Source organism: Microtus pennsylvanicus, chromosome 1, assembly GCF_037038515.1.
Source record: "Microtus pennsylvanicus isolate mMicPen1 chromosome 1, mMicPen1.hap1, whole genome shotgun sequence".
Lineage (NCBI taxonomy): Eukaryota > Metazoa > Chordata > Mammalia > Rodentia > Cricetidae > Microtus > Microtus pennsylvanicus.
The window spans coordinates 44,438,616-44,582,794 of record NC_134579.1 but is presented as its reverse complement, the minus strand read 5'-3'; the positions used below and the strand labels follow the sequence as shown (position 1 = coordinate 44,582,794).

General features: G+C 40.0%; 1 protein-coding gene across 1 annotated transcript; it reads left to right on the top strand.

The window, feature by feature from the left end:
- Nucleotides 1-27,980: 27,980 nt before the first annotated feature.
- On the top strand, nt 27,981-119,010 carry Gap43 (growth associated protein 43). Its single transcript, XM_075962696.1, has 3 exons — nt 27,981-28,268; nt 77,458-78,028; nt 118,335-119,010. The coding sequence occupies exons 1-3, from the start codon at nt 28,239-28,241 to the stop codon at nt 118,418-118,420; spliced, it is 687 nt and encodes a 228-aa protein (XP_075818811.1). The 5' UTR covers nt 27,981-28,238; the 3' UTR covers nt 118,421-119,010.
- Nucleotides 119,011-144,179: the final 25,169 nt, after the last annotated feature.

Here is a 144,179-nt window from a genome sequence, read left to right as displayed (position 1 = left end):
TAATTCCATTATTCACTGTGAATATGTGTTGCTATGCTTGGTCTAACAAACAAGCTGACTGACCAGTAGCTTAGCAGGATAAAATTAGGAGGATAGCCAGACTAGGAGAATGTTGGGAGGAAGAAGGGCAGAGCTGGAGAGGCAGTCAACTGCCAGGTGGCAGCAGGACCTGTAGAAATAAGGTAACAATCTATAGCCACATGCCAAAGCATAAATAGAAATATGGGTCAATTTAAATGTAAAAGTCAGCTAGTAACAAGCCTCAGCTACCAACTGAGCATTTATAAGTAATACTAAGCCTCTATTGTCCATTATTTGGGACCAGGCAATCAGGATGGGAAATGTCTGTTTACAGAGAGACAGACAGATAGACAGAGAGACAAAGAGACAAGTGACTGACTTTTCCCAACTCCTATTGTCTACTTTGGTTGTTCAGATTTACTCAATTCTGCTGGTTCTGACAGGATTTTGTGAAAGCTGTTAGTTTCATACAAAAGAACCAGATGTTGCTCCATCTCCTTGTATCTACCTAGAAAGCATTCACAGCACCTGACAATACCTGGAGCCATAACAGCTATTGTACCACCACAGGCAATGCACCCATAGGACTGGGTTGTAAGGAACACAAAAACTACACAAATTAAAAAAAATTAACAAGGACCAAGCAGATGAATTTAGGTCTCTAATGATGCTGTCCATTAAATGGATAAATGCAATGTTAGCCACTCTCACACTGTTATTATTATAGAATAGATTTAGTTCATCTATTAGGACATCATTAGTTGGGTTTAGTTTCTTTAACTCTAACACCTTTGTAACAGCCTGACCCTGGTTTTGTACACATGCGAGCATTCAAATAGTTTTTCCCATAATAAGGAGCTTTATGTAATTGGAAGAATATTTGTATTTATAGAAGTGGAGGGGCTAGAGTTAGGCAAATTTAATTTATATTTTTAAAAATTAAAATTAAAGGGCTTAGAAAATGGTTCACTGGGTAAAGGTGCTTGCTGTGCAGGTACAACTACCAGATTTCAATTTGTACTCAAGTAAAGAGCTAGATTCGAAAGCAGCATTCATAACCCAAGCACTCCTATTTGGAGCTGGGAGGCAAAGACAGGAGAATGGGCAAGAAGTAGCTCGTGGAGCCATCTAAAACAAGGGAGAATGGCCTGCCTCAGCAACATGGAAGGTGAGATTTGACTCCTCGGAATTATTCCCCAGTCTCCCTCTCTTTCTTTCTTCTTCTCTCTCCATGAATGCAAAACCATGCACACACACACACACACACACACACACACACACACACACACACAGAGAGAGAGAGAGAGAGAGAGAGAGAGAGAGAGAGAGAGAGAGAGAGAGAGAAATAATTGACTAAGCATTATTTAGACAAGAAATTGAGAGTCATCCATTTAGTGAAGATTTGTTAAGTCACACGAGTATATCCCAGGCCCTGCTCTGGGAAACTGGAAGCCTGAAGATAAGTAAAACTGAATTCCTTCCCTTAAAAAATCTTGATGGCTGAGGAGAGGGAGCCTGAAATGACCCTATCCTATAGCAATACTGATGAATATCTTGCCTATCACCATAGAACCTTCATCTGGTGATGGATGGAGATAGAGACAGAGACCCACATTGGAGCACTGGACTGAGCTCCCGAGGTCCAAATGAGAGCAGAAGGAGGGAGAACATGAGCAAGGAAGTCAGGACCGCGAGGGGTGCACCCACCCACGGAGACTGTGGGGCTGATCTATTGGGAGCTCACCAAGGCCAGCTGGACTGTGACTGAAAAAGCATGGGATAAAACCGGACTCTCTGAACACGGCGGACAATGAGGGCTGACAGAGAAGCCAAGGACAATGGCACTGGGTTTTGATTTTCCTGCATGTACTGGCTTTGTGGGAGCCTAGTCTGCTTGGATGCACACCTTCCTAGACCTGGATGGAGGGAGGAGGACCTTGGACTTCCCACAGGGCAGGGAACCCCGACTGCTTTTTGGACTGGAGAGTGGGGGGAGGAGAGTGGGAGGAAAGAGAGGGAAATGGGAGGCGGGGAAGAGGCAGAAATTTTTAATAAAAAAAAATAAAGAAAAAAGAAAAAAAATACACAAAAATAAAAAAAAATCTTGATGGCTTCTCAGTTTCTGTTCTGGGAAATGGTGAAAACAGTTGGGTAAATAAACATTGTCAATAGCATGGGGTAGGAGACTATGCGAGAAAGAATAGTACCACATAAGGCCAGGTGACCCGAGGAGAGTGGTCACGGGAAAGTCTATTTCAGTTGTTATTTGGAAGAATAAGAATTCGATCACTAAACAATGAGGGAATCCGCTGGCGAATTGAAGTGACTGTACACAAAGGCACAGAGATAATGTAAGTGTAGATGTCTGGGAAGAATGCAGCAAATTAGATATGTAGGACTGGCTGGTGTTTGAGAGAGGTGCAAGCTGCTCAGGGACGAGATATTTCGGTGATTTCCTACAGTAAAATGAGTTGCTGTGGGACCTGAAGTAGAGAGTGATCATGGTCAGGCAGGTCTGCTCGAGAAGATGGTTCTGTCTCTAAGAAGAAGAAGATAGAAGTGAGGCTGTAGCAGGGGAAATAATCTGAAAATATTCTTTTAAAACCTGCTTTGCAAGAACTGTAAGTCTTATTGAATGGAGGTAAAGAAAAATAAAGATACTTTCGGGATGTTCCTGGACAAAGGGGCAGGTGGTGGCCCTGTATGCAAGAATAGGAATTACAGGAAGAGGTGCATATTGTGGTGAGAGGATTCGGGGGGGGGGGGAAGATAAGATGTTCATTTTGGGAGAATGAATCATGAATATGGAGAACTGCATTTGAAGCAGGATTCCAATAATGTCTGGGCTGAAAATAGAGGTTTAGGAGTCATACACAAAGCTGTGGTGGTGGTTGGTGGTGGTAGAATCTGTGGGCATTGCTGAGAATTCCCAAGCAAGTGGTGGCAGAGAGAGAAACCTGAGGAGAAGGAGAGGACATTCAGAGATGGAAATCAAAATTCGAAGCTAGATGTCACTGAAACAAAGACAGAAGGAAGCTAAAGAGAAATGAAGTACAGCAAGGCTAGTGAGTTTAAAAGCTGCAGACAGCCCATGAAAGGTAAGAAATAAAAAGGTGTGTGTGTGTTTGTGTGTGAGAGAGAGACTGAAATTTCCAGTGACTTGATTACACTCACTAATGCAATGAATAAAAAAGGCAAATTGTTGTGGGCTGAGGTTCGAAGAAGAGGAAGTAAAGATGGCAGGCAGAGGGGCACAGTGAGATAGAAAATTGGGGTTGAAGGAGAGCGCATTTTAAATGAAGATATGGAAGAGGTTACAGTGTTCCTAGAAGATGAGGCTAAGCATTCAGTTGTTAGGAAAAGGGGCTGATATGAGAGGGAACAGAAGAACCAGGGTCTCTGTGGAATGAAAGGATGCTTTTCCAGTTACGAAGAAGAAGTTCCTACCTCCAGGTGGCTAGGTCCTGATGCTGCTAAACAGGAAGGTGGCAAATGGGCAAGTGGCTGAAGTCTCTGTCTGAATACATTTACTTTGCAAGTGGGAAGAAGGTCATGTTAGTCATCTGTGGAGAAATAAAAGAGGGCAGATTTCCCTCTAGTAAGGCCAAGGAGCAGAGAAAACTTGAAATGTGAACTCGTCCTCACAGAAGAAGAGAACAGAATTTTAAGGAAAGCAGAGGTGCCAGGCACTGCTTTGATGCTGTGTTTCTAAGGGAAAGCTGGGGTGGGGGGGCAGTAAACAAAGAGGTTAATAGACAAAGAAGAGGGACAGTTGGTGGATCCGGGGGAAGGGAACTGGTTTTGCAGAGGGGCAGTATAATCCTTTTCTCTGGCATGAGGTGGTAGTGACAGTTTCTAGACTTAGTCTCACACTTCATTAATGAAATCTCCAGAGTATCCAGGACAAGGTAAAGAAGTTTGGAATGGATACAGAGTTAATCGAGCACATAAATATTTTGTTGGTGATGAAGGTTCTGGCCCTTGTATGGAGAGAGTGTTCTATTTTCATGACTATGGATATTGTCCTTAGCTCTCTCTTAGTGGAATTTTTCTTATTAGAATAAAAAAATGCTTTCTTTATCAGATGTGAGGATAAACTGAAGTTAAAAGGGACAGGGATGACAGAGATGTGTAGTGACTAAATTTGATCTAAGGAGTTATTGACAAGGTGAAATACTCAGTTTGCAAAATGAAAATAGAACACAATGTACATATAGTATTTTACTCATGTGAAAGAAAAAAATTAAATAGTTTTGCAGTGTGTCATGCCAAAATAATACAGACTATAGCACAATGGTACTGTCCTAGACAGGGCTGTGTGAACTTCTGTGAACCAACTGTCAGGTTTTCAGTAATCTGAAGTCCAGTGTTAAATGTAGTCATTATTAAAAACTGAATTATAAAAACTGAAACTTAGCAATGTATTAAGCTCAGCACTAAATACATCTACTTCTAATTATTTCTCTATGTCCTTTCAGTGAGACACGCTCTCATAGTACTTTTGAAATGGAGAAATGCTACAAATTTACATCTCCCATGCCTGAGAGTCAGTTGTTAAACATTAACTAGATATTGCTGAATAACTTCACAATGAAGTGGATTAATGGACACACACACAAAGACCTCCCCCATACACAATCATACCCACACACCCACACACATATATGTAAAAACATAAAGTCCTTGCAGTTCTCAGATATATGCATTGAAATATAACACTTAAACTTTCAATGACAATTTTCTCACTCTTCCAATCAAATTCTCTCTCACTTCAAATATTATTTATTGATGCTACATTTAAAAAGTCAGAAATAGAGGCTAGATGAGCAACTCAGTGGTTAAGAGCAGTTAGTGGTCTTGCAGAGAACCATATTTTGGTGCCCAGCACCCACGTTAGACAGCCCACAACAACCTGGGACTCCAGTTTCAGAGTTATCTGGTACCTCTGACCTCTGTGGGCACCTGCACTCATGTGCATATCCCCACACTCAGAAACACACATACACACAATTAACAATAAAGAAGAGTAACCAACCAATAAGTAGTATAGTATATCTTGAAAGGCAACAGACAAGGATCTCAGAGTCACATCCAGTGAGCCCTAAAGGGGTGTGTCATGAAGAAGAATCAAGCGTACCTTGACTATACCAAAGTACTTGCTGAAATAACATGTAGAGTCAATTTATTCTTGGTGGTCAGAAGCCCTGCAAGCAGGTCTCAAAGGATAACTACATGGATCGACAAATATCCCAACAATAACCCAAAGTTAAAGATGAAAACTTTTGTAAGTAACATGGTTTCTTGAGTGCAAGATATTTTAACCTTTAATTGCATCCAGTAGGGAGCTGTAACTGGCATCTTATAGGTGTTGTCTGACCTGGAATCTTTGAAGTTAGGCAGCATGCAAGGTAGGCCTAAAGGCATGCACCAGAGACTAATTTCTGTGAAGCTAATTATTTCATGGCTGATTAAAAAGGGAGCCCACATCCTCATTGTCATTCAGACCATTAAACACATCCACTTTGATGGAAGTCTAGAAGATGACAATTTACTAACATTAGCCAAGGAGACTTTTAATATAGCCAATATCAGAAATGAGATAGATAAAACTTTAATGAGAGTTCCATGAATTAAAAAAAATGACAATAAAACTTTGGAGTGATTAGTTGGCAATAGGGAGATAAACAAGATGGCATTTGTGAACTTTAGTTATAATATCTTAGCCTCCCAATGCTTCAAATACGCTGAAGAAAATGGAATAAAAAGCATAAGCTAAAGTCAATATACCACTTTCTATAACTCATCATTTTATGTGCATTTGACAGATTATGTTGTGGGTGGGTACATAGAGTAGCTGCAGACAGCTTTCAAAAATTAATACTTGCTAATTTTTCCTTGGAAATACAATGGGATAGCTTTGTCAACAAATAGTTTTAAGATGCCTGACTGGCTGACATATTTTGATGAAACTTTAAGGACATTTGGATAAAGAACTTGGATGCATAGACCTAAAAACCAGCAAAAGAATTGTGCAAGATCAGACAGGCAGGTACTAGAATCAGTTTATGGAAAATCAAGTGAGCAGTAATAGGAACATTTGCTCAGTGCCTTAAATAAAAGGACAGAGAAGTTAGTTTGAGGAAATTTTATGGCCAGAGCCCATTGGCTAGGAAGGATCTTTCCATTAAGGGGAAGGGAGGTTTAGTTTTACATTGAATGACTACAGACAATTTTGGGAACCTGATAAATGAGGTGTCACAGTGTTGCACATAGATAGAGTTTAATGAGATGTATTGATGTTGCTTCTAGGGACATCTATATACCTTTAAGTTTTTGCCAGTGTTCCTGAAGTAGGAATGGTTTGAAGGAGATGATGTACCAACTCACTGGGCATTGCAGCCAGAAGCAGAGGAGTCAATGCTAAATGACATTCTAAACATGTTCTACACCACTCGGAACATGTACCATGGTTAAGATGATAAGCAAAGCTTGGAATGTCTGATTCCAGAGGCTGTTCTGTTGGACATTCATCCCGCACCCAGCTGTGTAAAGCAGTAAATAGAAGAGTCCATTCTCACTAAAATAGATCAAAATCAAAGTTCCTTCTGTCAAGACTTACTCTGATAATGCCATACATACAAGATCAATCTATCCTACACATTGTCTCATTTGATGGCAATCATTTAAATAGAATTTTTCAGGATTCATGTGCTTTTGTACAACAGCTGTAGTATGAAAGCTGCTTGTTTGTTCCTGGATGCCCAGAAACAAAATAACCACACAGAAACTATATTATTTGCAGTACGATTTGGCCTATTAGCTTATGCATATTTCTAGATCACTCTTATCTCTTAGATTAACCCATTTTTATTATTTTATATTTTATTATGAGCTTCGTGGCCTACTGGCAAGGTTTTAGCTTGTGGCTTGCGTCTTTCTCCTCTGGCAGCTACATGGTGTCTCTTTAGCTCTGTCTACTCTCTCTATATATATCTCTTCAAGCCTGGCTATATTCTGTTAAACCATTGGCTAAAAGCAGATTCTTTACTCATTAACCAATAAAAGCAACACATATACAGAAGGACTTTCCACACCAAACAGCTAGTGCCCTGCGTGGCAAAATACATCTCTGTGGGCCTGTGAAATGGCACAGTGGGTAAAAGTGCTTGCTGTCCGACCTGAAAACCTGGATTTGATTAACCAGATTCATGTGGTGGGAGGAGAAAATAAGACTTTCAGAGGTTATCCTCTGACCCAGGAGCGTGCGTGTACACACACACACACACACACACACACCAATGAACACAGAAGATGAATTAATAAATATGATAAAATATCAAAATAACAACCTCTACATGGAGTCTTGTGTATTTTTCCTCCTTCTTCTTAATAATAAAAATAAAGAAATCAACTGTATGGAAGACAAATGCAATATTATGTCAGGAGCCAATTTCCTCCTAAAATCATTACAGGAACCATCACCCTGGGGAGTCTGCAGAGAACCCCACACCCCTAATTGTGTTAAGAATGGTTCTATTGACAGAGCCTACCCCACGCCCAAATTGGTTGTTAATGAGAGCTATCTGTTAGCGGAACCCACCCCACATTCCAAACTATCTAGAGAACTAGGTGTGTCATCTCCTAGTTGTAACTTCCAGGCCTACTGTGACCCGACTGAAGATAACCTCCTGCCTACGTGACCAACGAGGACCATGTGACCAACGTGAACCACGCGGCAAGAGCCCAGAACCCTGTGCCCATCCCCCAACTCTTTACTCTATATAAAGCTATACCCCATCTGTAATAAACGGAGGCTCTGACAAACTATGCATGGCCTTCTTCCTGTCTCCTAGCCCATATCTTCCAGGTAGTGCCTCTCCGTGACCCTGGAATAACTGATTGCCAGGCGGGCTACTAACCCTAGACTAAGTGGCCCGCCAAGGCAATCGACAATATTATCTTTCCATTCTCTTAAAAAAATCTTATACAGCTGGGTGGTAGTGGCATAGGCCTTTAATCCCAGCACTTTGGAAGCAGAGAGAGGTGAATTTTTGATGTTGAGACTAGCCTGGTGTACAGAGTAAGTTCCAGAACAGCCGGGATACACAGAGAAACCCCGTCTTACAAAATAAAAATAAACCAACACACACACAAAAACGCACAAAATTTCTTTTGCATAGTCAGTGTCATACCAAGAAACCATCAAATTATAAATCTTAAAATATGGGGAGCAATAAGATATATACTAGCATGTAACGTGCAGGCCAGGGAGAATTGTCTGTATTCTGTCAACCATGTTTTAAATAAATGCTGATTGGCTAGGCAGGAAGTATAGGTGGGTCAACCAGACAGGAAGTATGGGAAGGAGGAAGCCTATTTCTCCCAGTCCTGCCCAGACCACGGAAGAAGCAGGATGTGACCTGCCCTGCTGAAAAAGGTACTGAGCCATGTGGCTAACATAGATAAGAATAATGGGTTAGCAGATCTCTGTGAGTTCTAGACCAGCCTGGTCTACAAGAGCTAGTTCCAGGACAGGCTCCAAAACCACAGAGAAACCCTGTCTCGAAAAACCAAAAAAAAAAAAAAAAGAATAATGGGTTAATATAAGCTACAAAAGCTAATAAGAAGCCTGAGCTAATGGGCCAATCAGTTTATAATTAATGTAGACTCTCTGTGTGATTTTCTTTGGAGGCTTAATGACTGTGGGAACTGGGCAGGACAGAAACCCCAAGAAACAGGTCCTCATGTTACACTAGCAGTTATAAAATCTTATATTTTCAATTTTGTCATTTTAGATTTCCCCATCACACAAAACTGATTCTCTTTCCTACATACTCATTTTATACTGATTTTTTCTGTTTGTTACTGTTGCTTTTTTTTTTTTGTGCTGTATTTTGCTTTTGAGATAAGGTCTCATGTGTCCTAGACTGCCCTAAGGTTTGCTGTGTGGTTGAGGATAACCTTGAACTTCAGATCTTCCTGCCTCTACCTTCCCAAAAGGTTGCAGGTGTGTGTCACTGTGTCAAGTTTATATTGTGGTGGGGATCAAACCGGGATTTTCATGTATGCTAAGCAGGAACTAAACTAAACTGAACTGCATTCCAACACTTATTTGATTTATATTTGTAAGTGTGTGTGCACTGTCCTTGGTACATTCTACATTTATACATGTGTGCACACATATGTGGAAGCCAGAGGACATCTTTGAATGCTGATCCTCAGGAGCAGCCCACCTTGTTTGGGGACAAGGTCACTCATCTTGCTAAGACTCACAGAGATTCAGCTAGAATGACTTGCAAATTTGAATTTTGCTGTTTCCACCTCCCTAGCACTGGAACCATACCTTTGCAAAAGCAACACCAGGCTTTTTTTTTTCTTTCTGGTTTTTCGAGACAGCATTTCTCTGTAGCTTAGGAGCCTGTCCTGGAACTAGCTCTTGTAGACCAACCAGGCTGGTCTCGAACTCACAGAGATCTGCTTGCCTCTGCCTCCCGAGTGCTGGGATTAAAGGCTTACCCCAGGATTTTTATATGAGTTCTCGGGCTCAAACTCAAATCTGCTTGCTTGAATGATAAGCATACTACGTGCTGACTGTCTGGTCTCTCTAGCCCCCTGTATTATTGCTATTCACTTTAAAAGGCTGGTCAAATTGCAAAAGCGTGAGGTCCTATGAAACCCGTGTATGTTCCTGCTGGAAACACCAAGAGCCAATCTGAAACCCAAGACACTGTGCTTGCTGTCTGGAAATGTGCAACTGGGAAAGGCCATTTACATAAAGAGGTAAACAGCCCATTGTCGATTGCCTTGGCGGGCCACTTAGTCTAGGGTTAGTAGCCCGCCTGGCAGTTCAGTTATTCCAGGGTCACGGAGAGGCACTACCTGGAAGATATGGGCTAGGAGACAGGAAGAAGGCCATGCAAGGTTTGTCAGAGCCTCCGTTTATTACAGATGGGGTATAGCTTTTTATAGGGTAAGGAGTTGGGGGATGGGCACAGGGTTCTGGGCTCTTGCCGCGTGGTTCACGTTGGTCACATGGTCCTCGTTGGTCACGTAGGCAGCAGGTTACCTTCGGTCAGGTCACCTAGGCCAGGAAGTCACAACTAGGAGATGACACACCTAGTTCTCTAGATAGTTTGGAATGGGGGGTGGGTTCCGCTAACAGATAGCTCTCATTAACAACCAATTTGGGTGTGGGGTAGGCTCTGTCAATAGAACCATTCTTAACACAATTAGGGGTGTGGGGTTCTCTGCAGACTCCCCAGGGTGATGGTTCCTGTAATGATTTTAGGAGGAAATTGGCTCCTGACAGAGATCCCCCTTTCTTTTATAAAGATAGGCAGCTATTAAGTGAAGGGCATCAGGTCAGAGTCCAACGAAGGTGTCAGATCTAAAGGAGAAGGGACTGGGACAAGAAGAGACCCTCCTCTCGAATGGTGAAGCAATTTACCTCTCCTGGGAACAGAGGGGTGCCTTATGATTCTTAGGTCGAGTGGGGACCAGGTCTTTATCCCCCTTACCCGTCCTAGGATTCCCAGTATCCTGTCTTAGGTTGGGGGATTTTTTGCCACAGGTCACCCATCCTTGGAGCTCCTCAAATGAAAGGTATCTAGCGAGATTTAAAATAAGCAGATCACAGGTCACCCTGTCTTAGGCCATGTGGAGGGCACTCCTCGTGCCTGGCACCATGCCATGTTGAGCCGGCCAGTACAGCCTCTGTATGGTGTGCTGTTCAGGCGAGGGTCCACACTAACTCCCGTCATTGGGCCCCTGTGTCTATCACTAATGAAAAGACTGTGAGTAGCTCCTCAAACAAAATATAATGATATAATTTTGGGCACCAATAACTCCATCTTCCAGACAAGAAGAAAGGGCATTTTCCAAACCCAGTATTCACCTTTTAATCTGGCCTTAGGTATCCTCCTTCCTAAATGCCTACTCCACAATAAGATTATGAGTGCTGCCTGCCAACAATTAGGGCAGTGTAAAAGGGATCTAAATCTAAATTTTTTAACATATGCATTAAACCCAAACATTTTACAGCGTGTGTCAGACTTTTCCCAACATCTATAAGCAGTTCTAAGTATCAGGTCAATTGCAGTAAGAGCACAATGATATACATTGTTGTTATCAAATACCACCAGTTCCAGTCTCTGAGCAACAGTGACAGGAACCCTAATCTTTCCCCTTCTTAAGTGAAGAGAGGTTAATATTTTAATTAAAATGAGTTTTGTGTCCCAAAGATTAATTAAAACTGTCTGATGTTTAGTACGCATCAGAGGATTCCTGAGTGAGGTGAGCTGGAGTCAGCTATCTGAAGCACATCCTGGCACTTATCTCAGGCGGGTCTCCCTAGACTCTCTAGAGGCAGAATTGACACCCTGCAGAGTGGGGTAGCAGGTTCTGTTATCAGGCACTCCTCTCCTTGGGGGCAGGAAAGGCCGGACCAAGGACCTCTCCCCAGTCTCCTCTGGAACTCCTCTGTGGGATGTCCGCAGCCTCGACAGCATCAGATCCAGCTTTTATTTTCTTTCTGTGAAAAAAGCATAAACATATCCTCGACCCCAAATATATATAGGTCGGGTTTTTTTCATAATGCATTGCAAGGACCTTTCCACCTTGCCTTAGCAAAGGTTAGCTTGGTGTTATCATGCCAGATCCATTTGCGTTAGGATCTGCTTGCAACTTTTATGAGTTGCTTTGAAGGAGCCTTGTTACGCTCCACAATTTTTTTTTATTAGCCATATATGCAGCTCTTCCATTGGAAAAGCCATTTGTAAAATTTAGCATAAAATCCTTTAAGGGATTTTTTAGCTATAACATTAGCAAAATACAGTTGTGTGAATTGTATCTGGGAAAAGATTATTGTTTTTGCCTTTGAATTGAGCAAAGACAATTGTCTAGGAATCAATTTTAAAATTATCAATGAATCTATTGTTTAGTATAAGAAGTATTGATCATAGTCAATATTTTGTAAAGCCATTTTCCAGCTTTTATCCTGCCTTTTTGTATCAGACAGGTTACTGTTCTAAATTAAGAGTTTAATATCTTAACTGGCAAAACTGAGAAGGTTTAGCCATAAACAGCATTTTTTTTATAAAATTGTTGTAGAATAAGTTTTACATTTTTAATATATACATTTGCCATAGGTGAATTATAATTAATATACTGTATTTGTTGATTATTGTATACTTTACCTGTTGATTTATATTTTTTACCTGCTTGAGTACCTGTTAGGCAGCTTTAAGCTCTCTATTGGAAACTGTTTTTTGTAAGAATTTTACCTAGCGGCTCAAGGTCTTTCATAAGAATATTATAACTAGGGCTTTAACCATTGTATATCTAATTAAAAGCTTGTAAGCTATCCTCCTCTTAAGTTTTAAGTCTGCCTTGTAGATAGGAAAATGGAAAAATGAAGCATTTTTTGACTAATAATGCTGGCCTCATTAGACACCAACATGTAGAAAAATGAAAATAAATCTATATCCATCTCCATGTACAAAACTTTTTAAGTTTAAATGAGCCAAAGGCCTCAGCATATAAAAATTATGTTGAATCTCACAGAGAAAAATTTTTGAAGCACACTTTGCCACATCTCAAACATAGCCTCAGTGGCATAAACATTGAGAAACCATAAATCTCCTGAACTGAGAAACTTTTGTATAACAAGGCTATATAGTGGGAAAAGATCTTTACTTATCATAAATCCATTCCAAAAATATATGAAGAACTCAGGAACTTAGTTATTAAAAATTTTAATCCCAAAAAAATATTTGTTATAGACCTAAACTGAAAACTCTCAGACGAACTTAAAAATGACTGAGAGATTTAAAAATGCTCAAACATAACAACCTTTAGTCCTCAGAGAAATGCAAACTAAAACTCTGAGATTTTATCTTATCCTTGTAGAAATGACCAAGATTAAAAATTATTATTAACAATTTATGCTTAAGAAAATGTGGGTAAAGAAAAAACTTTTATTGCTGAAAGTGCAAACCGACAGTCACCTTTGGATCATACCTAGTATTGAAAAACCTGGATGAATCCAGACTCTCCCAGCAGGAAGAGAAGAACCAAAAATCCAGGGCTAGCCGCTTTAGCCCTAGGAACTGCCCTAAGAACCAGCTGAAGACAAAGCCTTGACCTCGGAAAAACAGGTTTTCCAGCTGCAATCGTCACAGTAGTTTCAGGAACTAGGGGATTAGGACCTTGGGAGTGGTCCCGAGCCAGGAGAGCTGTCCTCCTGCAACCACCACAGGATTTTTGGAATTTATGACCCTCCCGGGCCCCTTTCCTCAAAAAATTCTTTCTCCTGGTCGTTGGGGGTCGAACTCCTCCCCCAACCAAGGCCATGTGTGTGACCTCAGCAAGGATGGTCTCCGGGCCCTTGCCATCCAGAGACCCAAGTGAGAGTCTCCCCAGCATTGAGGGACCCTTATTTTGTCTATTTTTTAAAATTAGGCAAATATCTACCTCAAAACTTAGCAATACCCCTTTTGGGCCTAAATACAAAGTTGTTTGACCATACCACAAGGACACGTGTTTAGCCATGCCCATAGCGGAACCATTTTATCATAGCCTAGAATCTGAAAATAACCCAGATGTACCTCTTTTACATCTAGGATAAATGAGACATCATTCTTTTAAATATCCATGAATACCACAAAATATCTTGGAGTAACTCCAAGCAAGCAGGACAGAAGTTTTTGGGTCCTGTCATCTCTGCCTGTGAAGGCGGAAATGTTTTTTATTTTTAACCATTATCACTTGTTAGAGTATAACTCTGGCCCTTGATAAATTTAATTAAGAGGCCTGAGTCTCAGCAGACCATCTTGAAGCCACACCTGGCAGCAGGAAAGGACCTCAAGTTGAAATAATACAACTCCTACCCAAGAGCAAGCCGTACAAATGGAAAAACTTGTAGGATAAGAACTTTAAATCTTGAAAGATCCCCTACTTTCTTGCGAAAGCAGAAGAAACACAGCAAAAATGACAATTTCACTGAAAGCAGTTTACAGATTCAGTGTAAATGTCCATTAAAAATTATAGCAACATTCCTCACAGAACTCACATACAGATTTAATGTAAATGTTCATTAAAGTTATAGCAAAACTTTTCACAGAACTCAAAAGAACAATATAGAACTCAAAAGAACAATCTCCAACCTTATACAAAAGAAATAAAAACTCAGGATAGCCTAAACAATTCTAAAAATCCTCTGAATATATCAATCTTTGATTTTAAAACTTTTCTACAGAAACACAGTACTGAAATTAATCTACCTTAGATATAAACTTATATACCTACAAACTAAAGATTTTTGACCAAGAAGCAAGATTTTTAAAATGGAAAAGAAGCATATTTACTGCCCTAAATGAAGCTGCAGCTTTTTGAGTCTAGATTCCTGTATAGCAAACCTGCCTGTCAGCTTTCGCTCCATATGGCAGGGGGTTAAAGACATAGGCTCTCTAGCCCTAGCAGCCAGCCTGCTTGGCAGGCATAACTGTGTGGATTGTACCCTGACTTCTCGCATCTTGAGGGACTCCCTTTTGAGTCCGCAAGCAAACACATAAATCTCTGTTTTTGACTCTTACTCCTCTCTCCCTGAGTGATTGATTAAATTCCTGTATGAATTTCTCTTCCCTTGAAAGTCCCATATCTTTTTGGACGACGGTGAGCCTGCGCCTACCTTGTCCTGCAGATCTGTCCGAGTTCTACAGCAGCAGAACCTTCTCTTTTCTTCTTGTTGTCCCGGGACTGCGCGTTGTCGTCCGATAGTTGACCGTGCTCCGAGTCCCTGTTCGGGCGCCACTGTCGATTGCCTTGGCGGGCCACTTAGTCTAGGGTTAGTAGCCCGCCTGGCAGTTCAGTTATTCCAGGGTCACGGAGAGGCACTACCTGGAAGATATGGGCTAGGAGACAGGAAGAAGGCCATGCAAGGTTTGTCAGAGCCTCCGTTTATTACAGATGGGGTATAGCTTTTTATAGGGTAAGGAGTTGGGGGATGGGCACAGGGTTCTGGGCTCTTGCCGCGTGGTTCACGTTGGTCACATGGTCCTCGTTGGTCACGTAGGCAGCAGGTTACCTTCGGTCAGGTCACCTAGGCCAGGAAGTCACAACTAGGAGATGACACACCTAGTTCTCTAGATAGTTTGGAATGGGGGGTGGGTTCCGCTAACAGATAGCTCTCATTAACAACCAATTTGGGTGTGGGGTAGGCTCTGTCAATAGAACCATTCTTAACACAATTAGGGGTGTGGGGTTCTCTGCAGACTCCCCAGGGTGATGGTTCCTGTAATGATTTTAGGAGGAAATTGGCTCCTGACAGCCCATTACTTTACTGAATAGATAATAGGAAAGCGGCCCAGGGAGGTTACTCAGCGATGAGTCAAGGTGAGCTGATTTCAGCCTCTAGGGGTGTGTTGATGATGCAGGCTGGTGTCATCTCTGGGAACCTTTCCACTTGGGCTGCTTGATACACTCATAGGCAATCACCAGAGTGGCAAGAGAAACCTGACTTTATAGGCTATGTGCCTTTTCCTCTTTTCTTCCAGTGCTAAATGGCTGCCTGTCTGATATCTCCTTTGGAGGGGAGATATTGACTGGTCAGTGATTCAGAGGGCATTCAGGGTGTGTTGGAATGGGGGGAGGGGCATCTGATGCGATGTAAGGCGCATCTAGAATGGTACACAAGCATTAGAGGGTCTTAAAAAAATCATGCAATTTCTGCCTTCAGAAATCTTGTCTGACTACAAGAAGGACAATGAATCCTGCCAGTGGTGCCACACTGAGATGCAACCAGTCTAATTAATTGGGTGACATCATATCACAGAGGCAAGTCTCACCCTGGAACAGATGTAACCATGTCTTCCTGAAAGCCTTTGGCAGGTTCTGTCCGGCAGCAGTATGCTAGGCCAGTGATTCAGGCTTAGTTACTATGTGTCAGCCACTGGGCCAGGTCCTAGAAATATAAAGAGGAATAAAGAAAGGCCTTGCAAACAAAAATAATAAAGGTTATATTTGAATGTGAAAAATAGAAGGTAAATCTTGAAATTATAATGATAAAATGTTCTGCAATGGGACCAGAGCAAGGAGAGGGAGCCTTGGCTAAGAGCTCAATGAAAGTTCTTCAGAGAAATTTACTATGTATCTGATTAATGATGATCCAATTGTTTTTTAGGGTTGTTGTTTCTTTTTTTATTTTTTTTCTCTTTTTATTTATTCATTTATTTATTTATTAAAGATTTCTGTCTCTTCCCCGCCACTGCCTCCCATTTCCCTCCCCCTCCCCAAATCAGGTCCCACTCCCTCGTCAGCCCCAAGAGCAATCAGGGTTCCCTGCCCTGTGGGAAGTCCAAGGACCACCCACCTCCATCCAGGTATAGTAAGGTGAGCATCCAAACTGCCTAGACTCCGACAAAGTCAGTACATTCAGTAGGGTCAAAAACCCATTGCCATTGTTCTTGAGTTCTCAGTAGTCCTCATTGTCCACTATGTTCAGCGAGTCCGGTTTTATCCCAGGCTTTTTCAGACTCAGGCCAGCTGGCCTCTGTGAGTTCCCAATAGAAAATCCCCATTGTCTCAGTGTGTGGGTGCACCCCTCGCGGTCCGGAGTTCCTTGCTCGTGCTCTTTCTCCTTCTGCTCCTGATTTGGACCATGAGATTTCTGTCCGGTGCTCCAATGTGGGTCTCTGTCTCTGTCTCCTTTCATCGCCTGATGAAGGTTAATATTCAGGAGGATGCCTATATGTTTTTCTTTGGGTTCTCCTTATTTAGCTTCTCTAGGATCACTAATTATAGGCTCAATGTCCTTTGTTTATGGCTAGAAAACAAATATGAATGAGTACATCCCATGTTCCTCTTTTTGGGTTGGCTTACCTCACTCAGGATAGTGTTTTCTATTTCCATCCATTTGCATGCAAAATCCACAAAGTGCTTGTTTTTTACTACTGAGTAGTACTCTAATATGTATATATTCCATACTTTCTTCATCCATTCTTCCATTGAAGGGCATCTAGGTTGTTTCCAGGTTCTGGGTATTACAAACAATGCTGCTATGAACATAGTTGAGCATATACTTTTGTTGTATGATAGGGCATCTCTTGGGTATATTCCCAAGAGTGGTATTGCTGGGTCCAGGACCAGGTTGATCCCGAATTTCCTGAGAAACCGCCACACTGCTTTCCAAAGTGGTTGCACAAGTTTGCATTCCCACCAGCAATGGATGAGGGTACCCCTTTCTCCACAACCTCTCCAGCAAAGGCTATCATTGGTGTTTTTGATTTTAGCCATTCTGACAGGTATAAGATGGTATCTTAAAGTTGTCTTGATTTGCAATTCCCTGGTTGCTAAGGAAGTTGAGCATGACCTTAAGTGTCTTTTGGCCATTTGAAGTTCTTCTGTTGAGAATTCTCTGTTCAGCTCAGTGCCCCATTTTATAATTGGGTTGATTAGTCTTTTACGGTCTAGTTTCTTGAGTTCTTTATATATTTTGGAGATCAGACCTTTGTCAGTTGCGGGGTTGGTGAAGATCTTCTCCCAGTCAGTGGGTTGCCTTTTTGTCTTAGTGACAGTGTCCTTTGCTTTACAGAAGCTTCTCAGTCTCAGGAGGTCCCATTTATTCAGTGATGCCCTTAATGTCTGTGCTGCTGGGGTTATACGTAGGAAGTGGTCTCCTGTGCCCATGTGTTGTAGAGTACTTCCCACTTTCTCTTCTATTAGGTTCAGTGTGTTCAGACTGATATTGAGGTCTTTAATCCATTTGAACTTGAGTTTTGTGCATGGTGGATAGATATGGATCTATTTTCATTCTTCTACAGATTGACATCCAGTTTTGCCAGCACAATTTGTTGAAGATGCTCTCTTTTTTCCATTGTATACTTTTGGGCTCATATAATGTGATTTTTTTTTAAGAATAACCTAACAATTTAAATAAAATCACACGGTCAATGAACATATTCTTCTTTCTACTTTAAAGTGTTGAATGGATAAAATAAAAGACAGGGCTGGAACAGTGAATTAGGAATTAGAATTTGGCTTTTATTCCTCAGACTGTTCTTCAACAGCGATCCAATGATGTCCATGTGGAAATTATCCCAGTGAACTGTAATACTACATATTTGAAAGTTTAGCATATGCATATGAAGGTCAATTGTTAAAGACATCCAAAGAATTCTCATGTGCACTGAAAGGCTGAGAGGGACTCACATGGACATCCACAAAGGGATTTTAAGAAGAATATCACAGGATTGTCACTTTTTAAATTTATTTATTCTTAATATTTAGTTTTGAATTTTATTATTATTTTTTGTGTGTGCTGTGTGTTCCCATGTATGTATGTTTAAATGTATGATGCGTGTGTGCAACCAGAAGAGACTGTTAGAGCCCCAGGAGTTGAATTACAGGCAGTTGTGAACTTCCCATGCTGGGAAGTTCCTAGGGCCAAATTTGGATTCTCTGGAAGAGCAAGAAGGACTTTTAACAGTTGTGCTATCTCTCTAGCGTCCATGATTATCATTTTAAATAGAAGGATGTAGGTATAATATGAAAGGTGGATAAATATAAAAGTAGCAAAGCCAGTTAGAATGTTACTGCATTAATTTTCACAAGAGCTGATGGTGGACTAAACCAGAGGAACTGGATAAGAAAAAGAAAAAGAATATTTGGGGAAAACTTTTAGAGGTAAAGATGAAGACGAGCAGATTGTGGACACACCATCTCACACAGCAGCCCGAACGAAGGATCTTGTTCCCAGTGGGGTTTTCTGCAGTGGGTGGGAGAGGGGATTCTGATTCCTGCAGCTGATGAATATGGATCCTCTTTCCTAATGATTATCAGAAGTAGTAAGGTGTCAAAGAGAAGAGTAACAGCGGCAGTAAGATCTTGAAACAAGGACATAGAAGAAAAGAAAAGGAGCCCGAAACTGGAGGATATCCAAAGCAACCCAGATTCTAATGAAGACTCAAGTCAAGAAAAGAAGAAAGGACATTTTGGGGAGCTCCATCCTCCAACCCACTGTTGTAGAGAACAACAGGGAACTACCCAAAGGTTTTCCTTGTGAAGAGGACTCAAGATCTTTACTGCAGTCTTTCAAAGTTGCTATTCCTGCAGTGTATAGGAGGAGCTAGATAGAGCAAGATCTCCAAGCTGGCAAAGCAACTTCTCCCTTGACAACATGGGTGATACAATATGGTATAGGAACACGCAGAAGTGTAGTTTTCAGCAAGGATGGGGACTGAGAAAGCACCAACTCAGCCTACACTGTAAGTGAAGAAGATCAGCAAGATTTTTATGGATGATGGAAGAGAGAGGAGATGTCTCAGAATGCAATTGAGAAATTGGATCCAAATCCATTAACTGCAATAAGTAGGTAGGGTCCTACTAGGGTGGCCCTGCCCAGCAACAACCGGTGCAGGAACGAAGATGAAGACTTGAAAGATAAAACCAAGCAGAATATGAAAGCTATGGCAAGGTGGGGGAAATGTGTGATATTTGAAATTCCTAGCGTTCTGGATGATGAAGTGGTATGTATCCTTTCAGAATTTAGAAGTGTTGAATCGGCACTTAAAGCTGTTGCAGACCTAAATGGAAGATATCTTGGTGACTGGGTGGTGAAAACATATTTCTAATATTTGGATAAATGCAGGGTCTTGGGTGTGGCAGATTTAAGAGCTAGAGTCATTGCCATGATCCTTACATGAACAGCAGATGTGCAATTAAATACATCAACCTCAATAAACACTAAGACCCTTAGATAAATTTTGATAATATATGTTGATGGATCCCTTCTTGATTTTGTGGATTGTTGTATTAAAAAAATCCTTTCGGTAGTAATACTTTGTTTGTAATCTAGCAAATAAAGCTTGCCTAAAGATCAGAGTACAGAGCTGAGCCACTAGTTAGTCATAGAGGCCACGTGATGGTAGTGGTATGCACCTTTAATCCCAGTGCTTGGGAGCCAGAGGCAGATGGATCTCTCTAAATTCAAGGCCACCCTGGGCTACACTAGAATGATCCAGTCTTAAAGAGAAACAGAGCCAGGTCGTGGTGGCTCACACCTTTAATTCCAGTATTTGGGATTCATATACCTTTAATCCCAACACTAGGGAGGTGGAGACAGGAACGGATATGACTGGGCAGAGAGAGGAATGTAAGGCAGTCTGACGATGCAGTCTGAGGATGCGGTCTGAGGATGCAGTCTGACGATGCAGTCTGAGGATGCGGTCTGAGGATGCAGTCTGAGGATGCAGTCTGAGGTTGCAGTCTGAGGATACAGTCTGAGGAGGCAGTCTGAGGATGCAGTCTGAGGAGGCAGTCTGAGGATGCAGTCTGAGGATGCAGTCTGAGGTTGCAGTCTGAGGATTCAGTCTGAGGAGGCAGTCTGAGGATGCAGTCTGAGGATGCAGTCTGAGGATACAGTCTGAGGTTGCAGTCTGAGGATTTAGTCTGAGGATACAGTCTGAAGTTGCAGTCTGAGGATACAGTCTGAGGATGCAGTCTGAGGATGCAGTCTGAGGGTGCAGTCTGAGGATGCAGTCTGAGGATGCAGTCTGAGGATGCAGTCTGAGGGTGCAGTCTGAGGATACAGTCTGAGGTTGCAGTCTGAGGATTTAGTCTGAGGATACAGTCTGAAGTTGCAGTCTGAGGATGCAGTCTGAGGTTGCAGTCTGAGGATTCAGTCTGAGGATTCATAGAGACAACATTCAGTCTGAGGATACAGTCTGAGGTTGCAGTCTGAGGATACAGTCTGAGGTTGCAGTCTGAGGATGCAGTCTGAGGTTGCAGTCTGAGGTTGCAGTCTGAGGTTTCATAGAGACAACATTCAGTCTGAGGATTCATAGAGACAGGATTGCTCTTTTGTCTGAGCATTGGTAGGGGTAACAACTAGTGACTGACTGCTTTGCTTCTCTGTTCATTCAGCTTTCACTCCTGATAGCTGACTCCAGGTTTTTAATATAAAGAACAATAAGAATTTGTGTTATACCTTTTTAAAAGAAGAGATTCTATCATGCCAAAGATTAGCTATAGATACTCACTTATAAAATCCCACCTGTACATATTTAGGTAGGCAAAAATTTAAGTAATTTAATTTAATGAATTTGAGAAGATAAATTCGAGAAAATGTTTTTGAGGATGCTGTTAACTCCGAGTTTGTTACTGCCCGTTCCATCCTGTTACCTCTTTTCTTGATCCTGTCTTCAAGTTCTTGAACCCTGAACAATTTTCAAAGTTTATTCTTTAGCCCTCTGGTTTCTACAAAACATTGTAGCTCAGAATTTGATCCAATAACCATTCATAGAAGATAGTTCTGAGTCGGGTTTGCTATAATCTGATTCCATGTAGCATGGATTGTTTCAATGCCTCCATACACTACACACTTTCAAAATTCCTCTATCATCTCTGTTACCAAGTTACCACCCATGCCTGTTCATATCTGATTATTTGTGTTCTTATCCTCTAGGCTGCCTAGGCTTAATCTCTGGGTAACTTTCGTTTCTTTTCTCTTCCCCTTAGATATTCTCCTGTGAGATCAACATTGCAATGTATATAAAGTATAACGTGTGTAACAGCTGGAACACACTAGACACTTAGCAAGTGACAGGTCATTTTTTTCTACCATTGTAACATTGTTCCTCCTAGATCCGCATTCCTCTCATTGGGTCTCACTGTATCTTTCTCTACATTCCATATAACACGATATCATCAAAGGAGTTCCCCAAGATGCTACCATCCCCAGCTTGAGCTCCAATGCTTAGTTCTAGTAAGAGTTGAATGTATTTTTCAAAAATCTATGTCCAACTTCTAATTTTTATGACCAGGGACCATGACTTAATTTTTTTGGAGAGGTGCCTTTGTCGATATAATTGAGGATTTCAAGACAAAATCATCTAGATTTAGGATGAACCCTAAATTCAGAAATAGGTGCACTGTGTTCAAGGCCAGCCTGGTCTACAAGAGCTAGTTCCAGGACAGGAACCAAAAAGCTATGGAGAAACCCTGTCTTATAAACTGCTTTTGGGTGGGTTACTCAGTCTACCACCCTGTAGTCAGTTATTCCAAAAAGAAAAGAAAAAAAAAGAAATAGGTGAAATGTAAAGGAAACTGAAACACACAGAAGGGTTGTCCACATGAGGATGAAGCATGAAGTGATGCTGCTTCAGACCAAACAATGCCACAGGCTGACTCTGTCCACCAGAAGCTTGGAAGAGGGTCTAGAATGGACTATTCTTCCATGTTCCCAAAACAAACAAGCCCTCGTGTACACTGATTTGAGATTTCTGGGCTGAAGAAATGTGAGAGGAAAAAATGTGGAAATTTGTTATGGCAGGCTTACAAAGCTGATATATCCTCTTTATTTGATATTTTTAAAATGAATTTTATTTCTTGACTGATATATAAAAAAAAAATTGGGCCAGGCAATGCTGGTGCATTCCTTTAATCCCAGCAGCACTCAGGAAACAGAGGTAGGCAGATCTCCGTGAGTCTGAGACCAGCCTGGTCTATCTACGGAGGGAGTTCTAGGGCAGCCAAGGCTGATATACAGAGCAATCCTACCTCATAAAACAAAACAAAAACTACATGCAGAACCATGCAGATGTATACATTGTGTAGTGTTTAGTTCTTCCTTTTGAACTATTTTTCGTTCATTGTGAAAATTGCCATAAGACTTCCTGCTGGCTTTTTGAAATGTACAGAATAGGCGTGTTTTCTTGAGCCACTTAATTGTAGGTGTAATGCTCCAGCATCAGAACTCACTGATTAACTTTCCTTAACCCCTGCCCCCAGCCTCTGATAACCACCACTGTACTCTCAGTTTCTGGGAGACCAATATTTATCAGATGTATCAGGTCCTACAGATGAGTGAGCATATGTGCTAATTGTCTCTCTGTGCCTGATCTGAATTATTATCTTTGAAAATATATTTCTCTCTCTCTGTCTGTCTGTCTCTCTTCTCTCTCTCTCTGTCTCTCTCTGTCTCTGTCTATGTCTCTGTCTCTGTCTCTCTCTCTCTCTCTCTCTCTGAATGTGATATAGGCTCATGTCATGGAGGTCTTGTGGAGGTCAGAGGACAGCTTTGAAGAATCAGTTCTCTTCTTTCACCTTGTCCTTCTTTCTGCTATGCCGTTTTCTAGAAAGCCTGCAAACTTCCAGATTATTTTTCTGTCTCTACTTCCTGTCTGTCTGCAGGAGTACTAGGATTATAGATGTGCGTGCCACCATACCCAGATTTTTACATCTCGATTCTGGTTTTCAAACTCAAGTTCAGCAAGTGATTTCTACCTGCCAAGCCACCTCATGGGCTGTTTAGTTGACTCTTTAAGACACCTGGATTCAGTCTACCCTTCCAGACTTGTCTCTTACTATTACTACTATCATCTGTCTGTAGATTGACAGCCCCTCAATCATGCAGTCACTATCTGTACTTTGTCTTTTCTATTAGCGTCTTTCCCCTTTATCCTTAGATAGGGTTTCTCTTGCTGTACTGAATGAAACACAAAAAACAACAGTTAGTTAGGCAGGAAGGGGTTTATTTGGCTTATACTTCCACATCACAGTCTGTCTTGAAGGAAGTTAGAATAGGAACTCAAAAAGGGCAGTAACCTGAAGGGCAGAGCTGATGCAGAGGCCATGGAGGAGTGCTGTTTACTGGCTTGCTCATCATGGCTTCCTCAATCAGCTTTCTTATAGAATCCACAACTATCAGCTCAGCCCAGGAATAGCACCATCCACAAAGGAGGTTACTAATTAAGAAAATGCCCTACAGCTGTATTTTAGGGAGCATTTTCTCCCAATTGGGGTTCTCTCCTTTCAGATGACACTAGGTTGCATCTAGTTGACATTAAACTAACCAGAACAATCTAGCTTAAACTCATGGTGTCTCCTCTCATTGTCCAAATTCTCATCATGCAAAAACAAGCCAACCCTAGTCCACACTGCACATTTTCTGTTCTGTTTAGAGCACACATCAGACATCTTACCAAGTTTTGTTTGAATAGCATTTGTTTTTCCTTTTACATGTGTGTGAATCTCCTTGAGGGCAGTGTGCTTTTTACAACTTCTAAAATATGGATGACAAAGATGAAGTCATTTGGCCTTGACATAGAAGGCAGGTGTTGTGGCTAACTGGTGTTGTCCACATCTCCATTCATATGCTAAAACTGAACCCATAGCTCTTCAGGATGACTGTATTCTGGTATGGGATCCTTGAAAAGATAATGAGTTTAAAGGGAGGTTTTAAGGATGCCCTAATCCAATCTGATTAGCATCCTTATAAGAGGGAAGACTTTACCCACAAAGAAGCAGCAAGAGGGCAGCCATGTGCAAATCCAGGAAATCGCTAGAAGCAGACACAGCACCTGTGGCTCTCAGAGAAAGCCAAGTGTGTCAGCACTTTGACCTTGGATTTCCAACCTCCAGAACTGGTGAAGACTGTGATTTTTAAACCACCTCAGTTCTCTGTTATAAACGTCCTAGTAAACTAATACAGAAGGTAAAGGGAGTAAGACTAACAGTTTAGAATCAATGAAGGAACAAGACCAATGTGTTTTCCATGACAGCACCCTTTTCTCTTAAATACTAACCTCAGTTGTTCGGCAGGGGATTTTCCTTAGTGCCTGACTCCCCCCATCACCCCCCCCCCCAGCTCCCAATCTCTCTTAAGCACCCTTGTACTCTCAGTTTCTATGAGACCAATACTTATCTGGTCCCACATATGAGTGAGCATATGTATTATTTGTCTTTCTGGGCCTGATTTATTTTAATGATATCTATTTTCATCAACATTGTTGCAAATTATAGTATTTCACTCTTTCAATTATTCAAATCTTTTAAAAATAATTTATTTAATAGCATTTGTGTGTGTGTGTGTGCACACACATGCGCAAGTGCATAGGCACCAAGGAACTATTTGGGTTATTATGAAAACAGAGTAATTTTAATGCAAAGATCAAAGAGATTTGAGAATGGAAACCGGAATCTAGTTTCCCAACACCACCCTCTTCTTCTAGTGCCTGAAATTGATTTGCTAGCCTAAAATTTACAATTATTAGCCGTGATGTTCAAAGCCATACATAGGCTGAAAATAATGATAAGGGGATAAAAACAGCGTAGTCACCTAGAAAAAAATGAGGGTAACCACCCTGGCTATGATATTTTCTTATTATGTGTGCTCGCATATGTTCTGCTGTTGTTTTGTCTGTTGTTTGTTTTGATTTGGGTTTTGTTTGTTACTATTTTGGTTTAAAATCAGATCAAGGTGTGTGGTTTCTTGTACTGTTTCTTTTCTTCCCCATTTGTCTGCCAGCCCAAAATATCCATGGCTTAGATGGGAAGTGAGGAGGATGCCTCGGAATTGGTTCCATAGCTTTCAAACTCAGCTTCTGAGCCTGAGTTCCCTCTTTGGGAACTAACTTTTAGAGGGTCCGTGGCAATATGTAGTATTCCTGTCCAGGGAAAGGCTTTCAAAACAACCAGGGTTCTGCACACTGAAGCAAGAGAGTGATTAAAGACCCTCCATTTGGTTAGGAATGCACCAAGGTCTATCTGGGGTGGAAGCATCAGTTTGTCCTCCATGGCTTTTGAGGTAAGGGTTGGACCTTGACTAAGGCTCCTTTCAACACAAAATCTACATAGGTTAACCACGAAGGACTAAAAATAATGATGCACCGTGCCATTGTGCAGTGATGAAGGTAAGCGAGCCAAAGATCTTAACTTCTCTTAGTCTTTCAATCCCATCAAAATGCGATGCAGGGTGTCTCCATGCCACTGACTGTCAGACAAAATAAGTTAGAGAAGCTGATGAGGAAAGCCATGCTACAACTTTGGAGTAACATACTCAGTTACAACGAAGTTCATCCATACCCTTGTCTGATTTTGACTCTTCGCTTTTATGACTGTATTATTCCACATTATTTCTCAAAGTTCCTTCCCACAAATCAAACAGGAAAGAAAGCACAGGGGAGGGCTGCGGTGGTGGAGCACATGAAAAGAGAAAGCAAATGATCTTATCACTGGAGTAATACCTGTTTTAGTGATTAAAAGGAAGCTGTTTCTTCTTCTATGCTCCCAGAACTGCTTCCTTCCTTAGGCACTTTCCACCACTAGAAGGGTGATCCTAATCCATAACTTTAATGTCTACATTAAGTCATTTCTCACACCTTCTCTGCCTCTTCTATCACCTATAGACAGGAAAGCTGGTTTTGAAGACTCAACTCTGACAGGGATTATCACAAAGTTAAAGAGATATTAAACCCAGAATGTGTCATTTTGTTTGTTTGTTTGCTTGTTTGTTGTGTTGTGTTTTTTGAGACAGGGTTTCTCTGTAGTGTTGGGGCCAGTCCTGGAACTTGCTCTGTAGACCAGGCTGGCCTCGAACTCACAGAGATCCTCCTGCCTCTGCCTCCCAAGTGCTGGGACTAAAGTCGTGCGCCTCCACAGCTCGGCTATGTGTTTTCTTTTTTAAAAGAAAATCATAAAATATGAAAACTGAGAAACAAACTGGGGGGGGGGGGACCAGGTGGTTTGGAGCTAAAGCAGGTCATTCTCAGACAGAACCCTTAGGGGTAATTTCTAACCATTATCCCTCGTCTCTTCACCCTGGTCATCTGAGATGGTCCATTTTAAGAGGCATATGCCTAGGTGGACTGAGTATCTATGGCACTCAATAGTGCTGAAGTATACAGGATAACAAGCTGTCTGGCTGCTGTCTGTTAAACAAGTTTATGTCTAGAAGGGAGAAGGAACAATATGAGCCATTTAATTAGAGGTGCTTGTCATCACTAATGAACAACAAGGAACAATTTGGGAAGTTCTTTGAAGCAGTCACTTAGACATGCCATCAACATTTTGGAAAAGTTGTTTTCTGTTCGACTGCGACGGCCGAGAGGACCTCCAGTTAGCCTGTGTACATTGCATTTCATCTTGTAACATGTTGGCCAGGACTGGCATTATGATTTCCATTTTACAGGTAAGGGGCTCTCCAATCCAACAACACTAAATGTCTAAAATTTGCGTACTACAAACTTACAAGTCACATCTTTCCCCCAAGACAAGGGAGGCACTGGAATGAACTGGTGCAGGCTTCAGGGTGTGCAGCTTTGCTCAAGACAGAGCTTACTTGTATCCGTTGTGCTCAAATTGCAAAACATCACTGTCAATGTTATACAACCCTGCCACTCACGTAGACTCAGCTTTTGTGGTAAAATTAGAGGGACGTGCAATTGTCAAATAATCTCATGTGCATAAGTAAAGAACCCACTATGTGATTTTAGATACGGATGCTCATTCCTAGACAATAGTTATTTCCACATTCTAATCCTGAGGGTGCTTAAGTGCCGTGTGTCTGTGCACGCGTGTGTGCTGATTGTGTATTGAAGCATAGATGACTTAAGTTTGTGCGTGTCTAAGTGTATACATTTAGGTTACATAAATAAAAACAGTATTTTTGAGGAAACTGAACCTCCATGATTTCTAACAGCACATAAAATCTAAATGGCAGCTATAAGTTACGTATGTCTAGCCCCTCCTTGCATGTTTGTTCTTATGGTCCTGGAAAAGAGAGGTGGGAAAGAGACACAAGCATTCCTCAGGCCCCACTTCCCTAAAACATGTTCATCCACTCTCTAACAGTCTGGAATATCCTTCTCTGCCCCCACCCTATAGCCCTCCCAATGCAGTGCAAAAGTCGGTGGGTAATTGGGTCCAGATTGGAGGTGTTTAAATATTCATGAGGCTGGCAGGGGACTGGGAGGGGGCGACTGTCTAGAATGGGGGTAGGGGCTACGGGAAGTGATTAGTCACTGAAAGCTAGTGAACATTTCTGAGAAAGGGGCCCAGAGAGAAGGAAGAAAAAGATAGATTCGGTAGGGAGTGGAGGAAAAAAAAGAGAGAGAAAAGGAGAGAGGAAAGAGACGGAGGGAGGGAGAGGAGAGGAGAGGAGAGAGAGAGAGAGAGAGAGAGAGAGAGAGAGAGAGAGAGAGAGAGAGAGAGAGGAGCATGTGCGGTGAGCAATAGCTGTGGACCTTACAGTTGCTGCTAACTGCCCTGGTGTGTGTGAGGGAGAGAGAGAGGGAGAGGGAGAGAGGGAGGGAGGAAGGGAGGGAGAGCGCGCTAGCGCGAGAGAGCGAGTGAGCAAGCGAGCAGAAAAGAGGTGGAGAGGGGGGGAATAAGGAAGAGAGGAGGAAAGGAGAGGAGGCAGGAAGAAGGCCGGGGAAGATACCACCATGCTGTGCTGTATGAGAAGAACCAAACAGGTAGAGCTAAAGATTTTTTACTTCTTGCTGTTGTGAAATTGCCAGAGTACAGTATTTCCTTGTAAAAGGCAGGAAAAAAATTTTTTTTTCTTTAAAAAAAAAAAAACTGTTTCTGCCCTGGCATGGTGCTCTGATTTCTTTAGCATATGGTAACTGATGGTTGCATCCCAGCTTTATTCTTTTCTGTCTTTCATGCTTTGGTTTTGGAATGCTGATACTAATTAGGGCGAGGGGAGAGAAATATGCCGGCTTGGCTGGAAATACGATTCCCTCTCGCCTATTAGTAAGTGCATAGCGGCTAGGTCTCTGGTTTTGAGGGTGTGGATGTGAAAAGGGGTGTGGGGACAATGTAGACTCTATGTCCGAGATAAGAAAGCTATCCTTTATATTATTTGTGAAAAAGCGTGCTTGGGGGAATTATCATCACGGTTGAGCATTGCCTGTTCTGTGATTCAATTTTTCTCACATGTGCTGCGGAAGATACCTGATTTCGAGCTCGCAAGAGCTTTAAAGGGGAGCAGGTAAATGTGGAAAAATACATGTGAAGGTTTTATTTATTTATTTAACGAATGAATGAAACTCATTGGGAGATTTTTATTTTTAAAGAGAGCCTTAAGACAACAGGGGTTGGGGAATAACTAGCTGTTCCGAGGGGGAAAATCCCCTTCCTAAGATCAGAGGCGGCTTGTGCGCCAGCTGGTCCGGGAAGAGGGTGGACCACGCCCCTAGGAGCTTTGAGCTTAGATGGGATGGGAAAGGCAAGCCGGTATTACCTGTTGGAAACCGGGGCTTTTCTCTTTCCCCCTTCCCGCGAGTCTTTCCTTACATTCGCAATGACCAGAAGGGTGCTAATATCCCGGAGGACAGGCATGGTGACTCCCATCCATCGGGATCAGGGACGCGTCCAAGACAAGCCAGAATCCCAAGCTCCCCTCCCCCACTGCCTAGATTCCCCCACCACCACCCCGTTTCATTTCAAATTGCTCACTTATTTCTTGAAAGACATTTTGAAACTTAATCGGGGTGAGGGTGGAGAGAAGTGAGAAACTGGGTATTCTGCAGTAACCCACAGCATTGCAACCCTCTCCAAACGCAGCCTCCAAACATCCCTGAGGGCACATTTGAGTGGTTTTTGGAGGTTAGGAAGAGAAATGGGTGTGGGGTCTGTGTGCCCGTGTGCCCACGGTGGGGCGGGGTGGGGTGGCAGTCGTGGTTGAAGAACCCCTCTGCACACGGATTGCCTTCGGGGTGGGGTGCAAGGCGGGGGGTTGGTATTATCCTCGTGCAGGTATTGGAAATTGGGCAATTTGTTAAACACACTCTGAATCCAAAGGGGGTGGAGGAGAGTGCAGAGGAAACAGCCATTCAGCCTGGCCACATGTAGCCAGCGCCCTGGAAGGAGGGGTGGGGAGTGAGGAGGAAAAAGGTAGAGGAAAAGGGGTATAAGCAGAAGGTTCAAGTAGTTAGAGGAGAAGCAAGCCCAAAACAAACAAACAAACAAATAAATGTACGTACTTGGTTTTGAAGGGATACATGGTGAAAAGTCTGTCAAGGCGGGGCAAAGGGTGCTTCTGGCTGTATCCCTCTTGGTTCCAGAAACTGCTGCTTCCATTGGAACATTTGTAAAACATTTATTCCCATGTCTTCCTTCATTTTTAATATATAAATGTAACAGGTACAGGTGCAAGGGTGAAACACACCCACAAAAATAAATAAATAAATAAATAAATAAATAAATAAATAAATAAATAAATAAGGCTCTAAGAGGATTGCACTGACCAGCTGGTGAAAGAAAATTTAGGAAGGTGGAGCCGTGAGGAAACCAATTCTCTTCATTTTCAAGGCTTGAATTTTGGGGGAAATAAGTGTGCTGGTTGACAGCTTGTTCCCACCCTATTTTTATGCATGGTAGTATGGGAGTATCCACACATCTCCTTCAGTAAAGGGAACCAAGCGTGGTTTTTTAGACAGAGAATTGGGGCTAAAGGAATTCCCTCCCCAAATGAGGACAGCTGCTTTTACTGGCTCCATCTCACTGACGGCCTGGAGCACTCACTCTGGTGTGCAAAGTGATGAAGATGAAATTGTGTGTTTAGGGACTTGTAGGAATTTGCATGTAAATGCAGAGAGCACATGCACACTTCCCATGCAACCATCATGCAAGCGCTCTGTATGGAGTCCATATGCCTGACTGTGTTTTAGTATCAATGATGCAAGGGGGGGGGTTAGAATGTATGGAAACGGTCCTTTTCACCCACACGTTTTATAAATAGGTTCTTGGGCGTGAAATGGTTATGTGCCCTATGTAATAATGTTATGTGTCATTTGCATAAGTCAGTATTTAAGATATCATTAAACCAGACAGAAGGAAATGGTGTCTTCAGGGCGTGGGCTCATATTACACTGACTGACATTTATATAGTGTGGATCCTTAAGCCTCATGCAGGTTTTCTTCCTGTGGGTGAAATGATCCTCTCTCATTCCAGGAAGAATTTAAGGGCTTCATTTCTTCTTCTGAAAGGTGTTTTATCATTCTAGTTCTTAGTAGGGACTAAAACAAGGGTACAAACCTGCAAAGGTCTAACTCTGCCACACCCATGCAATCCAGCAGCAGTGTGGGAGGGGGACTGGAGGGCTTGCACTTCCTTCCTCTTCCACTTGAGCAGCGCAAGCAAGCAGCCTTAGATATTTCTAAGTTGTAACAGACCGTCAGTGGGTGAGAGGAACACATATATGATCTCTATTAGCCATTATTTACCACAGTAGATTATTAAAGCAAAAAGGAGAGAGAGGAGAGAGAGAAGACAAGGGAGTAGGCAAAGGAGGATTAAAATAAAAGAATCCTGGAGATTTTATTGGCTCATGATTTTCAAATATCTTGGGGCTTACTTTAAATAGCTCAATTACCATGCATATTGCAGATGATTAAAAACTTGCAAGGTGTGATAGTCTACAGAGAAAGAAAACTATGAGATGTTTCCTTTGTTTAAAAATAATGGCTTTATTTTGTAGCTCAAGTGTAAACATTACCCTGCAAGCTAGCAGACCAGGGTCCCCCACCCTTACCCTGCTAGCATATATGCCTTTCCCCCAAATGACAAATAAGTCTCATCTTTGAAAGACAGATCCATGCTTTAAAATTCCAGCCTTGCTTTTCCTTCCCACGCAGAGCATCAGGAGGTGTGGAGGGTACAGCCGTGCTGCTGGGTGAGGGGAACATTCTTTCTAGTAAGAAATTGGATTCCTGCTCAGACTCTCTGAGCCACACCCAGTGGCATCCAGGGACTTAGTCAATTGATTCAACTGAGGCCTTCTACTTAATAGAATTAAATCTGTTTAATATTTTAAAATCATGGTGTCTTCCACATATTTCCAAAATTAAAGAAAAGAAATTATTTAAAGATTTTTTTGTCTGTTTGCTTTTTTCCCCACATCATCTAGACTTGCAGAGAACCTTCCACAGTTTGTGATGAATTCAGAAATGTGTTCATTTCTGATTATTAAAATTAAACCATGGCACATGCACAATGACCCCTGATCCTTCATGCTAAGAGACTCCTCTGAATGTCACCCTGACCCCTGCCCACTCTACTCCTGCAAACTATGCTGAGGCAACTGGAATAAGAAAACACAGGGTTAAATTGCCTTCTTGCTGAGCTGGTGAAACTGCAGAAACCTCCTTTGATGTAGCAATGTAAAGGGCAAAGCTCCTGCTCACCGAAAGAAAGAGTGGCCCAGGGTCTTCTGCTTCTGTCATCGTGAAATTGCTTGTGACACGCCTGGGGCAGAATTAATCCACAGACTTCAGAGTTTTACTTGGTCCCATAGGGAGGAGGGAGAGGGCTTTCAGGCAATAATGGAGCTATGTGTTAACTCATTGTTTTCCCACCCTATACCACACCCTCCCTGAAGCTGGTCATACTGACTTTAAGACACATACCTTCTTCTATGAATAGCTTAAGAAATGCATCCCTCTCAAAGTTTAAGAGAAGGCACACATTTAACTCCCTCATGTCTCTGCTAATTATAAGAGAGTGTCACTTGTTTAAAAGAAAAAAAAGGGGGGGGGAGGGTGATTACACCAGAACCTTGCCTCTTGGATTTTGAGTGTAGACAGGTTGATCCTGTGCCATTGCCTTGAACTCTTTATAGAGGTCCCTGGAGAGTACCATCCCGTGAGTCCTACTTTCTGCCTCTTACAGACTCAGACACCTTGAATGGATCACATCACCTGGGTTTTGTCTCTTCCTGTCATGGGGATGGAAGAACAAGCCAACCAACCAAAGAACTAAGCAAACAGCCCCACCCCCTTTACCTCAAAAGGCTTTATAAGGAAGAATTTTCTCTTACCTGGACAGGGCAGCTTTCTCCCCATCCCCTGTAATTGTCAGGACATTACTTTGTTTTTTGTCATTAGAGATGTTACTTCTGGTCACACTGAACTCTGCCTGGATTCTTGATCTCTCTTCTGTGTTTCCTCCAGATCGTCAACCACTCCTCCACCTCTCCTTTGAGATTTCCTCAGTTTGTAGTGCTTCAGCTGCTTTTCCTGTGCTCTGTGGATGTGCCCTGTCTCTTCTGTTCCCAGAGTCTCCTGACCCTGCATCCCCATTTCTAGAGTGCCCCTTCTCTCTTTCCTTTTAGAACAAAGTTTCTAGGAGCATCCCAAGCTCATGCTCCTCTCTGCCACTCATCACTCACTATTCTTCTGCCAGCTTTAAAGAGGCCTCTGCTCCCATGATTCCACTGACACAGGGTACCATTTCAGGTGAGCCATTAGTTTACATCTTATTTCCCATTGCTCTGCCTTCTCTTTGTGCTTCCCTGATAATTCTCCCAATCCCCCTTCTCCTCAAACAGGACCTGTTAAAAATCCTCTGAAGGATATTTTACTCCCCCAGCCACTCAAGGCCAATGGCTTCCCATCTGTTCTTTGGTTCTTTCCCATGTCACCCCATTCATTAATCCCAGAGAAACACATCCACATTCAGAGCTTCAGTCCTGTCCTGCAATTTTGAGATGTCTATCTTTACCTTCTGGTCTATAGATATCTTGAAGTGTTTTTAGAGAGCCCAGCCCCCCAGTTTCTCCTGTGTCTTTTGCACCAGGTGTACTCTGTTTTTGGCTGTCCTTGGATTTTCTACTCCAGTACTATCCATCCAGTTTCAGAGCTCTAGAAACCTAGGGTGTGTTCCAAATGTGGTCCTTTATTTCAGCTCCCACAGTCAGTTACAGAATCTTTTGACTGTAGCTGAAGAGACTTGGGATACATTATTTGCTTTTCAACATTTACGTGTTTGTATAAATAACTTGGCTCAGTCTTTGCGCTACCTTTCACCTGTCCTAAAGCAATAGCTGCCTATATGGGTCCCTAGTTCCACAGTCTCTCTCGTCATTCTTCCAACCAACGGAGAAGCTATCTTTACCTGGTGTAAATCTGGTCACACTAATTTCCTCATTAAAATTCTAGAATGTCTCCCCGATGGCTACAAACCATTAAACAACCCTTCAGGATGCATGGCATGATCTGGTATTGCCTCTCTTCATAAGGCCATCATTAAATACTTCCTACGTCTCATATCTCACTCTTTTGCTTACTTTACACTTTTTCCTTAGCCTGGAAAATTTCCATTTCCCTCATAAGAGTTAGCTCCATTCTTCTATTACTGAATTTTTATCTACTATTGTTATGACCATATTGTACTTTGAGCTATCTCCATTATCACTTATTGTACCATCTAGTGTTTATATGTATATATGTGTGTGTGTGTGTTCACACTGTGAGCTTCTTGTGAAAATTGATGAAATTTTATCCTTTCTCTGTCTTTACTAATTATCATACTGTCTAGTTCCCGGGTGAATACTTTGAATTATGAATGGTCTGCTTGCCAAACACATATGGAACTAGACGTTCAGTCTTGTCACAAGTTGTGGCATATTTAAATGAATAGAATCACTAGTAGATTTTAAGGAAGCTACTGACAAGTAATTTAAAAGTGGAATTCATTCTCATTGACTATTGCTACAAACTTATAGATGTGGCAACTGTCTGATTTTTGTGCAAGCAGGCACCAAATTATCCCTCTTATACACTGCATTTCTCCAAACTGCCTTAGCTGCAGCTATCAGGAGACTCCCTTACCATACTCACCATCCTAGCGCCCAAAACCTGGCCTATCGTAGGATGTGAAGAATCCCAGTCTAGACTTGGCTAATAAACTCTTACAGCTCCACAAGGCCTTTGTTTGGAGCCTGGTGTACTCATGATCCTTGCTTTGTTCTACAGATATCCTTGAAGACTTCATGTCCATCTCCCGCTGTTCACAGCTGTTTGATTTACTTAGCGGGTAGTATTAGCCTGTGTTGAAGAGTATGATCAATAATTATTTTTATCTACATTTGAACTTTGTTCTTCGTGAAGTATATAAATTATATTATCTATCAACATCCATCTTGTGTAGAGCTGAAGGGTGGAATAGTAAGAAATCTCTTAAAGTTGGGCTAAACATGGAGGAATCAGATCATTTGAATCTTTGCCAGTTTTGAACAGACTTGAGAGGTTTGGGTCTTGGTGCAAGCCTATGGCATCCAGTATGGAGAAGATTGCAAGTACACATTTCCATGATTTCAAGGGCTGTATTCCCATGAACTTAGTTGGGATGCCTTTGTAGGTGAAGTTTGTGTTTCATTGCCAAAAGATGGATGGTATTTCTCAACCCTGATGTCCTTGTCCTATATCCTACTAAATGTTGTACACATCCCTAGGTTAGGATTTTCTTACCTGCCCCCTTCCAACGCAAATGAAGTTTTTCAGATTTCTGCTAGTGCTTGGTATTAGGGACTAGTGAAAGTGAACGTTAGTTAATAAAAAGTATACCTTGCCCAACTTCCCAATATGTATTTTAGGCAAATTAGGCACCTTAAGGTATGCCTAGCACTTGGGGACTTCCCATACATATTTACTTTAGGGGACGTATATAGGGATTGAGTACTCATTATGGGACCTAAGAAGACATTTTCTGAAATCAAGATCATCCTTGTGTACCTATTCAGAGCTGACTGTGTGTTCTGCTCAGTGCTATCGAGCTTTCCAACAGGACGACTGTGGTTAAAGTTACAGTTCTCTGTCTTATTTGCTTGGAGTGGCATACTTCAGTCATTTTGGGTTCAGTGTGGGACTGTGAATTTCTGCGTTTCCAATCCGTAATTATGTAGAGATCCTGCTTTCTTAGATGCTGTTTGTTTAATGTCCTGTTCCATGTCTTTGTAGTGGAATAAACCCCTTCCCTGGGTTCTAGACCTGGCTCTGCCAATTGCTTGTCCTGTGATCTTAGGTAAGTAACTTAATTTCTCTGAGCCTCAGTTTATTCATCTCTATTATTGGCATAATAAAAGCCTCCAAACCCTGACTCACTTTCTTTACTAGGTTGGCATGAGGCTCAAATAAAGTGATGAAAAATAAAAGTATTTATGTAAACAATGACTTTTTGACCCTCCTTAAAGTGTTTATGGTGCTACACAAGCAAGAAGTACCAATGTTGTCTGCATCAAAGATATATATTCTCCACATCCCTCTCCTGTTCTCTACTAAGTAAGTGTTAGCTCTACACTGATAGATGAGAGCAGAGTAGATCTTTACCATTTCCTTTGAGAACCTGAGTGACAGAATTCAGATAAGCACACACTAAAATTGTCCTTAACTCCAAAATGTCAGGAACGTGAGAAATATCTACTATTTTCCTGTATATCATTTTTTCCCTTTATATTCCAACTTCTCTGTTTGCTATGCTGCTTGCCTCCACTCTCCCTCAACACTGCACCTCAAAACTGGCTTCTGAGCATTATCAGACAAGCTGTGCTCACATTATCACATGAGGGCCCAGTCAGGCAGAAGAAGGTAGAGGGACGGTAGGGCTGCTCTGGAGCCTGGAAATGGAGTTGCCGCCTGGTTGGAGGCCCAGCAGATTATTACCTGGCACCATTTCCATCCACAGCAGTTTCAGGGCTTGTTGGTGCACCACTAGGAAACCTTGATCAGAAAAGCACAGAATCCTGAATCTTTTAAAACTCAACTCCGGATGCCTTAAGCAATCTTACAAGTCCACAGATCTCTAAGAAGGACATTCATTTCCATTGGCTTCATAGTTAAGACTGTGATAAATTACCCATTTAACATAACACAATTTGTCAACTTTTCACACAAAGCAAAATAATTCTGTAATACCTACTCTACAAGAAAATGAGTTTTATATGTATTTGGAATTATATTAAGGCTTTTTTTTTTTGAGACAGGGTTTCTCTGTAGCTTTGGAGCTTGTCCTGGAACTAGTTCTTGTAGACCAGGCTGGTCCTGGACTCACAGAGATCCACCTGCCTCTGCCTCCCAAGTGTTGGGATTTAAGGCATGAACCACTACTGCCTGGCTTTGAGATTATTTTAAAATAATCAGATCACGTTAGTGCAAAGGTTCTGTCTTTCATAGAAGCCAAATGTCTAACATAAAAAAAAAAACCAGCATGACATATTTTATAACAACAAGTTTTGCATAAAGGATCCCAGAAGGACTTGTAATAGAAAGGATGCTAATGATACCTAGGGCTAAGCTACTGTTCAGAAGGAAAAATGTTTACAGTTGTATTTATAGTTTGCTAATGGTCAATATCATCTTTAATCTCTCTCTTGTCTCTACTGTTACTTATGAGTTTCTTGACTAGGTATAAATATCAAAGTTTGACTTTAAGTGTGCATAAACATAATCCATTAGAAGGAACTTAGAGATCTTATGAGTTTGGAAAAAAAATCCAAGCCTAAAGCAACCAGGGCTGATGTGGGAACTTCAACAGAAGAAACTCATTCATGAGCCCTCTCTATCAGGGTTTTCATTAAAACAGTTTAGTTCCTAGCACCTCAGCTTCTCTTCCTTTTTATAAAGGGATAGAGAGGAAAGAAATTAAGGAGGAATAAGAAAGGGAGATAAAGACCGGGGAGGAAGGTAGGGAGAGAGGGAGAGAATGTTTTATTGGTCTTGCTTGGATCAACTACTGCCATTTGGACAATTCTATGGGATTGTAAGAAAACCCAAGTCACATAGTTTCTGGAAGTCCACACCTGTAAATCTAAGGAGAGAGTCAATGCTGAGAAAGAGTCCCAACGTCTATCACCCCCCCCCCCCCCCGCCTGTCATAGTGCAGCTACTCGGGTCCAGACGAATTTCCCTCAGCTGTGTTGGGTCCCTACGTTTTTCTTTAGGTTGTTTCTCAGTTTTGCTGCTTCACTTATTCACAACGAGTGCCCTTTCTGTTGTTGTGATATACCTCTCCGATGAAAAGCAACTTAGGGATGATAGGGTTTCTTTTGACTTATGGTTCCAGAAAAATAGAGTCCTAATATGGGAAAGGTGTGATGACAGCCAGGAAAAGCATGGCGATGAACAGAAGGTTGGTTGATCACATTTGCAACCACACACAAGAAACAAAGAGAGAGAAGTGGAAAAGGCTATAACCTTTAACTTCCGCATGGTGTACTTCCACAACGTTCTCAGACAACACCGACTAGGGACCAAGTGTTAGATGCATGACTCAATGGGTGACGTTTCTCATTCACACAACCACAATACCCTTAGCATTAGTAGAGTTCTAAAGGGAAGTAGTTGTCCCACAGCTTACAGATTTTATTCACCCAATAAAGGTTGGAGCCAGTCTCTATTATATCTGGAGATATAAGCACCAGATTTCCACTGCCTTTTAGAAGCCTACACCTGACAGGTACCTTGGTTCTAAGACAAATCCTAGTTGTCGCATATTCCTGTTAACTTGGCATGGCATATCTAACTCTTCTTTTATAGTTTATAGAATCAATTTCTGCCCAAAGATTGAGCAATAATGGGTGTAAAACAGATCTACGCACTTTATACCAGAGAAGCGCTACTCCTTGATATTAGTCATCTCATTTTGAATGTTCTTGAATTAATTCCAGCAATCATCACCATATTTATCTATTTTTAGCAAATTGGCACTTTCTAAAATATTGAGCTGTTGTCTCCATATGCACTAGCTTGCTCTAAATGTAGAATGTTGATAATTAGCCTCACATCCATTATTTGTAATTCCTGTTCCAATAACTATTCAAAATGATGTTTTTAAATGGAAATTGGAAAAACCCTAATATCTTCCCAATAATGACTGTGTAAAAGAGCTAGAAGAGGCAAAAACAAAAATAAATAGCACCAACTTCAAAGGTTAAGCAAATGCAAGTATCAGGTGCTTTAAACAGTGACGTTAAGAACATCTTAGCATAATGAGCCTAGAATCTAAGCTTTTACTCATCTTGGATTTGTGTATACATATACATGTATATGCATGTGTGTGATATGGTGTATATACATATTAATCCATCTAAAATAATAGATGGTGAGCCAGTAAAAAACATCCTTCTTTCATGTAACCTTCAAATATTAAAAATGTTTTTCCTTTTATTTGTTTTCATCTCAGAATATACCATTCAACATTATATTTTTTCTATACTAGGTCTCTGACTCTTCTATTCTTGGGGATATTTTTTAGATCTGCCAGCCTATTTCTGGGTTTCCAGATCTTACCATAGAAATAACTGCTTTTTTTCCTTACCTTATGAAGCCATAGCATCCTTTGCTGAAGGCTATTTGTAATGTCTTCTATACTTTTTCATTCATTCTTCTGAAAATCTTTCTCAGCAAGTGTCCAGAAAAGGGTCAGGTCATAGATAGCCAAGGCTCTAACCACCACCACAATCTATAATGAATTAGCCTCCTCTTGGTGCATTAAGATGAGTATGAGTAACAGTTACATACCATCCTCAGAAGAGAAGAAAGTACTTTTTGTGTTACATGGTTCAGATAAGAAACAAGTGATAAAATTAATAGTCACCAAGATTCCCTGTTTCAGTAAAGCCAGTGCTTACTGGCTGCTACTGAATTTTACATTTAAGTTATCTTTCTCCCAGAATTCCAATGATTTTCTTTGTTTAGAGAGCTAATTATAATTTAGTTATATGTGATTTTTTTCAAGGCTCCCCCAAATTTGATAACTATCCGGTAGTCTTCCACTGAGGTTTACATTAACCTAGCTTGTGAATTTAAATAAATTTAATATCTATGGTTATTATCTTTTTTTGAAGAAAAATGATCAAAAGTTTGAGCGAAGTTTTTCCTAAGGATTCTGAAACTATAGAATATGAATTCTGAAGAAGAAAAGCTAACCTTTTCTTGGACTAGGTCTCAGTGTACTTAGTACAAACTTAAGTACTAGTTGTCCTTTGCTTCTTCTCATTGCCAATGTCACTGCATTGAAAGTCTTTTTTATAGTTTGGGCTCTCCCACCCTTCCTACCCTGAATGGAGAATTTTCTAACTTGCAATGGTTTTACCTACTCTTATGGTGGGTTCTCACATGATTCTCATAACTAGCTCACAAATTCTTTGACGTTAAGACATCCAGTTGATGATCTGGCTTAAGAAACATGGATTGAAGGATTCATTAATGTATAGTCTGTAATGAACTCTGAATTAATTAGGCTTGAAGATAATACACACAAAAAAAAAACAAAAAAAAAAAACCCAGAAGTTCCAGTAGAGTCCCAGAAAGACAAATGGGACTATCTTGTCGGACCTCTTTAGGATATTCAAAATTATGAACAATGCCTCCCTCCTGGAGTCCATTTTTTCTTGGCTTTTATAATATACATTTCTGTTGGAATTTTCCTCTGTTCCTGTTTATATAGCACCTATCCAGCTTCACATTGATGGCTTCTCCTCCTCCTCTTTTTCTTTGTCTTGGTGTTACTAGGACTTTTGTCATTATTATGACTTAAGGCAGGGCACAAATGTTGTTGTCTATGGCTGTACCATTCATGTGGGTTAGAGAGCCTCAGCTGGGAGAATTCCAGGCTCTCCAGTCAAACTTATTTTACAAAAGTTTGCATATAACTGTCCCTTGGAATAAGTCCTGATCTCTTAATTAAATCTCTTTCTCATCTAGTCACATAACTCACAAATTGGACACTTGAGTCTTCTCCAATATCTTTCACCATTAGATGCTTGTGGGTACCCCTAGTTTCTATGAAAACAATAACAAATTAATAAAAATAAATTTCTTCTCTCCTTTACTCCATTTCCTACCTCCAATCTGTCTTCTGGTCATCCTTGATGCAATCAATCACCTATAGTAGAAACAAAAAAATAGGTTACCTTTTAGTTTCCCTTTTAGTCTTAATACATCTAGCAGTGTTCTCTCAGAAGCTAAAGTTATCTCTTTAAAAGTGTCCCTCAAAATGTGTGCCTCTGAAAGGTTTCCCCTCTACTTGTGATCAAAACCAGACTCACAGTGACTAAGGCCTTTAATTCCTATATGTTCAGGCCTTGTCTTCTTCTCTGGCTTCTTAGATTTATTCTCCTCCTGGTCACTGAATCTTTGGCCTTCCTTTTAGTTTATAAAACACATCAAGTGTGGCTTCTCTCCAAGTTAGTTGCATGTGTTGTTCCCGAGCCAAGAATTCTCTTCCCACTATTTACTGAAAGGGTTATTTTCATCTAGGCAATTTCTGGGTTACTTTCAACACACCACATTTCTTGTGTTGTTAAGACTGCATACAATCTTAATCAGAAGGGATATTTGTTACCTTTCTTGACCCTAATTATCTTTTCAAGCTTCCAAGCCATCCAATTTCCATCCCAAACTTCGTTGCAATTCTCTGGTCTCATTTCACTACTTTCTTCTTGCTAAACACTTTTCCTGATTAGAGTCCTCCTCTTTACCTACATAACACAGTCTTGGCTACTCACGATTGATTATCCTCTCTCTGTTCTCGGTACTCTACCTTCACATCTGGCCCACTTTATAATATGCGTTCTCACCACTGTCTCTTTTTCAACAGGAGTTCCTTCAGGGCAGGGTTCATGCTTCATTTTCTGGCCAGGTATAGCTTTGGTTCAATGACTGACAGGAGTTGAGCAAGCAGTCCGTACAATGAACAAATACTAGTGTCTAACACGTACTTTGTGATGGCACAATTTGGTTAGGACTAGGACAAAGGTTGCTGAACTCCCACTGGTCAATTCTGGCACAGCCCATATTAGGGCACCTAATAGATATCTCACACAGAGCTAAGACCACATAATCCTGGATTTCACCCAAGTAGGGCCAGCTGGTTGCTTCACCAAATAACAGTCACCATTTTGTAGAGCGATCCCTTATTGTGATCAGAACACAGCAATACCGATACTATCAACCACTGTCTTGCTACAGATTTGTAGTTACTTTGAAATATACAGTGCTTTCTCAGCCAATAATTCTGTCTGCTAAACCAAGTCCTGAGCATTCTGCCCGTTCGTAAGGCACCCAAAACTGCTAGTTTTGGTATTGCTTCTGTGGGATTATTGGTTCAACTTCCTGTTCATTATATGACCTATAATTGTGAATAATATATACTTTCCTAACTCCAGTCTTTAATTTCTCCTTAGATAAATTATGTACAACAATGTTTAGTTACTGTTGTTTTTCCTGGCCTTCATCTACTGTGATGGCATCTCTTAGAGACTGCTCTACTCATTCCCAAACCCATTAACAGAAGGGAAGATACTAATAGATTTCACTGGGGGATGGGCAAGGATGGTCATGCCAATACCTAGGAAGATGATGATTTCAACATCCAATGTCTCTTACACACAATGATAACATTTCTGGGAACTGGGACCAGGCTTCATCATGAAATTCTAGTAAGGAGGAATATACCCTTTTATTTGTGAAAATCGGTTCTGAGAATCACAGAGGGGGATGAATAACCCACGAACTTTAGGAAACTAGACTATTTATTAACTAAAAGCTAACTGACATAGAGAACAAATCTTTTATGTTTTTGTCTGCATCAGAAGCTAATACTTGTTAAGAATTATTCCCTTAGGAAACAATAATGGAAAATTTAAACCAATAACTATAAAATTAGAAAGCTTCAAGCCAACTAGTTTTGGAATATACTGCACATGGAAGTCGAATTTGGCAAAAACCAAAAGAATATCATTTTCCTGTTCAGAGAGCAAATGATTACAAGAAAAGCAATATAAAGCTGATTTAAGCTGAAAAAACTGTGAGTCACCTTTCTCGGTTGTGCATCTTTATTTTGGTAATTGTGTGGGAGGTCGAGGAGATGCTTGAGTAGTTTAAGTTGCCGAGAGAGTGGATTAGAGAGGAATTTAATATTGGAGGAATTTTTTTGGTGAGACAAACCAGTCAGGGATAAAATCACAAAGAGCCACTTACAGGAGAAAGTTTGATTTTTTTTCCAGTGACCAACTCTACATGCCTCCACTTCCTGTCTTTACAGATCATCCCTTTAGGTGATTTTCACAACATAATTCTTTGATGGAATAGAAAACTACTAGCAAATCAGGGCTCTGGACTCCACAATTAATGTTTGTGTTGATCGGCACCACAGAGTCAGGCTGCAGGAGTTGCTCAATTAGTTATACCTGGGAAATGGTCATGTGATGCCCCTGGCATGGCCAACGAATCAGAATTTCAGTTAAATCACATTTAAGATGAATTCTGCGGGACTCCGAAGGGAATTCTCTAGGATCCCAGCAACGTTTCAGTAGGTCTGTGTTGATGCAAGAAAATCAGGCTGGACTAGGGAATAACAATTAGTTCTTGGTACCTTTCTTACAAATAAACTGTTACTACCTCCTAATCTTGTGAAACTTATACTGTTTCCTGAACTGAAATGCTTTTCTTCCACTCTGTGCAGCATGGTTCTACATGTAAACATTCTACTGAAATGTCACCCATTTAATTAAATCACTACTGATCCTTTCATACTCTGTTTGCTGCTCCATGCCCACTCTCTGTAGTGACGTCATTTGCAATTTCTTCTTACTTTGTTTTGTCAATGTCTGGTGCCTTTTCAGATTACATTACATTTCATTTTTAAGTTATCATTAGTTTTTGTATTCTTTAACAATTTTCTAAATGTAAAGAATGAATTTTGGTCATTTTCGACTCCAATTACCCTCCCTCATCCTCTCTCTCCCACTGAAATCTTTCTGTAGCCCATTACCATCCCTCTTTTCCTATCTCTCCTACTGCAACCCTTCTATCTCCCTTACAAGTCCCACAGGCTTCTCCCTAAACTCAGAACTCACCAATCGGCAAGAAGCTGGCCATCAATCCCCGTGAGCCCATCAATCTCTGTGAGTTCTTTTGTCTCTCTTCACACACTTTACAAGCACATGAACAATCACACCCAGGTAAACCTGGGTGCTAGGGATCTGAACTCAGTTCTTGTTTGTATAGCAAACACTTTACTTGCTGAGCCATTTTCTCAGCCCTTAACATTTATATTTTCATGTGTCACATAATTAATGTTTCTTAGAAATATCTTAAGCCCCATTCCTAAATTTTCATTCTTTAGACTATACAGGTTACTGAACAATGCATGCACTTACTAAGTCTACTCTTAAAGCCACCTACTAACTTTCTTAAATATTTCAAAGATTAGCATCCTCATTTTCTGTTAGCTAAAGATAATTACTGCATTGATTAATAGAATATAAAAGAGCTTGGGGATTAGTTGTTATTTTCAATTAATTTTTAGTCAAATATACTTTTTGACTTAGGAGAAATATTGCTCAGATCACAAACTCATTATATTGTTAAAATATGCTGCTTTGGATAAAGCAAAGTTTGGTGGTCAAGTAATCTATTTAAGCAACCCCATCCTGTCTCTCCTGAGGCCCTCTGATGATGCTTTGAGGATGGAGGTTTTGGAATACTGATGAATGAGCCACCTTCCATGGAGCTGATATCGGGACATTCAGTGCTCAAGGTACTTCATCTGGGAGAGGGCCAAACTGGAACGTTTTTTCTGAATCAGTCTTTAATCCTTTAAAGAAGATAGACTAGTAACTTGTGGCAGATCTTTGAATTCTCCTATCTTCACACTTGTGAACTGAAGCCAGCCTTTATGTGGACCATTAGTGAACATGGTTCTTTTTTTACAAATGGTGGCCACAAGCTATTGTGCTGCTGTTTGCCTTTTGGCTCTGTTTATATATTAATCTTTTTTATAAGATTTTATTTTCTGAAGACAACATTTTCCTCAAATATCTTACGAATATATTTTATTTATTTAATATGAATTTATTTATCATCTACTCTAAGCCCAAGATTATATCAAATGCTTAAAATACAGAAATAATATTTATTTTAAAGAGAAAACAGCTTCTATATGTGTGTCAGCTTGAAAGCCTGTGGTCTATATTATCTTCTGATTGTTTAATTAATCTAAGGAACTCTCTGCATGATTGTTCTAAGATATTTCCTAGCATAGAAATAATAGACTTTTATTTCTTCTTGTACAGTTGGGTTATCCACACAGCTCTGGAGGTTTGGGGGTGAATTTTCTCAACAAAATGATGTTCATAGGCCTAAAGATGGAAATAGTACAGTCCTCAAAGATTTCGATGATTAAATAAGTGTATACACACACACACCTTAAAACCTAACTGGCATGTAGTAAATACTTAATTTTAGCCATTGCTTATTCTGGTTGATACACTACTTACAGATCCATGTTTTAAAAAAAATCACCTCTCTAGGTATCTTTTTATAAGGATTCTCAAAAGGCTAGTTTCTGGATTTAGGGTTACATATGTGTATATATGTGCATAAATGTATTGTATGTAGTTTGTGAACACAAAATGGTTGACAAAGGAAAGAGATATTAATGCTACTGAATTCAATTTTATATATTCTGGACTTCCAACACACTTTAGGACTAAATGTATTGGTTGTTGGAGTCTGGAAATCGGATGTAGAATTAGCATAACATGTAGGTGTGGCCAACATGAAAGAAGACCAAACCTCCTCAACTCAGGCTGGAAAGGCTAGTTGCTTCTAGGAAGCTGAGCATGGGCAAGACTAGAGTTAGCCACTTTTACCCACTTTGAACCTTCAGTCAATGAAGCAGAGGTGCAATGTACATTACAAAATCTTCAGTGGTTGAAGAGTCTATGTCCTATCCAGTTGGCCTCTCCTCTCTCCTTCATTGTGTTCCCCTAGGTCACTTTTTTCCTTGGTTCCAGCATGCATTTTGAACCTGTTTCACTGGCCTTCCCATTAACAGCATGAACTCAAGTATTACCGTAATCCAAGCCAGGTTATATTGTCTGCACAAGAATCTCACAGATACAACATTAAGTGCAGAAATCAGGCTTGAATATATAGTATTTCTTACCTGGCGAATTTTGGTGGACAGCATTGTGTCCTTGGATCTGGGTGCTCCCTCTATTTGAAAAGCTTGCTTTTGACACATATTCATGATCGGCCCCCTTACTTTCTTCAACATCTCAGCTGTTCAATCTCAGCAAAGAAACTTCTTCTCACTGCCTTATATAAAACAGCACCCACGCCATGCAGCCCTCACCTGTTGCCTTTCATGCATTTCCATCTTTACCGCCAGCCATGGTTTCAACCCCAGGTGTTAATTTATTATAATCTGCACACTCAGTGGGATGTGAACTGCATACAGGTTTTGAGACTCTGCTGGGGACATGCATTTGCTGTAGCCTCACTCAGTGCCTGACCTATCGGGGTTATTTAAGAAATGTGTATTTAATTCTGAAATGCACAATTTAAACTCTGCTGAGACATAAGAATAAGCTGAGAAATGCCATTGCTGAAGAATACTTTCCCCCTCTCCCCGCATCATTCCTGAGTTTTGTCCCTTCTTGACCTACAGCATCTCAGATGTTTCAGTCTGGCTGTCAGGGTAAGATACACGACCAAGTGAATCTCCAAGGAGGACTGAAAGAAAACTTTGGTTCTGCCTCCTGCTATAAAATGTCTATTTACTTCTTCTTTTACATCTTAATTGTTTAAATATTTGGGGAAGGTTTCCCTGCTGTGATAAATTTATACTCATTAAATTGTCAAATGTGACTGTATTTATTTATTTATTTATTTATTGCAGGCACTGCTGGGGAGCTGCTTGCTTTTGCCACTGGCACCATCTGGTTTTGATATGGCATTTTACCTGATAGTCGCAGGGCAGGACTATCAGGGTGATGAATGGGTGGGAGTAGGGGGAGGTCAGACTGTGGTGGTGGTGGGGAGGGGGTGAGCAAGCCTGGAGCAGGGAGCCTGACACCTCGAGGCATCCAAAGCACCAGGATAAAGCATCCACCCATTTGCATTCTGGGTTAACCTTCAAAGAGTGAACATGGCAACACCTACTAGAGATAAAAGTAGCAAGATCTTCTAGAGGAGATTTAAGTTTCAAAGCAAAGTGAAAATTTCTTTGTGGTTACTGACCGTTGTGATTGCTCCTAAAATTTCACATAATTCTTCACATCTGTGACGTATAAGTGGAATTTTTTAAAGTGACCCTTGCAGGATATTTGAAAACACTCTGAGGGTTGTAGAACTGATGGGGGGAAAGTATAGTAGAACTGGAAGGATGGAAGTCACAATTTCTGTGGCTGTAACAATGTGACCTCACACCACTGGATACCCTGGGCTTACAGCCTGATCTCTACCAAACCTTTCATTTGAGGTGAAAGTTGGGGGTGGACTCTGTTAATGTGGGATGTGTTCAGCATGTCTGAGTTTATCTTACTGTCTTGTTGTGGCAGGAAAGCTAGAGAAACTATTTAATCTTTCATCTTTCCCCGGTGAGAGAAATATCTTTAAAGCACATGTATGGTTAGCCCTAATATATCTGAATATATTAATATTTCCATTGATCTCTAATTTAGAAAGTATTTTAGAAGCTATGTTATCCACCAATTATTCTTTTATTCATTAAGAAATGTTTATTAAGTACCCAGTATAAAGGATGCCAACTAAAGCCATTCTGTTGAAATATTTAGATACAGGGATCTGAACAGTGTCTTAATTCAAGTGCTAAAGAATTAATTTTTATTATTATTGTTATTATTACTAATATCAGTGGCTTTTTAAAATATGGTTTATTGTGTAACCAAGATGGGCCTTAAATGAAAAAATTATCCTGCCTCTACCTTTGCAGTGCTGGGATTATAGACTTTTGTCTTTATTTCTCAAATTTCACTCTCTCTGCCTGTTCTCTGAGCTCATACAGAGATGGACCAATGCCAGGCTTATAATATACATAATATAATTAATGCCACAAATATCATCTCACAAAGCCTCTCTATGCATCTCAGGTGGTTGTCCCTGGTATTAATTGAATCTTAAATAACTTCATTTAGTTTTATCAGTACAGTAAAAATCGAAGTTTTAAAGTAAAGCCAAAGTGCTAAAATGGAATTTTTCATGTTTGCAATGATTAAAAATATCTCACAGAAGGTATTGCTTGAAGCTTTTCAGCGTTGACCCTAGATTTAAGGCATTATGAAGTCTTATAAAATAGAAAATATAATGCATATAAAAATGAAAACCCTGGAATTTAGAGACTTGAGAGATTGATATCTTAGGTGTACAGTAAAGGTTAATTTTCATTAAACAGAAGTTTGACTTTTGTAATAATTGGTAAAAAGAAAACACTAGACTAATTTTCAAGCTTTTAAATACATCAGTACAAAAGCCTATTGGATTATGCCTTCTTATAGGATTATTCTTAAACCATGATCTAAGAGTCTCCTGTTATTCTCTCACTGCCAGGATCCAGAAACTTGGTGCCAAGGGTAAGTCAGCCTTGGATAAACAGATTGTCTGGCCTGGGCCACCAATCTGTCCAACGTTTGTGACCTATAAAGATTTCTCCTGCAGGCAGCACTGCTTGTGTTAACTGTGTGTGCACAGTGGAAACTTCCCAAGCTGTCACTTCCCAGGTTTGTTTTGCTTTTACATCTAGTTACCACTGCCTTCTCCCCTCTCTTCCTCCTCCTCCCTCTCTTCCTCCTTCTCCTTCCTGGTTCTCTTTGAAGTGAATAAATGAAGGTGTACCATTTGGTCAAAGGTTAGAAAATAAACACTTCAGGATTATAGCACTTTAAGCTTCAAAATGTGTTTGTTGTATAGAAAGGATTGGGGTGGTTGTTATAGGTGGCTAAAGGAAAAGGAAGCCTTCTAATATTCTATATTAAACACAATCTTCAGAAATATTTACCTACTAAGTTAATAGGCAGCCTTCTTTTACAGACATAACATAGCTAGCATTAAACACCAATGCAAGAGGCTTCTCAGCAGAGACTTATCTGTAAGTTGGCACCACATAGTAAATCATCAGAAACCTTACCCTCTTTTACATATTAACAACCAGCCTGTCTCTGTTCTCTAAACCCTCATGGTCAAACAGAGTCTATTAGTTGCCTTGGGGCATATTTTGATGGGGACAGTGGATTAAAATTTTCATTGCGAGATAGGAGGATGCTATCCTAAGAACCCTAAGCCTCACCTGTTGAAATTCTAACTCTTAATGTGATGATCAAGCACTGTTTATGAACCAGAATGCAAATCTTCTCTAAATGCTAACTCTGTCTGCTCTGTGATCCTGGACATCCCAGCCTTCAGAGCTCTGAAGCAAAATTCTATTGTTTATAAGCAATCCAGTTTCTTTTATTTTGCATAGACTCAGAGAAGAACAGGGCTGATATTTCATAACTATGTATACACTAAGAATATCACTCAAGAAAACAGAAAAAAGCTGTTGATTAAAGCAGGGTTTCTTGATTTTTTTTCCGTTCATCATCCCTTTCACCTAGGAAGTTTTTACATGATCCCAGTAAATAGGTATGTAAAATGAATATGCAAATAAAACATTTACTGATAATAACTTATAAATATATTTTAAGCAATTTATTTGACTTTTACTTTATCACTTCTTAAAGACAAGCAAATCTTTGCATTAATAAGATGACTATTTATGCTTTTTATTTTTATATAAATAATTGGATCTTAGGTGAATATTTGATATAGTAGGGTATAGATTATGTTCACTGCTTTTCAGTGATGATCAATATTTGGATGATTTTCAATAATGATTCAGAATTGCCAGTGATGAAAATATTAGGTCACAAATATGTATATAACATGATAGAAAGATGTAACAGGTCATTTCAGGATTTTTTTTGAAACTTTGTCTCAATTCCAAGCCAAGGTTCTTTGAATGACTTTTGATGAAACTCAAGTCAACAAGTCAAACAGCAATTCTTAAAGTCAGATATTCTAAAATAGTACAAACTCAAATGCACTAATTCAACACTTTCATGATGAAGATTCTAGAACAGTAAGAAAATGCTATGTCTTTATTTTCTGTAATTTGATCTATATATCTGATAAGAGCAGAGAACTTTCTATATATAGTAAAATCATTGCAATTCATAATATACAACCATCTCCAGCAATCTTAGCTGAGGTGCTTTAGCTAGTGTATATATTCAGAACCAAGGCTCCAGTGAAGTCACGGGATGCAACATTGGAGAGAAATTGCTAGAAACATGTGAATTTATTACACATTCGATTTTGACTTCATTACTAACTTGGGGTGGTTGAGTGCTCAGAAACCCTTTGCTATTACTGATTTTTTTCTCTTCCCATTTTACAATAGTTAGGGCCCAACCCACAGTTTAAGAAGCTTAACTTCTAAGATGAGAAGCATTATGAGAACCCAGTGGGGTTTCCGTGGGGGAGGCAAGGGAGCCTAAAAGCTCTGAGGGAAACTAAGAGGGTTCTCAGGAGGTAGAGAAGGGCTATGTGATGACAAGAAGTGCTCTCACAGAATCTTGAGAACCTTGCGAACTGTGGAGAGTGTCAATGAGGACTAGTCCACAGAAACGAGTGTGTAGCATGTGACCTAACCTAAACCATTTCATGTTCTGTAGTCGGAAATGTGCTCTTTCAGCTAAAGGGCTGACATAAGAAGTACTTGAGGTAGCTTGTGCATGCCAGATTGCACAGGATTACAGGAAGACATATCCGGGGTTTATTTTAAAAACACACACATAGGAGGAAATGACACCTTCAACTAGAATTTTCAAAGTTGAAATCTAAATGTAAAGCTAGTTGGAGAAACTTGGGGAAAAATGAGCCATTTTCAGTGCTTATGCAGAGTCTCTTCTAATACACACAGTCTGCGGCCTTTCTGAACTGGCTGCCCAGCTGTCACACTGTACAGGAACTCTCCTTATTTTAAGCAATCACCATGGGGCCTTCTGAAGATCTGTTTTTTTTAGTTCATTTCCTTTTTATTAGCTTGAGATTTTGGTACAACGTATTTTGATCATATCAACCTCACTCTCTAACTCTGCCCAGATCAACCCTCATTTCCCTACCCACTCTGCTTTGTATCCTCTTTTTAGAAACCTTTCAAATTCAGATTGTGCTGCCAATATCCTGTTGGTGTATGGCCAACTGCTGGAGTGTGGTAGACTTAGGAGAAAACTAACTTCTTCCTCTCAGTAGCCACCAGCTTCCCATAGCTCCCTAGGCTGAAGTAGGACTTCATGCCCACTTCCTCCCTCCATGCTTAGATTTTTGTCTGGCTTGAGTGTGCTGTCACAGTCACTGTGAGCTCATGCCTGCAACTCCCCTGCTGGGTCCAGAAGTCAATGTTTTCTTGAGATCGCCCTTTGCCTCTGGTTCTTACCTTTTCTAAAATGATCCCTAAGCCTTAAGAGAAGGGGTATGAGATATTGGTATCTCATTTAGAGTCTAATATTCCAAAGTCTCTTATTCTCTGTACCATGACCTATTGTGGGTCTCTGTGTTAAAGAATCTTTTCTTGTGAGGGTTGAGAGATTTGCGTTTAACCTTAAGTGATTGGGAGTTAGAATAATACTATGCCCATTTAGCAAAGTATTTGTAGTTCCCCGCTGTGGCCAATGACCTATCTAGCCACAGGTGACAAATACAGGTTTTATCTCATAGAATGGGTCTTAAATCTAATCAGAAAATATTTCATACTATGATGGCAACATGTACCATGTTTGTACAAATGAACATCTCTTGGCATGTTGGTCATTATTTTAGCTCACAGGGTTCATAGCTTGGAAAGATTGACAGTAGCTTTTCATCATGTAGCATGCATAGAACTTATGGAAACTAGCCAGTAAGGATGAAGATTCCAACTTGAATTCTCCATGTTCTTTGACTCATGGATATAGTATTTTCAGCAATAGGGTCTTAGTGTGAAGTTCTAGCAGGCAAACAAGAGCAATAGCAATAATTTTATAAAGAGTGGGGTCCTATAGGATCTCACTGGCCAACAACTCCAGAAGAATTGACTCATTCTTTCCTGGTATTGGGCTTGTTGTTGTTGTTGTTAGTCTACATTTTTGTTGCTGTTGTAGGGTAGCTCCAATTTAAAATTTATAATGCGTGTATACATACACATGCACAAGCTTCTGCAGTGGTAGAGTTCATGTGACTTTCACGAAAGATCTTTGGCATTAGTTACCCTCCTTGTATGTTCCTTGTCTTAGGTTTTAGGCTACTATTTCCACACACTAGTCCTGCTTGCTGCTACTGACTTCTTCAATGTTCTTCACCGGATATTTTGTATTAGCCATCTGTCTATGGGGCTGTTCTGATCTCTAGCCTTGGGCACTATCTAGTATTACCTCTTCAAACATATTGAACATTTAAGTGAGGTCAACCCCCCTGATTTTCTCTGTGATGGATAGAAAAATTAGCATGATTTCTAACTTAGATTTGTAGAGTGCCAGTATTTTGGTAGGACTGATAAACATGAAAAAAAGTTGGGTCAATAAAGAATACTTAAAAACAAAATAAAAAACTAAGCGAATAGAAAATAAGACCAACTTTTCCAAAATGCTCAGCATGAGTGAAACTTCAAGAAAAGAAAAGTTTACTTGGAGAATCTGAGCTGGAGGCAGGGGAATCCAAGAGCAATTAAGAGACTTCTTAACTTTAGTTGACAGAGACTTAAAAACAAGCTGGAGAAAGGCTTACTTACTCTCCCATCAATGGAATAAATTCTGTAGTGAGAGAAACAAAAAGGAGTCACCCAAAGAAAAACATATAGGCATCCTCTTGAATATTAGTCTTCATCAGGCAATGAAAGGAGACAGAGACCCACATTGGTGCACCGGACAGAAATCTCAAGGTCCAAATCAGGAGCAGAAGAAGAGAGAGCACGAGCAAGGAACTCAGGACCGCGAGGGGTGCACCCACACACTGAAACAATGGGGATGTTCTATTGGGAACTCACCAAGGCCAGCGGGCTTGGGTCTGAAAAAACCTGGGATAAAACCAGACTCGCTGAACATAGCGGACAATGAGGACTACTGAGAACTCAAGAACAATGGCAATGTGTTTTTGATCCTACTGAATGTACTGGCTTTGTGGGAGCCTAGGCAGTTTGGATGCTCACCTTACTATACCTGGATGGAGGTGGGTGGTCCTTGGACTTCCCACAGGGCAGGGAACCCTGATTGCTCTTTGGGCTGAAGAGGGAGGGGGCCTTGATTGGGGGAGGGGGAGGGAAATAGGAGGCGGCAGCGGGGAAGAGATAGAAATCTTTAATAAATAAATAAATTAAAAAGAAAAAAAAAGAGTCAAGAAAAGATTTGGCTTGTGGAATTGGAGATTCCAGTGAGCAGAAAACTGTATATTAAAATGATCAGAATTTTAACCCAAGTGATTAAGAAGGGGGAGAGTAAAGAACCAGCCATGGGATATATGAATAGGGAGGCATTGGTAGCCTTGAGTGGACAAGGCAGTAAGTGGTGAGGAAGAAGGGCAGATTCAGGAGTCCAGATGGTGACTGGACTGGAAGGAATGCATAAACATGGACAGGATACACATCTGGACATTTACTTGCTCTCTGTTCAGCTGCAGTCTTCATGGCATATTACAGGTTGAATGACTGATGTACAGTAGACATTTATGTCTTACTGTTTGGACATCTAGCAATTCCAAAATGAAGACACCAGTGAATCATGTGTCTAGGGAGGGCCTTCATCTTTTCTGTTGGCATCCCTTTGCTGTGTTCCCAGATGGTGGACAAAGAGGACTAAACTCATGCAAACTTTTCATCCAAGGGTACTGATTCCATTCATGAAGCCTGGATCCTCATGACTTGATTATCTCCTAGCAGTTCCATCCATTAATACTATGTTGCAAGTTCAATCTCAACACGAATTATGTGGAGACACATGCATTCCAACCACAGCAATGTTAAGGAGGAAGATGAGTAAGACTATAGTAAGAGTTGCTCCAAACCCACCTGATCCAAGCACATGATAACCAGTCCCTGTTGCCCAAAACAGCCAAAAAGCTGCAGATCTGCACAAAGTATAATTTATTGAAGATTTACAGATAGAAACATGGTCTTGGGAGACAGCAAGAAGAGGTAAATGCTCACGATTTGTATTGGAAACAGGAAACTTGTATAGTCAGGACTAAAGTGACTTCATCCACGCTAGAATCCATCTGAGTTATCTTAAGCTAATATTAAGAGCATGATACATTCCTGTCACTGATAAGTCCAGGGTGATTTTAAAAATCCATATATCACTCCAAATGCTAGGTGTATAGTAGGCTGGGAAAATTTCTCTCTGTCTCTCTGCCTATCTGTCTCTCCTATCTCTCTCTACCTCTGTGTCTGTCTCTCTCTCCATCTCTGTCTCTTTGACTCTCTTCTCTCTCTCTCTCTCTCTCTCTCTCTCTCTCTCTCTCTCTCTCTCTCTCTCTCTGTATTTATTAACTAGGATTGTCATATAGCAATCATGGTTTAGATGGGATAGCCATGTTGGGCTGAATCCATACAAGGATGCTATTTTTCCAAGTCAGGGACAGACACATGTTAGAGGAGAGGGAACCCTGGGAGACTGAAAAGGGAGTCAGTGTAACCTGAAAGTGATAGGTTAAAAGACATAAAAGTTCTAGAAGGTTCCTTATGGAGAAATGAGATACACTTGAGATAAAGGGGAAATACAGAAGAGTGAGAAAGCACAGATGTGAGGTGGTATATAATCTGGGATCCCAGCAATAGTCTGAGCCTCATTGTTTTTCCGATGATGAACTTCTGTGCGCATGTTCAGAATGAAAATGAGGAAACAAAAACCTTCAGGAGAGTTTACTGAGTGAAGAGAGTTAAACAACACTTTCCCTTGTATTTTGTGGGTGACTTAAGTGGTACCTTCTGAAGAAGCCTTCAGACATGATCTTTGGAGGATGGACTTCATTTATAAGTTCTTCAGAAGATTCTTACACAGCAAATATCCAGGAATGGACTTTGCTGGTAGGTGTAGTCATTTGACCAATTTGGGAACATAACAGGACATTATGTGGCCCTCCCACTGCGGAGATTTTCCTCTTCTTCCCTCACAATGTTTTTTCCACTGGGTATATTGTCAAGGGAGAGCCTAGAAATCCTATGAATATGTGTTAGCACAAATCTAGGTTAGGTCCATCATGTCTCAGAGATCATTAATGTTCATCTGTAATTAAAATGATATTGGTGGAGCACATACATGGTGTCCATGATTTAATACACATGCTTACCTTCTGAATTACCTCCTGTCTACTGAGAGCTTTTATCAGGTAGATATCTGAAGTCCTTTTTTTTCCTGTAGCCTTCCAGAATCCGTCCTCTTTCTCCAAATCCATCTTTTCCTCTGAATTCCCTTATTTCATTTCTTCCATCCTCCGTGATGACTCTGTTTAATTTCTTTTTTTTCTGTTCTTTCTTTTTTAAATTTTTTAATTTAATTTATTTATTTATATTATTTAATTAAAAATTTTCACATCCTCCCCTCCTTCCATTTCCCTCCCGCTCCCCCATCCCCCTTCCCCTCCCTCTCCAGTCCAAAGAGCAGTAGGGGTTCCCTGCCCTGTGAGAAGTCCAAGGTCCCCCCCCCCCTCCATCCAGGACTAGGAAGGTGAGCATCCAACCCTGCCTCATACTTAATTCTGAGTGCCTGTTGCCTTGTGTCTCTCACTTCTTTCATTTTATTTGTATCATACCTAAATGTTGTCTATTTTGAAGACATCTCCATGTCATGTTCTTTCCAACTCCTATCCACTTTTCAAGAAGTAATTTTTTTAAATTTATTTATTATGTATATAGTGTTCTGGGCACCAGATCTCATTATGGATGGGTGTGAGCCACCACATGGTTGCTGAGAATTGAACTCAGGACCTCTGGAACAGCAGTCAGTTCTCTTAACCTTTGAGCCATTTCTCCAGCCTAAGAAGTGATTTTTTTAAAGAAGATATTTCAACTAAGTTGCTAATAGTTCACAATGATCTCTCTTCTTCTGGTAAATTTAGAAAACATTGACAGATCTTGAAGAGGTTAGTAGATACAAACATTTAATATCTGTTTGGACCACCATCTTGAGACCAAATAACAGCTAGTAAATTGATAGGGGCAATTCTCTAACCTACTGTGGACCAAAGTCCCTGTATAACTTCATACACTTTCTCTCTGTTTGTCTCTCAACATCTCTCAAAGAGACAGTCACCACACAAAAAAGTTATGAGCTAAATGGAACAATTTCATCAGATTAAATTAGTTAGATTTCCAATGTAAAGCAGACAGAGAGCTAAAAACCTGAGACTAAATTTCTATACCTCACCTGGGAAAACAAGGAGCACCAGAAAGAAGCATCTATTTTCTTATATTTGATTTGTTTGCTTTTTACTCAAAAACTATTTACCCTGTCTTTCACATCATGCATCCTGATCCTACCCATCTCCCATCCCCTCACATCTGCCCTGTGCTGCTACCCCCCAATAAAACAAAATAAATTTAAGATTAAAAAGGGGGAAAGAGGAGGGAAACAAATATGAGAAAATGGATGCCCCTGGTGTCCCTTCTTCTCCCAGGTGAGATGTAGAGATCCGGTCTCAGGGTTCTAGCTCAGCCTGGGGGCTACTGCACGACTCACCATGTCATACCGCGGCTCTCACGATGAGATACTTGGTTTTTTAAACACAATGTGGAACAGCTTTTCAGTCTCAAAGGCTGGAAACATTGAGGACCGGCTTCTGTTCCCACACTGTGCTTCATATCCTCTGGCTCTCCAGTGCTTGTCTCTTCCTGGTCCGTGTTTACAGGTTCCCAGCACTAAAGGGTTGGGAAGGACTTGCCTGCCTCATTCAAACCTCTTATTCAGAGGTCCCTTGTCATGTTGCTAATCTTGGTTTTAAGTTAGGTTTTTCCAATCTTGTTTTGGGTCCTTATCTTTGAAGCTCCTGTTCTGCATTGGCCCTGGAGTCTGGGTAATGTCATCCAAATATAAATATTGCTATCTGGGCAAAAGTAACATTTTGCCTTGTTTGTGTTTAGTGGTTTTTCCCATGATAAGCAGACCCACTACTGACTTTTTAAATAGTATTTTAACTTATAAAAATGAGTGCTAAAAAATGTTTTCTAAAATATGTGACCCACCATTAGAGAGGAAATCCTGGATATCTTCTCTCCCTGTCCATTCTCTTCATACCAAATCCACCGTGTATAGGCACTTAGGCATGATGTTAGTGATACATCTTTCTGTTAAGGTTAGAAATCCTAAGGATTCTCGTAGATCAGGAGTTTTCTGTCTTGGTATATAATCTTACATATTTCACCCATTCATTGTATACATATTATTTCATCAATTGGTCACTATGTATATAAAGCAGAATTCATTGGTGCTTAGTAAAGTATTAAATAATTCAAGAACTGAACCAATGTGTTCATTTTCAGTATAGCCTTAAAAAGTCACACACATACACATACACGTGTCCACACATGCACACACACACACACACACACACACACACACACAAACACACACACACACGACTGCAGGAGATGAAACAGCGAAGTACATGAACTTAACTGAAACGTTCTTTGGAGAAAGACACTTAAACAATATAAACTATCTTTAGTAAAGGGCCTAGCTCTTCCTGGAAGGTTCTAGGAAATGATGACCAAGCCCAACACTACTGCAACATTCTTCTCTTACAGCCTGGCTTTTAAAAGCTCTATTTTATTTGAACACTATGTTCCTGAGTCAAAATAGTCCTTCAACAAAATCTGCTTTTCCTGGGGGCAAAACTAATTTTACCCAGAAAGGGTTTCTGAAAGGGAGATACTGCTGAACACTGACAAAAGATATTTTTTCCCTCCAGCAGAAATTGCTCAAATTGCTTGAGAAAGAAACACAATATGATGTTTACCCATGTTTACAGATGTTTAAGCAATGCCCCTTTCGCAGGGTCATGTGACTACAAACAGCATCATGGTAATTATATCTGCTGCTGTAAGGAACAGATGTGTAAATTGGTGGTTTCTTGAGGGAAAATAATGCCAAGTCCACTTTCCAGAAATGGACACAGTGCAGTGCGGTGCAGCTGTGCCACACTGTGTGGCGTTTTCTTCAGTGCTGGAGTGTGCCCACACTTGGGGAATATGGAAATTCAGTGGGATGCTTAGCCGGAGAATCTGGGGAGAACTAGAAAATGACTCTAGTGATTTGATGAATTTAAATTTTTCTGCTGATGTTGGACAAGTCTCAATATTCAAAGGGGATGGCAACAATTTTTGTTTCTGAAGTTTCTCAGGCAGGAAGTAAGAACAGTGTACACTGGGAGGAGAGTAGAATTAAGAGCCTCTCATGCTACTTGGACCTTTCTGTGCATGCATTTCAGATGCAAACAAGTCCTCAGTGAGATCTAATTTTATCACAATAATCAAACGTCTGGCCTGTCAATGCCAGATTATCCTGGAATTTGCTAGTGATGGGTCTGGCAGGGACTTGAGAACCAGAGTCTAATGGCTCCTTCTTTCTTTCATACACCTCTATCATTGTAGAGATAGCAAATCAGACGACAGCGTTTCTGTCATTGAATTTATCGTAATGACTTGCTCTCTCCAGGATGAATGTTGATGTGCATATACAGTCGTCAAGATTATCTTGAAAACTCAAACCAAAGGAACATCACCCAACTGGTTGCATTAGAGTAATTTACTAGAAAGGTCTGTTACTGCAGATTATATCACCATTATCCTCAATACTTTCTCTCTGTATAAATTCCATTCTGCTCTTAAAGGGTGACAAGCAGTGTGTGTAGAATGTTGCACTATGATCTAGCGTGTGTCTGAAAGATGGGAATTACCTATATTTTCCTAGGTAGAGAAACTTTGTAGACTATAATAGGTAGCCTAGAACTTAGTAGATAGGATCAAACAAAGTTAATTTGCATTTATATTGGCTATTATATTTAAGGAAATTATGCAACAGGAGCCTTGCTCCTGGGGCAGGAAAGCATAATCTGCTCTTTTCAGACCTCACACTTCAGCTTTTCTGAGCCCATACTCACTACACAGATGCACTAAACCATGTCTCTATGATTGAAATGTAGCAGAGGATGGAGCTTGTCTGCTAATCTGTATCTTTCAGGCCCAGAATGAAGGATAATAAATTGAGACTTGCCAAACGCCTGAGGCGAAAGCATGCCTTTGACACTAATGATCTAATTCAGTTATCTACTTTGTCCCATATTTAGCCTTCTCATTCAGTGTGGCCCTGGGAACTCAGAGGGGGTAGGAGGACACTGGGGGTAAAGAGGGCTACCTAGCCTCAGCTCTGTCACTGGAGGACTTGGTCTGTAAGCTTGTTTCCAAGGTTGTGCCGTAACATGACATTATGACTTTATTTTTATTGGAAGTTAAAGTAGGAATTACTGGGCATTCTGTGGAGATGGCTATTAACACTGGCTATCCACTGAAAGTAATGGAGTAAAGAAGAGGTTTCTGACTCGATCGATATAGCCATTTTCAATAAACTCAAAGAAAACATTTTCAAGCAGAAGTGTGGCTCAATTCACAGCCAGCCCTCAGTGTAATCACTGACTACAGCTCACTGGGATATCCATCAAAAATGCATCTGGTACTTCTCATCAGACTCCTCCCCTCAGTATCCTTAGAGGTAGAGCAAATGAAACTGTTTTTATGATCATAGTAGTGGACAGATATAAACACTGCAAGTTGCAAACCCCTGATCTAGATTGCCTGGTATTCTGAAGTCTGGTTGAGAAAAAATCATGTAATCGCCCTAAGTCTCAACTTTGTAATAATGTCCCCTCCCATTTTCCAGAAAGCAAAGGTATGTTAGTAGAATAGCCTCTTAAGGAACACAGCCTCTTCCTATATCTCAAAAATAACAATTGTTAAACTTGAAACTTAAAACACCTTCCCTGCTGCCATAATAACACAGATGATGTTAAAATCTCTACCTCTGTCTATAAAACTTCAAATGGATCCAAAATGTAGCTGGAAAACTGTGCGTCTGTTATGGAAACAAGAGAAAATAACATTTCTGGGTTATGAAGATAAAGTCATTTTTAAATTTGTTGTTAATGCATTTTATTAGCATAGATGAATTAGACACAATAATGGTTTTCATTATGACATTTTCATACATGTACATAATGTATTTTAATCATGCTCACCTCTTCTTCCTTTCCCATTTCCCCTTTTTATCCCTCTCTCATTCCTGAGAATCTACTTTCTCTCCCTAACTCACTCCTCTTCTAATTTCATGTCCATGAGTGTGTGAGAGTGTGTGTTTGCTTGTGTGCGTGTGTGTACCAATTATACTAATCAGTTTCATTAGGGTTGTTTACAGGATCATGAGTACCTTAGCAAGGGCCACATCACCACAGACAGTTCTCTCTCTCTCTCTCTCTCTCTCTCTCTCTCTCTCTCTCTCTCTCTCTCTCTCAACTTCATATAAATCATCAGTTAAAGGTATGGTTCCATGAGTTCTTCCCCTAACCACGGCAGGGTCTTTGTGTCTCTATTCTTGTACAGGTGATCATAGCTCCTGAACATTTGAGAGTGCCAAAGCCATGTCCTGCTGGAAGACAGCAATCATGTATTCATATCTGATTTCACTGGGGGAAGGATGTATGCTTAAAACCTCTCCGTTCTGATCTAGGTGTTATGCTAGCCTACCCAATGCTAGGAACCTTTGTGTCAAAATGAGACTCTCAAGAGCAATGCACTGGGAGAGGGGAGCTAAAAAGAAAATTCAAAGGAGCCTTCTTGCTGCCTGGTTAATGGTAGAAGAAACTATTGAATGAGGAGAGAGGGCCAAAAGAAAAGGTATATTATTAGCAGGTGCCTGAGACGGTGACGCAATGAAGTCTATGTATAGGATAGGAGAGAAGGTCAGACCTAGAGAGGAAGAGTTGCTATGTGGGCACTCTCAGGCAGAAGAAAGGAGCTTTGGGTAAGGGATTTTTCAGCTACGCATAATCGCTACTGAATGCTGAAATTGATCCAGGACAGCCAGGGTATTGGCCAGTTCATTGTAAAGAAGAGACAGGAATCCAAATTACTCAATGGCTCCTTCATTACTTCCACAAGTGTTTATAGAGTGTTCCCTAAGGCCACAAAGCCTACAAGGAACTGATATTAAAATGAAAAATGGGACAAGTCCCTGCCTTCAATCAACTTGACATTCAAGAAAGAGGGGCCCTCATGGGTACTAAGAGGCTAATTCATCTGCATGAGTGAATGGTCTTCGTGTGTGGTGAGGTTCAAGTTTAGAGCCCTTTTGTCTGACTCAAGGTAGTCCCCAGGGAAAACTGAAAGACTACTAGTCCCCTTTCTCCAGCACTCTGCCTGTACTTTGGGTGGTATACCTCCGGGGCACGCTTGGAAATCTTAGTTTCCCACCATCCAGTCTTTAGTCTCCTCAAAAAAATTTAAACTGTCTTCAGTGCTTTTCCTAAAAAGTTTATCTTGGCTGGGTGATGGTGACACATGCCTTTAATTTCAGCACTCAGGAGGCAGAGGCAGGCGGAGATCTGTGAGTTGGAGGCCAGCCTGGTCTACAGAGGAAGTTCCAGGACAGGCTCCAAAGCTACAGAGAAACCCTGTCTCAAAAAACAAAACAAGACAAACGAAAAGTTTATCTTGGGTAGGAAACTGATGTCAGTTTTATTAACCAAAAACGTTATCCCCAAATTCCTCCCTCCTATTTCTGATTGTTAGGTACTTTTTATGTTTTGATCTTTTTCTTTAACATAACTCAGCCTTTTCTGGAGCTAGAGAGGAAAAGAGCAGCGCCGACCTTAGAAAAGCTATGGGCACTCAAGACAAGTAATCAGCTAAACACACGGCATGCTGGTTTGGATTTGGGACACCCTGAAGCTCATCCTCTCACCCCTAACATGAAAAATGTATAAAGTAAGGAACTAACAAAATCGTGGGCTTGGGGGAGCGGAGGAGGGGGCTGAAGGCAGCTCGCTTTTCCCCTAAGCAACGCTGGTTTTGACTGGCCTCTCTCTGCAGTTTCCGCTCTCCCCTGGACTCACTGACTTTTGGATTCCTTTCCTTGTTTTGTTTTTTCTGCTCTGCTTCCATATTTTGACATCTGTTTCCTTTGGTCATCCCTACTTTGCGCTTCATTTTCTGACTTCTGCGATGGTCTCTGGCTCCTTCCGGTGATCTCATCGCTTTGTTTCTCCAAGTGCATCTCTCAAGGGCCCCACCCCTCAGCTTGTGGGGGAGTTGAAGGCGTGGCACGGTTCTCCCGGATCCTAAGGCATAGCACAGAGGGCTCACTGCTTGCATGCCCCACGTGCATACCGCTAGCGTCACCCAGAGGTGCAGACACCTGCATTCGGTGGAGCCATACTCCTCCGACTCTGTAAGCCTCCGCAGGGGCTTATTGCTCTCTCAGGGCGCTAGGGAATTCTTGTTTTGGAGATAATTGCTTCTTCCTAGACTTGTCTGGGAGAACAAAAGCTTGAGCCTGTGCCCCAGACCTTTTAGGAGAGCAGTGAGGGACAATGAGCTGGGCTCCTCCTTGGTCTCCTTAGTTAGTCTGATTGCACACCCTGCTTATTCAGACAGAGACCTGGGTAGTGTCAACGTTACACAGCGGGTGAAAAAGAATGGGAGAGCTAGCAGGGTCAAGTGGAAGCCTGTCTCTCCATTTTGTTTTCTGCCTTGGATGCTGCAAAGGGTACAATAGCATTCCTCAGGCTGTGTTCACCTTTTCCTTCAGAGGGTCAAGGGGTGGATGGTTTCCTTACACCAGCACTTCCAAACCTTTACAAACTAAGTAGAAATCCCTTCTCATAGATGATGTCACAGGAAAGAAAGCCAGCCAAAGCAAAACCAAAGACTCCATTTGAAAACAATGGTTCTTCATAATCATAGTTTTCTCTTAAGTTTTTTTTTAAGTTCCTCGATCAATAGCACACAAGTCTTTCCTTCCTTCCTTCCTTCCTTCCTTCCTTCCTTCCTTCCTTCCTTCCTTCCTTCCTTCCTTCCTTCCTTCCTAATTTTTAAACTTGGGAGGACAGTAAATGAAGGGGATGGAAGGAAGAAAAATTTCTGTAGATGTTAGACATTGTGAGATTTCCTCTTATCCTGGAAACTCCTGGCACCAGCATTGTTCATTCTTTCAGCAACATGAATGAATTTCGGACACTGGCAATGGGACTGGCTGTGTATGATTCCCAAATGGAGAAAGAGCGAAAAGTCAGGCAGCTAGCTTCCATGGGTCTCCACATAAGAGGTGGTGGCTGTAAGGACTTAGATTCAAAAACTACTGCACAGAAAGATGGCAATGCACTGGCCAGCAGGATGCTGATCATAGCTAGAGTGTTCTTCCCCCACTTTCTGACCTCCTTTTCTTGCGTAAATGGGCTGAAATCAATAGTGGCAGAGAAAAATAGTGGTTTGCACATCTTCTTTATTTTTAGCAATCTGCATCTCTTTCTCCAACCGGCATGCACTCCTTCTTCACACACACTCTCAGTGTGGCTTTTGAATGATAGCTAAGGCATTCATTTAGAATCTTTGCCTCCTGTATCATAGAGGCTTTGCAGAAGTTATAGCTTTCTGCTGACTAATAATGATGTAGTTTGAAGAGAGCAGGTTTTAGTGTGTTATCAGCTGGTATTTACAGGATGATAGGTGTCCATTTTGCAAAAAGATGATTCTTTTACCACCTCATAGGTGCTATAGTAAAGGAACCCTGCACTGTAGAGGGTCAAACATTGGACCACAGCTGCCACAGAAGGCTGTTCCCTTTAAGCTTGTGATCTGTTGGAAATGGCTTATCTTCTGTTTACATAACTATATAAAAATAACATCCAGATGTGTAATCATATATATGAATATCTATGTATATAATAATGATGTGATAAAGTCAGTGACCGCAGAGGACAGGGTCCAGGGACACATTCTAGGATTAAATCACCAAACTTCTCAGACGCTTTATTTCTTGGGGAAATAGAAAATCATTATATATATGAGCATTTGCTGATAGAGTTTTGATGCTTGAAATGTTTGACTCCAGATAAACTAAAGTATAGAGACTTTCACAAGTCTCAGCGTGGGAGAATCAAGTAGACAGCTGCGGACTCCTGGTGTTTTACAACCCTCCACTTCTCCCTTCTTCCCTTTCTTCCTCCTCCTCATTTCTCTAAATCCAATAAATAGACAACCTCTAAAAACATCTTTCCATTCAGAGTGCTCTTCAGGAGGAACTGTGAATTTTCCAGAACAGGTATGTTGAGAGTGGGTGATGTGGCCAGTACTGTTGGCATTAATGTGCCAAGTGCAATATTCCCTGGGCTAAGTTAGAGTCTGCACTAAGAGTGGCCAGCTCCAACTGGTACAGATGCTGCTGGTTCTTGTCGTCAACAGCACCTAGCCATAGCCCGCCTTTCTTCTTTGCTTTACCTTCCCACAGATGAAGCAGCCCTGGGGACTTAAGGAGTCTTTTATGTTCCTGTTGCCAGGTCACTGCCTGCTTCGCTAATGTGGAAGCTTTCACTGCCTGTCCTCAGCCAGGCTGGAGACTGTTAGAAATCATCTCCAGAGGCAGGTGTCTTAAGCTAAAGGGTGTGATCTTTTGTCTAGTGACTTAGCACCATTTAACTTGGTTCCACAAACCTTTCACACATAAGCAATTTGCTTAACTCTGGTGGCAAAAGGAATGCCTTGTTCTGCAGCACCAGTGGCCTCTGGCTGTCACTCATCTCCTTCCTTCTGGGAGAGCAGCTGGTGTGCTGTTAGCTCACAGGTCTGGCCCTTCCACTGGGTGCCAGCATGTGATCTGTGCATTTCCCCACCATTCATTCCTTCCTGTACTTCCTCGTGTTACATTACTTCAGTTACTACACGTCCGGGTGCGGTTGTGTATGATGTAAGGAATCACTGGGCAAAGGCTCTCCTAAGGCAGGCAGACTTCAGTGTTGCCCATTGCTCAATTCTCTGAAGCTTGCTTACCTCCAAAGTGCCTTTGCCATAGCCCTGTAGATTGTCCTGTAGGTCCATTTTCAGTCTTTCTTATTATAATGTACTCTCAGGCTAGAAATTAAGAGAGACATATCACTACGTGTATTTCTGAGGCATTATTAAGACTTTAGTACGTGAAACAGTGAGAGGTGCTGAACTCCAGAGTCAGGCAGCTAAGGCAGCCAAATCCAAGCTCCTCTCTTCATTAAATATAGAGCATTCCTAAACATTAATTTTCTGATAAAAATAATATTACTTAACTCATATTATAATTATAATAATGCCTACTTCATACATGTAAGAATTTCCATGCAAAGCCTTAGCTCAGTTTCTGACAAGGTGATCAATGATTGCTAACCCCTATTATCAACATTATTATTATGACAGTTTTCCTTCCCTCCAATAATTTAATGAGTAGTAAAGTATTGGGGAATAAAGTAAATGCGTAACTTTAACTTTAAAACAAAACAAACACAGCTGGAGATGCAATGGGGATTTAACATAAAGTTAATAGCCTATCCCAGAAGCTGGCAAGCTGGCAAGCAAAACAAGAATAGCTTTTACATTTTTAAGTGGTTGAAAGAAACCCAAGTCAATAAAAATATCTTGTGTCTCCTTGCTATTATCTAGAATGCAATCATTTTCCAATTCATAAATAATTTTATTAGAATGCTCATTTATTAGGCATTACCCATGGTCTATTTCACACTATTGTGACAGAGCTGAGTAGTAAAGAAAAAGACCATATTGCTCAGAAATGTGTTTTAATTTAATATGTAATTTGACCCATTGCAGAATAAAGATGCCTGATCCCACAACTGAGGCAAAGGAAGAAAGTTCTCCAGCCAAGGAGCTAGGGTTAGGGATGAGTCATGAATAGGGGCATGAAGATCTTCAGCAGACTTACAAGACAGAGACCCCCAGGAGAGTCACATTGTCAGTAAGCACACAGACCTTGGCTCGTGATGGACTTATGAGGAGTGTGAGCATTTCTTTGGATGAAGTTAGAAGACTGGCTGCCTCCAAATTTCAAAGCAATGCACATATTCATAGCTTGATAAACAATATACATGCTAATTATTTGAGGGTAGGAGGAGAAGCATACTACGGTAAAGACGTCATTCTATGTTTACATAATATGTTGAGTGGAACACAGACTTTGTAGAAGAGATTCTTAGACTGAGTATTACAGTGGCAGCACCCAATGTCAGTTTTAAAGCTTAAAATACAGAAATAATGTGCTCAGGCATATTTTGCTAATGGAAAAGAAATCTTCATAGATTTTCCTTGCCCTTTCACCTCCAGCCTACTCCGTTAGTTTCCTGATTCAGCACCATGCTTCAAAACATGTGCTCCATGTTTCTGGGCTGCTTCTGTATCAGATCACTGTTGCTCTGTTGACACTATCACAGGCTTCAGAGCTATCAGCTGGCTTTGGCCCACTTAGTTCTGTGTCTGTGGGTTTGCTTTGGGAACAATGTAAGGAATTACTTCAACTAAGAGGCATCATATTGCTCCAGTCTCAGGGTGAGTTACTGGAAGAGCCCTGGGAGTCTCTTCTCTGTCCTCTTGGCTCTTAATCTGAGACTCACAAGCATGAGGAATAATTAGTTCATGATGAATAAATCAGAATTTTGGGAAGAGCAGCCGGATCCTATCTCCTTAAGTAAGATGCTGGGAACGCCTCCAGGCTTTCCACGGACATCAGTTTGTACAGCTCCTCCCTCATTTCCCCCATTTCACATGGTGATACACCAGATTGAATAACAGCAGCGTTTGTTAGCATGAGTATGCCAGACTCAGACAAGACCCTCCCGTTTCACCTGCTTTAGGTGAACAAATGGTTTTGCTCACAAAATGAGTTACCATAAAACTCCCTGGAAAGCAACCAGAATTCTCTCAGATGTTGGAAATTTTTTTTTAAGAGTTTCAAAACAGAGGAAAGAGCGTTGTCTCTTCATAGGTAGATGGCTTTGAAACATGCAGGGTTTTCTTGGAAGACCACAAAGTGGGAGGGGTTATAATGGCTTCCACCACAATAGCAGCCACTAACACAGGCAAAGCATTCCTCCGAGGAGCTAGGGAGGGAAGATATTCAGAGCTGGTTCCATAGGTGCTTCCCTACCTGCCTCACTGCAGTTGGGAAAAGAGAGAAATAGGTGGTGCAAGGACAAGGCAATATTTAAACCGAAACTGGGACTGGAATTAAATCCTCAGACTCAGGAAGATGTCTCAGAGCCTTCCTTTGCTACTTTCCTTTCTGTAAGAATTCACAAGGGCAGTGCTGGTTCATCCTCTTATTTTTCTCATTTAATTAAATAGCTGTAATTCCTGGTCTGAGCCCCCACCCTCTTCTCTCCTCTTCGCCCAGAATTGCTTCCTTTGCTCTCTAATCACCTCTCTCTCCTGCTTTCAAAATTAATAGGAAAGCTGGCCGCAGAGCTGTTCTCGGCATTTCAAGTGTGAATCTTTCCCATCAAACTCTTCACAAGGAAAACCAGTCACATCACCACTGGGGTGACAAGGTCATGATGCCACGGCCCCTGATTTGAAAATGCATTTCTGTTTTCTTTCTATGAAAGGGGGAGATGAAACTGCGGTGACAGCATTGATGATTCTCTTAGAAACTGGCCAGTGCCTCCAGACGTCAGCTGTGTTAACGCCCTATTCTGAACCGTACTACCCAGACTCTTTTTCCTCACTTTGTCTGGGAAATTTGAAGGGAAAATCTGCAAAGATGAGAGATGCTCATCTTTGGCTTCTCAACTTCTTGACCTTCTGGAGGTATTCCACCTCCAGCTATACTATTCAAGTATTTCATTCCAAATCCTAGCTCTGATGCTTGCCAGTGTGTGATTCTGAGGAAGTTAATTAGTGCCCTGGCACTTTAATCCCTCCTGTCATAAAACAATATTGTCTATTATAGCACTGGTGCTAAAGTTACACAAGCATACTTGGCACATATATGTGTGAATAAGTAAAAACATAATAAAGTGTCTAGGATAATGCTTACAATATTAACTATGTATTTTTGTTATTTGTTGTTAGCGTTACACATAGAATCATTACCCGTAGTATTAGTTTTTGATAGGAGCATATATTATTTTTCAGAGTACATAGCCTTGAGAGTTCTCATTCTTTGGACTGTGAAGGAATGAAAAGCATAAAATATTTTGGTGTGGGCAGTCCTTCTGTCTATGTGTTGCTTTTATTGGTTAATGAATAAAGAAACTGCCTTGGCCTGTTGATAGGGCTGAGCTTAGGTAGGTGGGAAAAACTGGACTGAATGCTGGGAGAAAGAAGGCAGAGAGGGTGCCGCCAGGGACAGACATTGGAAATTTTACTCGGTAAGCCACAGCTACGTGGTAATACATAGATTAATAGAAATGGGTGAAACTAAGATGTAACTAAGTGTTAGCCAATACGAAGTTAGAACTAATGGGCCAAGAAGTGTTTTAATTAATATAGTTTCTGTGTGGTTATTTTAGTTCTGGGCAACCGGGACAAACAAACAGTTCCCTGCAACAAAATTTATCAGAGATCTCACCTCTTTTCTGGTGTTTTTGTGAAATAATGAATTTCACTTTATTTGCATTGTCCTGCTCCATGTCTTTTATAGGTACTATATATTTAGAGACTTGGAACTGATATGAGGATTGTTACATACTCAACGATACTTTCTGTCTATTATTAAATAACTGGCATGACTCTGATAGGTGTGAACATTAGGTGAGATTATAAGTATATAGTGTATATATAAGATCCATCCTATAGCTGTGGAGCTACTTACTTATTTTGCCTATTAATTTTCTTATTTTTTGAAGGTGATAGCAGAGTCACTCATTATGTCATTGGAATTCTTTGAGAAACAAAGTTATTATGTTTAAAATACTCCACAATGAATCATACAATTCAAAACACTCTCCCCCCCCCATTGTATTTCGAATTTCTTTTTTATCACCTACCAAATAGATCTCATAATAACATGCACTTTGGTGATAGATAACGTGTACCTTTTCTAGATTAGGTACATGACATTTGGGTATTTTAATTTGCCCATGGGGGTGTGTTGGATGAAGCTGAACAATCTGAAATTAAAATTCTTCTTTGTCATAGGAACCAACATTCACAAACTAATTCCCCACACAATGTGCGACATTCACATTTGTATCTTTTGATCAGTCACAGTTATTACCAGTCATAAATGCACAGTTTCTCTCAGAAACAGCTCAGGCAACAACACAGATATACAAGGGATATAAGTTGATCAGTTGAATGCAATAAAAAAATAGTAGCAAAATGGGAAATGTTTTGTAAGGTGTCAGATGAAGGTCATATATCTTGAAAATGGTGAGATTTCATCATTTCTTCTGGACATGGGAAGATGGAGGACAGGCAAAGTTAGAGAGAGAGAAGAAGGAAGCAGTTAGTATGTCAGGTGGGACATGAGGAAGACTCTTATTTAACTTTGGCAGTATAAACACATCTCTCTCTTCCCAGGGATAGAAAAAAAACTTCATATTGCAGCATTTTTAGATAGCTTACTGCTTACACCTTTGAAGATAGATAGCTCAGCAGTACAGGGGAGCTAAGGAATATCCCGACACCCCCCCCCCAACTCTGGATGGGTTTGCCAACAAACCAGGTGATAAAGTCTAATGGCTAAACCATCTTTAAATATTTATCTATTGACTGGTCTTAGCTTAGTCTCTTAATGAAGTAAACATTACTCTGAGGGTGATAATGATGATGTTAGTGATTTTTTTTTGTATTTGTTTTTTTTTTTTTTGAGGCAGGGTGTCATGTAACCAGGATGACCTTCAACTCAATGTAAAGCTAAGACTGGCCTAGAACTCCTGATTTTCCTGCCTTTGAAGTGCTGAGATTACAGGCATATGCTACCATGCCTGATATATGAGAGTGATTATGAGAAAAAAATTCACATTTACCCATTTTGAGCCATGCAGTGTGTCAGGAACTGTATTAAATGGTTTCCGTACATGAACTCATTCATTTATACTAACACAATGGGATAGTTCCATTGCTCTTCCACCTCACAAGTTAGGAACCTGAGACTGACCCGCCCAAGGTGGTGAGCTGGTAGGACAGGATTTCAGACCTACATTTGTAACTCATACCAATTCTCTAAATAATTGAGAGACATTGATTTTCTGCATTTTATTTAAAAAAACACTGAACAAAAGAGACCAAGAAAGGGCTGTGTCATTGACCACCAGGGCCACACAGCTTCCTTTTGTTTTCTAAATGTCTCGGTTCTAAATCAGGAAGCATGATGTGCCCCTCACACGGTCATGATGAAGACTGAACTGAAAGAGTGAATGTACACACTGTCCTCTCTTTCCACATGAAAGGGGATGGAGGCACAGGACTGCTGGAGAGTGACTTGAGCAGCTCCAGGATAGTTGGGCAGCTGGCTGAGTGTTCCTCCGGTCTGGGTTCAGAAACATAGTGGCACGTGTCACTTAAAATCCATTGATGAGTATTTTCTACACATCAGTGATGGGCTGACACAATTTTAACTGCTGTGGTACAGAGAGTGTGCAAAACTGAGAAAGTTCTGTTCTCAGAGGGCTTCTGGTTCAAAGAGTTTAATGAAGGCACGTGTCAGTTGAGAAGGGAAGTAGAAATTGGTTAGTAGCACTATTTTGTGTAGTAGAAGAAAATAGCAATCTAAATAAATGTGCATTTCTTTGTAGCTTGTGTTCTTGAGTGTTCAATTAAAGGGATATTTGCAGTATCCCTGTGAGGGAAGAAGATTGATCTTGAGTTCTACAAGCCAGGGGCTTCCTTTCTGCTGGGCAGATCTGACCATCTTCTCCAGAAGACTGGAATGTTGTTTGTTCTCAGGCCTTTTCCCTGGGAAGGATTCTCCCCTGTTGGTGGTTCATTACAAATTCTGGGCTACTCTCCCATCTCTTCTCATATGTATTGGCTGACTACTCTTCTTCCTTACACCCAATGTTCTCCAGATATGTTAGTTACATTTCTGTTGCTGAGATAAAAATACCATAGCAAAAGTGACCTACAGAAGAAGGGTTGACTTTAACTGATGGCTCCAGAGAGATGAGAATCTATCTTGGTGGGAAGGCATGACGTCAAGCAACAGGCATGGCAGCTGGAACTGGAAGCTGTGAGACCACACCTTCACCAGGAAGCATAAAACAGAGAGCAAAAAAGAAACAGTGTGATGCTATAACCTTTCAGTGGTGTGCTTCCTCCAATAAGGCTCCACGCCTAACCCTCCCCAGAGAGAGCCACCAACGAGGGGCCAAGTAGAAGTCTCATAGGCTCTCTATACTTGGTCTGTCAGTCATTTGAGTGACCTGATAGGGAGTTTCACTCTCTTACCACTAAAGGAATAGTGACCTCTTGAGAGAGCATAATTTACATGTGCCTGTCGGTGGCTTTGATCCTTGATTCAGTTAGACAACCTATCCCCATGTCTGCCACATACAAATGTTTTCTATAAGAGTTTAGTCAATTTCTATCTAGCATGTACTCTGTGAAATGGCTAGCATAAATATGTGCCTTTTCATAAGTCTATATTTTTTCCCAACTCCAGTTTAAAGAGGGGATCGTGACTTAACTTCAGGGCTTAAGCTATACAGGGAATAGGTTTCAATAGAGTAAGAGAGATTCTGTTATAATCTTCTTTAAATATCTTCAGAAATTTCACATACATAAAAAAGGTAGGTATTGGAAACATTATTTTATTGCTAAGACTTGCTAACCCATGGATGATATGAGTATGTCTTCTGTCTAGACACAGTTGCCCATGGCTTGGTTAACTCTAAGTGCTGACTTCTTGTGTTAGCATCGGTAGTGACACGCCTGTGGTCTTGTAACTTCTCCTTGTTGGATTCCTCTCTCATCTCTATGCTGAGATGCACTTTAGCTTCATCACTGGGAAGAGCAGACTTTTCATAAAGTTGGCAAAAGTAAACCCTGACATCTTTGCCCACAATTTTCCTGAAATGATATTATTTGGAATGTTAAATGTTTGTTTAATTTTTAAAATTATACTATATTTTAATATGTATGCACACAAGTGTGCACACAATGGAGGTCACGGGACAACTTTGGGAGTCACTTCTCATCTTCTACCATGTGGGTTTCTGGAAATCAAGCTCAAGACTTTAGTTTCTGTGTCGAGGTTGAGCCACCTCCCTAGTACAAGGTTTTGAAAGTTTTAGTTCATCCAACAAATATTAGTTCAATACCTGCTGCCATGTACTGATTCCTGCTTCAATTTGAAAACTTGGAATCCAACAGCAAATATAGGCAAATTCTTTCACATGCTCAGCTTTTCTGTTAGAAAGATGAACTATGTACTTAATGTTTTATTTATTTATTTTTTTATTGAAAAAAAAAATTCAGCCTCCTCCCAGCCTCCCATTTCCCTCCCCCTCCTCCCACTCCTCTCCCCCTCCCCCCACTCCTTTCCCCCTCCCTCTTCAGTCCAAAGAGCAGTCAGGGCTCCCTGCCCTGTGGAAATTCCAAGGTCCCCCCGCCCTCCATCTAGGTCTAGGAAGGTGAGCATCCAAACTGGCTAGGCTCCCACAAAGCCAGAACATGAGGTAGGATCAAAACCCAGGGCCATTTTCCTTGGCTTCTCATCAGCCCTCATTGTCCGCCATGTTCAGAGAGTCTGGTTTTATCCCATGCTTTTTCAGTCCCAGTCCAGCTGGCCTTGGTGAGCTCCCAATAGATCAGCCCCACTGTCTCAGTGGGTGGTTGCACCCCTCACTGTCCTGACTTCCTTGCTCATGTTCTCCCTCCTTCTGCTCCTCATTGGGACTTTGGGAGCTCATTTAAACCATTTAAAACACGCTACCTAATATTATAGAGGAAGTAGGTGACATGTACATGCTAAATCATATATAAACCATAGACTTATTTTTTATCACTAGCTATTATTTGAGAATTTAATAGTAGTATTAGATAGAATCTCCCATATTTGGTTTCTATTCTGACAACTGAAGATCAATTTTTTTTTGTTTTCTTATTGATTCTGCAAGTGGCAGCAATATACTACACCTTTATCAAAGGGAAAACAGGAGCTCCTTCACCAGCACTCCACCAGGATTTCCAGAATCCCTCTTTGTTCACATGTTCTTTCGGGGAATTACTTGGTCATGAAAGTATCTCACTTGACCCATATCTAAGAAAGGATTTTTTACTAGACCCCGAGTCAGAGTGGAATCAAGTTATGACAGTTGTTGGAAAAGGCTTAAAAAAATTCATTGCTTCTACCTACATTCTCTTTCATTTTACCTTAGAGGAACGTTCAAACCAAGTAAGTACAATGTGGAAGAAAACTTGTGTACCCAGCTGTGACTAATCTCTATATCTTCCCAGAAAAATGCTGAGACATTTCATCTAAGGAACTAGAGGAGGCTACCCCATCCCTCTTTCTCATTTATAAGGGGGAATTTCAATATATTTCTGGACTCTTAACTACATTTAAAGAAAGTATGGAGCCACTAGTATAATCTGGTTTGATATTTGCTTAGGCTTTCTAAAGTATGTTGACCATGCATCAATTGTGATTGCAAGTAGAATACACTAAAATAGATTATTAATAAGAATAGAATGGATCATAGCTAGGTATTTGCTAAATTTCATATTTGAATATTAATATTTACTCTGGTTATTATATAGGCCACATCAGATATTTTTTCATATGCATGAAAACTCTACTGTGTTAGAGAAAACATTCTTTAGCACATCTCTTGCCCTTTGGTTGTATTTCTTAAAAATAACTTTTGCTCAATAAAATTGATCATATTTTAGTTTACCAAAGGTACTCTCAGCTTCTGAATTCTTTTGCTGCAATCAAAAACACCCTCACAAAAGCAACTTCAGTTAAAAGGAGTTATTTCCATTCATAGTGCAAACATGCAATCTGTCATGGTAGGGAAGTTAAACTATAGGAGCTTGAAACACCTGGTTGCATCACCCCCAAAATAGGAGGAAGAGAGATAAAGGCATGTGTTCAGCTCATTTTATCCTTTCTATCTAGTCAAACAAGGACCCGAACCAAAGGAATGGCCCACCCACTTGTAGGCTAGATTTCCTACCTTGTTATCTTCATAAACATAATCCCTCACAGGCATGCTCAATGGCTAAATTAATCACGCAGGGATGTTCTTGGAGGCTGTCAAGTTGGCAGTTAACACTAACCATCACAACTCCATCCCTTGTCAGTTTGATTCCCAAACACATCACCTTTAAGCCATCATCTTCCATCCTTATTCCCTAGGCGAGTAGTCATCTTATAGTCCAAAAATACACTATAAGATACACACATACACATATATCAGTTGAACTTTAAAATCTCCATTGTCTTTAACAATTCCAATACCCTTTCAAAGTCTAAGATCTCATCTGAGACCTAATACAACTTCTTAACTGGAAGTGCCTATTAACAACAACAACAACAAAACAAACAAAAACAAAACAATAACAACAGAAACAAGTTACATACTTCCATCCTTCTAACACATGATGTCTAATAGCACAGAGTAAGCAGACTTTATTCCAGGATGGAAATATCATAGTTAGAAAGAAGAATAACCACACGATGATAGTTTTTAAAGTATTCAAAATCAGTCATATCTCAGAGGAAAAAAAATGAAAAATTGAAATGATATTTGTAGCTGACAGAAATAGATAGTATACCAAAGCTTTGCTTTGTGTGGAGGGTTGACTATTCTCACAATAATTGTAAAATCTTAACCGCACTGAACCCAGAAAAATGCATGCTAATTTTAGTGCTGAACCTTAGGCACTCAAGAAACGTAGCATCCATCTCCTTGCTGGTGTGTGTGTGCTTAGCATAGACACTCTGTACACAGTGACTGTATTAACGTGATGTTTCATGGAGTGTTGGCTACAAGAAACTCCAAGCAATCCTCAGTGTATAGTTCAATAAACTTGGACTTGGAGGATGGGTATACTTGGTGAAAGGAACTTAGTCCAAACCTATATTGGACCACTGACTCAATCATGCTATGAATGAGGCAAGTTGATTTTTCTGAGTCGTTGTTTTCCAGATTGATATCTGGTTCCTCAGGAGTCAAGTGTCCTCAGCTTTGGTTGGAAACTAAAAGCAAGGGAAATAGCCGATTATTTGGGGGAGTTTAAGAATGGGTGGGGATAGGGTTCTCTGGGGCCTCTCTGATTAATAATTCATAGTGAGGGACCTCATTCCTGGCACTGAGACTTTCATTTAATAACCCGTGTCTTATGGGGAAAGCATTGTCCCCAATAGGAGATCAAATACTATTTTTATAAATTGTATATTTTTGATTACCCTACAAATCAGGTTTCCGTGATGGCTTTTCATGCATCCTTAGGTTTGATTTACTCACCTCTTTCTGTTTTATGTTTCTTAAATATTGGTGTTATTAATGGGACATGATAGCTTTCTTGAGACACCGGAGGGCCTCTTCTGCATGTTGGCCTAACACAAAATAACTGGTTTGTTTTTGCACAGAAGGAGTAGTATTTATATTGAAGAACTGCTTGGCATCCGTGCCCACATGCAGATGTCCTATCTTATAAGATAGTGCCTCATTGAGAAAATCCACCGTGGAGTACAATAAATAACATCTTGGCTTTACTCTGTGCTCCATTCACAACTGTTAATTTTCCAGGGTTATGATTTCATCTCTGAGCAGAGGGCTCCTGGCAGGGACAGATGCTCTGCTGCCCCAGATTGTGCTGCCTGTGTCCCAGTAGGAGCCATCAAGAGCAGCAGGATGGCAGGAAGGAGGTGGTGCATCCAATAGCAAGGCATTTGCAGCTTAACTCTGGGAGGAGGAAGGAAGGAGGAGGATGGGCCTCGTGAAACTGCTGTCATTCATCTTTCCTTCAGTACAGAATCATATGCATGATGAACCGAGGGAAAAGAAAAGATTGCCTTGAGTTTTATGGAAAATACTGTCGATCTTGGTTTGAGACTCACATGTGTCTTATTTGCAAAGACACCTTTGTGTATCCACTAAGATGGATGATGGACTTAAGCCATGACAGGTCTGCACATTTGTCCAAAGAACGTCAAACAGGACCACATCATGATTAGCTGGATCTGGGTCACTGGGGTTGGGCTGGTACGACAGGTGGAAAAGCATACTGTGTGTTGACCACTGTGGCGTTCTTCCCAAACTAAAACAAAGGGCAAACTCAAAGCCAAGGGCAGATTAACACCAAGCATATGACAGTACACAATAACCGCTTTTATTATTATTTTTTTGAGAATAAGTAGCTATACTGCTTACTGCCATAACTCATAGCACCTAGAACAGCACTCACAAATGTGAGCAAAAGCTAGATGCTCAAAACTTAGCCATCGTCTTCATGAACTCGCTGTGACACAGTCTGCACATGATTGGGCCCTTCAACATTTTATCTTTAATAAGGAGAGCCTGTGAAACTCTACTCCTTCCTGTGGGTCTGTGGGCTGTTAACAGTTGCTGGGAGAGGGTGTGAGTGTCATTTTCTTCAGGGGTACAGCCTCTAATAGGTTGCCTTGCTCCAGCAAATAATTTCCGACCTGGGTTCATGCAAACAACTCTAAACTCAGTGGGCCACATTTAAAAAGAAGGATGGGAAACCAGGAGTGTGACTTCTCGGGAAGAGGTGTTTGACAAGTGAAGGAGCGGAGCAATGAGAGAGGGTGTACAAAAACAAGTAAAATTCATTATATAAGTGAATGAAACTGTCAGAAATAAAATATGTATATATGTGTATGTATGTATATATATATATGTGTGTGTGTGTGTGTGTGTGTGTGTGTGTGTGTGTGTGTACAGTCAGGGTACCACGAATAACTTCAATATGATGCAGAATTTTGTGTACTGAACTACTCTTCCATGTCTATAGTTTATATTTTAATTTCATGCCTGCAATATTAAGATGCTTTATAATAAAAACTGTGTCCATATTAGATTTGGGCTAAATATTTTTCTAAACAATCAAAACAAATTTTCTCACCTTTTAAAACTCACCGATAAAAACTATTTTCTACATTCCGATTTTGAAGGCCTAGTATGTTCATTGTCAATTTTGGGCCACACATTGAGATAGTTAAGCAGCATCATGAATCATCACATTCTGAATTCCTCAAAGCTCTGGAATTCATTTATATTTTGTACAAAACCCTGATGGGATTTACTATCGAAATATTTAGCATGCTTCTTCCCTTGAGTATATTAATTTTCTGATTATGCTTGGAAGCTTAGGGGAGGTAGTTGAATGGGTTATTGAATAATATTTCTTAAGTTGTTAAGTTTTAGAGTCTTCAGTAATCCTGAGAACCCATCTTTGAGGTCCCTTTTATGGAAATCTAGGGCAAATATGATTTGTGGAACCAAGTTACATCTAAAGCTGGGCTTGTGCTAATTGCTTTATAGAATAACATCGACTTGAGAAAGGAAATACATACAAGTGAACATCAGTGCTTTTCTTTATTTGCTTACCTTTTGCTTAAAGTAGAGATGTGTGTCTCACATTGTAGCCTAGGCTAGCCTGGAACTCACTATGTAGTCCAGGTTTCCTTGAATTTGCCGCAATCTTCTTACTTCAGCTTCTTGAGTTCTGGAATTGCAGGGCTGCTCCACCACATCCTTCTAATGCCTATGATTCTTGGAGGTCAGAAGAATGGTAATGTTTCATCCGTAATTCAAGTCTGTAATCCCTGTACAGGGATGCTGAGAAGGAAGAAGTTCATGCTCCAGGCCAGGCAGGGTTATACAGCAAAACCATCTCTCCAAGAGCAGAGGAGTGGCTGGAGAAATGTCTCTGATGATTTTTAATTTCTCTTAACCCCCCAGTAAAGTGTTTAGCCCAGAGTGAATCACTCAATAGCTATCCAATGTCGCGATTTGAAGGAAAAGAACACCCTCTGAGATTTCCTGTTTGTCCCTCTTTTGTCCACAAAGGTTGAAAAGAATGATGAGGACCAAAAGATTGAGCAAGACGGTGTCAAACCGGAAGATAAGGCTCATAAGGCTGCGACCAAAATTCAGGCTAGCTTCCGTGGACACATAACAAGGAAAAAGCTCAAAGGCGAGAAGAAGGGCGATGCACCAGCTGCCGAGGCCGAGGCAAACGAGAAGAAAGATGATGCTCCCGTTGCTGATGGTGTGGAGAAGAAGGAGGGAGACGGCCCTGCTGCTACCGATGCAGCCCCAGCCACCAGCCCCAAGGCTGACGAGCCCAGCAAGGCAGGAGATGCGCCTTCTGAGGAGAAGAAAGGTGAAGGGGATGTGGCTCCCTCAGAGGAGAAGGCCGGTTCAGCTGAGACAGAAAGTGCCGCTAAAGCTACCACTGATAACTCGCCGTCCTCCAAGGCCGAAGATGGCCCTGCCAAGGAGGAGCCTAAACAAGCCGACGTGCCTGCTGCTGTCACTGATGCTGCTGCCACCACTCCTGCTGCAGAGGACGCTGCCACCAAGGCGGCCCAGCCTCCAACGGAGACTGCAGAAAGCAGCCAAGCCGAGGAAGAGAAAGGTGAGTACTGTGGCAAGGGTGGGGCCATGGGCGTGATGCGCCAGGGACATTAAGTTAGGAGCCAGACCACTCCCACCGTCCAGGAGGAACTGTCTAGACAACTGTCTGGATATCGCGAAAGTTATGCTGAATTCCCCCAAATCTATAAGCCCGAGAGAAAACTGAGAAAGAATTACATGGCAGCCAGTACTGGAGAGTCAGACAATTATCTTAATTGGATTGATATAAACAGTCAAGCTTGATAATCCCAGTTAAAAGAAAATGTGCTGTATGCTGATAGACTTAGTTTAATAAGTAATTACTGAGACTACATTTATTTCATGGGTGGGAATTAGCTAATGTGATTATTTGGATCTAGGAAGAGCCTCCTATAAATACAGCCAACTCTTTATTGATTATCTAGTGTGTGAACTGCCAGCAACAAAAATATAATCTCATCTCTCCTTTCCTTATCCTACAAAGTATTTCTGGGCATTCCACCCATCACCAATTGGTGAATGGTATGTGTTCATCTGTGTATGCACCGGAGAATGTTAGCTATGACACTAATTAGGGTCAGACACAATTAGGAAAATAAGTCAGTTGGTCTTGCCAAAAACAAAGGAAAAAAAACAGCAAATACATAAATTATCATTTTTATTATCAAACACACGGCTCTCCTATGCATAACTAATTGAGAGTTGGCTGTGAATATGAAAAGGTACTGGATCCTCTTCAGTTTGGAGCTTGGAAGTTGGAATGTTTTTATTATGATGGCCCAAAGAGCCTGCACAGAATTGGAAAATAACATCCTAAGAGTAAGACAAATCTAATCCACTTTCCTACCTGGAAGTTGGTTCTGTCCCTCACTCCAGCATATCCACAATGTGATGTCTCCAATGTCTTTCACTAGCTTGGTGTAACCAAGAATACCTTTTATGTTGCCTTCATCACTGTGAATATTATACAAGAAAAACAACTTAAGGAAAAAAAGATTTTGTCACACAGCTTCAGGTGTTTGGGTCCATGATGGGGTTTCTCTGTTGTCATGGGCCTATGATAAAACAGAATATGGCAGAGCAGAATTTTGTACCTTGTTGTAGCTATGACGAGAAAGATGGGGGATAGAGATAGATGGATGGATGGATTGTTAATAGATAAATAGATAAGTGATAGATAGATAGATAGATAGATAGATGATAGTTGGATGATAGATAGATAAATGATGGCTGGATATATAATGGATAGACTGACGGATGGACAGACAGACAGACAGATAAATCCATAGATGAGGTATACTCTTCAAAGGCATACACATATTTTCTTCAAATAGACCTCCTTAACCTCACTATCAGTTAAAGTCTGAGTCCATCAGTGGAAGAAACTATTGATTAGACAAAGCCTTCTGAATCTGATCCTCCCTGGAATCCCTCTCATGGACACGCATACATTCTGAGGTGTGCTTTACTGATCTCCTAGATGACTCTCATCAAACTGACAATCAAGATTAACCATTGTACCTCTCAATTCCAAAGGTCTTTAGAGACAAAGTTACTTTTGGACCAGTTTAACTGGGCTGCCTTGCCCCTTTATAACTTTATAGATTTATCCCACATACTAAGGGTCTACATTTAGGCCAGACCACTGTCTTGGGGAAGTTTATGAGACAAGATTATGAGACTATTTTAAAACTTCTGACCATCAGATTGAGAAGGCAATCATTGAATATTTGCCTGGATACTAAAACATGGCAGATGATTATTCTGTAGTTTCTTAGGAATATTCTTTCCTCTTAGCCTCCATATTCTATAAACCTCTAGAGTGCAATAATTACCCTAGTTATCAGCATACTCTTGCATTCCAAATAAATCTTGATTCTCCAGTGACTTATTTTTCCAGGAACAGCAAGTTATGGGACTAGGGCCTTGGTTTCAGTTCTTTCAATAAAAGTGTCTTGATTTCTTTTCTTTCAGCTTAGAGTTAAGCCTCAGATAAGATGTCTGGGAATCACTTAGCAGATATCTAGAGTGTCATTCTGTAACTCTTCGACACCAATCATGCTTTCAAGTTCATGACATGTTTGATAGCCCTAGATCATAAACTGGGAGTTTTAAAGTTTGGGGGTATAGACACAAAGACACAGTGGCAATTATATTCATATATATATATATATATATATATATATATATATATATATATATTTGTTTGATTTTATAGAAAGAAATTGGTGAATTAATGCAAAATCAGATACATATTTTTAAATATAAGCATGGAACTATATTTTCTTATTTGAGCTTTGATTATTTGAAATGACTGATTATAATGTTTTAGTATTCAATAAATGTCAAGTATTAGAAGACTAAAAATTGACCATACTTAATTTATAGGTAGTATGCTCTTACCTATGTTATAAGGTTCCTCTTAATAACTTTGCAAATTCTAATTATTTAATTCAAAATGTGTCTAGTCGCTGGATGTAGGTAGAGATCATACTCTGTCTTAAGCTTTTCAAATTCCAGATGAAAAAATATCTGAACTAAAGAGACTGTATAATGTGCATTGAAAAGTTATTGAGAGTATAGATGAAGTTCAGCATGAAGGTAATTCAGGAGAGAGTCGATGATGTATTTGGATACCTCAGGTCATATTTTAAGTGGAGATTTCTGAAGTTTGGGGAATAGACACAAAGACATGGGATAACTTTAGGTCTATTGGATCTTAGCTTTGGATTGATACTTTTATCTCAGGTAGACTCTGAAATGTAGCTTGTGGCTTTTTTAGACTGAATTCTATCAACTTAGCTTGCTGAATGTGACAAGCACAAATTAATTCAGTCATGGTGAATCTCATGGAATCTCAGAAACTAAAGGTGACAAGGAGATCTATCATATGCTATTAGTTCCAAGAGGCCCTTCCTCTTATTTCTGCCCCCCTCACCGAGTTTCATTCTAACCCTGGTTAAAATAGCAGAGTATTTTCAGTCTGACTGTACTATTTGGAAATGGACAGCTACCAGGGGTGGTTAAAGTTTCCATGGCTATCTAACGAGGCATGAAGAGGTAAGCTAGTTATGTACAGTAGAGGCAGGGGTCAAATTAATCCTAGGAGGTAATCTTAGAAAATAAGATAAAATTTTCAAATCACCTTGATCATGGCTTTATACACATGGAAAGTACTTGTAAACTTTGAATATGTTACTTACCTATGCCTTCTGCTGTTCATTGCTTTGTTATTAGTGAGCACCACTTGCAATAATATTAATCTTTCATTGTTTTTCTTAGTTTCCTAACTATATATTTCTCTTTCTGTTTGCACATGCTTAACACTCAGTGTGCTTTGGACCACTTTGTAGAAAGATGATTCCTTTATTGGAAATAGGATATTGGAATACCTGTAGGACATTGACAAGGGGAGAACCTTCAAACATCCTTTAATCAGATTGTCCTTGGAGTTTTGTGCTGTGCAGGAAGCATGCACATTGACTTTCAATGATGGAGATCTCTGTGTCCCTTATCTTCAGTGATGCCAATGAACTTTCCTCAAAGAGGACTTTAAAATTTGTGCTGATAAAATATTAGCAATGTTACCAATGTAGGAGGCTATCAACCAATGATATTGCCTGGGTTGTTGACAGAAACCATGGAACAGATGAAATAGGAAATATAATTTTGAGTCACCTAAATATTCTGGGTGTTGATTAGGTTAAATTACATTTATTTATTTTAATTTAAAAATTATGTTCTCTTATTTGTTAAATGAGTGCTGGGCATTGCCACATGGTGGTCAAAGGATGACTTGCAGGACCCCATTCTCTCTTCCACCATGAGGGTCCTGGGAATCAGATTCAAGTCAGAAGGCTTGGTGGCAGGTGACTCTACCTACTGAGCCATCTTGCCAGTCCTATACTTTATTCTAGTTTCATTACACCTTTCAAAGTGGTGGGATTATCCAATACTGATTAGGAACACCGAAAAGTTTAACCCATGCTATTAAAAAGCGTTGTATCATACATATACCAGTAGCTAAATTATGAGCAAACAAAACAGATGAAAATAGATACTTTCTGATGTGTAAGAAAATGAAACACCAAGCCTACATTTACAGATTTAGACAAATTCCTTCTGTTTCTTGAAGCTCCATCCCACTCTTTAGCTGTCTAAGGGACAAGCTAGTCTCCCCAGGCTGTGTGTTAGGAGTGGGATTTCCCCTGGGTATCCATGCATGTTTGGCAGGGTGCCTCAGAAGAGGTTTAGCTTTAAAATGTGGCTTCAGTCACTTCCCAGATTTATATACAACTCATAAAGACTGAAATTTTGAATTGTGAAACTCCATAAATGTTGTTTATAAAACATGAGCACCCTGTCAGCGTACTCAGTGGTACACTGCTTAAATACAGTTGATTATTAAGCTTTTATGGAACACTTTTATATTGCTAGAGTAATCATTTTTATTGACTTTACTTGACAACAATCCACTCGCGTTTGTTAATATTTTCTTTTCTATTTTTATAGTCTGAAGGCAAAGGTATTCTGCCCACAGACAGAGTCACTAACATGGGAGAGTCAAACTGATATCTCTCTCAATCTATCTTTGCATAGCTGAGCAGTTTTCAAAGATAAAATGTTCAATCTCATCTCTCTCTCTCTTTTTTAATTTTAGTAGTTGGGTAATTTCAGATTGTTCCTTTGAAGTCCCAACCAGGACATTTCTGGGGCATGTTCTGTTCCACAAACCTCTAAGGTAGGCAGGGGAAAGTATGCTGAAATGAATTGATGGAAGGTCTGGTCTCAACAGTACACAACCTTCAACAAACAATTGTTTAAGAGCCAGGCCCTATGATAAATGCTGCATGGTAAGTATCCATTGAATCACCGTAACCACTCTGTGGTATACATTAACATTATTTCCTTTCCTCCTTTACATGAGAGAAATCTGAGGTTAAGAGATTAAGTGAGCTACTTAAATATTTTCTTATTATTTATTCTTCTTTAATGCAATACATCTCTAATGCAACTCCCTTTTCCTCCACTCCTTGCTGGATCCTCCACCTCCTCTCTCTAGATCCACTGCTCTTCTGGTTATCTTCAGAAAAAGAGTACACGTCTAGCAAGCATCAAACCAGAAAGCCTGACCCTTACACGCTGAACCCTTATATATGCACAGGCAGACGCTATTCTGGAAGAAAAGAAAAGAAGGATGCCTAAGGACCCAAATAACTGGTCTTCCTTCTTTGTATAGTTGGGTGCTCCATGGTGTTGGTGGGAATTATTAGTGACCACACTTACAGGGAGGCATCCAGTAGCCCTCATAATCCTGATCAATTTTCTCTCAGCTCCATCACCCCAGGATTATGAGAAATAGTAAACTAATTTTGATCCTAAAGTTTGTATGTAACAGAAGTACTCCTTTGTTAGAGCCAGGTGAGTTACAAAGATCAGTTGAAGTGGTTCAGAATAGTATTGCTGGTATCATCAGATATGCCTGGAAAAAGTGAGAATTACAAATTGAAAATTTTAGCTATTTGTTGGCTGCTTATTACTTTCTTTACAATTAAGATGTGCCCAACCTAATTTTGGCTTCTCTGAATCAGATCCTTTTTAGATACCCATTTAGACTACACTGCTTTCCCCAGTATGTATGTTTGTAAACAATCCACTGCCTTTATACTATCTAAGACCAAACTTCTAACAAACTTTCTAGAAAGCACAAATTGGAGTGCAAGGTCTATTTTAATAGTTTACAAAAAAAGTAGCCAAATAAGAAGATTAAGAGACAAGTTTCAGAATCTTGGAACATATTGTTGAGGCCTTTATGCCTTCTTCCATTGTTCATGTAAAATTATTGCTATCATTTAATAAAAGAAGCTAGCAAGAAAGGCATACATATCAGTGCTTTAATTTTAAAAGTGTCATATAACATTTGGCACTGAAAAGAGAATATATAATAAAATAAGTAACATAGAATATTTTCAGGTGTAAGTAGGCATTAATAAAAGACTTTGTTTTTTATTCTGCAAACATGTGTGTGCACATATATGCACACCATCTCAGGATTCTTACGAAAAGAAACATGAACAGCAGGAGTTACCCTGAGAGCTCATTTAGCTAATCATGGAGATGAAACAGAGTGTTTAGTCTGACGTAGTGGACAGCACTGATTGCTCATCACTCACTCCCTTCCCACAGCCATGGCTCCATTACACGCTGAACGCTTCCTAGAGCCAAACGTGAATGGAGGAAAGAAGGAAACAGTGGAGCTGCTTCAGGCTCTAAAAACAGTGGCCTTAAAGATGTCTCAAGATGAAATGGCTTACAGCATAAATACAGATATAGAAAAGGCATGAGTTTTATATGTTGAGAAACTGACTAAATCAGAAAATAACTATAAAGACCCATTCTGATTCATAGAATAGAAAAGCTTTTCACTTTAGTCTTCTTCAAAATATCAGATGATGATTTCACAGGAGCAAATCATGGCTTTTTAAGCAAATATTTATTTGGGGGTTGCTTCAAAGAACATTTACAAATTGTCTTCTTATGGGTGATGAATAGCATGTGTCCTAAAAAGATCCACCTTAAAGGTTATACTTGGTACGATCTCTCTATGGTTTTAGTGTAATAGATGGCATACAGCATCAAATTATGAGATGAACTCATAATCAGGTTTCACTGATTTTCAAGCTCGCTATTCTGTACTTTAAACTTAGTTTTGATATCCTGTAAAGTGTCTTTGATTAGGTTTTCTCTGCCTTCTAGAAAAGGCAAACATTAGACCAATGAGATACATTTAAAATGTGGGCAAATGGCTTCTTCCCCAAGCCTGGCCAGTTTTATATTGTCCTTCCTTATCTATACTAGACTGTAGATTTGGGGCAAGGAGTAGAGAAGACAGTAGGTTAGATAGAAGGGAAAGAATCTAGGAAGTCAATTTTAAGAAACTTTGTAGTCATACTTGAATTTCAACAAACAACCAAAATGGAAGGCACTTTTAACTCTTTATTATACTTGAAATTAGAAATAAAGACTTTGAAATGATGATTCCCAATATGCTCCTATCTTATACCCAGACTCTATGATAGAAAACTAGAACTATGTTGACTATATTTTGTTGTCAATAGTTTACTCCCTTTCTTCCTAGACTTAATTCATTATTTATTCAATATTATATCCACTTCATTTCATTAAGTAATTATACTGGTTTTTATTGTCAGCTTGATTGGATTTATAATCACTAGGAGATTGGCAAGGTATACATTTGGGTGTATCTCTTAGGGTGACTCAAAAATGAATGAACTGCTGGGAGGAAGAAACCATCCTGATGTTGGGGACTGGAAGGAATGAAAGGAACGGAGCTGGAAAAGCCATCCGAGTGCTGGCAACCCCTTCTTTCTGCTTCCTGTCTACCATGAAGCAATTACCCTGCTGCACACTTCTACTGTCAAGACACATAACCAAGTGTGTGGCTCCCAATGACTATGAAATGGGCCATTAGAAACTATGAACCAGAAAACCTCCCTCCTACCCCAAAGGTGTTGCTGTAGGGTGTTGGTCAAAGTGAACACAGTCAGTGAAACGTTAAGCAATTGCAGTAACTCTAGAGCATTGGAATCTGTCTTGCTCAGAAAAAGAAAACATGAAACTGATGTCTAATGAGCTTTGGAAAGTTTTGCAAGCAGATAAGACACATAATATAGAAAGACATAATATAATTTTCTTCTAATTCCTTAAAAGATATATTCTCTGTAATAGGTCATTTAAGCATTGATGAAATTGGCTAGTAGTCTTCAGCATTTGCAATTAGGCAGTATCATCCATGTAAAAGATAACATAAGTAAAACATAATATATGTGATTGCTCAACAGTTCTCAAACCTGTTTTCAGTTTTCAAGCCATAAACTAAGAAACTGTGAAAGAGAAAATACTTCGGCTTAATCTTCTCACCCCACCTTGTTTGGGAGGAAATCTCAAGTCTTTGCCATATATTCAGATACAAAACATACACAAGAAAGGATATTTGCCCTTTCTTATGAACTGTGATCACTATAGGGGCTCCTCATAAGTGGCACATGAACAGGGAAATCATTTCTGAAGGCTAGCCTTTTCTACCCCAATACAAGTTTTTTAATCAGGAAGAGAAACCAAAAAGCTTCCCCCCGCCAAATCACCCCATATCGATGCATGATACAAGTTTGTTTCGGAAAACCTAGAGATAAACATATTTATAGTCAGTATAGTCTTTTTTTATATGGGGTATGAGCAAATGAAGAACAAATTTAAATATGCTGAAGTTCTATATCCATGCCTGTGGTACACCCTTCTGTCAACAAAACACACACACTCACACACACTCATACTACCACCACCACCAATATCTCTCTCTCCCTCAAAATATATGGATATATCTGCCCAAAAATTTAGGCTGTCAGAATATCTGGAAGAACAATGAAATCACACACTTTCTTTGTTCTCTGGCCAGTAGTGGCAATAATTCCAGAACCAGCTTTCTGTTTCTTTGAGAGCAATGGTTTTTTTTTTCTTTCTTCCCCCTGAATCTACAATGAAAATGCAAACCATAACTAAGACCATTTATACAATTTATGAATTAAAAATATTTTTTTAGTTACATGACTTTGTGTAGGTATATATATGTAAGTGCTGGTACCTTTAGAAGTTCAAGGGTCTTCTAGGACTTGAGTTAGTGGCGGTTTAGTTGACCAATGTGTGTGCTGGGAACTGAACTTGGGTTCTTTGTAAGAGCAATACGCGCTTTCAACCACAAAGACATCCCTGCAGCTCTATTTACAAAATACATAGAATCTAAAAATGAAAATTTTGATTTGGGCTAATTAGAGGAAACTTCCTAGGAGGTCTTGATACATAAGTTGCCTCACCTGTCTCAAAGAACAATGGGTATCTAATATAAAAAATAGTGTTTATTTTTTTTTAAAAAAATGACACCCTACTTTTCATTCAAATTACTTAAAAAACGCAAATATTTAAATTCAAGCTTTAATTTGGCAGCAGGTAGTTAAAATATTCCCTCAGTGGGAAAACTGATTTTTGACTCTGAATCTTTCCTAGTGGTTTGGCTCGAGCAGGCAAACAATGCAAATTTGGTGAATAAGTTAGAATGAATGAATAATATGATTTCGTGTGGAAGTCCTTAACTGCCCCAGGAGGCTGGTTTATAACTCCCAAACTTGGCACAGGCCATTCTTAGGTTCTCTCGTGTGAATGATCATTTCATAAAGCACAAATGTCGGGCAGAGGGTCTCAAAATCACTAGCGAAAGATCTTGGTGATGACCATGTTATGATATGTTCTTGTTTTATATACACACTCTAAATAACAAAGGGTTATTGTCTCTCATTTATACACAATATCTGCAGTGCCGTGGATCTCTCCACTAAATTGGAATCAGAATACAGAAGCTCCCTGAAAAGTATTACGGTTATCTGGGACCATACGTCCTCTCTGTGGTGGCCAGAATTTAAACCATTTAGGACTTCCTAGACCAAGGGAGGCATTTTGCATTATGCTTAGAAACATATTGAGAACGGGAGGAAAAGCAGGGATGCTCCGTTTTGAAGCAGGTGATTAATTTCTTGCCAGCCCCAGGAGTGACCTGTGGGTGACTCTTGCCAGTGTGTGACCCAGAGAAGGAATAACCTGCCAGGTTTCTTGGCTCAGTTCCTTCTTCTGACATGTCTCAGTAATCTTTGAAAGGTGTGTAAGAGTCCACTGACCCTTCTGTTGCCCCCACCATGGGATGAATGGCTTATGCCTTCCCGAACCAAGAGTGCTAGGACAGAGAGGAGACAGCTGCTGTCTATTTTCCTTTCCCACAGTCCTACAGACAGAATTTGTGCGCAGCTGGTGAACCCTTCAGACAATGAAACAAGAGAGTAAAAGATCAAATAGGTTCCTCCATATCCATGAAGTGCAACTTGTCATTACTCTGATGTATTCAGCAAAACAGACAACAATCTCACTGCACAAAAGTCCATTTTAATTTAAAGGGCAGAGCATCCCAGAGTTTAAGCAGGTTGATTGCTTCATTCTCCTGTTGGTAAGGCCACAACTAATATGAGAAAAACAATGATGAAAGTATTTTATTTCTCATCTTCTTGTCCATTTAATACAGATATGGTTAATAATTGAAGCTTTAGGAAAGTACCCCAGAGCTCTGGACGGGCACATTCACCCCAAGGGAAAGTTGTTGGAAATTCCCTGCTGCACTACTTTCTGTGGTATATTGATGGTGGTCTGGATATAAGGTCAATGCAATTGTTCACTTAGAGATCACCTAAAAACCTGGGGAGAGACCTCCATTTTCTTAAAACCAAGTTAAATCAGGTTTTATGTGTTGTGTCAGAATACCATTTTAGCAAAGGGAAAAGAATGTTTATTATGGCCAAGATTTAGCTGGAACTTGGGTTACGTGCCTCTCTCTACGAAGAGTCTTTTCCACAGAATTCACTTCGAATATGAGTTGGAATGAACAATTATGAAATTGTGAGGTAAACAAGGATAATATTTTTCTGTATTCTCTATCTGTTTTCATTTTAGACATGCTAAGTCATTTGCTCATGAATGTATTATGACCACACATAAGTATATACTATAATCTTATGGGTATATACTATATACTTACACTATATATACTATATATACACTATATACTTAAAAGCGTGCACTATCACTGCCTAGGCAGAATATTGTAATTTTAACCAGTAGTAACTAACAATTGCTATTCTGAACTTAAGGCTATTTTCCAAAGACCCTGGAATTTTGGTATGACTAAGTTCAACCAAAAATTCAGAACCCATTCTTTTCATGTAGCCACCCACTCTGATCTTGGCTTGAAGTGTGTATTTTCTAAACAGATATTCTTGCTAAACGCACTATAGAAATTGTATATATTTCAAGAATGTTCTTATTCTGTAAATCATAAGCCATTAAATTTTAGGTGACTCACCTAACATTAATAGCCAACGCTTTATAAAGCAACAATATCTATGACTTCTGAGCTTCTATTGCAAACTGATGATGCAATAGTGTATTCTCTATTCCAACTTGCTATAGAATCATATAAACAAAAAATTCTTTCAGATGTTATCCTAATAAATCTCTAAAGTTTATCTACATAACTGAAACATCCACAAAAATTGGATTTACAGAAATTGAAAAGTGTAAATAGGTTTCAATATTTTAAAAATCCCCAACCTTTGTTCTACCATTCAGGCCCAACAATTGATAGCTTGTTTGTATGTCTGCCTAAAAAGATGCCCCAAAGGGAAACATTTGTGGACTATGGCGCCAAGTCCTATTTAACTCCAGGGACTGACATCCTAAATATCATATTAGTGAGCCACATCATAGCATGACAAACCCCAGTAGGATAAAGGAGTAGCTTCAATAATTACAGGCTTCAGATCTGAGGTGTTTCTGATAACTGCTTTCTTCACTTTAATTTTTCTTACATTTATTTATTTTTGGGTATATGTGTGTGTTGCAGGGGATGGAGAAATACACTCACAGAAATTAGATGAACTCCTTCCACCATTTGGGTCTCGGGGATGAACTTAGGTCCTTAGACTTGGTAGCAAGTGCCTTTAACACACTGAGCCACCTTGTTGACTCAAGATTTTTTTTAATTTCCAGTAGATGGCTCTGAAGATCACTCATCCAAAGCTCCATATTTATACTCATCCAAATCCGTACCCTTCAGAAACTCTTTCAATGCTTATGTCGGCAGCTGGAATGAATTTGAAATTATTACTTTTGCCTACAGCACCTCCTGCGGGCTGACTTCTGGTTGTCTCTTTGATGATGTGTTCTTTGACACCGCCCCTTCCTTACTTTTCTCTAGCCACACTCTTTTTCTTACTATCTCTAATGGTTTGGTTTGTTTTCATTGGATACCTTTGCACTTGCTTTCTCTTGGCTGGGTAGGCTCTTACTATTTAAGTCTCGGGTTGAATGTCATTTTCCGGGAGAGAACTTCCCCAGCTTTTGGTCTGAGTAGGAGCACAGCTGCCAGCCTCATAATTCTGCCACGTCAACCTGTTTAGTTTGTCTAGAACATCCTTGGGCATGACATGACGATCTCTCTCTTTGATATCTGAGTTTCCTTTCTCTATCACTAGACTTTTCAATCCTAAATACAGTGACACCATCCTTCCCCATAATTCTCAATATCCTAGTACTGAGAGCTCAACACATACGAGGCTCTCAATAGACATCTATTGATAGATTAATATCCTACATGGAGAGATTTATTTTCATAAATAGCTTGCAAAGGAAAGGATATTTTCAGTTTTCAAATTTGAAGTCCTCACCATGTTTAAAAAAGACTGCATTTTTTTCCCAGTATCTATATTGCTTGCAACCCACTTCTTTAAGTGCTTCAAATCATCTATTTCCTTCACATGACCTATTTCTGAATACCACCCCCCCCCACACACACACACTAATTGTCTGTGTTCTTTAGCGTCTGATTCCAGTCAACTCCACCTCACCCAACCAAAAGTCGCCACCTATTTGCTTCCAGGTAAGAAGAGAAGAGGTGAGCTTCGATACCCCCCAAGTTTAAATATTAGCTGCTTTCACACTTAATATATTGCAGATTTCAAGTCAAGTTCTAGAAACAAGTTTTACCCTGGACACCTCACAAAGGAATAGTCTCTGAACTTCACAGGTAGGCTTGAGTTCTATTCCAGGCATCAATCTTCATGATTTAATGATTTGCCCAACCCCTAGACTCTTTATCTATAGAATAAAAATATGAACACTACCTCTATACAGTTATTGTTTTTAATAAGGTACCACATGTAAAGAACTGCATGTCATGTGGACCCTAATTCAGCCCTTTCTTCTGATAATATATGAAATAATTATTTCTCATCATATTCTTCTCTTGCCATATGGAGAAGGTCCTCTAAGCAGATCTTTTAGAGAAAATAAAGACAATGATTGTCATCTTTTCATAGAGTAAACAAGAAAAGACTTACTTGTCTGGGGGATGAGTGTGACGTGCTTGCAGTAAATACATGTATTAAATTGTCAAAAAAATGTTTAATTTTAAGGAAAGGTTAGTAGAAGATGTTATTTTATCCAGTAAATAGTAGATGACATTTACAAAGTGATGTATTTGAATGATGTAAAGGATTCATTTTAAAAAAGAAAAATACATTATGCAACAGTTGTTGCATCAGCAGACAGAGCATTGCAACAGCTGCAGGGTTAGGTAAATCTCTTCTTTGTCTGTGACAAAGGAGGAGGAAGATCATGAGTTTTGGAACTGAAGCATAGACATGGTCCTCAAGGAGCTCTGTAAATTGTTCAGTATAGGTTTTATCATTGTGAAATGGTCTCATTGATGAACCCAGTCAGCATTAAATGTAAAATATCTACAATGTGTTTTATTATTCATACACATAGCAATAGTTTAATAGAAACTGACTTCTTTTTGTTCTGGTTTTTGTTTTATTTGAAGTTATTGGAAAATTTGCTTTTTCTTCCTTCACTCCAACACCCTGACTTTATAAAGGAAATTAATGTACGACTATGACTTAATTTACTATGGTCAGCTAGAAAGACAATGATCTGCCATGTCTTCTGGGACTCAGAGGCTATTCTATTTGGCCTACTTTGTAGCTCAGCAACATTACCAAGTACTTACATTATCAGTAATGATTGAGCCTGGAAGTTAGCCAAGGCCACCAGGTAGTGATGGTAGGATTAATTTAGGCTTCCTGTAATTGGTCCCTCAGAAACTGCAATCTAGGGATTTGATAGAAAGAGTTGGGAAATCTGGAGAGAATGGCTTATCCTCTTTCTAGGTAGATAGCAGTATAATGGATTCATCTTGGGTTTTAACCTTATAGGCTTACACATAGAGGAAAAGTTAGACATCACCTTGACCTAGGAGTGAAGGGTTTCAGGGGAGCCCCTTTATCTCCTGAAATTGTTTGCAACATGTTTTACTGTGTGTGCATACGGATGATATTCTAGTCTTTCATCAGTGACTCAGCTGGGACCAGTTTTCAAAAATGTTCAACCCACTGCACTTGAACAGGATGGGTTGTGCATGTGTGCAGTCTAAAGAAGGTGATGTGCCTTGTAGCAGGCACCTTGAACGGTCACATAATGAGTGGGGACCAGAGGAGACAAGCTATCCAAGGAGCACGTCTCAATGTCATTCAGATAGTTTTCACTTGCTAGTGGGTTTAATTTACCCGGATCTCTAGCAAGATGAAGGATACAGGCGTATAGAAGTGGAAAATAGAATGCTGTCATTCACGGTACATTTTGGTCGGGAGCAAAGTCAGGCCTTTAAAAGAAACACGAAAGCAAACAGCAACAAATGACACTAATTCAGAGCTGGTCAAGAACAACGTAAAAGTGTGTGCTTGGCCGAAAACTGCAGTCAGTCTAACTGGAGAGGAGGGGTTCAGATGCCCTGGTGTGTAGTGAGAGTTCATGTGTATTTTAATAAATAAAGCTTGCCCGAAGATCAGAAGAGCAAAGCAGACAGTCACTGACTCCTCCTTGTAACTCAGACTGAAAATGGCTATCCTGCCTCCACTAATCCTCAGAATGAGACTAAACTGAGACCTGTCTCCTACTCTCGTGCTGGGATTAAAGGCGTGCACCACCGCCGCCTGGCCTGTGTGGTTAACAAGTGTGACAGGTAGGATGAAAGGTGTGTACCACCACTGCCCGGTCTGTGCGGCTAACTAGTCTGGCGGTTTTACAATGACCTTCAGGACAGCTTTGTTTATTAAAACACAAATAATTTACCACTGCAGTGTTGGTGGGTGGGAGCTGAGCGAAAGAAATGAACATAGTTAGGGAACATTGGTGTAGTGTCAGGGAGGGGAAGGTGAGCATGTGAACCCTAAAATGCTTTGGGGGTTTAAAATAAAGAATGGTAAATATTTTTACTGTGCTAAAGCAGCATGACTGGCCTACTCTATTGTAGAGTTAAAGGTCTTAGATATAAGGTAAGACCTAATCCTATAGAGATAAGGTTGATGCAAGGCATAACCCACTTTTGCAATGCATTTCACAATTTAATAATCATTTTAGTTCATCCACTCACATGACCTCAGCAAACAATATTTCTAAACTTAGTTTTTGACAACCTTACAAAGGCCTGGAAAAAAATAAAATTAACTTTAGAAACACTTCAAAGCAGGACCTTGTCACAGTAAATCCTTCCCGCTCCCTCTCAGGGCTGTAGGCTTTGCTTGGAGTCCCTGCTGGTTTGCCGGCCTCACGGTTGGGAAAAGTATTACGCTGTTGCCCTCTGCTGGGTGGATGTGGGAAGTTCACCAGGAAAACAATGGTGCCCCGGTCTGGTCTTTTCAGTTCAGGGACTGTTGGTGATGCAGGGCTACAGCAGCTCCAGGCGGGATTCATTTAGGGCGATTTACAGGCCTCCCAGTCAGGTACGCTTGGGCACCGTGCCTGCGTTCATTAACTAAGAGGGGTAATTGGATTTTTACTGCAAGTATGTTGTCAGCTAAATTTAAAAGTAGATCAGAAATTGGCCCCGCTTTATCTTTAGCTGAGCCCTGGGCGCTCCTTTCGCAGAGTATTGTACCTGATTCATCGTGGGTGGTGACCATCTTGCCACCAGAATAAACTAGGGCGGGGTTCCAGAGTCGTTTTTAATTTCTGTTCGATTATTATATTTTTAATAGTGAGGAAAGCACATTGATATTCGTGACAGATTTCCTTGTCTCAAATAATCGAATTAATGCCTTGTTGTTAAATTAGATTCAGAGTGTCCTCTTTGGTGTTCCTTTAGTTCCCTGTTCAGCTGATTTTTTTTTTCTGTAGAGGTGAAAAATCATTCATTGTAATTAAGAAACGGGTGGGGTGAGTGCTGAGAAAGAAAGCCGGCGAGAGAGAGAGAAAGAGAGAGAGGGGAGCTGAGAATTGTCATGTGTGCAAATTGGTGACAAACTTCTAAAAGAAAACGATGGGAACTGAATGAGATAAGAGAGAGGATGAACTGGAACGATGCTTCCTAACGCTCCATTTTTATTTTTACTTTAAAAGATCAATAATATGTATATGACGGTCTGCCTCCGGTTTCCATAACAACCTGTCTCATTGAAAGACCGCAGGCTCCGCAAATCTCCAATTATCAGCCTTCCAGGGCTTATTAATGGAGCCGAGGATCCCAGTGAGGCAGGCAGCTCATTGTTGGCACGTGCCTGGTGGGCTGGCAAGAGGGTGGGAGCGCAGTGAAGTGGAGCTGTGGTGTGGCGAGACAGCAGCCATTTGTCCCTTGTCGCTTCTGGGGGGTGCAGCCACTCAGAAGGCTTGAGCTCATCTTCTGAAGCCCGAGGGGTTTACTGATGTTGCAGGCAGCTCAGAAATGGAGGGCGGAGATTGCTTTCTCTGCTCCACACCGACAGCCATCTTCCTGCAGTAGTAAATCTACACATAGTACACACCCCATATGTCTATTGAACTCCTATAATTAATTGAGGATTCCTCACAAAAAAAAGTGATTCTGTTTCCAATACTACCCCAAGCCTTAATTAAAATGTGAAACCAATCTAAAGCATATCTGACAGCTCCGAGCTTCTCAGTCTTTGGTCTGGCATTTACTTATTAGGACCTCACATATAGTCATTGACAGAGCAAATATAAGCCGGGCTTCGTGGTGCACACCTTTAATCCCAGCACTCGGGAGCAGAGGCAGGTGGATCTCTGAGTTCGAGACAAACAGAGTGACCTCCAGCACAGCCAGGGCTGCACAGAGAAGCCCTGTCTCAAAAACAAAACAAAACAAATCAGAAAAACAGGGGAAAATGAGGAAGCAAATATAACACTGATGAAAAATAGAGATTATACATGGATTTGTTCTACCCTTAACTGCTAAATTATGCATATACAGTATCTTGTTGAAGCCTCAGCAATTCTGTGATAAGGGCTAATGTTCCCTTTCTTAGACACAAAAGTGTCTAAGCAACAGAAAGCTTCATGGGTTGTGAGTCTGATGGCATCAGGGTCTTGGTCTGTTCCCTCTACATAATCCTTATGTTAATACTTTTATTTTCCTTTATTTTAACTCAGATTAAAATTAAAAGGACCAACATGATTGTGTAATCCAACGTGTAAGGAAATGGTTATTCTAATGTTTGATTAATAATTGCTATCTATATTATTATTGGATTTCTAATTGGGGAAGGTTTTGATATAATAAAACATATACAGCATTAGAAATAGAGTAATCACAGTCATAAAATGCTTCAGGAGCATTATACAAATGTCAATTTTTATGGTACGTCTGCAGTGTTAGTTGATAAAGACTTCTGTTTGACAGAATGCCAGACGAACTGACTTTGGAACATGGCAATGTCTGCCTTAACATTTTGAATAGTTCTTCACAAACCGCCACTAAAATTCAACATAATCAGGAAAGAAATCTTTTGGGGGTTTTCAAAAATAAAGAAATTTGAGGGAAAAAAACCCTCAAACTCAAACTATTCAGAATTGCTAGACTGCCTTTTAAAAACCTAAAAAGTACGTTAAATGGAAGAGTGGAATATGGCACCCTCTTGCTGTGACTCATTGGTTAGATGTCATAAAGTACTATGATAGAATAGACCAGCCTTGGCAGTATTGTCGCCAAAGTTGCTAAATAATGTTTATGGTTTTGGACTCTAGGGCTTAGAATAGAACTTGAGAGCAGAGTCATCTTTTCGAGGATGAAGGGGCAGTCTCATTTACTCCCTAGTCATGTGTGTGCCCCACATACCGCAACAACCCTCTGTAGAAGGGTTTATAGCAGAGAAAGTTTAGGTGTAGACAGGTCGGTCACATGAGGTGCTTAAGGCCACACATTTAGGAAGTGGCAGATTCCAGATTCACACACACAGTCTAGCTCCTGAGTCTTATGTTCCCACAAGAGGTTGTCTATGATCAGACTTCAGGTTACTTTCTTTTATTTTCTCTTGATTACTAATGACCACACCTATCTTTCCAACTTCCATTAGAATCACGTTGTCCCAAATCACAATTGTCTACCATAGTGGGAAACCCAATAGTTAATTCGAAATTCTTACCTTCTTGACCCAGCATTTAGTCGTTAACTGGTCACTTCCTACACTTTAAACTGGTCTTGTTCGTCCTCTTCTGGTATGGTTTAGTTTCCTATCTGTTATGGTAATAAAACTGACCAAAAGCCACTTGGAGAAGAAGAGGATTTAGTTCACCTTACAAATCACAGCCCATCATAGGGGGATGACACAATGGGATCTCAAGCAAGGACCTGGATGCAGGAAGTAAACAGAGACCATAGGGGAGCATTGCTTACTGGGTTACTCCACGCTCATCCGGGTACCTTCCTTATACCTCATGCCTGCTCAGGTGGCACTAGCTATGCTAGGTCCTCCACCATCAATCAGCCCTCAAGAAAATGCTACCCAGATTAGCCTACAGGTCAGTCTGGACAGATACTTCCTCAGTTGAGGTTCTCTCCTCCTAGATGTCGATATCTTTGTTTGTGTCAGAGTTAATGAAATCCAGCCAGCACACAGTACTTCAGCTAGTCTTGCCCCACTCCTTCTTCTTCTGTCTGACTTCTCAATCCTGGGCCACCCCAGAGCTTAGTTCTCTGATCTCTCATTTTCTCTCTAATGTATGCCTTTGATGATCAACTCTGCTAGTTACTCTTATATAGCTGTAACCCGAACATCTAAGAAAACATCTCTACAGAGAAGAGACCATCGTTTCATCTACAGTTTCTCTGGCCCATAGACCTAAGCAAAATATGATAGTGCTGGTACTTCATGGTGTACGGAAATCAGAGAGTCCTAAGAAGAGGTGGTAGAGCAAGATATAGATGTCAAGGACATGGACTCACGGGCACCCCCTCTATCCATGATTAAAGCTGAATTACCCACTTTTGCCCAGATACCCATTGCTACTTTGTGTTCATGACTGCAATGGCTGGGTATACAGGAACATTTCATGACACTCCTATATTCCAGCTTTTACACACTTTCCACCTCTTTGTCCACAATGTTTTCTGGGCTCATGGAATGATAGATGTCCTTTATGGGGTTGAACTTCACTTAAAGCTATATAATATGCTATACATTTTAATTATTTATTTGCAATATAAGCTCCATAAGGACAAGGTGTTCCTTGTTTTAGTATTGTTTTGTACATTGCTATATCCCTAGCTAGAAGAACATGTGACATTATAGATGGCATTTTTTTTTTCATTCTGTGACTGAACAAGTCATTTACATGACAATATGACAGGCACGTCTTTGGTTGTGATCACTTGAAGGAAAACCAAGTAGCCAGACCAGTTCTGAAAGATAGCACATAGGTGGCGAAGAAAACATATTCAGTTTTATTACCTTATTACCACTAAGGTACTTCTCTTTACCTGGACAGATTCTCCTTCATCTGCCTTTGCTTCTATAGACTCTTTGATAATTAATATCATTCATATATAACATCCTCCTAATGACTGACAGCCCTCAGCAGGATAGGGCACCAGGGCACTTGAGCCTTTGACGATGTTTCAAAGTCTTTCTCTGCATGGGAGACCAGCCATGGGTGAGGCACATTGTCTTATTCTCCTAAGGTAAACAATATATAAAGGGTAGAGAACAATTTTAACCAGTGTTTTGGTATAAATGTAAAATGTTCCTGACAGCCCATGCATTTGAACAGTTGGTCTGAAGCTGCTGGAGCCTTTAGGAAGTGGAGCTTTTCTAGAAGTGGGCCACAGGGATGGGAATTAAGATTTGATAGCCCACCACCACTTGCTCTTCACTCTCTGCGTCCTGATTATGGACACAAGGTGACCAGAGCCCCTCCCACTCCTGCTACCATTCCTTCTTCTCTGTGGTGGACTGTATGATTTCAAACTGTAAGCCAGAACAAGTTCTTTCTTCCCTGTGTTGCTTCTTGTCAGGTATGTAGTCACAAGAAGAAAATGAAATAATACATTAGTATGATTTTATCCCAACCACTGGGAATTCTCTCCTGACTTAAAATAGGTGGTAAAATTCACGTTTGCATAGGAATGAACTGTCTTTCTCTCGTTGAATAAGCAAATCAAAGTCATGGAAGTTTCAAAGTAGTTTCAGTGGATTAAAATTTTCTGTCATAAATTATTATTAGTTCAACATTTATCCAATGGTGGTGATGTTTTAGTATGCTGGATCTTCTTACATGCTGAGTATAGCTAAATATGATTTAAATATTTCTCTAATGGGTCCAATGTATGAAAATCTATGGAATATACACACACACACACACACACACACACACACACATATGGTGTGGGCATGTGTATTTGAATTAAAGCAGCATGCAATTATACATATAGCAACTTATAAACATGCCCACACACATGCACACATATGTATTCAGGTCATTCCTCGTTTAAAGTGATGTCTTAGTGAGTGTAAGAATGATTTGAGTTCACAATTCAGACAGTTTCAGTCCATAATGGCACGGAAAGTATGCAGAGCAGCTCCATTCACAGCAACAGGAACAGATGGTCACGGCTATTCATATCATGTGGGCCAGTAAACAGAGAGAGTGGAACAGGTACTACAGGCCAGCCCTGCTCTGACAGTCAAAACAAGGCCCCACCTCCAGAAGATTCTGTAGCCTCCTGAAATAGTATTACCATCTGGGAAAACAACTACTCAAGACATGAACCTGTAAGGGATGTTTCAGATTCAAAGCATAAGAATTGATCGTAATCTAAGGTTTAAGTTCATGTCCATTTGAAAAACAGTTGTGACCTAAAAAGAGGCCAGTAAACTCAGTGGCTCTTCTGCTGAGAGCAACAGTAAACCTAGTGTGTATGACTGCGGGTGAACTGTGAGGGGAAAGGACTGTGGAAGCATTTGTGTGTGGTTGTCTTTAGAAAGTGAAGTGGAGGGATGTCACTAGGGAGTAAATTGGGAACAGAGTGGGTGATGGGAGAGCTAAAGGGTGCGAGTGTCAGTGCAAACTGAATTTCCAATCCGAAAGGAAGTTGTAGTCAGAAAGGACCAGGATTCTAGGAACTGATCATAAACCAGAATTGGTGGACTGAGAATTCTAAGGATGGAAGACTCAATGTGAATAAGAGAACCAAATACAGTTGTGTGAATAATGATTTTGACCTAAACTGATAAAATATCATTCCTTACTCAATTCTCAGTGTTGCTACCATCACCCTCTTTTACGGAAATTACTGACCAACCCTTATATATAAAATGGGAGGTGAGAAGATCACAAGGCAGGGCAAGAGATGAGAGAATAGTAATTAACATTACTGGCCGTTACTTGGAAACGTGGTGGCCATTCTTGGGGTTTTCCCCCTCTCAAGTCTTGGTTGGCGATTTTCCGTTGAGTCTGTTTATTGAGCGAAGTGCTGGCTCACTGAAGAAGTACTTTGGCACTGGCAGGAGGTTGATGGGAATATAATCATTCTGGCTCAGCTATTCATCTCTAGCAACCTGTGTCGTGACACCTGCTGGGTACAGTAGATTTATAGCTTGTCACCATGAGTAAGGTGTTGGAGAGCAACTGTAACAGGGTTAATGCTACCCTTTCACAAAACACTTTTGTTTTGCCTTATTGAGCCCCATGTTGTTCTAACACCTTCTGTGCCATCTATCCCAACCTTCCTCTGTCTCCCCCCCTCAAGCTCCCACTAGATCTCCAGAGAATCATTGCTACTCAGCCCATCAGCCAAAGTTAGTGGGTTCCCATGGCAACTAGGCAGCTGGTGTCTAGACACTAAAAGAGAAGCTTTGCAATTGAACTGCAAATCTAGATTCTAACACACCCCCTCCTCTCCTCCCTCCTCTTCTTTCCTCCCATTTCCCTTTTATTTACAACAGGCATTAGTGCCAACGCTGGATGAAGTTTCCTTTTGACAGACCATTAAGGAAAGGAGGGGGGAAGAGAAAGCGGGTGAGAAACCCAAATGTACTGTCTTGTCATATCAGTTCAGGAAGAGGACAACTGAGTTGACAGACTCTGATCGCGCCTGCTCTTTTTTTTTTCCTCACGAAGGATTTTATTTAATTAAAATATTTTAAATTAGAAAACAGTGCCACTAGTCCACCAGGAGTCATAAGCATCTTTAAAAGCCAATAAAAGCATTTTCAGGGTAAGTCTTCAGCTAATACACTGGGGTAAAGCAGAATTTTTCACTGGTACCAGGTGATCAATATAATTTCTCTTCCTATGTGGCTAAGGGGAATTGCATGTCTTTTGGTTTTATAGGAAAATACAAGAAAGGGCTTTAAGTGACACCTCATATCTATAAAAGTCAAGTTGAAACCTTTCTTATTTCTCTTGAGGAAGAGAAAAGCTGTCCTTAACAACCAGGGTCTGGTCTGGTTCTTATAGGTAATTTTAAGCATTCTCCTGTGTATATAAACATTTTACAGAGCACAAAAATTAGGCAAAGGCACTTTATATAAGACAGCTAAGAGCATATCTGAACACAGTCTAAGATTAAACATTGTCCAAACTACAAAATAACCAGTTATATCCTTAGGCTGACTATATAAACAATTAAGTTTTTCTAGATGATATTTGTTGAGGTGCCCAGTCATAAAATTACCTATCCATGACATTATTCCAGTGCAGAACAGTGTTCTGTTTCCCAATTCATCACCAGCTCACCAAACACAAACTCAAATAAATCATTTCTGATTCTTCTGAGATGTCTCATGGTTCCCTGTGGTGCATTTTTTCATGGTTACCACCTGTCAATAAACTCAGCTACATTTAGCTACATATAAGCTCCTGGCAGTCTTTGGACAGGAAGTGTTGATGCTCCATAGAATTTCATTGTTCCCTTAAATAAAAAGTATTTTTCTCAAACATTTGATTTTTTCATTTGATAGGTGATTTTTAAAATTCCAGCTGATTTGAGACTCAAACGCAGACTTACTGTCATCCACACTCACAGAGGCCGAAATACTATTCTTAAACACGTGATTAGAGAGAGGCTCTGTGCTTAGTGATCGATTTCCATAATCTAGCTCTGATATCTCTGAACTGGCCTCCTCCTCATTCCTGTGTTCCAGCAATCTCCACTGCTTATTTACTGACTGTTGGACAATTCCTATAACCACGGACTTCAGATACATTGTTTACCCTCTTCCACCCATTACCTGGATTCGTGCCCAAACAGTAGTTGTGTGGCCAATCTCGATTTCGTTTGAATGTGATAAGCTTCTACATTAACTTCATCAGTGCTCTAGTGGTACTTTTTAATTTCATGTTTATGGCCTCAGTTATGGAGGTGTACCAGGGAAAGAAGAATGAAGAGACGTAGGTATGTATAGTGAAAGAAATTTTAAAAAAATTGATAAGGCCAGCCTGGTTGTATTAATAGAGAAAATGGTTAGGTGATGTTCAGTGTAGTTTTAAATACAAGACTAAAATTATCAGGAGAGTTAAGTATATAGAAACATATTTGACAACAGAATCTGGAATTTGGCAAGTGTGATACAAAGATAAAGTTTTGTGATAAAGAAAAGCAATACGCTTACAAGATTGTTTAAAGATTAAGAATATGATGTTTGGGCTGAGGAGATGGCCCAGCAGCAGGCACTTGTCACTAAACCTGATGACCTGAATTAGGTCCCCAGAACTCACATAGGGGAGATAGAGGACGAACTCTTTTAATTAGTTCTCCCATCTCCGCCCACATGCTTTGGCATGTGAGCATGTATGTTTGGATGTCCACAATAAACAAATAAATCAATAAGTATAATTAAAAGTGTTGTTAAAATGGTAGCATGCTTTTAATGGTTCATATTAAGCTCATTGGAGAAATGGGTCTGAAACAGTCTGTCTTGGATTATAGTCACATTAGGGGACAAGAAAAGAAGTCTGGCTCTACAGCACCAAAGATAAACCCATAACCTATTCTTAGTTAAAGATGGGAAAGAAAACTAGTGTAAGAAGTCAAAACCAAAATGTGCCAATAAACCAAGAGATGGTTTTCAGTAACTTATAGCAATTATAATCCCACCGCCATCTTCACAGTATCTTGATTTGCTCTAAAAGGGCTATAGATAGGTAGGAACAGACTGGTCATTGGTGAGGTGATTTACATTTGGGGTTGCTTTGGAATAGAGGAATTTCATTCGGTTGAGGAGGATTTGTTTTCCATGTGTCTAGCTCATTTCAAAGGAACAAACAATTCTAGTTTCAGCTAAACATTTTCTAGACAGAGCTGATTTACAGCTTCCATGTCTGCCCCGGTATTGTCAGTAGTTTAGGCACGGGGGTAAAGGTCAGTGCTTGACATTGTTACTGGTAAACAGGAGTGACGTCTTGGAGTCTTATGAGAGCCCTGATTGTAAGGACAGCAAACTACACGAAGAGGTTCTTTGTGGTAAGCCGCTTCCTGGAGTACGAAAGGATAGGGGGTGCTCAGGAAGCCAAATAATGGGTGAGTTTCTTAACTATCTCTGTTTTCTCCATCACAGATCTCAGATAAAAGTTAACATTCAAAAGAAGGAACAAGAAGTCAAAGAAAGGTCTGAAACAATGGTAGCGTGATAATAAGGGTAACTGAGGTTTATGGCTTGCAGTGTAATTGTTCTGTTTTGTTTTGGTGAATTCAAGGAGGGCACAGACAGAAAAATCAGGAAGGAGAGGAAGAGAAGATATGCAGTTGATAGTGTTTCCTTATGTGAAGGTCATTGCTCGGAACAGAAGGAATAATTAGGTTAGTGCACTTCACCAAGACAGGTTACCCTGGACTTTATGAAAGGCACTGGATAAAGGAGAGATGCTAATTCTTTTGTCCTATGTTATTCCAGCAATCAGGCTGCATAAAGCACACAGTGGTAGATTTCTATGAAATGTCAGGATAACTTACAATCAAAGTTCTCAAAGTAGAGACTGTCCACAACTGGAGGTGTCACTGTGGATACCTGCAACAGATAGGATTATGGGAGCGTCTCTAAGGCCCTCTTTAACACTAAGGTATTGTTGGCACATATCTTGATCAATTTCAAATAGTTTTGAAGGAAGAACTTGGAAAAAGGAAGATATAGGAGGTAGTTTCTATATACAATATGTCTTAGAGAATGATTTTAACGGAGAGTAAACATTGGGTAGAGAAACGGGTGAGGGGCAGACGAGCATGACTTTCTTCACTTTTGTTCTCTTTTTCTTTCTTCATTTGACAGGGTTGCACTCTGTAGCCTAGACTGGTCTCCAACTCATGATAGCCTTACTCCATTAGCCTCTCTAGTTCTGGGATTAAAAGCATGAACCACTGTGCCCACCTCATAAAATTCCAAATTGCACTTTATTATTTTTGAAGTTATAACAACATTCATTGAGTACATATTTCATGTATAGAACAATATGGAAACTTGGAATGCAGCAGTAAATAATGCAGACATGGTTGTTTCCCCTTGTGCAAGGCCTACAAAACTGCTAGAAAGCATAAAGAACTATTAATTGCAATTGGAGGCACAGAAGAAATGAACAAATGGCTGGATTTCAAGGTCAGTGGGTGATTCAGGGTATATTCTGAATTTGGTGGTCAGAGAAAGGCTTTTCAATTGAGAAACATAAGTGAAAAGGCAAATCATCCATCAATAGAGAGATGCCTCGCACAAAGGTTCCAGAAGAGTCAAAAGCTTGAGTTTGAAGGATCCATAAAAAATAATTCTCTATAAGGAGTACATGAAATGTAATGAGAATGGAAAAGTAGATGGTGTTCACACTATTGGATGAACAAGGAAGCTTAGATTTAGATACTAGGCCTAACTTAGTGTTCTAAGCAGGATAGAACTTCTCAGTTACATTTGAGGGTTATGATAGGTAGGGATATTGTCTACATATAACTAGGGTTGTGAGAACTCTGCAGTTGATTTCCATTGAGTTATACTGAGCTTGGTGTTTCTACCCACTATGGTCACCAATAACGGGTAAGCAGATCCCCTATCTTCCTCATGGGGAAGTTAGGAAGGCAGTGGGTGATATTTAGACTGTTCTTCCTTTCATAAGAAGCTATTGGGTTAGGCCATGAGCACGCAGTGGCACTGCCTTCAAATTGCACTTTAAATAATGGATCTATGGTTTTATCCTGAATAAGATTCAGACCGTAGGAATTTTTTATTCTTTTTCTGCTTATTCTCCCAATGTTCCCAAATAGCCAAAGTCATAACATTCTGTCACTACATATAAGAGAAAATCTTGGAGATTGTGACCAAAAAGAGAAAAAAAATCGGTACCAACACTAATATTGCTTTTCCAATAGTTCTGATTGTGTTCCAGTGAATGCCATTGATTCCTAAAGCAGTTCCTTTACTCAAAGGCAGCACCATAATTTGACAAGCCCCAGGAAACCAAAGCATACAATAAGTACAAAATGAATTGTCCCAGTAAGAGATGGGATTGCATCTATTTACCCATGTGCAAGCTTATAATACAAACGCCGTTTATGGGCTCTGCTTGTTACAATAATGTTTTTTAAATTAACTTCAAAATTGGGTTAAACCTTCACAGTTGGTTTTTTAACGTTCTGCAGCCACTGGAATCTGGAGGGGGTGGTTGATAAAGGTATTCACTTTTATTTCCTCCTTTGCAGGATATAAAAATGATCTCTTATGATTTATTGATATGACACCATCTGTAATAATTTTAGCCACGTCTGGTCTCTGACTATCCAGTAACTCATTATTTAATTTACAAAATGTGCCATAATCAGTCGTTATATTATTCAACCTAATGAATGCATTTAGAGGTCCCTATTTTTTGCCTTTTCTGTGTAGGATTTGTACTTCATCTCTACAATCTGAACGCAACATGGAAACTTTATAAAGCAGTAATTCTCAGCTCTGGTTCTGTGAGCCTCCAGAGAGTCCAAGATTACTTTTGATAGCTCTTACTAAATTATATTGAATTGCCTTGTGTGTCGCCAAGGAAAATAGGAATGGAGGAAGAGAAAGATGGCGGGAATAGAGAGATACAGTACATTCAGGACTGCAGGGAAGAGGCATAAAAAAAAAAACCACTATTAGAATCCACGCAGCCCTGAAGGTGGCGAAAAGCACTATGGTCTCTTGGAAGGATTCCCGAATTCTGATTTATCCTGTGACTTTAGCCAAAGCACAGAACCTCTGTCTTCTGTTATTCTCCTAGGGATGGAGGGAGTGAGATGAGATCATCTAAAGGGCTCCCCCAGCTTTCTCTAATTACATGAACAATTTACTGTAATTTTATGAATCATCACAAGCCAAGTCTGTGATAATATATACAGACTTAGAATTTTTTGTCCTGAATTATGTAGTTCAGCCATTTGCATTGATAAAATTAGCAAGACAACTGCCAAGTTTCTAGTTTGCTTTGTGCTGTGTAGACACAGCCATAAGGGAAAATTACACAACAAGGATAAATAATTGTCTGCCTAATCTCAAGTTCTACCCAAACACATCACAGCAAGTCATGGCAAGAAACTCGCTGAGTGTGATTTGTGGGTGCCCTGCACGGCTATTATACAGGTTTACGTCTCACCTAGACAATGGGTGTTCACAAGCGGGAGGGGCTTTTAGGCAGCTGTAGCAGGACTGGTGTCTCTCTCTTAGAACTGGAGTCATGCCCAGTTTTAATTTCTGAATGTCAGCCCCAGAATCTTACAATCTGATGTCAAATTGTAGGATTTCAAAAACCCTGAGGTGTTTTTTGCTTTTGAAGATGAATGTTCGAACTATCAGCTTTGCAGTGAGCCATGTTAATACAATATATTTGAAAACATTATTGTGGATCAATGTAGGCTCTTTTAAGTAAAAATCATTACAACCTGGAAGATAGCTCATTAATTTTCTCTAAGTCAGACTCAAGAAAAAAATCACAGGAGGAGGCCTTCAGGTCAGCTCAAGGGCCTTTGGGTCCTCCTTTGAAGTGCTTGGCGTCTTCAGTAATAGGGGCTAATCTTTCACCTAGGGAGTCAACCAAGGCCAATAGCCTGTCATGTTTTGGGAATCTCTTGGGTATCCATTCAAAAGGGGTTTCCCATATCTGGTGTTGGGGGTTTATTTAGAATAGACAGTCTTTGACTCTTGGAGGGAGAATTGTCAGCTCAGATGGGAAAATTTCATTTAAATTATTTATGTGTATTTATACAGACTTACTTATCTTATATTTTTTGGTAGGTGGCTAATAGTATGATTCCTTATGACTTTTCAGACATCCTTACTATCTCAAAAAATAAAGGAAACAAACAAACAAACAAAGACACAAATCATTAGCTAAGGTCTGGGGGTGATTTTTTGAAATGCCATACACAGCTTACATATAATTCAATAAAAGCAAACTTCTGATAAAGGAAAACCAAGAAATTATATTGATAAAAATGGCCAATAAGCTTGATCATCCTGTTAAATTCAGTAGCGAGAATAGGGAAAAGACAACTCATTTATTTGGCATCCATGTGAGCCAGGAAGTGTCAGTATGTTGGTTTTCTTGTCTTCATTTAATGTTCAGTTTTCTTCATTTCTGTGAATTTATAATTTCTGATTTATTGAAAATATGAAAAAGCATGGAATGTACATATTGAGTTATTTTGTGTCTAGTTCCTAAATATAATAGTTGGCCTATAGCAAAAACTGGAAAATGTTCTCTTTCAGAGAACATGCATGATTTAAACATGCAGTGCATTGTGAAGGACCTTAAATCAACATATTTAGTTCTTATAACAGCCCCATGAGAGAGGTGCCAACGATACTGCCAATTATAGATAAGGAAAATGAAGCTACAAGAGGTTAAGTAAGTTACCCAAAGCTATAGTAAAATGTCATGGGGGAATTAATGTAGTGCAGTTCCAGGATTAACCCATAACTACTGCTCTAGGCCATTTATGAATAGTCACGCTTAAACGTCTATCTTTTAAAAACTTTCTTGCATATTTTAATAACTTAGTGAAATTGATAATTATAAAAATTAGGCTTAGCAAGGAAATGGAGGATGTCTCCCATAGCTGTGAACTCCAGTTTACTGGGATTCATTTTGTAACCCCAATTTTGAAATTTGGAGTTACTTTATTTGGGAGGCTGCTTGTTTGCCTCCCAGCCACCCAGACCCAAATACTAACACAGAAAATATACTAATTGCAACACTGCTTGGTCTATTAGCTCAGGCTTCTTATTAACTAACTCTTACATCTTAAATCAACCCATTGTTATTATTTTGTATTTTACTGCAAGTCTTGTGGTTTAACAGTAAGGTTCTGGCATGGGAGTCTTTCTCCTTTGGCAGCTACATGGTGTCTCTCTGATTCCACCTTCTTTTCTCCTCAATCACTACTTGGAATTCCTGCCCTGTTTTATTCTGCACTGCCATAGATCCAAAGCAGATTCTTTATTAACCAATGGTATTAAAAACATAGAGTGTAATCCCATATTAATTATAGGTACACATTTTTCTTGCTTGAGGTTATTAAAGTTTTATTTATGTTTAAAAAAACATTCATGGATGTTCTTCTGTTTTTATCGTTTGCAGTGTTTTGTGAGCATAGATAGTAAGCATGATGCTAGAAATTGGAGATAATACAGATGCACATTAATCTTTAAGGCATGTTTTAAGTATTGAGATTCACCAGCTAATCAAATAAAAAAATCTTACTTTTCTGGAGTATAAGTTTGTGTAAATATATCCCAGGAACAAAAGACATTAGTCTATGATCAACTGAAGACTAAAAAGATACCACAATCAGCATATAATGCAAGAAATTTAAACGTGAAAATAATTTTCAACACGAAATAAAGAATAATTCATTCTCCCTAGAGTAGTTTAGAAGAGGGAAACTAGTTGAGCTAGGTCACGAGAATTGATGAGCTAAATTCAAATGACTCAACTTTGAGTATTTTCTATATGCATTGAATAAAGTATCAGCTATTCCACCTTCCAATCACACCCATTCTTGGTGAAAAGGGTATCTTTGGACCAGTGCTTGAGAACAGAATTCTTGTGTAACTAAAGTATTAGTGGCACACTTGAGGTAAGGAAATAGGACACAAGGAAATGAAAGTAGGGCAGAAGATGGGCGAAGATGAGATTTGGGAAATGTGGTCTTGTCTCACCCATCAAAAGAACTCTGCAGCCGAGACTGCACCACAGCACAAAAGTATGCAGAAATATATGACCCCTATGGTACCTGAGATAGAGGTGGCCCCAGCATCTATAGGTCAAGAAGGCAGGTGTTGGTTGTTACCAGCCAATCCTGCAGCAACTGGAAGATGAGACTCATGGTAAGGTAAGATTGCACAGGGTCACAAATAACATCAGTTACAATGCACAGAAGCCCTGGACAGGCACAGATAAGGATGCAGAGATGTAGAGTACATTTGAATTGCAAACGAGGGATAAAGTAACATTGAGAAGGCTTTTTCTCTCCTTTTTTGCTATAGTAAGCTATTTACAAAATCAAACCAGATATGTGTTTTATTCATTCTCAAAAGAATATTGAAGTGTTGTATGTGAGTGTGTATGTATGCCTGTGTTATTCTCCTGTTTATTTTTAAAAAGAAATTTGAAGGTTGTAAGACAAACTGGGCCACTATTACAATGATCACTTGCAGTCTATTTACAGCAAACTGAATAGGATCTGCAATGCTGAGAGACCAAACACGGAACTCACTTAGGCTTTTAGAAGTGTCTGAGGAAGCTTGGACATGTCTACCTGTCTTGTCAGATAAGAGTTTTAATCTTCAGAATTACAGTAAAGTCTACAGGGGAAAAAAAGGAATCAAGCCAAAGTCCAGAGGCTGAAATGTATAATTGCCACTGGGTGACACTCAATATCAAAGTTGCCTTTCTCTCCCTGATGTCACATTTCACAGGATTTCTGTGCTACTGTGTAACATGGGGGGTCAGGCTGCCTGTTTGTTGGGGTTTCTGTCCCACCTGGTTCCCCACAACTGTTTAGACCCAAAGAAAATCACACATAGGTCTCCATAAATTATAAGCTGATTGGCCCATTAGCTCTAGCCTCTCACTGGCTAACTCTCACATCTTGATTAACCCATTTTTCTGATCTATGTTAGCAATGTGGCTCAGTACCTTTTTTCAGTGGGGCAGATCACATCCTGCTGCTTCATTGGTCTGGGCAGGAGTGGGAGTCATCAACTTCCTCCTTCCCAGGAATCTCCTGTTCTCATTACATCATTTCTGCTTCCTGTCTGGTTTTCCCACCTATATTTCTTGCCTGGCCAATCAGCATTTATTTAAAATATGACTGATAGATTACAGACAATTCTCCCGCACTACTACTGAAGCCATGAATGCTTATCTGTATGCTGACTCCACATTCTTCCTGTCCCCTCACATGCTGACAGAACTGATGCCTTAGAACTAGAGTCAACCACCAGGTCACTATGGCATATTAAAGAGCTAACACCTCCATAGAACTATATATGACTGCCAGCTCAGTGTGTGATTGATCTGGGAGGACAGATGCAGGAATAAGTGAGCCTTATGGTTACGCTACTGTGAAAATGCTATCAAGTTTGGTGTTTCAGGTTTTACTCTTTGAAGTTTACTTTTTCATTGTAATCACAGTAAGAAATGAAGTAACCAGACTAGGAATGTAGCTAAGCTATAGAGAGCCTGCTTGGTCCTGGGTTTCTATCTCCAGCAACACACACACACACGCACGCACACGCACACGCACGCACGCACACAATTTAATTAAAATCATTTAATTTTATATATTTATTGCATCTTATGTTAGAAAATACTGACAGCTTCTAGACTAGTAATGTATGTTTTAAGTGTTGCTCTTTCTGCTTGTCAGTAATGGGAGGAGGAGATGGGCTATTATGTTTTGCTGATTGTGTAGGCTAACTGATAGATCAAATTTAAGAAGTTCATAAAGCAAGTTGACCTATCCTTCTTTGACTCTTGTCTTTAATCTTTGGGTCTACTTTCCTTTCAAATAAAAATACCAGCTTTTCTTTTGTGGACTAGAAAGACTGTATTCCCTACCAGTCCCTACAGCATTGACTTCTCTTGGTAATCTTCCTTGCATATGTGTCTACTTTTTTGTGTATAGCTCTTCTTAATACACATATCCTTTTTAGCCAGAGATATAGAAGTGTTGTGAGGGGTATCATTATATCTAGAAAAGTAAAGAGAAAAAAAAATGTTATTTTTATTTCTTTGGGACATTATTTTTTTTTCTGTGTTAGAGTCAAGGAATCTTAAACCCCTAGTTGGTTAAATATTCAATAGACAATACGTGGAATCCTTTATGTTTTGTGAAGTATTCTAAAATATTCTTTTGCAACTTCTACATAACTTTCAGTGAAATGGGACAGGTACAATTGTCCATATTACTATTTCTAGATTAGGAAATTAAAGCAAAAGAAAAAAATCTAATTTGTTTGAGCTCATATGACTAGTTGGTAGAAGAGTCAGGGTAAATGATAGAGTTGCTTAGCCCCATACCTTGTAGTGTGGTAGAGAACGTGTGGATGGTATGTTTGGGGTATCGCTAAAACCCCATTCCAGCTGTTTTTGATGTTTCCTCTTAATTAAATTCTTATTTGTCACTCTTTAAAAATGTAAGTGCTTAATGGATTATTTTCTCTTTCAAAGACTCAGAAAGCAAGGGACAAGGGTGAAGGTGTAATTTAAAACATTATCCTGATATAAAAATATATGTGTACAGGCTTGGCATTTTAATATAATTTAAAATATGAAACAATGACGACAAAGGAAGATATGGGTCTCCATGTGAACCAAAAGCCGGTCGAGGCTCCAGATTGGCATTTGGTGTCCAGCTCCAGAGAAAGGCCCTGTGAGTCAGAAAAGGGCCGTATGTGAGTAAGCTAAGTACTGCTTATTGCTTTCCTTAGAGCTTTGGAGCTAACGATGGTGCTTAATATTCAAGAAAGATGAGAATAAAAGGGGAGAGGAAAGTGCACCCCAGCCCAGTGGTGATTGGTAGAGTAATTGTGGGCATGGCCCCAGGATGATAGCAGATTCTGTTTAATCAATGTTGACAAGGCTGGGGAGAGCTGGGCAGGTCCCAAGAGGTAATGTTTTACTCGGAAATCCACTCAACCTAATTTCAGTAATGTAGGGCTGTGGAGGGACCTGGAGAAGAGCCAAGGAACAGGGCCATTAGAGCTCCATGTGGGCGACGGCAGCTGGGAACACCGCCATCCCTCCAGCAACTCTGCAACCAGACTGCCTGGATGGGCAGGCGAGCGGCCGCTGCTGCATATGTTCCTGGTGTTTGCTCTTCAACAGAAGGAAGGCACAGACGTGCTATTCACACCCTTTCGAGGAAATGAATGAAACCCATCAAAGGCAAGAACTGCTCCCAGAATCTTTTTCAGCAAGGACGGGAAAGTCAGGTTGACGTAGAACTTCAATGATCATGGTGAACTTGGTCACTCAAATCTCTTTTGTATCTTTGTCATTTATGACTACCATAAATGTGCAAATGCATACAGAGATATTTTACATATTACTGATCTTTAATGTGGCTTTGATCCTTTCATTTTTTTTAATATGGTAGCCATGGAGTTAAGGGTACAGTTCACTGACAGAGCACGTGCCTAGCATGTACAAGGCTCTGGGTTTAATACACAGGGAAAAGAATGATGTGTAGAGAGAATGGTAGTCATGGGTCACATAATGCAGAAAAAAACTATGAAGGCCTTCCAGTTCCCTAAATGTGTGGGATTCTTTAATAGCATTCAACTTTGCGAGTTCAAGAGAAGTGACTCAAGAGAAATGATGGTGAACTCTACCAAGTTTTTCTTTCCTTTACCCCTCTTTCTCCAATGAGCAACACCTCATTCTAAAAGCTACTAGCATATAGGATCCCAGAAGACAAACATTTTGATTCATGCTTCATTATTTTCACTGTCTAATCCTAATTCACAGAGAGGCACATAGCTCAGCTTTTCTCATCAGGCACATTAATGAATGGAGGAGCACACTTCTCTTTCGTTTTGAAGTGTCTTTCAACTTTGATGCATGAATAATATATGACTTTATTGTCTATGATATTGACTTTCTCTTTGTAACTTAACACATAAAAATGATAAAATTAAAAGAGGCTTCCTGCAAGCATGATGATTTTTAAGAGATCTTTGAAATTAGAAAAGCAAGTTTTTGCAAAGACTAGTTAAACGCTGCTGAGGCAAGTTAAACTATTTGTTAAATATTAAAATCATCTGTCTAAATTGTCTCAATAGTCTTTTTATAACTAGATAGCATTTATGTGATTTAGATTATGCATATAGAAAGTTGATTAAACATTTTTAAGTTCCCACCTTAATCTTCTCCTGTGGAACAATTATTTACTCTTGAACATATGACCATATATTATTGGAATGTTCTCATAATTTTATACCTTATACCACATAAATACTAAATATTTTTTTTCTTTTTAATGAAAGCCACTAAAACATATCTCCAGTCCTCATAAGAGCATCAGATTTGGGGAGCCAATTTTGGTGTGATGAAGACCAACTTAGGAACACATAATACATATATTAAAATAGTTTGTTTTACACACACACACACACACATTGTCTGATTTAAAAAAATACTGAAATTGGGTGGCTTTTAAGAAACAGAAGTCTACTTCTGACTGCTTTGGCAGCCAGAAGCTTACAACTAATCCTCTTTGTCAGTTGAGGGCCTGATGTCTTAAAGACCTAACATCCTCACTGTGTTTTTCCTCACGGTTTCTTCATGAGGCAGCAGGAACTAGTGAGTGCTCAATGGTCCATCTTTTAAGAACCTTTGCCAAATCACAATCCCATGTGCTCCATCCTAATCGTCTAATCGTTGGCTAAGGACTCACTTCTTATTATTATTAACACCAGGAATCAAAAGATTTCCACATACAAATTTGAAGGAATAAAAAATTTAGACCATAGTGCATGGTTCTTTTTCCTATAATATCTTAGTCCTTTAGCTTCTTCAGCCTGTTAAGGAATGACTGTCACAGAGGGAGAGTGATGCTCTGCGTGAGGAATGTAGTTATTTATGCTAATTGGGCTGTGGTAATTGGAGTGACCAGCTGGCCTCAGCCATTCATGTTTTTCACACTCTCCACCATGATCAAAGTTTTTTTTTTTTGCTCAAAATACGAAAGATTATATATTAACTCATCTCTAGAATTTACAAATTACATAATTAGCACCAGAATGTGCCAAGGCCAGCTTTCAGATTACCAAACACTAATGAGGGCTCTTCCCACCATTTTGAGCCATTTTTAGCAAGTCCAACTTCTAGATTGTATTGATACTGTGACTGTGCAACTATGGACTTGTATTATGGTTCCCACTGAGTCCATCCATCCTGATTGGGCTAAGGAGAGAGCAGAGGATGTGATATCAAGCAGGAGGCTTAAACAGGCTCTGTGATAGGCTGAAGCAAGCTGCCGCTTACCACCCATGAATACAACTTTATGTACATTATTTAATCTTTTGCCTCAGATTCCCCGGATGTAACATAAGGTGGTTATAATAGCAGCATGGATGGAAATGAAACAATACAAATCTACTTCAACTGTTCTGAGCATTGATGACAGCATAGAAGTATTTCTTTAAGCAAAATCCTTTACACAAAAGGCCAGGACTCTATAATTTACATCTACATCCAGGCATTGAGGCTGAAGAAACACCAAACTGTAGATCTACAGCTGTATGGCCAGTGTTATGTACTGTCTGTAAGACTTGTTTATGGCTGGCATCAGTGTGGATGAAACCCCGTTAATTACACAGAGACATTCTTTTCTGCATGCAGGTTCAAATGGACCTACTCTAAATCACAGATATCCTAACAAGTTTCCTCCCCTTTGATCTTAAAATCCTTCACAGGATGCACTTAGTGCCTATAAAAGTGGATGCTCTTAGAACAGCCACATCCCCACATCTGACTATAGTTTCTTTAATTTGTAGGTAGGGTTTTCTTTGGTCATGTTTTGGGTTCTTCATCCTAGCTGGCTTCACTTTGTAATAGTTAGACAAAGGGAGACTGGCACTTTCCAATGGTTTTTTTTTTATCCAAGCCTACCTTCCTTCCTTCCTTCCTTCCTTCCTTCCTTCCTTCCTTCCTTCCTTCCTTCCTTCCTTCCTCCCTCCCTCCCTCCCTCCCTCCCTCCCTCCCTCCCTCCCTTCTCTCTCTCTCTCTCTCTCTCTCTCTCTTTCTTTCTTTCTTTCTTTCTTTCTTTCTTTTTGTTCCCTCCCTTCCTCCCTCCCTCCTTCCCTCCCTTCCTTCCTTCCTTCCTTCCTTCCTTCCTTCCTTCCTTCCTTCCTTCCTTCCTTTTGTGTATTTTCTTGGGGACTTATCACAACTTCATTGAACGCCCTGAATTGGTACATATTGCTTTCATGAAGCAGTCAGCTCATCATCTCAAACAAAAATGACCTTTCTGTTCAATGTTCAGACAGAAAAGTCACACATGGTTCAAGCCAAATAAGATATACATAGAATTAATTTTATGTATTCCTCTGAATTAAGCTTCAGCTAAATGACTGACATTTCAGTTGAATCTCATCAATTGCCATTTTCTGGTGTTTATGTTGAGGAGTCTTAAAATAAAATCTTAGTTTTATAGGGAACAAAAAACTTCTGTTCTGTAGCCACTGGTTTTCTAGTGCTCAGTAGGTATTCTCCTGACTGCTGCTCAAGCTTGTTCCTCTGATACAAAACAGGTAGACGACCCAAGCTCTAGTTCATGAGTTAAGGAACATCTTTTTCTGTGCTTCAATTTCCTCATTTATGAAATAAAGATACTTAGTCATTATTTCACTCAAAACTTATTCAGGACTTTCCTTGTATTAGCTCTGTGCTGAACACCAGGGATTCAAAATAGAACAAAAGTTGCTATCTTTGCCCCTAAGGAGTTTATATAGCTAAGTTGTTATGTTAAAGGTCCCCTTCATTGATCATGCTTTGTAACTACGACTATGTCTTTGTGTTAAATCAATGTGATGACAGATTTCGATGTGGATCAGATATTTATTGCTGTTTTCACAGTCTCCCCAGTGCAGAATATTTACCACACTGCAGATGTGTATCACATCAATTAAGAAAATAGCAAATATATACATATAAAATAATTTGAAGCATCAACGGAAAATTTGTAGGCCTCAAAGCAGCCTTAACAGAGCACTATCAAAAGGACTTTGTGTCAAAATAAGCAGCTTTTTACAAGTTGTCGTCTTTGCAAAGAACGCCAGGAGGAAGTGTTAGAATTGAAGGGCTAACCTGATTCCACCCAACACAGAACAGAAGCACCACTGCTTTTCAGATTTCTGTTTATTCTCTTAGAAGTTCCTTCCTTTATATTCCACAAGCACAAAATCCTTCTCATTCCACCCACCATACAACCTCCTTTCTCTTGAGTTTCCTAATTTCCCTCAAATCATACATATCATAGTTCTGAAAGCTTTTTTTCAGTAGGAGCAATTTGAAGTGTTCTCCTGCTTCATCATCTGACCCTTCCGTATGCTGCTGGGTTATTTAAATCTTGCTTCTGTAGTTTTAAAAGAGCTCTAAAATTGCTTCATGGAACCAATAAAGATATTAAACCACTTTTGGCATACTCTTAATATCCAAAGGATTGAACAGTGTCAGGCTCTACATGAAACCTCTACAAGAGTTCTAGATTGCTACACAAAGGCTTCCGTGACCTAAGTCATTGTAATCTTTTCTTCTGGATTATACCAAGAGCTCACAATCCTTGAGGAATACTGGCACATACAATAGTATTTGACAAGACTGAGTTCATTTTTTTTACAATAGCTTGGATTGACACAGTGTTTTTCAAAAGTTAATAGTTGTCTCTTGGAAAGCAGTCTGGTTGAAGGCTCTTTCTGAGTAACCACTGTGTTGCAGACGTATCTTGCACCAAATGGTGAGTCCTTTAAAGTTTCAAGTATAGTGAGCCATTATAAGGTGATATTATTCTATAGCTGCTTATATTAACTACCAGATGGGAATGGCTTGATTATAGAAACCATGAACATTTTCAAGGACATTTCTTAGATATATTTACAAAGAAGAAATTCCAAAGGTATGTTGATAGCGGTGGCCTTATTTAAATGTAAATATTTAGCTTTAAGAGAATGCCAGTCTATGTGTGAGTGACTTGAAAGACACATACATTTTTATAATTCTTCTAATGGCCTCCTAAGTGGGATCCATTTTGCTAACCTCAGCATCTCCTTTCAACAGTAATCCACTTTATTTAACACTGCTTGTTCAGTCTCCTTAAAATGTATCTGTTATACATTGCCTTCTAATTAAATAAAAATCTGCCAGGCTAATAATATCCCACTGCCTCCAGTTTATCTGTCTAAGGAAAAGTGGAAGCGAGTAGGTATTAAGAGAGGAAAGCAATGATAAAAGTTGCCTTTTAAAGAGCATAGATATCTTTAACACCAGGGAGTGTGGAGAAAACAAATGTTAGTACAGTAGGCTTGGAGCTCCTGTCCTTAGGTTGGCTTATAAAACTGACTCATGATTGGCACATGTGAACTGTGACTTTGAAGAGTTTTCATAGTCCCCTGTTTGATAAGAGTGATTCCCTGAGGCTAAAATCTGTGTAAAGAGGGTACTTTGTGTTGAACATCTGTTTTCATCCTGGGAGCCTGGCTTCAGTTCTTGCTAAGCAGTGGACACCTCCATGACCAGCCACTAGTGCATATCTGAACTTGTGGACTTGAGTGGGCATCCCTAATAGGTGCTGTTTTACACGTGTTCTCACAAGTCGTGACTGGAAGGATTAAGCATATTTTAAAACTCCATAGGGAAAAAACAGTTCTTTATGTCCACTTGTCCCCAGCTTATTTTGCTTTTTATCTTCTGCTATCATCTATTATAGCCATAGATAAAGCTGTTTGCTGAGTTTATAAGGCCTCTGTGAAAAATCACTGCGCTTAGGGATGGTTGTGGTATGGGGCATAAGATATGTCCTTAGTTGGTACCAAGTAATTTTAGGGACAATGGATTTTATTTAGGCAGACTGGCATATTAGTAAAATGTCTTTTAGCTTATAATCAGTTGACAATTATCAAGGTAAAGCTTTGGAGTTGGCGGGATTAACCTTCATAAAGACATAAATCTACCTTGTTAAGCAAAACAATACTCCCTTCATGGGTCTGTGAATTCCCTTGGAATGTGCTCAGTTGTAAGAGACTGTAACCCAGGGCTGGAGAGAAGGCTCAGTGGTTAAGAGCATTGCCTGCTCTTCCAAAGGTCATGAGTTCAATTCCCAGAAACCACATGGTGGCTCACAACCATCTGTAATGACGTTTGGTGCCCTCTTCTGGCCTGCAGACACACACACACAGACAGAATATTGTATACATAATAAATAAATAAATAAATATCAAAAAAGAGAGAGACTATAACCCATTACCGTGTCTGAACGTGGTTGGTTGTTTATCTCCCTCATTGAGAAGGATGATGGGTAGGTGTTCAAGTGTTGTACACCCCATGTAACGATACATTTTCTTTCTGTTCTACCATATTTAATATAGAGATTATTTCTTTGTGGTTATAGGATAGGTGTTACAGTGTCGGGTAATTTTTGGGTTCTCCCTATATTGGGAAGAGAAGGCCACAAAGGAGAAAAACCAGCTCCATCCTCCCAAGGAAATTTTCTTCCTCCTAATCAAACTGCAGCTCTTAGTGGCCTCTCCTGGTTCCACCCCAGGGTTTAAAATTTATGCATTTTACTTCCCAAACTTCACATTACTAGAAATAAATGGTAAGATAAACTGGAACAGATACTCAATGAGCCAAATGAATTACCTGCCACAATTATTCTGACACTAAGCAACAGAAAGCAGGTTATTGCGGGGGCCTCGATTGTGAGGCTACAAGGTTAAAAACCACAGTGATGGGCTGGCGATATGGGTCAGTGGACGAAGGTGCTCATCATCAAGTCGGGCAACTTGAGTTCAATCCCAGGGACCTACACAGTGGGAGGAGAAAACTGTCCTTCCTGCAAGTAGTTTTCTGGCCTTAACCCCCCTCTTCCCCCCACCACAAAAGCACGCACGCACGCATGCGCACACATGAAAGAAATGTAGATTCTACTGAGTGACAATTTGTCCTTCACTTCCTTATATGTATTGCTAAGCAACCTCCTAGAATAAAAGATTCTGGTCTGGGAAATTGGATTACTGGGATATTAATCACTACGTTATCACAATCTTTTAAGTAATGACTTGAAAAGAAGAAATGCATTGTATCATTGAGCGTATTCATGAGACAAAATTCTAACCTTCCTCTCTCTCCCCACATCTTGTTTTCTCCCTCAGAAGCTGTAGATGAAGCCAAACCTAAGGAAAGTGCCCGACAGGATGAGGGTAAAGAAGACCCCGAGGCTGACCAAGAACATGCCTGAACTTTAAGAAATGGCTTTCCATGTGGCCCCCACCTGAACCCTGTCTCTCCCACCCTTTCTCTGCTCCGCTCTGAAGTTTCCTATCCTGTTCCGCTCACGAGTGTGAGCCCGTCCTCTCCCACCTACTAGCCCCCTCTCTCTGTGTGGCAAACATTTAAAAAAAGAAAAAAAGCGGGAAAGATTCCCAAGTCCAACAGTGTGGCTTAAACATTTTGTTTCTTGGTGTTGTTATGGCGAGTTTTTGGTGATGATGATGCAGTCATCTTGGGAAATTCTTGCACTGTACCCCAGTTTTTTGATCTGGTGCGTGTGGCCCTGTGGGAGTCCACTTTCCTCTCTATTCTCTCTCTGTTCAAAGTGTGTGTGTGTGCAATGTTCCGTTCTGAGGAGTCCAAAATATTAAGTGAATTCAAAACCACTTCTGTTTCCTCATTTTCAATGTGATGGAATGAACAAAAAGGATTAAAAAAATTCAAAAAGCCGGTTTGTTTTAAAAGTAAATAAGTAAAGCAAATGTGCCAATTAGCATAACTTGAGGCTGTGAGGCTCCTTTTTCAATCTGAATATTAATAAATCATGAGAGTAATCAAGTTTGGTGTCTCTGTGTTTTTTTTTCCACATCCCTTTGGTCGCTTTGTTTCAACGTATTGGACTCTTATAGGTCATCTGTTCCCTGAGCTCCTACACTTCCACCTGTAGCCCTGATGAGGGAAGCACCTAGCTAGGATCAATGACTGCCATTCTGATGAGACAGTTGGGTACCGCACAAGCTTGCTAGGAGTGCTGTGACAAAGAACCACAGTCGGTGTCACTTAAGCAACAGACATTGATCATCTCACAGTAGTGAAAACTAGAGGTCTGAAATCAAGATGTTGGCAGTGTTGATTCTTTCCGGGGCCAGTTAAAGTGGTGGGTTGCAGGCTCCTCACCATGGCTTATCCTTATCTAGATAGCTATCCTTTCCCTGTATCTCTTCACATTTTCCCTCTATGCAAGTCTCAGTATCCAAATTTTTCTCTTTAGGATGCTGGTCATATTGCATTAGTCTTACGCTAATGACCTCATTCTGACTAGATTGTGAAGACTCTATTACCAAGTCACATTATTTTCTGAGGAAATAGAGGTTAGACTTTAACACAGGAATTTGTGAGAGAGGCATGAAGTTCAGTCCATATAAGAGCTAAGGTTTGCTCTTACTACAGTAATTTCAAGTACATTTATGATTCAAAAGTTTGATTTATTGGATGGAAAGTGCTCTGCGTTTCACTAAGTTCAATATAGAGATGCCCATATCTCTCCAAAACGCAAAGGCTTTTGCTTAAATGATTCGTTTTACAATGAATATTGAGACAGTCTGTTCTATCCCCCCCCCTCCAGATTATAAATGTCTATCCTCACAAGGGCAGGTAAATAGCTAAAACCATTGCACCAGCTGATGCTGACATGAAAGGAAAGGCACACCTTATGGGGAGGGGTTTGAGGCCATAAAGTCCTTGCTACTAAGCACAAGGACCCAAGTTTGTCCCCCCACACTCATTTTAAAGAAAGACAAGCAAAGAGGGGCCTCCTTGTAGTTTCAGTACTGGGGAGGCAAAGAGAAGTGGATCTCTGGGAAAGAAAGAACGAAAGAGAGAGAGGGAGGGAAGGAGGGAAGAAATGAAGGAAGGATGGGAGAGGGAGGGAGGGAGATAATAAAGAAGAGTGTGTAACCTTTATTAGATTCATATTAGTCATTTTCAAATTTCTTTCTAGTTTTAATTTTCTACAGTGCTTCTGTTACCTAATGCTAATTCATGAGTGGTCATGTCCTACAATAGCCGTAAGGTTCTTTCGAGGACAGACATGGCCAAAAAATTCCTTTCTGCTCCCTCTGTTCATCTACATACAGAATTTCTAAGCTGGAGGAGAAAACTAAGATAACAAGATCTAAAAGTGGTAATGTGTGTGGATTTAAATAAAATCATCTTAAGTGGCACAACCCACACTTTGGCAACTCTGATCAGCTTCATACAGCGACTTAATGCTTCAGAGAAACCTAATGCCCCGTGGAGCCTGAGTCCTATTTGAGCCAAAGGAGATCTTTACTTGGTTACTGACACTAAGTGAAATTTCCATTGAAAGAAACTACTGCAAAGAAAAAGACCATAAACCATCACACCACATATTAAGACAAATTGAATGTTTGACTTCACTGTGAATTGATGACGTTTGTGCAAAAGACATTGAAACAAGTTCTTGGAGCACAGTCATAATAATTATCTCACGAGAGCATCAGCCATCATAAAATGTTGGAAAGGTCATTCTTAAATTGTATCCATCTCTCATAGAGTTACCAGGAAGCTACCTACTACTACAGGAATTTTCTTTTACCTCACTTTTTCCCCCAATAAGATCAATGCTTTCACCAGCCCCCTTCAAAGCTATACTTCAGATCAACATTGCTATGACTTTCGGCATAGAAATTCTTTATACATTCTGAATGTTTGCCTTCAAATCCACTGCAAGGAATTATAGGGATTTTGGAAAAATCATGTTAATATACACTGTTTATTGGTTTTCACCTATTTGCTAGAATTGGAATTTTCAAATTTCGAATGGTTATCTGCTTACATTTTTCCTCATAAAGTCCTGGCTTCTTAATAGAATTTTAAAAGCGAGAAAGACACATTGGAGTCTGACAGCAATCTTGGAGACATGAAGGAAACTTAGTCTACACTTTGATATAAAATCATTCACTTAACACATCACACATGAAGTCAGGGTGATGAAGCCATGGACCATTGAGGACACAGAAATGTGTACTCTGAATTATAGAGCAGGATACTTGTTTACATTTTGATATCTACTTTACATTACTTTGAACATTTAAACTAGATTGAAGAAATGTCCAAAAATCTTCAGCAAGGGCAGGTGATCCCTTCTAAGGGTAAGACAATAAGGCATGAGAACCAGTATCCCATTCATAGCACAACCTTGGCCTTCTCTGCAGGAAATGAATTCTTTAGACCAAGCTGCATGATTTGGGTCGACAGTGTTCCCCAATGATGTACCTCTTTGATCATAAAGAACTGTGATAATATAGAGCTTGTCAGCTCCATAGCCATACTCCTAATTGACCCTCCAGCATGTGCGACATTCTGTACCTGGCTCAGCAGTCCAGATCCTATTTTTTTTAGCACATCATTTAATTCACATGGTGGCGAGCAGAGGAGGATGAGGGTACAGCTTGCATGTGCTGGCCTGACTAGCCCTGCACTTCCCCTGGCCAGATGAGCTTCTACAGTTATTCTCGCTGTGTTCAAGCCATCAAACAAAATGAGAATAGGATACCTAAACCCCTCTCTAAATATCTGACCATATAGGCACTTGGAAATCTCTAAATAAATAAATAAATAAATAAGCATTGTTCTCAACAATGGTCAGCCCTGTGAAAGCCCATGCAATAAAAAAAAGCTGCATGAATGATTTCCACGCATCATTATTAAGCTCACCGCAAGTTCCATTAACCTTTTCAAAAATCTTGTTATGTACCATCTGTTGTCATGGAAACATAGCTTCTATTCACCTGACTATAAAAATAACTTAATTGGTGACCTTTCTAGTGAAATGCCAGTTAATGAGGATAGTAATATAAATGTGGGCTTCTTTAATTTCAAATGGGACTCTCTCTTAACTTTATTCCCTACATGGTTAAAGCTGCTTACCACACCCATGGCTTCCATATATCCATCTCTGCAGAACTGTAACTTTGTTTCCTCTAACAAAAAAAAAATCACAGTCACCAGGAATGTAGACAAGACTATAGCTATATTAAGGCACCCAGGACATTTTCAATGTGTGTTTTCCAGCAGGTTGTTTGCCTGTTTGTTTTCTTCTAAGTGTGTGTGCGATGGTTGGTAATCACAGCAAGAATTTTATCCCAGATGGTACCATTCTACAAACATTTCAGGGAATTGCAATATCTTTAGATGGGAAGAAATGCTGTTGGCAATTAATGGCAAAGTGCAGAAGACAAAGCTGTGGAACCATATAGTAGTTTTCTAAGATATTTTCCTTTTTTGAGATATGGTCTCCTGTACAAGAGGCTGACCTTGAACTTGCTACTTATCCAAGGATGACCTTGAACTTTAGACTCTCTGGCCTCCACTTCCCAAACTTGCTTTGCTTATCTCAGGCAAGCACTTGCTCAAGAGAGCTACATTCTAGATTTCTCCAAAGAATTTTAAAACAGTTTTGTTGTTTAGCTACTCAAACAATTCTTTTTGTTGTAAGAAGATAAAAAATATTTAACAAAAAGGTATAAATTCACAGTTTACCATCCCAAATTAAATGATGTTAACATTTATAGATCTAGCCTTAATAAAGTGGGTCTGCATTACTGTCTTTGCCAGTCATCATGTGGTGCGTGTGTATGTATGTATGTATGTGTGTGTAACTGTATATGTGTGTGATGTGCATGTTTGTGTGTATGTATGTGTGTGTATATGTGTATACGTATGTGTATTTGTGTGTATGTGTGTGCATATACATGTTACTTTTTTTTTTTTTGCTGTGATAGAATACCTGGCAGAAGAAAGTTAAGAGAGAAGGGAAGGGGAGGGTTTTTTTGAGTTTTGGATTGTTTTTTGTATTTTGTATTTTAGTTTTTTTGACTCACAGTTCAGAACAGTGGTTCTCAACCTTCTTAATGCTGTGACCCTTTAATATAGTTCCTCATGTTGTGGTGACCCCAAACCATAAAACTATTTTTGTTGCTATTTCATAGTGGAAATTTTGCTGCTTTTATGAATCATTGTATGTAAATACCTATGTTTTATGTGGGTCTTAGGTGACCCCCATGAAATGGTTGTTCAACCCCCAAAATGGTTAAGATTCATAGGTTGGGAACCACTAGTGTCTCTTACAGGGAAGGCATGAAGGCTGGAGTGGGTTGCTTCATGGAGACTCGAGTTTGCAAGGTAACCTTCCTCCTCACACACTGGTGGATCAGGAACCATGGAGACTCGAGTTTGCAATGTAACCTTCCTCCTCACACACTGGTGGGTCAGGAACCATGAAGACTTGAGTTTGCAATGTAACTTACCTCCTCACACACTGGTGGGTCAGGAACCGGAAAGACTAGTTCAGAAGCACAGCTTATTTATCATCCTCAAGGCCAACCCCAGAGACCTACGCCAGCCCAATAGGTACCACGTCCCTAAAGTTCGAAATGCTCCCTAAACAGTGCCATTAGCTGGGAACCAAATGTTCAAACTCACAACCCTGCGGAGACATTTCAAACTTCAGGCATAATACCATATAACATCCATGTTTATTTATGTTGGATTATTTATTCCTCTGTATACAGAGACATCTGCAGATATACCTATGACAGCAATGAGCTCACACTGTACATTTATATTGCAAGCTGATTTAGGTATTGCACAGGAGATTGTAGGACTCTTTCATGTAGGGAAGTGCAAATTTACAACAATGTAATCTAGTTAATACACGGTGTTTTTTTTATCATAGTTAATAAGAGTATTTGCTTGATCTGATCCATAAAAACAAAAATTGAGTCACAGGACATGAATTCTTATGGGCTTCTGATATAGGTTGTCATATTAAAGATGGAAGACTTTGAATTTGTGGGTACTATTGTGATTTCTTCGTTCCTGTGGAGCTCTGCTAAAGGCTGCACCAATAGGACAAATGTCCAACCTAGCACACATTTACCAGAGAGCTGTCCATTATTTTTTACTGAGTGGGGAAGTTATAAAAACTCCACTATCGGACCCAGACTATCTATAACACCTTGCGTTTCCCAACCTATGGTTCTACTGCTGTCAGCGGCACAAATCTGCTTGCGTGTGTACATGTGGATGAATGACCTTGTCAGACTGAGAAGGGGGACTAAATAGAGTGGTGGCCAACTGTACAATAATGGAGAATCATTAAAAAACAACAAACAGCACCCTATCTCTGTTTTTAAAAGTTTCTTTTCATTTTATATTTATTTATTTTGTTTTATAGGCAGTTTTGTATTGTTTTCATGAAAACAGGGCATTCAAATAACTTATGTTTACTAATGTTGAAGACAAAGCTATAAACATTGGGCACGAGGCAATAACTGACATGTTTCATCATTCCTTAGTTGTTTTTAACTGTGTGTGTATGTGTAGGGACATGAATGTGAGCACAGGTGCCTATGGAGGTAAGATGTATCATATTTCCCCTAAGTTAGAGTTATAGGTGGTTGTGAGCTATCTGTCACGGGTACTGGGAACTGACCTCAGGTTCTCTGCTAGAGCAGTTGTGCTCTTAATCACTGAGCCATCTGTCTCTTCAGTTCCTCCCCTTACAATTTGTTTTACCTTTACCACAATCCTCTTTCCTCCAAAGTGATAGAACTGCTTGTTTCCTTATAATTTAGTTTGGAATGGTTTGAGTGCCCCCAATGTAGCAGAGTGTGAGTGTTACAGTTTTAGAGCTGCAAAGATACCCTGACTTATTGGGAAAGCCAGGCTACATTAGAGTCACAATAGGACCACTCCAGAGAGGTAGAGCCACAATAGTACAGCTCTGGAGGCTGGATCCACGATAGAACAGCTCAGTTCTGGAGGAAAGATGTCCTGAATTATCGAGAAACCAGGCTATCTAGAGCCACATTTGGACAGCTCTGGAGGCTAGAACTGCAATAGAACAGTTTGGCCCTGGAGGAAAAGGTGTCTTGATTTGTTGGGAAGCCAGGCCACCTGAAACTGGAGCTGGGGTGAAGTGGGAGACAGTCTTCCCGCAGGATACAGCAATCCTGCTCCTTTCCTGGAGAGCCGCTAGAGCTGAGCTGGTCTCTGTTCTGTGAACGGAGACTGCTTTGTTTCCTAGTGGTTCAGATTTGGATAATCACACAAAACCAATATTAATTACAACACCACCATTTGGCCAATAGCTCAGGCATATTTCTTGTTAGCTCTTTCATCTTAAATTAACCCATTTCTCTTAATCTGTATCGCCACAATGTTGTGACTTACTGGAAAGGATCCAGGGTCCTTTTTCTTGGGCAGCTACAAGGAGTTTCTTTGACTCCACCTTCTTTCTCAAAGTATTCAGTTTAATTTTTCTGCCTAGCTCTATTCTGCCCTGCCATAGGTCAAAGCAGCTTTTTTATTAACCAATGGTAAGAACATATTCACAGTATACAGAGGGGAATTCCACATCATTGTTCCCCTAAGGGAACAGCCTAGTAGAGCTATCAGCTTCTTCTTCTGCCCAAGATGTTACTTCTTTTGGTAACACTCTGCCAAAAAGGAAGCCCCTGCAAAAATGTAGCAATCTTCCCAGCCTCCTGGGAAAAGTTGTTACTTTTTCTGCTCAGCCTTGCTCAGTGTCCCCTAGGGGAGCATCCCAGCAAGGTTCTTCTGTTCTGCTCAGCCTTGTTCATTCCTTCTAAAGGAGCTTCTCAGCAAGGTTTTTCAGCTCAGTTCCCTAAGGGAAGTCACAACCAGGTTCTTCTATTCTGCACCAGAGAATAAAGATTGTCATTCAACCCTCTTTTGAGAAAGAGATTTATTTGGGAAGGAGGAGTCCAGAAGACTGGTTGACTGTGCCAGGGGTGGTGGTGTGTATGTGTGGGGGAATGAAGCTTCTTAGGGGTGGAGTTTTCCCTGAATCAAGAGGATTTGTTAGTTTTCCCTACTCAGGGATTGGTTGGTTTAGTTGTCTCTGGTTTGAGGGCCAGACTGTGTTTCTTTCTCAGGTCATTTTTAGCCTTTTGACTCTAATCTAAGGACCAGGACATATTTCTTACACTGGCTCTGATTCTAGGGACAAAGTGTTTTTCTCTGGCACTGGTTTCAAAATCAGAGCATGTTTCTTTGGTTCTGGACTCAGATCAAATGGTGCTTCTTTCCCTGGCACAGGTCTCAGATCTAGAGTGTGTTTCTTTCACTGACTCTACGGTCAGAGTCAGGGTGCTCAGGGATTGGTTGGTTTCCTGTTCCAATTGGCCCTTTTACCCTATACGTATGGTATAGTATATGTAACAGGTGTGGCTTCTGTATTGGTACTGCTGGGAGGTTGGTGTAGGAGTTCCTTCTGTTTGTGTGTTGCTTTCATTGGTTAATGAATAAAGAAACTGCCTTGGCCTAGTTTATAGGGCAGAACTTAGGTAGATGAGAAAGACAGAACTGAATGCTGAGAGAAAGAAAGGCAGAGAAAGGGAGGACCGCCATGGAGCCGCCAGAGACAGACATGTTGAATCTTTCCTGGCAAGTCACTGCCACGTGGTGATATACAAATTAATAGAAATGGGTTAAATCAAAATGTGAGAGTTAGCCAATGAGAGGCTGGAGATAATGGGCCAATCAGTGTTTTAATTAATACAGTTTCTGTGTGGTTATTTCGGGGCTAAGCTAGCTGGGCAGCCGAGACGAACAAGTGCTTTCTCCTTGAAACAGAAGTTGATAGAGTCTCCAGAAGTTAGTGCCTAGTCAATGTCCACAAGTTCATTGTGGATCTGAGTTAGTTCCTTTGGAAAGATTGTTAATAGTTCTCATTTTATCCTTTAACTTCTGGACAGTGTGTTATGAAAAGAATAAGCCTGGTCCACCCAGCATAACCAAATGTAATCACTTGCTGTTACTACGCAGGCTCCTCCTGCAGCTGTGTTGATCGTGATGTGATGTAGCCAAGGGAACCTCACTATACAGCCACTTAGGCTTTCTGCCTCCATAGCTGTGAACTAAACAAATCTCCCTTTGCAGTAACTTGTCTCAGATATTTTTAGATGGGGATGAAAATATGACTAACGTAAAAGACAACGTTTTCTTATAGTTATGAGGCAACTGTGATTATGTGAAGTCATAATAATGCCCAAGACTTGTAAGGCTTTAGAGTGGGTGAGGCTATCAGGATATTGGAATTAGAGGTTGAATTTTCTTAGAGATTTAATAGGATAAACTTTAAGAACTTTCCCAGGAAGATATCACTATGGGATGGGGGTTTGCATGCCCTCAAAATTTATATCATTAAATTAAATGCTCGATGCGATATTGCTTGGAGGAGGGGTTTTTAGGAGGTAAATAGGTAACGGGGATGGAGCCTTTCTGGTAGGATTAGTACCATGGTTAAACGTTGTTAAAGAGTTAAAAAGAATCTATCATCTATCTATCTATCTATCTATCTATCTATCTATCTATCTTTGCTTAAGTTTGCTTGGATTGTATATCTGTCACACACTACTTAAAATATCTTTGTCTTCTTGTCTCTATATAAGTCTGTTTTTGCTTCCCCCAACCCCAGTAGCTAGGTGATTCTGCTTAACCGATTCAGGTCTTTTGGCCACTAGATATGTTCATTTTGTGGAATAAACATGAATTATGATCTATTACATGTCCTCATATCCCCCATAAAGGTCAATGGTTACTTTAAATCTACAAACTGATATCAGACACATGAGGAAGGATACTTGACAGTAATAGCTAAGGTTGCAGGTGAAGAGTTACCAGTAACCCGTTTTTCATTCCCAGAAATCTAATGAAAATCACAAAATGCATTTTAAGCTTGGAGAAACAGAATAGTGAATGTGATCCTATTTTTGAAATCATAGGTATCTCCTTCATAAATCTAACATGAATTTACATCAGAACAGCATATGGTTTGAAAGTAATTATACATTTTAATGAACATGAATCCATTCCTATTAGCAAACTTATGTTAAACAAATATTTTTAAATGTTTGCTGTAGATATGTACTGTTATGATACAATAGAGTGGGTGTTTAACAAATTAAAATTAGTATAGTTTTGTTGCCCACAGAAGTAAGAATTATTATATATAGACACATAGATGTTTCTCATATACATAGTTGCACATATATAGTATATTTATGCATGCTATATGAGAATTTCATATGATGAAGAAATACAAGATAATTAATAAAATAAAAAAAACAAATGAAAAGATAACACTGATGCCTTATGTTAACATCAGAAACACAGAGTCAGTTGTCACTTGTATCCATCATGAATATGAGTTATGGAGCCACAATTCATAATTTTACCAGGATAGCTCTTAAAATGGATCTTCTCTGGAAAATCTTTCATCATATTCCCAAGTAAGGGGAAAAAAATTTGTTATTTTCTCTCTGCCCTGCTTGCATTTTTCCCAGTAGTCTTTGGTATCTCTATGTTGGAATGCCATGTTGTATGCTATAAAACTCAAGTCCCTACTCCAAAACCATGATCAGGGCAACTCAGAAGGATTCCCCTCTTAGTTTGGAAGGTATTACTATGGGATAGATGTTTGCAGCCCTTCATAATTCATATGCTGAAGTCTACGTCTAACGTGATAGTTTTTGAACAAGGGGTAAATTATCTTTTTTGATTTATTTTACCTTTGACTATATCTGTGTATGGGTATGTGGACTTGAGTGCAAGTGTCCCCAGAAGCCAGAGGCTTTGGATATGCCTGGATTTGGAGCTCTAGGTGGTTGTGAGTCACCTGGGGTAGGTACTAGGATCCAAACTTGAGTCCTTTGGAAGAACAATTTTGCATCCTTAGCCAGTGAGCCCTCTCTCTCTCTCTCTCTCTCTCTCTCTCTCTCTCTCTCTCTCTCTCTCTCTTTCTCTCTCTCTCTCTCTCTCTCCCCTGCATGGTCAATTTTTGTTTGATGATTACTCTGTGGGATACTAGAGGCTGTTACAGGTTCAATCAGAAATGATTTGATTGCACAAAAATGTGTTGAGCAGTCATACAGTCCTAGACACAGGAGATAACAAGGTAAATAAGGTGTGAAGAATAGATAGAGAAAGGTTATGATGGCTCCTGCGGGAGAATAAAGAGAGTGGGGGCAAGGGACTGTGTAACATGTAAGGACAGCCCCTGAGGGTAGGAAAGTCAGGAGAGCTAGACAGATGAAATAGGAAAATGATGCTCCATCCCTCAGGGCCTGAAGATATAAAAGAGCCTGATTTGACCAAAAAAAAAATGGTAGGGGTGGGGTATAATGTCTAGAGACAAGCACTAAAGAATATATCGCTTTTTTTTAGGGGAGGCTAGAAAAAAAATGTTGGAGACATCTGTAAAACATTTAGAGGATTCAAAAGGATTTTTGGGATAGTGCATAGCCAGTGATATTCAGAGAATCTTCTCTAAAGATGTATCTAGAAGATACATACTCTTTTGTACAGGTGATATGAAGGGGGTGATAGGGAGGAAGTCTTTAATTAGGGAAATGAGGAAAAGGACAATAGAGAAGGAGAGAGAGGAGGAATAAATAACACCAAGGATGTTAGAAAAAGATCTAGGGAATTCTTTCATGTTTACCCAAATTCACATGTAAGTGCATGTATACACCTATATACATATTTAAATGAAGTTGAATGACGATACACCATCCAAAACCCGTAAACTATCTAACAAAATTCCCTGTGCCAGGCATGAGAAACCTCCTTTCAAGTTTTTTTGGCCAGGCAAATCAAAAGATTCCTGAAGCGAGCTAGGTTATTGCTACTGCACTTTGTTGGCTGCCAGAAGCTGAAAGTAAGTCCTTATGGCTGAAGACATCACATACCTCGGACGTAGGATGCAGAGGGTTTGAGCTGGAAGTGACCCAAAAGCCTTCTCACCTAGGACTAGCGTCCACAGTCCCAGAAGGTTATGTGCAAGCTTCTAAAGAGGAAAGCAATACAGAGTGCTACTCACTTGTGACACAGACAGTCACTGGTCTACTGTTTTGAAGACTAAGGCATGACCTTGGCAACTCTAAAAAAAAAAGAAAGCATCTAATTAGAGACTTGCTTAAAGCTTCAGAGGTTAGTCCATCATCATGGCAAAAAACATGACATGTCACGTCATGACAGGACAGCACTTAGGCAGAAGTGGTACTGGAGACATTGTAGCACAAATTCTCATTGGTCTTAATAATAAAAACCTGGAGTGAGATATCAGGGTTAATGCTGAAAAGCAAGAGAATTAAAGGAGCCAGCCACTAGAGAAACTTCTTACCTTTACAAAATCCTCAGACTGAATGGGGTGTCCTGTCTCTACAAGTCCACAGACTGAATACCTTGAGCTCCTGTCTCCTCCTGCCTTATATTCCTCTTTTTACCCAGCCATATTCCTTCCTGTCTCCATCTCCCCAGTACTGGAATTAAAGGTATGTGACTCCCAAGTACTGAGATTAAAGGTGTGAGCCACCACCACCTGGCTCTGTTTCTCTTTGAGACTGGATCAATCTAGTATAGTTTAGGGTGGCCTTAAGCTCACAGAGATCTGTCTGCCTCTGCCTCCTATAAATGGAGAATGTTCTTTCATTTTCCAGTCACCCAAACCCAAATAATCACACAGAAACTGTATTAATTACAACACTTTTTGGCCAATGGTTCTGGCATATTCCTAACTAGTTCTTATATCTTAAATTAACCCAGTTCTATTTATCTGTGAGATTGTGGCTTACTGGTAAGGTTCCAGCATCTTTCTCCTTTGGCAGCTACATGGTGTCTCCCGGACTCTGCCTTCCTTCTCCTTGTATTCAGTTTAGTTTTCCTGCCTACCTACACTCTGCCCTGCCACAGGCCAAAGCAGCTTCTTTGCTACCAAAGACATTAAAACATATCACAGCATACAGAGTGGAATCAGCCTCCCAAATGCTGGGATTAAAGGTGTGTGCCACCACTGCCTGACCGTTACGGTTCACCTGTGGCTTGCTTCATACTCTGATCCTCAGATAAGCTTTGTATTTTATAGCATAAACAAAATATTACCACAGAAAATTTTACATTTTACATCTCGATCCATATACAGAGAGAGAGAGAGAGAGAGAGAGAGAGAGAGAGAGAGAGAGAGAGAGACTGACTCCAGGCCTGGCATGGGCTTTTGAAACCTCAAAGCCCCAGTGAACACTTCCTCTGACAAGGCCACACCTCCTAATCATTGTAATCTTTTAAGATGGTTCTACTCCCTGGTTATTAAAAATCAAATTATAAGAGCCTATGGGGGCATTCTTACTCAAACCACCGCAGATACCAACCACAACAATGGTCAGCATGGCAAGATATTTCTAAAAATGTAATAGTGTTGCTTATATATTGGAGGTAACCTATAGCTATCTAATTGGAATCATAGCATATCTAACAAGAGGAAATAATGTTTGGTACTGCAAATGTAGCCGATTACACTTGGCTAGAGAAATCATGAACCTTAGAGGAGAACCTATTACCACCATCTTTCTAAAACAACATGGTTCCTAACCGCATTCTAGTGCTTCTCCTCCATCCACAGATAAAAGCGGCTCTCACCTTTGGTCAATGAAGATTCTTACTGCAGCAGTAGGAGACCCTGACCAGAAAACACATCTTGTCAAAACTGACCAGAGGCTGCCCAGTCCGTGTGAGCCATCTACAACACAGCTCATGCAGGTAAGGCTCAGGGAACAGAGAATCAGAATATTGTAAGAGCCAAGCGGGGAAGTCGGCTGTGACCTCAAGCTCTCTACCTATGATTGAGAAGGAACATCCATGAAACCCAACATCATGTGCACTAACAAAGACCTCCTGAGTAATCCCATTACCAGCTGACATCCCAGCATATGTGAGGGAAATAGTATGAGGTCTCACTCCTAGATAAAGAACTATAAGCAATTAACAGCTACCAAAAGCAAGAAAGCTAATCTTCCCAGGGATGAGGCCATGATTGCTTTTTCTCACACCAGTAGCCAGCCTTAGAAATATACAACATGTGGGTCACACTGAGAGGCCTCAACAGATTGTGTTTATAAGTTTATCCATGTGCATGTGTTTTATACATGCACATATAATTATATAGTATATAAAATTGTATATATTGTATAATCATGTTATTTTATATATAAATATTAATTTTATATAAATGTAAATACTCAACAATGATGAAAGAAAAGGAAGCCATGAATTCAAAAAGGAGTGTAAGTGGAGTGGGGTAGACATAGAAAGGGTAGGAGGAAGGTGATAGAGTGAGGAACTAATGTAATCATATTTTAATTAAATTTAAAATGTAAAAATAAATAAGATGAGAAGTTGGGGACACATGGGAAGTGAAGAGGTGGATGGATCTAGGAGGAGTTAGGGGAAATAAAGGGGATGAATATGACCAAAATACACTGTATAAAATTCACAACGAATTAATAAAAACACTATATTAAAAAAGATTTATCTAGAATAGACTTCAAAGGGCTCATAAACTTGGATTCTTATGTGAAATTTATCATTTCCTTTTTAGGTATAACTAAAAATCAGTGGAGCCAGCAATCTTGGTGACTGTCATCAAAAGTAATCAAGTATTGTCATTATGGTTACAGATACCTTGACATGATACGTATGCCTTTTAAAATTGCAATGGTTACAAGACCTGTTGCCTTGTCTTGTTTGATGGGTTAAAAGAGAAGCACATTGATAAGTATTTCATCACGGTAACTAGTTCACAAAAACATACTTGTGTTGTATTTGTGTGCAAGTCACCTTCTATTTTAAAATAACATTCTGAAAATACTGCATACGCTTTCTCAACTGTAAAAAAAAAAAGCTACATTTTAAAAGATTTTAAAAGCTCCGTGTTAGAAATATTTCAGAGACAGCATTTGTGGTTTGGGAAGAACACTGGCACAATGCTGAGTGAAAAGAAGCTGGAACAATGGAAAATTTGCTTAGGGGGCTGAATGTGTTTAGGTAAGAGGAAATATGCAGTGAACAGGAACATTGAAAATAAGAATTGAGAAGAAAGCTCTGCAGAGAAGTGGGAAAGAGGGGGAAAGAGTGTGGAAACCAGGAGACTGCAAGTCCTAAAGGGAGCAAGAATGATTGAGAAAATAAAATAAAAAGCTGGTCTGTGGAACTGGGCACTGGTGAGCGTAGGTGGGGTGGGGCACTGTGCAACTGAGAGGGAAGGAAGGACCAAGCCCCCTGGTTGACATAGTCTTCATAAGGATACTGTCTTGCCTCAGAGAAGAGGAGGCCACTTCAGAACTCCAAGCATGGAGGCAGGATGGTTTTACTCATCTTGTATAAAAGGACTCAAAGCATAAAGAGATTAAAGAAGACTAAATAGAGTGGGAATCAGAAACTAACAACATGACAATGCTGAAGGCTCTCAAAGGAGACGGTGGTAGAAAGAGAAGCAAGGAATTAAATAGACTCTGATGGCTGACTTTCTGTGTCGGCTGCGGTGCACAGTAATTGCTCATTATTTTTCTGGGTGCTTCTATTGGAGTGCTTTAGATGAGATCAATATTTAAATCAGTGGATTTTAGTGAAGTAGATTATTCCCTGCCATGGTCTTGATGGGTTTTGTTCCCCACTGTGTTGACAGGTTAGTCTTCAGTGTAGTCATTTTGAAGCACAGAGACCTTAAGAAATGGATACAGGGTTGGGGAGATAGATGGCTCAGTAGGTTAAGTGCTTGTCATACAATCATGAGGACTTAAGTTAAAAAAAAAAGCCAAGCACTGTGGGAAAACAGAGATGAGCTGTTGTCTAAGGCTTCCTAGACAGCCAGTCTAGTTGAATTGGTAAGACCCAGGTTTAGAGAGATATTCTGTCTCAAAATACTAAGATGGAAAGTAACTGAAGAAGACACTCAGTGTGAACCTGGCTTCCACCCGTGCATGCACACTCACACACACACACATACAAAATCATGTACATACCCATACATTCACACAAAGAAGTAGATCCTGGAGGATGCCATTGAGGCCCCTGGCCTATTAAAGGATTGCATACTCTGAGGTTCCCCAGGTAGCTCCTGAACGAGCTGATCAGACAAATGGGCCCCACTCTTTTTCCTCTGGCTTCCTGTCTTGCCGAGTGTGATCTCTCACAATGGGTGAATTCTCACATGCGTTCTTACCATGTTACCATTTACCACGGTGTCTTCACAGAGGACTACACTGTACTTGATATCTTGGTCCCACCATTGTTTTGTTTTTTATTTTCTCTGAACAGGTCTTTTTGCAACCTGCTTAGGCTAAGGATTTTCCTTATCTCTAGGCTTTGCTTCTCTTTTTAGTTATAAATACTGTCCTAAAGGTTTGTGTCTTCTTGCATTTCCTAAGCAGTCAACAGAAGCCAAGGATATGATGGACTACTTTTGTGTTGCTCTGACCAAATTGCTTGACAAAACCAGCTTACAGAAGCTGACTTCGGCTCAGCATTTCTGAGGAATCTGTATCCATTGGAATGGAGAAGGTAGAAAAGGGTGTGGCGATTATGGTGGTGGAAACCCGAGACAGCAACCTATTCGCATTCTATCAGACAGAAAGCTAGCAAGCTAGACTCAAAACAAGGCTGGGTAAGATCCTAATAGGCCCATCCTGTTGACCTACTTTCTCCATCAGCGGCATCTCTAAGTTCTCACATGCTGCAATACTGCTCCACCAGCTGGGGATCAAACAGAGCCTGTGGGGGACACTCCAGATTCAAAACACAGCACTGAATACTGCACTGCAAGCCCAACATGTATTCTTAGATATGGCTGCCCCCAAATATCCAGTTTTATCAGTCATAAAAATCCCAGACTCCACAAAGCATTCGGCTACAAAAACAATTCAGCCAAGCTCTTTTGTCTCTTAAACACTGACACCTTTTAGTTTCAGTAGCACATTCTTACCTGAGATTTCATCAGACTGGATTTGAATTTTTTATTTTTAACTATGCTTATGCATTTGGATCTGTGTTTTGGGTATGTGCACAAGTGTGCATATGCGTGCCTACAGAGGGGGCAGAAAGTTCCAGATCTCTGCTGTGCCGGAGTTAATAGATGATTGTGAATCTTCTTAGTGCTGGAAATCAACCTTGGGATGTCTATGAGAGCAGTACATGCTCTGAACTGGGGAATCACTGCTGCAGGTCCCAGACGGTTTTATTCTATGCTCCTACCAATATTCTGATCATGACAATTTAGGTCATCTCTAAGAAGACTGAGGCTTTCGTTCAGCTCTTTTCTTCTCAGTTCTTACCAGAGCTGCCCCTTGTTCTCCATGCATTTGCTAGCATGTAGCTTGCAGTTCTTCCAGAGTCTACCTACTCTGGAACACCAAATTTACTGCTACAGTTTCCATATCTTCTATAATAGCACCTGATTTTTGGTGCCAATTTCTGCTTTGTTCACTTGAATTGCTGTAGCAAAATACTTCAGACTGGATAATTTGTAATCAGCATAAATTTATTACAGTTCAGAAAGCAGGAAAATTCAGGAGTAGTAATCAGTAAAAAAGAAAACCCAAGAAAATTCATTTTATTTTATTTCCTTTTTGAAAAGAATATTTAACAGGGAAGTAGTGATCATTTCACTAAAACTATAAGCTACTTTCTAGACACATAGTCTACATACAGTCAACAATACTGCACTGTTGGATAAGCTTTGCCTAATGCATTTACCTTCAAAACCATTACCACAATTATAATCTAGAAGATTTCATTTTACTCCCAAAAGGTTCATTTAGGTTTGGGTTCCATTCCAACCTACCCCTATCTGATTCCCAGGCAAATAGGAAGACTCCATCTCTTCCTAAACATGAATTGTCTCTTACAGATTATTGTTTTTTGAATGCAGAAGTATAATATGTTTTCTTTTGAATCTAGCTTCTTTTAATCACCGTGATTTTGAAATTCATGTTGCTCAATATACTTGCTAGTTCTAATCTTTCTATTGCTGGTAGTATTCTGTTATCATATGGCAACTCACCAAAATATTTTCATCCACTTACTTATGTTAAGATTTGGGATTATTTCCAGGCTTGAGAAGATTCTGAATTAAATTCTTACCAACAGTTCTGTGCAAATCTCCATGTTGGCACATGTTTCATGTTTTTATTTTCTCTGAGAAAACATAAAGTTCCTGGATCATAGAGTTAAGCAAATATTTAATATTAAAGGCAGTGTCAAACTGTTTTCTAAAGAGAGTACTCTTTTTCTTTCTTATCAACAACAGAGAAGAATTTTTGCTTGGTCCAGGCTCTCTCTCCTCAGCTTCTTGATGTATGTCTTCATAACTTTAGATATTTTAGTGTATATAGGGCAGTTTATTGATTTTATTCTAATCTTCTTGTCACTGGTGATTAATGATTTAAAAAAACTACAGAAATATATTTCAAGAAAAACAGACCAGTTAACTTTAAAACTCTTTTGGGACACAAAAAAATCTAAAACATACAAAATATTTTGAGGGAAAGGGCACGTTTTCTTTCACATTTTAGAATTTATTACAAGACTAGAGTAATTAAGACAGAGTGGCGTTGTGGTGTATTGATGAGCCAAAACAGTGTTTTTAGAGGCAGACTTATATGCCCAATTGATTTTTGCTGAAGGGCTAAAATTAAGTCAATGAGAAAAGCATAATTGTTTCAGTAAATGTTGTTAAGAAAAAAAAATAAACTTTAACATTGCATTATACTATATACAAAATTCAATTCCAATTGAATCATACTACATGAAAATAACCTTTAAAAGTTAGGGAAAATTTTTTGCAAAACTTGGGAGGGTTTCTTCCACAGAACGCTAAATCATTATTAAAGGATTCAAGTCCAAGGACATCTTCTATCAAACAAGATTTAAACATCATCAGTATAGTGCAGAGGTTTATTGCAACCACTCAATAGTATAATTGAAAGTATTATAAACTGTAGGTAATTATAACCCCATTTGTAAAACGATACTGTTGATCACTATGTCTTTGACATCATCCTAAGTTTTCCATAATATCACTGTAGATATTAACTCAGAAGACTCTCAAGTTGTGAAAAGTCAATAGCAACTTGAACAATGTATTACTGACAAAACTTCCAGTTATCTAATTGTAGGATCTTTAGTTCCTACTTTATCATAATTAAAAAATTGATTGATTTCCCATAGGCAGTTTAGGTTTCCAATGGTGCTCATTTTTAAAAATCTATATTTAGAAATCAAGTTGACTCATTTAGAAATTGAAATGGATTTTTAAAAAAATAAACAAAAAAATCTCTTATTGAATTTTTATAAGGAATGGAAAGAGGGGAATATCCTAAGGTAACATAATTAGAAGCTGAGTTCCTTCCCCTTGCATTCCAAGTTCATCCTTACCTTCAGAAATAATCACATTGTCCCTTTGTGGTGATTTGAATAAGATAGGGCCCCATAGACTCATGTGTTTGATGCTAGGTCCATAGGGGATGATGCTGTTTGGAAGTGTGACCTTGTTGGAGTAGGTGTGGTTTTGTTGGAAGAAATATGTCACCATGGAGGCAGGCCTTGAAGTCTTACATGCTCAAACTACACCCAGTGTGAGACACACTCTCCTTCTGCTGTTAGCAGACCAAGATGTAAAACTCTCAGCTCGTTCCCCAAGAACCTTGTCTGCCTGCATGCTGCAATGTCCTGACATGATGATAATGGATTAAACCTCTGAAACTGTAAGTTAGCCCCAAGTAAATGTTTTTCTTTGTGAGTTGCTGTGGTACTATGGATTAATCCTTTTCTACACTATGAATATGTATTGCTCTCATTGGTTAATAAAAAGGGGACATGCCAATAGCTGGGTAGGAAGTATAGATGGGACAGTCAGACACAGAGGACTCTGAGAAGAAGGATAGAGTCAGAGGAGAGTCCAGTCAGTCATTGAACAAGCAGGACATGTAGAAAACTACATAATAAACAATGAGCCATGTAGCAAAGCATAAATAGAAATATGAGTTAATTTAAGTGTAAAAGCTAGCTAGCAATAAGCCTGAGCTATTGGTCTAGCATTTATAAGTAATATTAAGCCTCTGAGTGATTATTTGGGACTGGTTGGTTAGGACAGGAAGCATCTGTTTACCCTGTGGTGTGAGTCTTTCTCTGTCTCCTCAGACAGCTCCCAAATCATGACATAGAGATTTATTTTTAACTATGAAAGCTCAGCCAATAGCTTAGGCTTGTTTCTAAATAGCTCTTATAACTTAAATTAACCCATTTATATTAATGTATGATCTGCCATGTGGCTCATGGCTTGTTACCTCATTTCCTACATATCATGCTACTTCTGTATCTCTTAGTGACTTCATCCTTCTTCTTCCCAGTATCCTTTCTGTCCAGAAAATTCTGCCTAACTATTGGTCATCCAGCTGCTTGTTAAACTAATTGCAATGTCATATCTTTATACGGTATAATCAAATATCTTGCAACACAATGGTCATGGTGTCACTTCACAGCAATAGAAACCCTAACTAAGACACCATTCTTTCTCATTTGCTGGTATCAGGCAAAGAGAAAGCCTCTTGTTGGGAAACTGGATGAGAATAAGTGTTGCCTTACCCTCAATCCTAACTTCAGCTCTGTCATTAATGAGGAAACAGTGATGTCAGAGCTTGGAATGGGATCAGGTTACTTGAGGCTGGATCCATTGGCCAAAGAGAAGGGACAGAAGCAGTAAACTGCAGCATGGAAATATTATCATAGTATCAGGGAACAGTGTAGGCACTGCATACTTGTCAAGCCCAGGAAAGACAAGCCAATGCCTGGGGATTGTCTGTAAGGATTCTCCGTGGAGGTGACATTTAGCTGGAGCCTTTGAAAGATGAGCCAATATTTGCCATGCAGAAATCAATTCAGTGTAAGTAGTAATAAATGGAGCTTAAAGAGGCAAACAGCCAAGCTGTTTATCTATGTCATGTATCCCTGCAATCACACATTCCTATCCATCTTCCTTGCCACCGGCATCCTGTATGTCTCAGACTCAACCCAGGAGCCATTTCCTCTTTCTCCCTCCACATCCCCTGCCAGTCTATCACCAAATTCTAATAGACTCTTCTCTGCATTTGTTTTCAGGAGTCCACCACATTACCATAGCCTAAAAAGAAATAAAGGGAGAAAGGAGAGTGGGGGAGGGGAAGGAAGGGTCTACTAAGGGTGTCCACTAAGATTCAGGAAACTCTGGAAATACTAAGATCACATTAATACAACCTTAACTCTTGGGAAGTTTATGATGGGTTTGGGAGTGAAAAACTAGAGATGATTATCAAACAGTGGTATGAGGTCCTTTCAGGTTATAATTTGTAGATGTGAATTAATGAGCTATATGGGATCACAACTGGGTGAAATTGACTGTAATACACTAGCTGACAAAAGTCTCCCTGAAAATGTGAGACCTGAGAGTAAATAATTGTTCTGAAGAATTACATTTGAAATTTTTTCACTGAGCTAGAAATTATGTATTATGCACGCCAACTAGTTAATTCTTACCCACATTTCCCAGGACTCAATTCAAAGGCCGTGGCTTCTGCAGGGAATCTCCCCCACCTCCTCCACCCATTTTCTCACTGCTCCTCTATGCACTTACTCTGGCTTTCACTTTTGTGTTAGCACACCATGATATTATAAGCTAACATTTCATTTCCTGCCTCCTGTGCTATGAGACCAAACATAGAGGCAGTGAGGATTTTTGTTTATTTGTTTGTTTGTTTTTACCCAGGCAGCATCTAGGGCTATGGTTGAAAATTAAGAAGGCCATGCAAAAATATCTGTCAATAGAAAATTTTCACGACTTAAAAAATTCCTACTGAGAATTCCGGAGAATACAGATTAACAGATTCCAAAACACCCCAGTCACTCCTCCATGCTGTCTCTGCCTTTAAGGAGAGTATACAAGGATGAGATCGTTAAGGGGAAAATAGTTCTCAAGTCTTCTCTTCCACTCCTAACACAGCCACAAAGAGATACTCAGCTGAATTGTTAATGAAAAACACTCAACCGGGATTTTTATATTTTGTAACGGTGTCTTAACAGACAAAAGTAGAGAGGTGTTTCTCCCGGCCAAGTCAGAGAGCAGAAGGCACTGCTGGTTACACATCCACTCTCCTAACTGGTCCTGACAGGTGCACTCCCTTAATAAGGGTTTCTAACACAACTGATGCATGTGCAGTTTTAAAAGCCCCAGGTCCCCAAGGACCATTAGGAGGAAAACTCGCCCACCCCAAGATCTGTGCTTGCTGGATGGACTTATTGGCTGATTGACACTGGCAGTGCCGAGAGTGGCCACTGAGCTGACTGTCGCGGCAGATGGAGTTGTGAGAAGAATGTTTCACTAAAGGCAGGAGAATGTGAAAGAGGAGCACATGACAGTAAGCTATGTTTGATAAGGGACAGATTTGTGCTCTGAGAGGCGACTGTCTGTACCACATCTGCTGATTCAGGCAACCCACACAAGAGACCAGACTCCAGCCAGAATTCTTGGTCTAGACCTGTCCTGACTCCAGCTGCTATGGCCATTGACAGCCTTTGCCGTCCATGGTACAAGGAAGTTGGGGGCCTGAGAAGAACCAGCTGACGGAGATGGCTGGGGAGGGAGTTCGGGATATTTTTGTGGTGAGGAGCATTTATTTTGTGTGTGCCTGCTTTGCGCTGAAATCACCCTAGGTGCTCTGAGTATTTCATTATTCAGCCTCCATTTCCATTTACTGAAGAGTTGTTGAGGTTTAATGCAGTCCCTTGGCTTTTGGCTTTGAAATATTCATGGGCCTTTAGCAGTTTCTTTCATGCTCACCTTCTCCCCCATTAGGGAGGAAACCTTAGAGGAAAGAGAGGCGAGGAGCCAGCATAGTGGAGTGTTTATTTCTAGCGAACCTAATGCTCATCCCCCATGGAGCATGTCTACCTACCTCAACCTGAACAAAGGAAAGGGAGAAGTCTGGGAAAGGGGATTTCACCTTCTTTTCTCAGTTTTTATTCCCCTGTTCCCTTAGATGAAAGTCTAAAAGCTCAAAGGACAATGAGAGATTGCTCTGTGGAGGGACTAGGGGAAGGGCAGCTACTGAGATAGCATTAAACTCATTTACACTTTTCAAAACAGCACTTTCTTGTTGCTACCATTGGGGCCCAATTCCACCTACTGACTGCTCTCATGGTTTCTTGCTCTGTGTGATCCAGCTCACCCTTCTAAATCATGTAGTAATAATAACCTCACAGGAACACATCAGGCCCTGAGCAGATCTAAAAATAAGCTCATGGGTAATTTGGGTTCTAATTTACTAAAATAAAAAGTGTATGCATACATATATAAACACGTAGTATTTCCCTCATATAAAATGGTGTATTATCTGCATATTATCTCTGCACATATCTGTCACTTACAAAGTCAAAAGCAATGTGGATTCTATGTAAATATGTATATATCATGCTGATTAAGAAATAACAACAAGAATTGAATGACTATTTATACTTGCTCAGAACAGATTTTCTTTTCATTTTTATGATTTATTTTTTATTTTATTTTATGTGCATTGGTGCTTTGCCTGCAGGTATGTCGGTGTGAAGGTATTGGGTCCCCTGGAACTATAGATATAAACTGTAATGATATACCAGCATGAGGTGAGACTACCAATTCCACAATAGGTAACAAATACACCATCAGGCAGAACTTGCATGAGAAGGAAGTTTATTGGGAAGGGAAGGGGGGAGGGAGAGAGAGACGGTCACCTGCTTCCTTAGAGAAATAGTCAAAAGAAGAGAGATAGAGTAGCAAATCTTGTCTCTTAAAGGGACCTTTGCACCTGCATAAAGTCAGGTACTATTTGCCATGAGCAGAGGGGTCACACACTGTGCCAGGTTCCCAAAGGGCAGGGCCAAGGTGTGCCTGGATGCTAACACAGATGTTGTGAATTGTCATGTTACCTCTTCCTCTGGAAGAGTAGCCAGTGCTCTTAACTGCTCAACCATCTCTTCAGCCTCTACATTTTCTTTTCTAATTATTTTGTTTTCTGGAAATCTGAAACCCATGCAGATGGAGGGCCAACTTCTACTTAGCAACTTTCATATTATGGTTTATTCGCCATGTGTTTTTGTCTAGAGCACCCTGTTTCAGCCAATGGTTCCATTTTTCCGAGTACCTACTATGTGCTGGGCCCCAAAATACATTTCTGAAACTAGCATAATCATCTCTAAAAAATAAAGAAAAGCTGAAAGAAATCAAATCAGCCTATTTGTTTATTTTTTTATGAATGCATGGATGTAGTTTCATTCAAAGCTGATGACTAACACTTTTTGTGTGGCTAGAAAAAGCAGAAGGCAGAAGAAATACAATAAATGATTTAGCCGAAAGATAAAATGTGGACTCCTACAAATTGTATGTCTTGGACACTCAGAGTTATGACTGCCGAGAAATAAAAAAATAAGATAAATTCAATGCCTACTTCTCATTGTGTCCCACGTATTATTTTATCCAATCTCCTCAACACTCATTTTGTAAAGGGCACATCATTTTCAGATGGTGAAGCTAAGGATCCAAATGCCTTGAGAAACTATGTGAGGTCCTACAGCATGGCAGACAATTCTCATCTCCTTACCTAGGTCTTATTATCTCACGTGTGCTTCTGATGGAGGTTGACCACTCTTCTGGGTAAATATGTCTCCAATAATAAAAATAAAGATGTCTGTATATTTTCTAAAGTAAACCATTTACTTCCTTTGAGTCTCATTTCTCCATCCACAAAAGGTAGATAATTCTAGTATTCTACCTACAAGGTTAAATAATAAACATGGAAATACTTTGTGAATTATAAGATATTATTTAAACGTAGGTGCAAAGTGAATTGGCTCCATGTTTTTACATTAGCATAAGCAAACATTTATAGTTTAAATGTAGCAGGTAAAAATTTATGTAGGCAAAACTCTCTCTGACTCTGAAACCCAAACTCTAGCCTCCTTTTGACTATGATGCTAGAGCAAGTTTGAAAGTTCTCAACTTTAGTATTGTTTTAAACAATCAGCAAGCAAAACATTTGATTTCATTTTTTATAATTTTTGGTTAACCCAGATAGAAATAGGCTTCACTGTAATATTTCCACAATATACACTTTCAAAACATGTCTTTGAATAATTTTGATTAGATAAGTAGACAGAATGGAAATATATTTGGATATCCTTCAATAATCTCAGTTAGATAAAGGAGTTACAAATTAAGAAAATAAACCAAATAAAATAGATAGAAATTGTTCCTTGTCTGCTTACGAATACTCTACTTTGCAATAACACTAAATGGAAGGATTACTACGGGGATCTATCAAGGTGTATGGCTATTGTCCTAGTTGTCCCTCTGTTGCTGTGCTAAACACGATGAAGTGATCTTGTAGAAGAAAGGGGACGTCTTGTCTTACACTTTACAGTCCGTTACTGAGGGGAAGCCAGGCAGGAACTTAGGCAGAAAACTGAAGCAGAGACTATGGAGGAACACTGTCTACTCGCTTGCTTCCTCTGGCTAATGCTAGCCAGTATTCCTTTACAATCCAGGACCACCCACATTGGCTGGGCCCTCCCACATCAGTTAGCAACACCTAGCCACACCTAGGCCAGTCTGATGGAGGCAATTCCTCAACTGAGGTTCCCTCTTCCTAAGTCTGTCAAGTAGAAACAAAAATTGGCTATCATGGATATAAACAACAAGACCACTCCAAAAAGCTTAGACATACAATAAACCAGAAACATAACAAATGAATATTTAAAGAAAATAGAATTAGGCACTAATTCTGATTTTTTTTTTTGCCATAAAACTTGTCTTCCTTTTCCTGGGAATTTTTCCATTTGATGCCCCTAAAAAGACTATAGTCCTATTGTGGGACTATTGTATTAGGTATTCAATTGTCTCTGCAACTAAGCAACTGCCATTTGTAATTTATACTTGTCATATCTTCCTGTTCCACTAGCTGCCTTTGCTCATTGTGGACCTAGATAAGAGCAGTGAGCAGTAACCATGATAAAACCTAGATGCTATTGTGTCTGGAAATTTCTTCCACCAAAACAAATTA

Excerpts from the sequence above, each read along its gene's own strand:
- Gap43 (XM_075962696.1), top strand. The coding sequence starts at position 28,239 with ATGCTGTGCTGTATGAGAAGAACCAAACAG. Across the intron at positions 28,269-77,457 it reads GTATGAGAAGAACCAAACAG|GTTGAAAAGAATGATGAGGA; the intron begins GTAGAGCTAAAG and ends TTGTCCACAAAG. Across the intron at positions 78,029-118,334 it reads CCAAGCCGAGGAAGAGAAAG|AAGCTGTAGATGAAGCCAAA; the intron begins GTGAGTACTGTG and ends TTTCTCCCTCAG.